The 138,829-nt window shown below is 57.5% G+C and overlaps 3 protein-coding genes across 7 annotated transcripts; 2 read left to right on the top strand and 1 right to left on the bottom strand.

The window, feature by feature from the left end:
* The first annotated feature begins 6,501 nt into the window (after positions 1-6,501).
* On the top strand, positions 6,502-7,326 carry LOC136163565 (uncharacterized). Its single transcript, XM_065927967.1, has one exon. The coding sequence runs from the start codon at positions 6,502-6,504 to the stop codon at positions 7,324-7,326; it is 825 nt and encodes a 274-aa protein (XP_065784039.1).
* An 11,909-nt stretch (positions 7,327-19,235) lies between these two features.
* On the top strand, positions 19,236-126,072 carry HSPG2 (heparan sulfate proteoglycan 2). 5 transcript variants are annotated; one of them, XM_065930005.1, is made up of 98 exons: positions 19,236-19,394; positions 54,986-55,121; positions 56,667-56,711; positions 62,456-62,565; positions 62,669-62,727; positions 63,025-63,185; positions 64,282-64,332; positions 64,748-64,876; positions 65,075-65,329; positions 65,429-65,548; positions 67,488-67,619; positions 67,741-67,885; positions 67,985-68,136; positions 68,234-68,380; positions 69,825-69,988; positions 70,460-70,639; positions 70,747-70,943; positions 71,052-71,199; positions 71,926-72,053; positions 72,529-72,615; positions 72,705-72,763; positions 72,943-73,010; positions 74,185-74,325; positions 74,448-74,624; positions 74,732-74,911; positions 75,014-75,132; positions 75,991-76,102; positions 76,263-76,376; positions 76,463-76,590; positions 76,984-77,070; positions 77,562-77,611; positions 77,918-78,015; positions 78,324-78,464; positions 78,865-79,056; positions 85,046-85,138; positions 85,447-85,527; positions 85,731-85,961; positions 88,217-88,330; positions 89,499-89,626; positions 89,750-89,836; positions 90,888-90,946; positions 91,140-91,304; positions 91,463-91,573; positions 93,474-93,574; positions 93,678-93,858; positions 94,716-94,841; positions 95,007-95,159; positions 95,242-95,384; positions 95,653-95,788; positions 95,882-96,030; positions 96,242-96,392; positions 97,124-97,293; positions 97,416-97,557; positions 97,998-98,149; positions 98,302-98,437; positions 98,537-98,688; positions 99,625-99,760; positions 99,906-100,057; positions 100,637-100,775; positions 100,871-101,022; positions 101,613-101,748; positions 101,864-102,015; positions 102,189-102,327; positions 103,070-103,221; positions 103,452-103,599; positions 104,631-104,782; positions 105,343-105,484; positions 105,809-105,960; positions 106,360-106,501; positions 106,591-106,731; positions 107,052-107,186; positions 107,438-107,619; positions 108,517-108,712; positions 108,953-109,132; positions 109,420-109,680; positions 111,418-111,622; positions 112,137-112,234; positions 112,994-113,260; positions 114,299-114,408; positions 114,611-114,758; positions 114,857-114,973; positions 115,594-115,705; positions 116,380-116,524; positions 116,612-116,711; positions 116,842-116,951; positions 117,090-117,198; positions 117,760-117,858; positions 118,195-118,416; positions 118,724-118,968; positions 119,618-119,789; positions 119,882-120,004; positions 120,093-120,149; positions 123,364-123,439; positions 123,514-123,592; positions 123,719-123,789; positions 124,109-124,192; positions 124,576-124,679; positions 124,821-126,072. In XM_065930005.1, exons 1-98 carry the CDS (start codon positions 19,329-19,331, stop codon positions 124,991-124,993), a joined length of 13,254 nt encoding a protein of 4,417 aa, XP_065786077.1. In that variant the 5' UTR covers positions 19,236-19,328; the 3' UTR covers positions 124,994-126,072. The 5 variants fall into 5 exon arrangements, with proteins under 5 accessions (XP_065786077.1, XP_065786078.1, XP_065786075.1 ...); XM_065930006.1 differs by having other exon boundaries at positions 91,137-91,304; positions 123,722-123,789; XM_065930003.1 differs by having other exon boundaries at positions 91,137-91,304.
* A 382-nt stretch (positions 126,073-126,454) lies between these two features.
* On the bottom strand, positions 126,455-133,712 carry LDLRAD2 (low density lipoprotein receptor class A domain containing 2). Its single transcript, XM_065928894.1, is given in 6 exon segments — positions 126,455-126,678; positions 126,804-126,965; positions 128,842-128,973; positions 131,121-131,397; positions 131,399-131,556; positions 133,631-133,712. Coding segments are annotated over 6 exon segments (1,035 nt in total).
* Positions 133,713-138,829: the final 5,117 nt, after the last annotated feature.

The following is a 138,829-nucleotide window of genomic DNA, read 5'->3' as shown; positions in this document are numbered from 1 at the left end:
GTGATCACTCACCTAGAGCCAGACATCCCGGAGTGTGAAGTCAAGTGGATCTAAGGAAGCACTACTACAAACAAAGCTAGTAGAGGTATGGAATTCCAGCTGAACTGTTTCAAATCCTAAAAGATGATGCTGTGAAAGTGTTGCACTCAATATGCCAGCAAATTTGGGAAAAGTTCAGTTCAGTTCAGTTCAGTCGCTCAGTCGTGTCCAACTCTTTGCGACCCCACAGACTGCAGCATGCCAGGCCTCCCTGTCCATCACCAACTCCTGGAGTTTACTCACTCTCATGCCCATCGAGTCGGTGATGCCACCCTACTATCTCATCCTCTGTTGTGCCCTTCTCCTCCTGCCTTCAATCTTTCCCAGCATCAGGGTCTTTTCCAATGAGTCAGCTCTTCACATCAGGTGGCCAAAGTATTGGAGTTTCAGCTTCAGCATCAGTCCCTCCAATGAATATTTAAGACTGATTTCCTTTAGGATGAACTGGTTGGATCTCCTTGCAGTCCAAGGGACTCTCAAGAGTCTTCTCCAATACCATAGTACAAAAGCATCAGTTCTTCCATGCTCAGCTTTCTTTATAGTCCAACTCTCACATCCATACATGACTACTGAAAAACCATAGCCTTGACTAGATGGCCTTTTGTTGGTAAAGTAATGTCTCTGCTTTTTAATATGCTGTCTAGGTTGGTCATAACTTTTCTTCCAAGGAGTAAGCATCTTTTAATTTCATGACTGCACTGCAGTCACCATCTGCAGTGATTTTGGAGCCCAAAAAAATAAAGTCAGCCACTATTTCCACTGTTTCCCATCTATTTGCATGAAGTGATGGGACTGGATGCCATGATCTTAGTTTTCTGAATGTTGAGCTTTAAGTCACCTTTTTCACTCTCCTCTTTCACTTTCATCAAGAGGTTCTTTAGTTCTTCACTTTCTGCCATAAGGGTGGAGTCATCTGCATATCTGAGGTTATTGATATTTCTCCTGGCAATCTTGATTCCAGCTTGTGCTTCATCCAGTCCAACATTTCTCAAGATGTACTCTGCATATAAGTTAAATAAGCAGGGTGACAATATACAGCCTTGACGTACTCCTTTTCCTGTTTGGAACCAGGCTGTTGTTCCATGTCCAGTTCTATTGTTGCTTCTTGACCTGCATGCAGATTTCTCAGGAGGCAGGTCAGGTGGTCTGGTATTCCCATCTCTTTAAGAATGTTCCACAGCTTGTTGTGATCCACATAGTCAAAGGCTTTGGCATAGTCAGTAAAGCAGAAGTACAGATTTTTCTGGAACTTGCTTGCTTTTTTGATGATCCAACAGATGTTGGCAATTTGATCTCTGGTTCCTCTGCCTTTTCTAAATCCGGCTTGAACATCTGGAAGTTCACAGTTCATGTATTGTTGAAGCCTAGCTGGGAGAATTTTGAACATTGCTAGCATGTGAGATGAGTACAATTGTGTGGTAGTTTGAACATTCTTCGGCATTGCCTTTCTTTGGGATTGGAATGAAAACTGACCTTTTCCAGTCTTGTGGCCACTGCTGAGTTTTCCAAATTTGCTGGCATAGTGAGTGCAGCACTTTCGGAAAAAGACAACTTAGCAATGGAACACCACCAACAACAATTAAGCTTATACATGACCATCATCCCCATCCCCTCTTAGAGGGAATTTCCCAGGGCTCATAAAGATGAGATTCCTGTCTACTCCCAGATTGGTTGCTTCACCTTGAAAACCCTGAGGTGCCTTGGCAAGAGGGCAGCTCTTGCCGTCTGGGGCTCCTGCCAAGCCACACCTGCCCCAGTGCTCCTGAGCTCAGATCTGTCCTGGCTTGTACCTGCCACACGTGGGCCTGGGGAAGTGCTGTTTTGGCGGCTGGTGAGCAGAGGGCTGGTATCTTTGAGGGCGTTAGGGGATGAGGCAGGGTTGTGACTCATTATGCTTGGGTGGATGGAGACTGCATCTGGGAGAGGGCCAGAGCCCAGCCCAGGAGAGGTTTTCAGCCCTGTGGGCGTGTTGGCCCCAAGCCAGATAAAGGCTCAGGTGAGTCACAGTGCTCAGAGTAGCCAGAGGCTGCGAGAAGTGTCCTCCAGGCAGGGTGGGACAGCGGCATTGGCGCCCTGGCTCTTGGTTCTAGCTGTTCCCCTGGCCTGAGATGGACTCACATGTATATATGGCCTCCTCCTTGCCAAGTGCCTGAAATGACGAGAGACCCCTCCCACCATCTGAGGGTAGGGGAGGAGGGGGACCTCTGGGTGACAGGTGAGGGGTTAATAATCCACCTATGCAGTAATGGCGCAGGGTCCTATGGTCTCTGGAGAAAGGGGCTATTCTGTCCACTCTTGGGGAGTCCTGGGGAAGGAGATGCCTTTGACCTCTTTGAATGTGGGATGGGGAGAGGGCCTCCGATGGTCTTGGTGGGACCCGGAGGAGAGAGGGTAGGGGTGCAGGGAGGGGCGGTCAGGTGAGAGAGGACAGAATGGGAGGAGCAGGGGCTTGTGAAAAGTTCATGATTTGCAGTCGATTTGGCAATGCAGCTAAGGAGCCAAGGTTGGAGATGGCCCAGATGGGGCAAGGGTAGGGGCCCCTGTGGCTAGAGATGGTGCAGGGAGGGGCAGGATATTCTGAGACCCTGGCACCCATCCTGCAGTGCTGGGGAGGGAGAGGCAGCTGGCCTTGGCTGGGGGTGAACGTCGGAGGCTCACCGAGAGACAGGGCTAAGCGTCCCTCCAGCCTGGGTCTTCAGGCTGGGCCCCTCCCAGCGCCTCTCAGTTCTCAGGGTGACTTACCGAGTCCTCACTGAGTGAGTGGGTGGCCCACCCTCTTCCTTGTTTAGTGTTCAAACCTGTAGGATTTGGGGTTCAAACGCTGAGTCTTAATTCTGGTTGCTGGCTGAGCTTGAGTAAGTCTCCTGCTCTCTCTGAACCTCAAGGACTTCATCTGAAAAGCAAACCACCTACCTCCCAGGGGCGCTACGAGGATTAAACGAGAGGGTGGATGCGATGACTGGGAATCTGACAATGTCGGGTTTGTTGGCACATAGTAAGTGCTCTACCACGTCAGTTTCTCAGGGGTGGGTCTGGGCAGGAGGTCGGGCGGGCAGCTCCCCTCTCCTCCCTCCCCTCCCTTCCCGTTCCTGTGTCCCCGGGCTTGGAGTCAGCTGGACACCCCCCCCCCCCCCCCGGCCAAGCCTGACTCCAGACTGGGCCCTGAGAGCCCAGGATCTGAGGACAGAACCACCCCTCCCTGCACGGGGAAGGGGGCTTTTTGTCTGCTTGACCCCATCCTGGCCTCCCAGCCTCTCCAGCTCTGAAGACCACTGTGGCCCCCAGGGGACCTCAGGATCCCCTGGAGTTCCAGGAGGCCAGAGACGGACATTCCTGATCTTATGGGACCCAGTCTGGCTTTCTGAGAAGATGGGGGAATAGCACATTCCTCCTGAAATAATTGTCCTGGAGCTATTTCCAGAGGCTCTTAGTGCCCAGGCCAGAAATGGCCAGTGATCTCGGCGCCTGGGTACCTTCAGGACAAATACGCAGAGGCCCAGCCCTCTTGCTGGCCATCTGCCTGCCTGCCCGGCCCCCAGCCCAGGACAGGACCAGATCTGGCTGAGGCCCCACAAGGGAACAGTTGCCACCGCTTCTCTGGCCCATTGAGTTTCCCTACACCCCTCTTCCCCCTTCTGGGGAGTCCCTCTGAGCCCTCCTCCCAGCTCCCTGTTGCAGTGGCTATAACCGCCCCCCCCAACCCCAGGGCAAAAGGCCCTTCACTCTCAGAGGTTATGAGCGGGGGACTGTCCCAGGGGGGCTTCTGTGTGTATGTGCTTTGCGATCTTGCAGCTAAACCCAAATGGGAGAACATTCTCCAAAACAATTTGCCTGGGCTCTTCGAAGCTATTCATGTCATAAAAGACCAAGACTGAGGGACTTCCAGGCTGAAGGACACCAAAGAGACCTGAGAACTAAAGTCAATGTCTGATCATGTATTGGCTCCTGGACTGGGGACATAGCTGCCATAGAGACCATCGGAGCAAATAATCGGTAAATTGTGGACTGTGTATTAGCTAATAGCTCTATATCAGTGTTAATTATCCTGGGTACATAAGATTACTGGATATGTAAGAAGGTATCCTTGTTCTCCCAGCTTATAGGAGATACAGGCTGAAGCATTCAAGAGTAAAGGCTGCTGTTGTCTGCAACTGACTCTCAAAATAATAATAATCTGCGCGTGCGTGTGTGTGTGTGTGTGTGTGTGTGTGGTGCTAAATGTGACAAAAATGAATAATTAGTAGATGGGAGTGAAGAGTATATGGGACTTCATTATCTTGTAAGTTTTCAGTAAGTTTGAATATTTTGAATGATTTTCAAAACAGAAAGTAAAAGTGTATTTTCATTACTTCACGAAACGATGTAGGGAAACACCAGGAGCTCTCAAAGGGGGATCTCGTTGATGCATCCGACAGATTTGTACAAGATGCCCCTTATGGCCCGGGGAGGGGCGCTCACAGGAGCTCTGAAAGGAATCCTTAGGCTGCAGCCCACTGCGTAGTAGGGACTCAGCGCGGAACTGCTGACGGTGTGAGGACCAGTGTGAAGGGAGAAAAGCGAGTGCTGCCGTGTTCTGGGTCACTCAAAGGGACAGCTCTTTAGGGAAACTCAACAAATGTTTGCTGACCCAACGAGAAAAGAAAATTGATGCTGACCACAGCCAGCGAGAGTTATATCAGGCCCAGCAAAGAACTCCCTGACTCTCAGCATAATTAAATGCTAGAAAAACAACAGGGGACACTGGAAAGCGTCCACCCCAGCCTCACTTTAAAAATAGGGCCCATCTGTCCTGGAGAGCTTAACGCAGCACTAGTTCTAAGGCAGGAGCCTGACCAGGTTGACCCCCGGAGGCCCTCCTCTCTCCAGGGTTCTGTGATTCTATGACATGGCCAGGAGTCTGGAATGGCGGCATCAGGGTATTCCCCAGTGAAGAGCAAGAGGAGGGCTAAGTCATCTACCTCCTGAAGGTAGAGGGAGCCGGGGAGAGGGCCCAGTCCGCCCGGAAGGGAGGGCCCATGGGGGGCAGCCCGCGGGCGTCTCCCCTATATCCGGAGGACGAGCTGGGGTGGGGCTCGGCCAGGGATGGAAGAGCGAGAGTCTGGGCATTCCACGCGATTCAGACCCAAAGGACAAGGGCAGCTGAGGGGCCGTGGGCCGGGAGAGGAGCGGGCAGCTGTTTCCTGGGTGGGACAGGCTCAAATACGGCACCATTCTCAGCAGGCAGAAGTGGAAAACTAGCATCAGTCTGACAATAGTGGGGGACAGAAATCAGAGCCTTCCTTCTGGAAAGGGGAAAGTACGGGGGGCCTGGGGGACAAAGGGAATGGGGCTGGGGCTCCTGCTACCTGGGTGGACCCAGGACAGGAAGCAGGGTGAGCTGGGCCAGAGCAAGGACAGGCCCTAGTCCCTGGGAAGTTTCCGCTTTCAGACCGGGAGGAACCCCAAGAACCCTTCTTTTGTGGGGTGGATGAGACCATCTCCCTTCATCAGAGAAGACGAAGACCAAATACTGTACTCTAGAAACTTCTGTCTCACAAGTCCAGCCCCATTAGTAGACATACAGCATCTCCTGGCCTCTCCCCTTGGGGTTTGTGAAGACAAGATCAACTTAGTTACAGGGTTAGCAGGCACCACTCCCCATCTGGTTTTCCCCATCGGTGCCCCCATCAAACAGGTGAGATGAGAACTCTTCCTCAGTAGACTGGTGGTCAGGATAAAGTCACCCCAACAACACAGCACTATCTTTTAGGGGTCATCAGATACACTCAAGATAGTACCTTGGCCCCCGCCACTCACAAGCTATGTGATCTGAGGCAAGTCACGTCAACCCTCTGAGCCTCAGTTTCTCCCATCTGTCAGATAGGAGTAGAATAATAACTGCCTCCTAGATTTGTAGTTAAGACTTACAAGTAAAGGTACAAGCAAAGGACTGGCAAAGAAAAGGCATCTATATCGCATTGCTTCTAAGATATATAGTTCAGTACCAGGGTGTATGGTGTGGTGGGTGATTAACTATCTGATGTTACTCCAAAGAATGTGTGTCTTGGTGCCTCAAATTTCACCATTAGAGATTTAGTCCTTTGACTCTGTGGTCTTCTGGAGTCCCTGCTTAAAAGGTGAACGGGAATTTCAGAATATGGGCTAGAGCGAAAGGAAAAAGCAGACTGCCCCACTTTTTCTAAGGGGTCCTCTGACTTCCATTGTTCTCAGGGTCTTGCCTCCCTTTCCATCTCCTGCCCTTTGCACTTTCTGAAGAACCAAGGGGACTGCATTCCCGTTGGAAAAATCCCTGGGCCGGGGAGGAAGATGGGGAGGGAGAGGACACTTGGAAAGCCCAGCGGGAGGTGGCTGGGAGCCGAGGAGAGCTGACCCAGCTCTCTCCCCGCCAGGCCCAGGGAACCAGTCTCTAGGTGAGATTTCAGCAGTTCTGTACCACGAAGCTTCGTCCGCCTGACAGGGGCAATGTCTGGACACCAAGCAGGCCGTCCCAGCCCCAGTAACCGCAAGGCATCCTTCACGGCCCAGACTCCAGGCTGGCCCCACGGCCCCAGCACGCCCGGGGCGAGCAACCTCAAGCGCTCTCGGACCCCGAGCGGCTCCGAGGCCAGCAGCAACCCTTCGGAGCCCACCGACAGGCGGAGCTCCCCCAGACTGCCGTTGAGGAGAATCTGCATGGGCCGGCCCTACAACTCCAAGTGCGTGGAGACAAGCCACCTGGCGAAGGGCCCCAAGGTGGCCAGGAAGCCCACGTGTCGCGGCAACCCCCACTGCCTGCTCTGTACAGATCGCCCCTTGGGTCCCTCTAACCCCACCTTCCTGGATCAGCTCATCAAAGGCATCAGCTACCTCGACAGATCCACCAATGCCTTCTACGGCAACTACCCTAAGTCGATCCTGCCGAGGCTTGCGGCCAACTACCTGGAGCGCGCCGCCAACTCCATCCCCCTGGACCACCCAGACCACGCGTCCGCCCGCAGTTGCTGTACCGCCAGCAGCAGAGCGGCCTCCTTCGGCTGCCCCTGCGGCGGCACCTGCGTGGTGCCGCCCGGCAGGCCTGTCAACGCCATGCAGTACGTGGATAACTCCGCCAACACGAGCTGCCTTCGCGGGTTTCAGAGCCGGAACCTCACTCCCATCCTGCACCAGAGGCCGGGGATAAAGCTGCCTGAGCTCCCTCTGTTCGGCAACGGGATCTTTTCCTTAGGTCGCCTGCCCAAGTTCTGGGAAGCAATCCGCTCGGGCTGCAGAGCCCCTGAGCCCATCTCCAAACCCTCCAGCTGGTGGTGACATCGACGCCAACCGCGAAGAGGGCACATGTCCATCGGGTCGCGGTTGCGGAAAATAAATTGTCTGTGGCAAAATGCTCCTTCCAAGCCTCCACTGGAGCGGGGGAAGCTATTTAGATGGAGGGGATATACACTTAAGGACCTACAAGGTGGGGCAGGTCAAGGTGAATGGGTGAAGGGGGTGGGTGGTAGGCAGCGGTAGAGACCACCCACCGCTAGATGGAGAGGGGGATACCTCATCTAAACCCAGCTCTCAAACAGGTGGTTGCTTTTCAAGAGAACCCAGGAATCTGGTTTTCTATATGTTAGTAACAGGTTTTAAAATATCATGGTGCAGGGATTTCCCCGGTGGTCCAGTGGTTAAGGGGCGTCCCTGATAGCTCTGTTGGTAAAGAATTCGCCTGCAATGCAGGAGACCCCGGTTCAATTCCTGGGTCGGGAAGATCCCCTGGAGAAGGGATAGGTTACCCACTCCAGTATTCTTGGGCTTCCCTGGTAGTTCAGCTGGTAAAGAATCTGCCTGCAATGCAGGAGACCTGGGTTAGATCCCTGGGTTGGGAAGATCCCTTGGAGAAGGGAATACCTACCCACTCTGTTATTCTGGCCTGGAGAATTCCAAGGACTGTATAGTCCACGGGGTCGCAAAGAGTAAACATGACTGAGTGACTTTCACCAATGTTTAACATTCCGCTCTCCCATTGCAGAGGGCACAAATTCGATCCCTAATTGGGGAACTAAGATCCCATATGCCGTGTGGCATGGCCAAAACAAAACGAAACAAAAACAAAAATATAGTGTTCTGAAGGCTGAACAAGAGCATTTGCAGGCTGAATGTGTGAGGCCCACAGATCTGAGTTTGGGATCTCTAACTCATATCTTGAATGAATCACTTGAAGTGAGGCTAGGAAGCTTCCTAGCCTTGGCTGAGGCTGTTCATTCCCAACCACTATTCACATTCTTTTCCTTTTTTCTTTAAAGGATTGTTACTGATTCCCGATTCATATTCTTTTTCTTTCAGGATTGTTATTGACTTTAGCACAGCTCCATGTGAGCAGAAAGGTAGAAGTAGTAATGATGAGATGAGGATGGTGATAGCAAACCCTCGTAGAATACTTACAACGTGGCAGGGGCTGTTCTAAGTGCTTTTTGTCCTTTTATGTCTTTTTTTTTTTTTTTTTTTTTGCACTGAGGCATGCGAGATGTGAGATCTTAGTTCCCTGACCAGGGCTAAAATCTGTGCCCCTTGCCATGGAAGCATGGAGTCGTAACCACTGGACCGCCAGAGAAGCCCCTATTTTTGTTCTCTTAAAGATGAGGTTTCAATGACCAAGGCCCAAGGTGGATGTAGAGAAAACCTTGATGGTGAATGTGAGTTGCACTGGAAAGGCACCCAGGGATGGTTGCAGGTGGATGGACGGCCCTCCCTGGGACACTGCAGAGAGCGGTCTGTCCTGGCCAGGTAAGGGCTGGAAGGGTCAGAATGAGGTAGTCCCAAGTTTCTTGGTGGCACTGTCTGGGAAAACATTCTCTGGACCACTGAGGGCTCCAAACCTTTAGACACTCAACTCATTTGGGTGCTGAAGAATCAGGCATCACAAGGCACCCAGTTATTCACCATCTTCCTGCATAAAGGACTCTAGAGACTGGACTCCAAACTCTTTTTGCCACCCGCCTGCCTTGAGACCTTGGGGACACCACTTCCCCTCTCCAGGCTTCTGTTTCCCCTCCTGTAACATGAGTGGGGTTGTTCTGATGGTCCCTAAGGGACCTCAGACTTAGATATTTCTGAGTCTCTCCTCCTAGTCCCATGCCAGGCCTGGGGCTTCCCGAGCTGAGAATTGAGGGTGCCTCTACCCAAGAATTCAGGCTTCCTCAGTCCTGACCATCTTGCCAGGCTGCCCAGGGGCTGTTTAGGCCCCATTTCTTTGTGGCTCCGGATTTCAGGCCCAGTCCCTTCTTGCAGGACTTGAGGGCCAATAAAGGCAACTCAGAATATGGAGTGGGCTGACCTTGAAATAATGCAGAACCCAGTGATCGACCAGGTTCCATGACTCTTAGAGGAAGTGCTGGCTGAGGCCTAGCCCTGTGGGCAGGCAGAGAAGGCAGCAAGTGTGAATCTCCATGAGACTGACACAGTGGTCCCAAGACAGAGGAAGCAAGGAGGCACCAAACCCCTAGCCCATTGAATTCACCTCCACTTTTGCTCCATCTCTGGAGGACCGGGAAGATCCTCCCGGGCTCCAAAGCTCAGCAGGGCAGCCACTCTTTCCTCTGCTTTTGCATCCCTTCTCTCCCCAGGAAGAAGACTTTGGCCTTTGTCTGGTGGGTCTGCAGGCCCCCAGTAACCCATTCCCCAGGTGAACATTCACAGGGAATACAGCTCATTGGGTTCCATTTTGGTCCAGCTGAAGAGATAGTTCAGGTGTCCTGATTCCTAAACCATCCCTCTGGCAACTCAAAGGCATCCCCTTCTTGCTGTAAGCCCATATTTGCCTAAAAGCCACCTCTGATTCTCCCAGAGATGGCCACCTTCAACACTGTCCAATTTCACCTTATCAGATTATAGGTTCTTTGCCCAGGACATTGCTCTTGGGGTCTCCAGTATCTAGCCCAGTTCTGGCTCACAAGTGGGCCTCAGTTCTTATATTAACATTGATTACAAGGCCTTGTAATTGAAAAGGCATTTGAAAAGGCCCTGATGATGGGAAAGATTGAGGGCAGGAGAAGAAGGGGATGACAGAGGACGAAATGGCTGGATGGCATCACGTACTCAATGGGCGTGAGTTTGAGCAAGCTCTAGGAGATGATGAAGGACAGGGAAGCCTGGCGTGCTGCAGTTCATGCGGTCGCAAAGAGTCAGACACAGCTGAGCAACTGAACAACAACAAGGCCTCATGCCCAAGAGGTGTTCAGTAACCTTAACTATTATTACTACTGACTCACTAGAAAAGACCCTGATTCTGGGAAAGACTGAGGGCAGGAGGAGAAGGGGACAGCAGAGGATGAGATGGTTGGATGGCATCACTGATTCAATGAACATGAGTTTGAGTAAGCTCTGGGAGTTGGTGATGGACAGGGAAGCCTGGCGTGCTGCAGTCCATGGGGTCACAAAGAGTCAGACACGACTGAGCAACTGAACTGAAACTGAAAACCTTAACTATTATTACTTTCAGAATAATGACAGTGTCCCACATATAATTAATGTTCAACAACTGATAATATTAATCATGACAGCCAACATTTATTAAGCTATTCGATGTACTCTGGGCATCATTTTAAGGGCTCTGTGCGTATTAACTCAATCATCTCATCGATCCTTCAAGGAAGAGTTGTCTCTATTGTATAGATGAGGAAGCTGAGGCACAGAATGGTCAGGTACACATGATTATGATGAAGATGGTTATAGTCATAGAACACAGGGGCTCTTCAAAAATGATCAACATTTTCATTATAGGGTCCTATGTGCCAAGCAGGCACTCAATAATAATATTAGGTTGGCCACAGAATTCATTCAGGTTTTTTTGCGTTAACACCTTACAGAAAAAAAACCATCTTACAGAAAAAAACAATGGGTGATCAATGAATGAAAGATGTCGGTGCAGAGCACAGTGCATAGTGGGTGCTCAAGTTTGAAGGTTCAGGATTGGATAGTACCTGAAAGGGACAGGATCTCTGCCCTGGCCTCACTGTCACTCAGGCTAGAAATTCAGTACTCAGGATTCTATCCCAGCAGTCACAGCCCAAGTCCGAAGAAAACAAGGCTCTTAGACAAGGTCCGCTGCTCTGTGTGGTCACGCAGAGGCCACAGAAAGTCCCCCAGGCCCATTGTTCAAGCCACGCTCTGTAGGACCCATGCACACAGGAGGCCACACTCCAGCTGCAGAACAACGCAGGAGCCTGCCGTGCTGGCCAGTTTGGGTACAGAGCAGCGTAAGTGTCCCCGAAGCTGAGGGTGGCCCAGGAAAGTTCTTCACAGCTTATAGACGTACGTCACTATCATTGAGCACCCAGACTGTATGTCAGACATGCTGCCAAGGCCTAAGACATAGACTCACAGAACTCTTTTCTTTGAGAGCCTAGGTTAGTACCCATTTGATAGAGGGGGGAACTAAGGCTCAGAGAGAGAAAGCAACATGCCCAAACCCTAGCAACTGGTAAATAGCAGAGCTGGGATTCCACCCCAGGGCTCAGCCCTTCAACATAATGCCCTTCCCATCCAAAGTATAGTTTCTTTCTTGGTATTTGCTGAACAGATTCCAAGAGAAAGAGGGGGAAATCATAGCCTTCAGAGTATGTAGAAATTTAGACAAAGCAATGATGGTATTTAACCCAGAGGTTTGGGCTGCTCCCAGCACCAGTGTTCTGAACAGGGGAACATTCACCTGAAACTTGCTCTCCCCAGGAAATAGTAAAGGGAGAAATTTCCTGAAAGCCCACCTGTGGTCTCAATTGCCTAATCCACTGGTCCCTTTGGTAGCATCCTTTGGTAACACCAAGTATAGTTGCATGATATTAGAATTCCTTTTGTTTATTTAAAACAATCCTATGTGGCCCTTTTCAAACAGATCATTTGATAGAACGATGCTATGCTTCTAGAAAATAAATGCATTGTGTTACCACGATGCGCATGGGAGAGACACACTCATCCTACTCCTTACCCTCACCCCGCCCTTATCTCTCCTCATCTCTGAAGCTAACCCTCTAAGCCTTGGTCCACCCCACCCCTCATTACTGAGGCCTGCTTTATCCCTCCCTATCTCTTCTGTCTGAGCATAACTGCTGCTTGCTCTACAGAGGAAATAGGAGTGGGCAACACCCTCCCCACCAGTTGCATTCACATGGCCCTTTTTAAAGCTGAAATATGGGGAGAGGCAGAGCCTCCAATTTGTGTTCTGCCCGAGTTGGTACCACCATTTTTGGCAAACTCTTTTAACAGCCTCCTGGGCCCCTCCCAACAAGGCAGGAATTTCTCATGAACAATTGAACAAAGCCGGGAACTCAGGGAGAAGGCACAGGACATTCCAAAAGGATTTCTCTCAAGCTCCAAAAGACAACATGTGGGAACACTGCAGAAGGCGCAGAGCCCAGCAAAGAAAAGCATGAAAGGGATGGAAAATCTGCCCAGTAGGAAGGGCAGTGCGGGCTGGAGGAAGGAACGAGGGGCCGGGGGTCAGGAGGCCTGGGGGGGAGGCCAGCCTCTGCCACTCGTGACCCTGCGGAGGTTACCCCACCTCTCTGGCCTCAGATCTGTGGTCCCTAAGCTCCTGAAGGAACTGCAAAAAGTAAACCCACAGATGTGTACGTATCTGCTCAAAGTAACGCTTTAAGGATCACAGAGACCTGGTGTTTATGTGTGTGTGTTAGTCGCTTAATCATGTCTGACTCTTCGTGACCCCGAGAGCTGTAGCCCACCAGGCTCCTCTGTTCATGGAATTCTCCAGGCAAGAATACTGGAGTGGATTGCCATTTTCTTCTCCAGGGGATCTTCCTGATCCAGGAATTAAACCTGGGTGTCCTGCCTTGCAGGCAGATTCTTTATCATCTGAGCCACCAGGGAAGCCCTAAAGAGACCCAGAGACAGCCCAAATATCCAATGATAGGATAGGGTTAATGAATGATGGTGTGGTGATGAGACAAGATGCCAAATAATTATTAGAAATATTATGTGCAAAGTCAATTCAGAGTTGCTGGCCCATAAATTGCTAACAATTACCATCTGCAATGAAGAGCTTGTACCAGATTGTAAATCTATGTGCCACTTCCAAAACGGACCAAGTATTCCAAGAAAAAAATAGTGTCGGCTGAGCTAAACAAAGTGCTTACTGACATAGTCAATTTAGACTCTGAGCAAGCTCCTTATCTTGTCTCAGACTGGTAATACACAATTTGGGGACTGGCTCCGGTCCACAGAGCCATTTTTAAGTAGCCCTGGTCTTGACTGACACATCGAACTGTGTTTAATGAAAATGTTAAGTGAGAAAAGCAAGACCGGAAATCTTTAGCATATGTCAATCACAGAGGGTGAAAACACCCATATGTGTAGTGCCAAAGGAAGAAAAATGAACATTTATGGAGTTCCAACTTCCAGCCCCCGCACAGACACTAGAGCTGAAGCAGGGGTGCCGGGCAGGAATGTGAGGGGGTGTATGGAGGCCATAGGAATTCCAGCCTGGCTGGAGGGGCGTGGGGGCTCCGGGGACAAATTCAAATTACAGAGACCATTTATGGTCATATCAGGAGCCAGACTCTGGGGCAGTAACTGCAAGGCGTGTTCTGAGAAACACCCGTCTTGTGAGATGTTGAAAGGTTTTTCAAAAAAACACGTGGGTTCCATTCTCAAATATGTTGAGGAATGCTGAGTTGAGCAGAGTTGGACAGGAGACTTTCTGGAGGCCTGCTCAGAAACTTTCCTGTGTTGGGGTCCCTTGGGGTGGCCATGGTGCAGGAAAGAGAACAGAGTTCCCAAACTTCTTGACCAGGGAACCCCCTTTCCAAAGAGCATCTCAGAGGGCCAGTGATCCGTGAGGTACAGCATGGGAACCCTCCTCTGGGCCTGGGCCCCAGGGTGGAAGCTTAGCAAACAAAGCAATTGATAATGATGAAGGGGGGGGGGGTGGGGAGAATACTAGGAGGAAGAAAGAGGGGTCAAACCCAAAGGTCATTTTCAGAAGCCTCACACTTCTGCCTGGACAGAGTTTAGAACAACCCAGTGGGAAGTAGAAATGGGAACAGTTCAGAATGCGGTTCTAGAGTCAGACAGACACAGATGCGACTCCGGGCTCCATCCTGTACTGACTGTGTGATACAGGCAAGCTGCTTCATCCCTGGGGCCTCAGTTTCCTTGTCTGAAAAGGGCGGTAATAAAATACACTCACTTGCCCACTGCCTGGGACTTTGATTCAATGCGATTCAAGGCTGATCAGACTGTGAAGGGAGTTGATCTTTGCCCCGGGCACAGCCTGAAAGGGGACATTTATGCCTTGTGGCATGCTTGAACCAGTGTGTTCTTTCATTCAGGTGGAAGTTTTCAAGGGCCAACTCAGCCAGGAGCTGTGCCCTTCACCGGGGATACAGTTGGGAACAAGATGGAGACCAGATAGTCATGCTCTCTGCCTTCCTTATGTGTCTTCACTCTTCATATTAGATGGTCTTCCAAGTGATCGCAGTTGTCAAAAATGTTAAGAAGGAGAAGCATGGGGGAGGGAGGTTGTGGGAAAGCAGAATGATCTAGTCCGGGAGGTTGAGGAGGCTTCTATGGTGACATGAGGTTTGAGGTGAACACGAAAAGAAAGTTATGGGAATTCCCTGGTGGTCCAGTGGCTAAGACTCTGTGCTCCTGATACAGGGGGGCTGAGTTCGATCCCTTGTCAGGGAACTAGATCCCACGTGCCACAACTAAGACTCTATGCAGCCAAATAAATTTAAAAAAATAAATGTTTTTTTAAAAAAGAAAGGAAAAAGAAAAAGAGAGAGAGAGCAGCAGGGTGAAAGAGGGTGGGTTTTGGGTGAGAGTCGCACTTACGGAGGAGAAGGGACATGTGCAATGACCACAGTGGGGGAGGCAAGTGGCTGGAGAGCTGGCCTGGACTGCATCTTCCCACCTTGCGAGTGTCCCTCTGTCTCCGTGATCTTTCACTGCCTGCTTAGGACCATGTCCTCCCCCGTCTTCTTCCTCTTCTCCACAACATCTCCTTATCCCCTCTCTTCCATCCTCACTCCCTTTCACACCAATTTCCAGTTCTACATTCTCACCCAAGTACATATCCTTACACTGCCGGCATCTGCTTTCTGACACCGGCATTATAACACTTGTGCGTAGTAGATGTTTACTTTCATTGCTGAATGAAACGCACCACCACTAGGCCGTATGCTGCTTTTCGTCATATTCTCAAAAGGTACCCACTCTGGGCAGATGTAGCACGACAACAGGCCTCCCTTGGCTGCATACGCTTGTTCACTGAACAACCCGCCCCACCGTCCACGGCAGCCCTGAATGAATAAAGGGATACAGGAGGAGTTAAGAAGCTCTGAGGCAGAGAAAAGATTTGGAGTGGGAGAGGAAGCCAGGGGAAGCTGAGTCCTATTGGTTTTGTAGCGGCGGACGGGGGACCCACAAAGTCTGTCCTCCCCCATCAGACTAGAGGTCCTAGATCAGACTCCTGTTTTTCAGAAGCCAAATTGTTTGGCTGGTCTCCCCTCTCCAGACTCTGGTAGTCTCTCCTTATCTAAGGAACTCTGTGCAAGACTTGAGTTGTTTCCATCCCAGAGAGTGTGGCCACTGCCCAGAGTTATGAGTACATACACAGTGCGATTATAGGTGCCTCCCCAGCTCAACTAGCGTCTGCAAGGCCTTGCCTTTGCTCTTCTTCTAAGCCATGTGAGGAGATAGCCAGGCTGTAGACAAAGCAACTTGAGAACATTTACTAAAGATACCAAGGACAGCAAAAATAAAACAGAGCCGGCCAAATCCCTTAGTGGGAAGGAGAGGATGCAGCATAAATAGGGGGATGACCAATCCTCCAGTAGGTGGAGTTACCCTGGAACTTTCTCGACAAGCCGTGTTTCCTGCCCTCCACGTCAGCCCCCTTCCTGCAGTCTAGTCAGCTTTACCAGCTCTTTCCCCAGCCTCTTTTAGGAAGCAAGACTTATAGCTGAGATTTAGTCCTGACTGCACATCTACAAAGAGTTACTTGTTCTCCTTTTCCTCTGCTTATGACCAAATCACCCACGAAGCCAAGGCTCTGGGACTTAAAGGGCCCGAGGTAGGGAACGGAGACTGAGGCAGCTCACAAAATGGGATTTGTCACGGGTGCTGACCCTCCACGGACCAGGCAAGGCCTTGGAAAATTCCTGCCACTGAGGCTGGCCACCTGCCAGCTCTGAAGTCATTGGAGTTTTGTAGCCTTCCTCATCAGATAGGGAGTTCCCAAGTGCAAGGCTGGACCCCCCCATCAGACTAGAAGTCCTTGGGGGCAGAGGTACATTTGACCTTCAGACTGAGAGTAACACTGGGTGCAGAGACTGCGCCTCCATCAGATTGGCGCCGCCTGAGGGCAGAGTCACATCTCCCTCTTCAGATTGGGAGTTCCCCCAGAAACAGCAGTAAGAGAAATGGTCACTGCTTATTTAGGGCTTACCATGTGCCACAAACTGATTTTTTTCCCTAAGTATTTAATTTTATTATCTATTTGGCTGCCCTGGGTCTTAGACGAGGCACATGGGGTCTTAATTGTGTCATGTGGAATCATCTTTTTGTTGCAGCACACCAACTCTCTAGTTGTGACGTGCAAGTTTAGTTGCCCTGCAGCATGTGGGATCCTCATTCCCCGACCAGAGATGAAACCCACATCCCCTGCCTTGGAAGGCAGATTCTTAGCCACTGGACCACCAGGCATGTCCCAGGAAACCATTCTTTTTTAAAAAATAAATTAATTAATTCATTTGAATCCTCATAACAGCATGGTGACTGAGAGAGGTCTTAACATCATTCGCCTTTTGTCCAAATGATGAAATAGAGTCATGGAAAGGTTGAAGAATTTGTTCAAGACTGCACAGCAAGGCAGTACAGACAGGATTCTCCATCAGACTGAGAACAATCTGAGGACAGGGACTGGATCTTCCTTTTTCCCTTCAGCAGATTAGGGGTTCACCAAGTGCCAAGATCTGGAGAAGGAAACAGCAACACACTCCAGTACTCTTGCCTGGAGAATTCCATGGACAGAGGAGCCTGACGGGCTACAGTCTATAGGGTGGCAAAGAGTCGGAGAAGACTGAGCAACTAACACACACACACACACACACACACACACACAGAGCACCAAGATCCGGGATCCCTCTTCTGTCCACCGCTACCTTCCTATCTGGAGCAGAAACACTTTATTCAGAGCTGTGTCTGGCATCGGCTGGGGCCAGGGAGTTGGCCAGACCACTGTGGACGTCCAGTCTGCTCTTTACAACTCTGAGCCGGTCTCCAGGATACACCCCACAGGGTGGAGCAGAACCTAGTCTTTTGGAGATGGGCATTTATCTAAATTGGTAGTGAGAATGCCAATATTTTCTCAATCCCCCAGGTGCCAATCAGGATGCCAGTGTTTTTTCATCTCCTGGATAGAAGGCTGGAAGCCTGCAGGCCCCTATCACAGGGAACACGCCTTCCGGAGCCAGGCCTGGTGCCGCCCAGTGAGCTGGACATTTCCTTCTGTCCACAACTCACCTCGATCCTGGCTGCAAACCCAGCCACGAGTCTCCGGAACCTAGCAACTCTCATAGGAAACAATGGAAACTTCGGGTTTATTCTCCTCCGTCTATCATTACTCAAAGTGTTTTCCTCTGTGTGACACACACACTCACACATCCCAGTATTCTCTCCACCCATCAGCCTGGGCTGCCCTGGAAATTTTCAGGCAGAGGAGCCCACGGCCTGGGGAGGCCTGGTGTCAGGGCCGTGTGTGATGTCTGTGGGTCTGCGTCATCAGGGACTGCCGTCAGTCCCAAGCATCTGTGACTGGGGCTTTGGCAGTGTCTGTTTGTGTCTGGGCCTGGGTTGGTGTGTCTCTGGTACCAGGGCTATGATTTATGTGAATCAAAGTTGATCTGTGAATGACAGGAAAATGGTGTGTCAGGGGAAACTCAGTTTCATATAGTGTCCTCTGTAAGGCACTGTGGTTAGTGTGTGAGAAAGTGTAAAAAATGCAGATGCTGTGGACCTGATCTGAAGAACTGACTCACTGGAAAAGACCCTGATGCTGGGAAAGACTAAAGGCGGGAGGAGAAGGGGACGACAGAGGAGGAGGTGGTTGGATGGCATCACCGATTCGATGGACATTAAGTTTGAGTAAACTCCGGGAGTTGGTGATGGACAGGGAGGCCTAGCGTGCTGCAGTCCATGGGGTCACAAAAGAGTCAGACACAAGTGAGCAACTGAACTGAACTGAACTGAGCATGTGAGAAACGCTGGTCTGTATGTGAACTGTGAGACCTTGAGGGGAACCTGAGCGTGAAGACGGCATTTAGCTTCCTACACTGGGATTCACGTATGTGCGTGTGTGAAAATGTGACTGTGAAGGTGAGCAACTGAGAGTGTGAGTTGTGTCCAGTGCATCACCTGGAGAGGTGTGACTTTTCAGGGGCGAGAAGGATCTTTTGAGTCGGTGAGGACTGTTAGTGCCTGAAAGTTGGGTGACGCAGGTGAGCGTGCACAAGCGTTCACGGGCAGTGGCCCCGCGCGTTAGTGCGTGAGGCTGTGAGTGTGCAGGTTGCCTCGGGAGGCCACGCTGGCCCGAGCGTGTGTGACCCGCGTAGGAAGGGCGCTGGGGTGAGCGCGTGCCATCTGGAAGGTCCCGGAGAGCGGCCTGCGCGGGGTCACGTCTGCGGAGTGTGAAAGACTGTGAGAGCGGATGGATTTGGGAGTTCCAGGGTCGGCGGGGGCTTGCGAGAGAGGCGTGCACGGGAGGGAGGGCGATCCCGAGCGCAGGGCGCCGGCCCTGGCCCGATCCCTGACTCCAGGCCGGGTTTGGCGGGGAGCCGGGCTGGGCTGCAGCCCGCGCGGAGTAGTGGGGGGGGCCTGGGGGCCCAGACAAAGGCCGGGTTTGGCTGCGCCGCCGGCAGGGGAGAGGAGCCCAGAACCCGGGGGCGGTCCAGGGGCGGGGCCTAGTCCAGGGGGCGGGGCCTCGTCTCGGGGGCAGGTCCTCATCCCAGGGCGGGGCCTGGTCCCGGGGCGGGGCCTCGTCCCAGGGCGCGGGGCCTCGTCTCGGGGGCAGGTCCTCATCCCAGGGCGGGGCCTGGTCCCGGGTTGCGGGCCAAGGCCCCGAGGGCGGAGCCTCGTCCCGTGGGCGTGGCCTCGTCCCGGGGGCGGGGCGGGGCGGCCACAGGGGCGGGGCTGCAGCGGGAGGGGTCTGGGCGGCTGGAGCGGGCCGCGCCGTGCCGAGGTCTCTGCCGGCTGGCGAGCGGGCGGCTGCGGGCGGGCGCCGAGCGAGAGATTGAGCGAGCGGAGCGGGCCGGGCCATGGGGCGGCGGGCGGCGGGCGCGCTGCTGCTGGCGCTGCTGCTGCTGCACGGGCTGCTGCTCGCGGTGAGTGTGCGGGTCGGAGAGGCGGGAGGCGCCCCGGGCCCGGCTCGCCGCGCCCGCCAACTTGGCGGGGGCGCCGAGGCTGCGCGGCTGGGGACTCTGGCTCAGGACGGCGGCGCCCGCCAGGGACCCCGGGCTGGCACAGGCCACCGCCACCCTACGCCGTGGCGCTCTCCCGAAGGGCCAGCCAGGGCACCCCGCGAGGGTCCGGGGACGGGACCGGCCCTCGTGGGAGTCCAGTGGGTCGCCCGGCCACGTTGCCGAGTCTCAGAGTCGCGCTAGGCATGGCCCAGCCTTGCCATTCCTGGGGGGTGGGGTGGGCAGACAGGGGAACTTGGAGCAGAGTGGGAACTTGGCTGGGCTGGGACACACCTTTCTGTGCCAACTTGGAACGGGGGCACTCAGTGGTGATGGGGACTCTATCCATCCTCACGGGATCTTTTTTTTTTTAACCACGACGTCTGTCCCTTTGGGAGCTGGTCACCAGGCAGGCGCAAGTAAAGAACCAGTCTGGACACTGAGTCTTCTTCGGAACACCCACAGGCCCTGGAGTCCCAGAGCTCAGGGATTTCAATCAATCTCTGCTCTTCACTGAGCAACTGTGTGACCTCCAGGCAAGCTGTTAACCTCTCTGAGACCAGCCCACTGCCTAAGGGGAACTCAGAATCCAGGGCCTCAGAGCGCAGGCCTGGGTGGAGTAGGTGCAGAAGGGCTTGTTGCTGGGCCAGTTTGTGGTGGACAGTCAGTGGATCTGTCTCCCCAGCTTTCTTCCCAGATCTTCAAGGTGCAGGGGAGGCCTGCTCCTACAGCCCCTTGCCCTGTTCTGAGCTTGGATGGGCCCAGGCCGAGGGAGAGAGGACGCTTGGCCCAGAGCGGCTCTCAGGACCCGGTGAACCTGAGAAGGGCAGGGCGGGGTCACTGGGCAGGGAGCTAGTGGCAGAGGTAGTTGAGGACACATCTGGGGAGCTGGGCCTGAGTGGTGAACCCGCAGAGCCAACCCAGCCACTTTCAGGTGGTCCCAAACCATCCCTGTCCCGTTCTCAGAGCCAAGAGAGGGACTTTTCTAAGCTGGCCCATGTTTACCCAGCAACTGACTCCCTGTCCCCACCTTGCTGGCTCCCTCTCACCTCTGCCCTCCTGAGTCACTCGTTAACCCCCACCCCAAACCTGACCCCTCACCTCTCTTGCCCCACCCCACCCCCAGCACCTCACCTCCCCCATCCCCATCCCAGCATCTTCCTTAATTTTCTGTCTCAGCCTCTCACCCCCAAACATCCATCAGGGCCCATCCAGTGGCTCCCCAGTCCTGACCTGAGGTTGCACCTCCCAACACTGACCTTTACTTTTCCAAAAAAGTAGGCACCAGCCTAGCACAAGGAATGTTCCTTTTCTGACCCTTGCCCAACTCTGCCCCCTGATCAGCGGTTCTACTGTGACAGGAGTGGGGGTGGCGGGGGTGGGGGGTGGGTGGGGAGGAACTGTTTGCTGTGAGGGGGAGGAATTTCCACAGAAATTCACGGATTGCAGCCAGAGCTCATTCAGTGGTTCATTCACCATGTCTTCTTTGAGCATTTAAACATTGAAACATCTTCTTTAAACGTTCCATGACAGGGATTGAGAGTTTAGGGTTCATTCATTCTGTAGATTCTCGCTAAGCACCTCCTGTGCACCAGTGCACCGTAAACTGGGAGCACTGGTTTATGGGTGAGCAAAAATAGGTGCTGTCTGCACTTCCCCAGAACCGAGATGGGTGAACAGGCAGCTCTCTCATCCTGTGAGATTACAGTCTCCTCAGCAGCCACACGGAAATCTTCATGGTCCCACCCAAGGCTGGAGGTCGAATGACTTCAAAGAACTTGGCCTCTGGAGTCTTATGATGGACTCAAGTTTGAATCTCACATCTGCCACTTCCTAGCTGTGTGATCTGGGACAAGTTCTTCTCTCTGAGCCTCAGTGTCCACATCTGTTAAATGGGGGCAAGAAGCCTATTGTAAGTTTAAAGCAACGGCAGGTTCCTGGCCCTGTGCTCTAGGCAGCCTTGGGCTTCTCCTTGTCTCCTCCCCTGTATCTTTCCCGGCGCCTTTCAGCTCTTGTCTGCAAGCCCATAGTGAGTGGGTGAGGTAGGACACAGGGGGAGGGTGAGGTGGTCCTTAAGGAGCCCAGGACCTCATTGGGGGCAGGAGACGGAGGAAGCAGTGGTCTGTGATTAAGCGTGGGAGTAATTTCAGTTCAGAGCAGTGGGGGAGGCTTGCTGGGGGAGGGGGCCAGGCCCCGGTGACTCAGGGCCTGCCTTGGCCTGCTGACCCCCTTCCTTCCTCCTGGGGCCTTAGCCTTTCCTTTCGTGGGGCCAGCCCTGCCAAGAGACAGGATTCTTGAGGGTGATTGTGGTGTTTTCCAGCGCTCAGGAGGGAAGTCTCTGAGATACCTGTTTCCTGCCTCCGCTGGGTTGGAGGAGCCTCCCCCACCCTCAGGGCCTGAGTTACCTCAACCCTCCCCTTGACAAAACCAGCTGCCCTGTCCTCCCCCACTTGCTCCAGACCTGCCACCAGGAGGGGCTTGTGAGTGTGCCCTGGAGATTTCCAGAGCAAGTCTGTCCGCAGAGGGAGGCGGAGACTGGCGCGGGAGGCAGAGATGGACGCCCCCCTACCCCGCACGTCCCGGCCAAGCTCCTGGTGTCTGGGGCATCCTGGCCCCCGACTGGCTCAGCCCGGGCCTGTTCGCAGGCTGAGCGCAGGCAAGTTGGGATCTGCGGGCCTGAGGCCGGCCCGGGATGGAAGGAAGGTGGCAGGAGGTGACTGGGTTTGCAGCGGTGGGGAGGGTGGTCTGGGGGTTATTACCAGGCCAGATGAAATCACATGGATATCGTTGGTGTTTGTCCACGCCCGCTGTCGTGCACCAGGCGTGAAGTTTCTCAACAGATCCTCGCACGTCGTCCCCTCAGTCAGGCCCTCCCTACACTCCCTACGTTGCTCACGTCAGACCCCAGCCCCTGACTTAATCTGGCCCCCACAGCCCCACAGATCTAGCCCCTGCCTGCACCCCCGCTGCTGCCTCTTGACTCTCCTTCTGCCCACTTCGCTCTTGCTCGCTCCCTCCAACCGCACCAGTATCTGTTTCTGGACCGTGCCAGACACACTCCCACCTTGGGGCCTTTGCATCTGCTGTTCCTTCTGCCTAGAATGCTTGTCTGCCGATGTCTGTGACCCTGGGCCTTGCGCCTCTCCAGCCCCTGACTACCCTGCCCAGTGCTCTGCTCTGCTTCTCCTCCTCACTATCCGATAGGTATCTATTTACCTGATTACCTTCCCCTTTCCCCCCGGGTTAATCTTCAGAGGAGCAGAGCCTTCTCTGCTTTTGTTCGCTGCCGCTGGATCCTTAACGCCTGGCCGGTAGTAAATATGCAGTAAATACATCTGTTGAATGAATTAAGCTGGAGCTACTAGTACAGCCCCCGTTTGCTAAGCAGAGAAGACTGAGGCAGAGAGATTGTGTAACTTGCTCCGCCACAGACGCACCCTCTACTACTGGCCCCACGAGTCAGGCTTTGAAACCGCACGCCCTGCCTGCGCCCTTGCTTGCTTGGATAAAACTGTCATCACTGATGTTGATAAAAGGACTCAGGTCCTAGGTAGTGCGGGGGCTTCCTCGGGCAAGGAAGAACGGGCTCTGGCTTGGGGACAGAGGCATTCAGGGTGGATGTGCCGGAGTGTCCCCTGGGCCTCCTGGGGACACCTGTCCTGGCGGGAGTGAGGAAGACTTAACTCTAGGACAGTCATTTGTGGGCTTACCTATGTGTACGTAGGTTTGTTAATTAATTTCCCCACCAGTATTCCCTGAGGCCCTAAAGTTGAATTAAGCCCGAGGCCTTAAGGCCTCGAGTGGACCCTTCCTTGTGTGGAAAGTGAGGGGGAGAATGGCTCAGCGCCCTGCATGGAGCTCTCTCTGGGTTCCCCTGGCTGTTCCCCGGGGGGCTGAAGGTGTTGGGTGAGTCTGCAGAGGCCTCAGGGCAGCCTGGCCTTGGGGGAGGGAGGGTGAGGGGCCGCCCAAGATGTGGAAAGATCTGGAGCGATGATTCAGAAGCCACTTGGAGGCCAGGCATGTGGGTTCTGGACCCTCAGACCACTGGGGGCATGTGGGAAGAACTGACTCCCAGCGCTGGCCAGTTGCCCCCACCCCAGCCCACTCCCAGGGCTCAGGCTAGAGGCGGAGGGGGCGAATATGGCCCCGTCCCCTAGCAGCCTCGCAGGGATCTTCGGAGTCCACCGCCCTTGCTCCCCGGGCCCGCTCTGACCTTCCCCTCATCTCCCTCCCGCCAGGAAGCAGGAGGTTGGGCTGAGGGTCCCGGCCCTGCGGGAATGTTGCCCTAAGCCCGGTCTTGGCCCCTGCGGCCCCCTCCTGTTCCTAGGGCCTGGCTGGGGCTTGCTGGCCGCCCCAGCGCCCAGAGCTGGCTGACTGAAACCCAGAAGAATGTGTGGAACTCGCTTCGCGGGGAGCCGCCAGCTTCGCTGCCCAGCCTGGTGGCGTCAGGTCCATGTCAATAGCGGCCTTGAGCAGGGAGTGGCTCATGGCTGCTGGGGGTGGCTGGGCCAGGGGCACCGTCATGAAAGTCCTGGGAACAAGGCGACTCTTTGAGGCCAGGGCATGTAGGGCCTTCAAGTCTCAGCTGCCCCTAGAACCCACCCTCCCCTCCCTTCCCACCTGTGCCAGAAGCTGCAGGGATCCCCAGATCACCCCGGGTCGGGGGGACCCGTGACATCGTGAGAGTTCCTGAGGATCAGCTCCTGGCCACCTGCTGGAGCCCAGTCGCTGAGCCACAGAGGAGTGAACCCCGTTTCTCTGTTGCGCTGGGTTTTCGGGGATGTCTGGCACACAGAATCTGGCAGTCTATGTTGATGAATGAATGGACTCTGATGTATGCGATTCAGTATTCTGTAACCTGACATCCCTAAGTGTTAGACTCAAAATTCTTTGCACAAATATCTATTGAGCATCTTCTAAGTACCTGACCCTGTACCTACCAAGGTTGTAGCAAAGAACAAAAAAGTCCATTTCCCTCCCCTCGAATAACTAGCATTGTTACTCCCTACGAGTGCAGGGAGACAGACCATAACTATATATGGCAGGTGGCGATGTGTTTGGAAGAGAGAATACAGTAGGGGAGAGGACAGAGTGAACTGCAGATCACTGTGCAGAGGCTGTGATTCTGAAGGTATCTAGAGGAAGGTGGGGTGGTGATCACAGGCCCGGAGGTGTGCTGGGCATATCTGCACAAAACACTGAGGAATTTCCCAGGTGGCGCCTGCCGGTTCAGGAGACATAAGAGACACAGGTTTGATCCCTGAATCAGGAAGATCCCTTGGAGGCAGGCATGGCAACCCACTCCAGTATTCTTGCCTGGAGAATCCCATGGACAGAGCCTGGAGGGCTACAATCCATAGGGTTGCAAAGAGTCAGACACGACTGAAGTGACTTTGCACACATGCACATGGCTGAAGCAGCATGAGTCAGGGTTGGTAGGCAGGTCAGCCGCTGGAAGGGCTCTGGATCTGCTTCTGGGTGAGAGGAACCATCCCTCTGGTTGCTATGTGAAGACAGCATGGGGCATCAAGGCCAAAAGCAGGGAGGCCGTGACCCAGCCCTTCAGCGATGCCTTTCGGCGATGGGAGCTCTGTACCAGGGAGGTGGGAAGAAGGGGTTGAATCCTGAGTGTATTTTGAAAATAGGATTGTGCTCGCTTCGGCAGCACATATACTAAAATTGAAAATAGTATTGACAGGATTTGCTGATGGACTGGATGTGAGGGGAAGGGGCAGAAAGAGAGGCGTTGGATGTCTCTGTAAGTTTTGGCTTGAGCATCAGAAAGATGGAGCTGCCACTAACTGAGGTGGGAGGACTCCAGCAGGAGTAGGCTTGGAAGGAGGACGGAGACTGGCAGGAGATGGAGGGGACCTGGGGGGTGGGGACAGTGTTAGACTCGCAGCAAGGGCATCTCTCTGCCCCCACTCCCAGTTGGAGCCTTTGCATTGGCCTATAGGGGCAGGAGTGGGATTCTTGCTGAACGAAGCTACAGACACTGATCCTTGGGAACCCCCCAGCCTAAGTTCAGAGCTTGTATATTTATGTGTTTAATTAGAACTCACGGTCTTCCCCACCTGGAATGGAAGCGCCCTGAGGGCAGGCACTCAGTTTTGCTCACTGCAGTTTGCCTGGTGTTAGGCTGCTGGGCGATAGTAGGTGAACACTTGTCAAGTGAGTGAATGAATGGCCTTGAAGAAGTCAGCAGGCCAGGAAGACCCAAGCTCCTTGCTAGGCTTGGGAAGGGGCTGCTCCTGGTCCCTGGACGCAGGAGAACTCTTCTTTCTGGCTGCTGCTCTCAGCTGAGACTTGAAACGTGTAGGACGAGCCAGAGTGCCCACCCGGCCATCCTCCCTTGTCTGCGCCCTCCCTGGACTCAGAGCCCCTTTCTCTGGGCAACATGGTCAAGGGAACTATGTGGGCTCAGGGCATCCTGCCTTCGAGTCTTGGCTCACCCCCACCTGGCTGTGTGATCTTGGGCAGGTTCCTTCATGTCTCTGAGCCTCAGGTCAGAAATAGGGATCACGACGTCTGTGTCCCAGGTGCATATGAGACCAAGCAGATGCCGACCCGGAACGCGCCAGTGTTTGACAGTTGGTGGCAGTTTTATTAGCCCAGTTCCTGCTGAGGGCACAGCCAGAGTGCTATTTGACTCGGGGTTCGCAGTGCCCAGCCTGACACACCTCCTCCTGGTCACTGCCGTCTGAGCCAGGGCCTGCTCTGGACCTGTTGAATGAATGACCAGGCTAAGGGATCGTCCCTGCCCCCTCTGCCTGTCTTTCTCAGTCCGTGAGCCCCGGATGTAGCTGCATCTGATCGGTCACCGGCCCCCCCTTCCCCCACTGAGGCCGCAGCTGCAGGACAGAGTTCACCCTAATTGCTCCTTCCTGGAGGGGAGAGGGAGGGGGCACGCCCCAGGGTGTGGCCTGGGAAAGGCTGGAGCCTGTGGACGCCGTGTCCCCTTCACAGATGTGTGCAGTGGGTGGGCTCTGAGCATCAGGAGGTGTGGCCAAGCAGCTCCCACAGGAGCAGAAAGATGTTCCTGCATCTTAATGGGAATGGTGGAGAGGGGGCTTCCTGGGACTCCATCTCCCACCCCCCACCCCCACCCACACCCACTGGAGGAGGCAGGGCCTTGCCCAGGGAGCCCTGGGGATTCCTGTAGCAGGCCCGTTGCGGGGTGGTTGGGGTTGCACAGCTTTAAATCTGGCTCCCCTGGCCTCTCGGAAATAGCGGGACTAAAGGGACGCTCTCCCCGCCTCCCCGAGCCTTTAGCCGTGGGCTGCTGGGTAGAGACCTGCCCCTTCTTCACTGGAGGGGATCGGGGGCGCACGTCCAGGTGTTTTATTTTTTACCATTGGTGTCTTTTCCCCATCCCAGGCTATGGGGGTGGGGAGACAGGCTGGGGCTGGGCAGGGGGAGGGGTGGGGGAAACTTGAAAGGTGGCCTAAGATGACCCCACAGATGCTCTCCTGGGGTGGGGCTGGGAATTCCCAGCTGCCTCTGGCCCCTTCCCAGCCCACCTCCGAGTGCCTGCCCCCACCTTTCTGTCCCCCGCCTCCCCAAACTCACCCCCAAAGAGCCAGCCTTGCCTCCCCGCCCCCGCTCCACCGCCCCAGGTCTTGGCCTCCCCTCCTCACCCCAGCTGACTCATCCATCTCCTTGTTTGGCATTTCCAGTTTTCAAATAGTTGGGAACTGGGATCATATCTCTTCTTGGATCCCTCGCTGGGCTGGATGCTCTGAAACTCTGGCCCCATAAATCGCAGCCCCAGTGGCCTCTGTCATTTAACAGCTCTTCTTCCCCTGCTGCCGTTTGCTGTCCTGTGACCCTTCAGCCAGAGGAACAGAGACTGATGATTTCCTGAGGACAGACCAGTCTCTGTGCCCTGGGACTTCCAGGGTGCCCTCCCCAGGGACCTCAGTCACCCAGGTCATCAGCCAGCGCACCTTCTAATTAAAAGTCGCCACCCTCTCTTGGCCAAGGCCGGGCTGTCTCTGACATTATCCTATATAATCCAATCCTCACAGCAGTTTTTAATCTTTTTCTAAAGTTTATTTGGCTGCGCTGTGTCATAGTTGCAGCCTGCAGGATCTAGTTCCCCAACCAGGGATTGAACCCCGGCCCCCTGCATTGGGAGTGCGGAGTCTTACCCGCTGGAATGCCAGGGTAGTCCCCTCGCAGCAGTCTTTTTGATGTTAGCATTATTCTCTCCATTTTGCAGAAGGGAAAGTTGAGGCACCAAGAGGGAGCATGGCTGGCCCAAATCATTCGCTCAGTACATGGCCCAGCTGGGAATAGAGCTCAGGTTGTGTGACTCCAGACTTGTCCCTTCCTGAGGGTCTGGCCTGTTCTGGGGAGAGAGTGGATGATCTGGGAGGGCTGGCATGGTCATGGCAGGCTGCCTGGAGGAGGTGGACCGGACTGGCCTTGGCAGAGGGTACAGCAAGCAGCGTATCTGCCATTTGGGCTTATCCAGCTCCTTCCCATTCTCGGACTTGGGTGCCTTTTGCCCCTGAGCCTCCAGCTCAGTTTAGTGACAACATTCCCCAAGGAGATGGGTTTGACTTTCCTGGGGACTAAGACCCTTTGAAACCTGGATCCTTCTCGATTGGGTCCCAAGCTCCTTTTGGGATCTGTAGGTTTCACTCTGCTTGGAGTTCGGTAGATTTTTGCTGAGTGGGGCCTGCTCTCAGCCAACCCTGTGCCCACGTCTCTAGGGACGCAGCCGGGAGCAGAATCTATAGACAAGTCCCAAACTGTGTCGTCTGACCATCTTTGCGCAGCAGAGGAATCAAGAATTCATCCATGCATTCACTGATTCACCCATTCATTGCCTGAAGACCAACTGTGCGCCAGACATTGTGCTGGTGTTCTGTCTGCATTATCAGCTTTCCAGCATAGCTGGGATTATGCCTCCATTTTCCAGATGAGAAAAACCCCAGAGGAGAGCAGTGACTTGCCCAAGATCACACAACCAGGCGGAGGAAGGTGGGCATTGAAACCAGCTGTGTTGATCCCCCTGGAAGAGATTAGCATCGTGGTCCCTACTCTCCAGCAGCTCCAGGTCATGTTGGAGAGGTAGGGCTCACGAGTCACAATTACCCAGCTCAATTCCAGTCTAGACAATAGCGGATTGTCAGGGAAGAAATCAATTTGGCATGAGTTCTCTGGAAAGACTTTCTGGCGGAAGTGGGGCTTTAAGAGCAAGGAGGATTTGGCCAGTGGAGGAGGAAAGCATTCGGGGCAGGGGGCCAGAAGCTGTCCCCATCGTCCCTGGGTTTGCATTGTTGTCCAGCGTGTGAGCAGGAAGGCCCTGGCCTGCTGCTGGAATCATTAACGCTGGGAAAGAATGCGAGGAAGTCACCAAGATAGCTGAGGTGACATGCCTTCCAGTCTACTGCCTGTGACTGGTCAGATTGGGAGGCAAGAGGTCAAGGCCTGGTCTTCTACTTGGTTGCCAGCCAACTACTGACCCTCTTCCCTGGATCTCACTCCTCCTACCTATAAAATGGGCTCCTTTCTTGTTTTTGGGCCACTTGCCGACTCAGAGGAAGGGGAAGTTGAGTTCTTGGAGAAAACGGTTAGCTTGGCCTCAAGACTTGGTGGCAGCTACCATGTAAAGCCCCCCATCTTACCCATCTCATGTCTCCCTTCACTGACTCCCTGCCCACACGTGCCGGGCCCTGGGCTAGGAGGAGGAGCAGGCTCCCCGCTCCCTTAGACTTTCCTGATGCCTCTCCTGTCCTCGCTTGTGGGCCTGGGGTCCCTCCTGCTGTGCTCAGCCCACATTAGCTCAGGTGCGGCTGAGCTGAGATCCAGGGACCCTGTCAATGTCTGTTTAGCCAGTGAGCACTCAACTAGGAGTCATAGGATTGCCATACTGCTGGCCCTGTCAGTGTGATCCAGGGTGAGTCATGTAACTTCTCTGAGCCTGATTTCCCCAGATGCAACATGGGACTTTTCATGCATTCATTCAGCAAACATTTATGGAGTGCCAGCCCTATGCCCAGCCTTGTGTTGAGTGTGAACAGCAAGCATGGTTGGAAGGAGCTTCTAGTGTGATCAGGGAGATTAGTCAATAAAGGGGGCTGCTTTCAAGGCAGAGTCTTCTAAGAGCTCAGGAGCAGCTGTTCAAGGCCACATGACCTCTAGGGGACATCGGGGGTCTTTGTGACTTTGTCTCTGTCCCCATTTGTTATTCTACTTATTGTCTCTTTCTCTCTAGATAGCTTGTGGGAAGAGGGGTCTTGGGGAGACACCCCCCCCCACCCCGCCCCTGGGCTAGAGCGGAGGAGAAGATGCAGAGAGGGGAACAGACTGGTTTTGCCATGAGTCTCAGCTGAGCTGAGGCTGTGGGGAATAGCTAGGCTTATTTATGCTGAGCCTGGTTATATTGCTTCATTTATTTTTGTCTGTTTATCTGGCTGTGCCAGGTCTTGTTTGCAGCAAGCAGGACCTTTCAGCTGCAGTGTGCGAACCCCTATTACTTGCAGCGTGTGGGATCTAGTTTCCTGATCAGGGATCTAACCCAGACCCCCTGCACCAGGAGCCTGGTGTCTTAGCCACTGGGCCACCGGGGAAGTGCCTGGTTATTTTGATTTAGGAGAGATGAAGCTGCCACTGGAGTTCAGCTTTGCGGTCCTGAGGGGTTGAGTGAGAGGAGTAGGGCTGAACCTCCTGCTTTCCACCTTCCATCCTCTTTTCTCTCCCCCAACTCTTCTGGGGAACCGGAAGGAGGCAGAGATCAGCTCAAGCCTGGATTTGATTTGAAGCAGTGGGAGGAAAAGGGCTTCCCTGGTGACTCAGACGGTAAAGAATCCGCCTGCGATTCCGGAGATCTGGGTTCGATCCCTGGGTTGGGAAGATCCCCTGGAGGAGGGCATGGCAATCCACTCCAGTATTCTTGCCTGGAGAATCCCATGGACAGAGGAGCCTGGCGAACTACACAGTCCGTGGGAGTCGCAAAGAGTCGGACACTTGAGCGACTGAGTACCAGCGCACCGTGGGAGGAAAGGGTTAAGTCGGCCTGGCTTCTCACCTCCTGGGTGGGAGGAGGTGGGGAGGGGACCAGGACTGGGAAGGCTGGGGCAGGAATGTGTGATAAGATCAAAGCTTCCAGCCTGCTGGGCCTCACCTAGGTTTCACCTGAGTAGTTGAGGGGAATTCTCTGAGTGGCCTCCTGGGGGAGGGGGCGTGCAGGTCCCACCCCCCACCCTCACACAGGCCTCAGGTGCTGGAAGCCCCAGGGGCCACCTTCACTTGGCACCTCCAGACACGGGGGCCACCCTGCCTACCACCCCCACCTGCTCTCTCACCCCTGGGGTTTCCGAGCAGGACTCCGAGTCTCCTTTACGTGGCCTGTGTGCTGTGTGCTTAGTCGCCCGGTCGTGTCTGACTCTTTGCGACCCCGTGGACTCTAGCCCACCAGGCTCCTCTGTCCATGGGGATTCTTCAGGGAAGAATACTGGAGTGGGTTGCCATGTCCTCCTCCAGAGGAATCTTCCCAACCCAGGGATGGAACCCAGGCCTCCCGCATTGCAAGTGGATTCTTTACCGTCTGAGCCACCAAGGGAAGCCCATGAATACTGGAGTGGGTAGCCTATCCCTTCTCCAGGGGATCTTCTCGACCCAGGAATCAAACCAGGAAGCCTATGTGGCCCCCATCAGTTAATTCTGCAGGTGAGGAACTTCCCTCGTGGTCCAGCGGTTAAGACTCCTAGCTTCTACTGCAGGGGGCATGAGTTTGATCTGGGAACTAAAATCCCACATGCCACGCTAAGAGCACACCCCGCCCCACTCCCTCCCCCGTCCCCCAAAATAATTCTGCAGGTTATGCTTTAAGACACTGTCGTCAGCAGGAGGCACAGCCCTGAGTCCTGTCCTGGTTCCTTACTTGTTGCTCTGTGACCCTGGGCTGGTGACTTAACCTCTCTAGCCTTCAGCTATCAGCTGGGAACGGTAATAACCGTCTTTGCCGGGTTTTAGTGAAGATTAGACATTGTGTAAATCACCTCCAGCCAGATCAGGCAGTTGGTGTATGACGGGAATTATTATTTTGTGAATTTTCTTTTTCTCCCTTCATGACTTCCCCTGGTACTTAGTCCTGCGTGAACCTTGGGGCTTGGTTTTTGCAGCCTCTCCCTGCCCTTCGGAGGGGCTCCCAGCCCCAGGTCCATCCCGATGTCCAGTGCTCTGCACTGATGGATCTTCGTGATTTGGGGTGAGGAGCAGGACAAGAGGGGCTCGGAGTGACGAGGCCCCAGATGCTCCTAAGTGCCCCCCCAGGCACCTGCTTCCCCCTGCCCTAATGCCTTCAGATTAGGTCTTTGTTATCCCGGTCACCCCTGCCCTGTACCAGGAGCCTCAGTACCCTGGTACTGTGGCTGGGAAAGTGGCCCCAGAATTCTTCAGGTAGGAAGGGGCCTGGAGTTCCTGGCCTTTGGGGGTGCGATGCTCTGCTCTGGTTAATGATCACCCTGGTGTTAAGAGCACGGGGGAGTGGGGGGAGGCCTGCCCTCCCAGCTCCTTAACCGCTGGTTGCACCTGAGGTATGTCAGCCCTTGGGAGTCCCCTGCAAGAAGGTGGCAGCCTTGCTCTGGGGCACGTGGGGTGAAAGGAGCGGGCAGTAGGGACTTGGAATCCCAGCTTGACGGGCAGCCTCTGCCCCTGGAGTTCTAGGGACGGACTTAGGGCTCACACAGTCTGGGTGGAACGTGAGCCAGGGTATATCCGGCCCCTGTGGTTTGGCATCAGCCACGTTAGCAGGCCCGGTCCAGCACCAAAAACCCCCTTGGCTCTTCTTCTCCCGGGCGCTGACCCTGCAAAGGTGTCCCAGCTAGAAGGCAGCAGATGGTTAGGGCTCTGGGGTGGCTGGGCTTGGGTTCCAGTCCCTCCTCTGCCACCCCTGGGCTGTGTGACCGGGGGCTCGTCTCTGCACCTTTCTGAGCCCCCGTTTCCTCTTCCGAAACAATAGAAGGCGAAATCCCTACTTTGCAGGTGTCAGTGAGCCAAGGTGTGGGAAGTATTGAGCTCGTAATGAATACCTGGGGAATGATCACAATCCTTCCGACTATAGTTTTTATTATTAGGAAAAAGTGAAAGTTGAATCCCAGTCTTGGGTAACCAGGGCAACATTTGGAGGCTTGGGGCCAGGGAAAGGAATGGGGAGCTCCCGGGAACACATGTGACAGAATGTCCCAAGAACACGTGGGAGAGAGTGTCCGAGGATCATCTGTGAGCGGGCTGGAAGGATGGGGAGAAGGGGGCGTCTGTCTACCCCAGGCCCACCTTGGTCCTCCCAGCCCTCCCTCCTCCCTGGGCTGGGTCCCGAGGCTGGCGCCGGCCCAGAGTGGGGGAGGAGGGAGAATTGTTTATTTTGATAACATTAGGGCATTTTCCCCCCACCAGCAGCTGCTATTTTGAGCAGTCCAGAGAGCAGGGACTATGGTTAAATTAGGTAATGTTGCTCCAGAAGGAATGTGTGAAGCAGTCAGGCCGCGGCTGCAGGGAGAACGCAGTTGGTTCACTCCATATAAAATGAAACTGCAGCTTGGAAAAGAGCAGCGCGGGGCCACTTTATAAGGCGATGGAGGGGGAGGCTGCTGGAGGCTCCCGCTGGGGGAGTGGAGGTGATGGCCCAAGGCCTCTCTGGGGGGAGCCTGGGCTTATGTCCAGAGGCCTGGCTGGCCCAGCAGGGGCCGGCCAAGGGGCGGAGGGCAGGATGGTGTGTCCTCCCCCGAGGTCTCTCTCGATGCCCCCGAGGCGAGAGTAGGGGGGCTTGGGGTGGTGTGATACACGGGAAGGGTGGATCTTGACTCCTGCTTCTGCCTGCAGCCCAGGCCTTCTGTGCTGGACCTCAGGGTCCCCGGGGTGAAGCGACAGCCCCGATCCCCTCAGGAACGCGTCTTTAGAAGAGAAAGTACAGCTAGCTTTCGCTGAGGCCTGCTGTGTGCACGTGCTGTTCTAGGCCCTTTTGGTCCACGGAACCCACGGCTTGGGCCTCACCTGCGCGCTTGTGGAAATGCAGTCTCAGGCCCCACCCAAGCCTACTGAACCTGAGATCGGACGAGATCGGGCACACTCAGGGTGGTATGGCCGTAGACTGACTACTGAACCCCAGTCTGTACACTAACAAGATCCCCTGCTGAGCACCCTGCGTGTTAGAGATGGAAAAACTTCCACTTGACCTGCATTGTCTCCTTTTATCTTGAAAACCACCCCCATGATGTAGGAGTTATCATTTGACAGTTGTAGAAACTGGGGCCTGGAGAGATGGCCAACGTAAAAACTCTAATCAGTGTGGATTCTCTTTCTGTTCTCCTCCCCCTTCCCCTCTGTTGGTCTGGGCTGGACCTGGGGAGAGGAATAGTCCAAGCTCTTAGCAGGACTGGAGAAGGTCAGGCGTATCCCTTGCCTTTGAGACTTAATCCATTCACCCATGGGGTCAGCTCTACTGGCCCTGAGTCATCTCCCCAGAGTCATTCTACATTTCCCGTCCTTGGAGGAAGGTGAGAGCAGGAACAGGTTCTCTGCTCTGTCTGTGGCCACCGCCTGGCAGATTGGGGAGCAGGGGGGTTAGGGTCGGAGCTTCCCTGGGCTTGGTTAGGGTCACTCCTTCTATCACTGGTACTTTTGGGACTGAGTCCATCTAGCAGCAAATATTTGGAGGAACATCTATGCACCCAGTTCAGTTCAGTTCAGTCGCTCAGTCATGTCTGACTCTTTGTGACCCCATGGACTGCAGCACACCAGGCCTCCCTGTCCATCACCAACTCCCGGAGTTTGTCTATCACCAACTTCCCAGCCCTGGGAAAATACCTTAAATTTCTCCCAATTCTTTATAGAGTCTTCATTATACAGGGCGGGGGGTTGGGGGAAGCATTGCTAGAGTTTCCTTTTTTTTAAAAATTAATTATCATTGGCTGTGCTGGGTCTTCACTGCTGTGCAGGTATTCTCTAGTTGCAGTGCGAGCAGACTGCTCTCTAGTTGTGTACACGGGCTTCTCCTTGCAGCGGCTTCTCTTACTGTGGCGCGCAGGCTCTAGAGCATGGACTCAGTAGATGCGGCACACGGGTTTAGTTGCTTCGTGGCATGTGGGATCTTCCCGGACCAGGGAGGGAACCCGTGGTTGGCAGGCAGGTTCTTAACCAGTGGACCACCAGGGAAGCACAGTTTAGCAATTACCTTGTGCCGCTTGCTGGGCTGAGCACCCGACTTGCATTACTCTGTTATCTGTGTGATTTCACTTTCAGTTTCCTCTATAAAGTAGGGAGAGTGATATTGATAGTATTACCTATCTCATGGGGTTGTTAAGAGGGAAATATTTGTCAAGTGTCTGGCGCATAGTGTTTGTCAAATAAGTGTAATAATTACAGATACGCTCCCAAAGGTGGGCACTATCGTTGCCCCCATTTTACAGTTGTACAAATTGAGATCCAGAGCAAGGGAGGGACTTGCCTGTCGGGATCACAGATGAGGGCAGAGCCCTAAGAAACTGAGTCCCCAGACTTCTAAACCACTATGTTGTTGCTGTTTAGTTGCTAAGTTGTATCCAACTCTTTGTGACCCCATGTACTGTAGCCTGCCAGGCTCCTCTGTCCATGGGACTTCTCAGGCAAGAATACTGGAGTGGGTAGTCATTTCCATCTCCAGGGGATCTTCCTGACCCAGGGATCAAACCTGGGTCTTCTGCATTGGCAGGTAGATTCTTTACTGTCTGAGCCACGAGGGGAGCCTAAGCCACTTATTCTGGAGAAGGCAATGGCAGCCCACTCCAGTACTCTTGCCTGGAAAATCCCATGGACGGAGGAGCCTGGTAGGCTGCAGTCCATGGGGTCGCTAAGAGTCGGACACGACTGAGTGACTTCACTTTCACTTTTCACTTTCATGCATTGGAGAAGGAAATGGCAACCCACTCCAGTGTTCTTGCCTGGAGAATCCCAGGGATGTGGAGCCTTGTGGGCTGCCGTCTATGGGGTCGCACAGAGTCGGACACGACTGAAGCGACTTAGCAGCAGCAGCAACAGCAAGCCACTTATTCGATTCAATTTAGTAAATATTGTTTATTATCCACTAGCTTCTGCTTGGTATTGGGAAGTGTCTAAGGGTTAAATATCTATATATATAGTTGATCATATATAAATATGATGGAAAAAACTCAACCTGGTGTTTATCCCCAAAGAACTTTGGTTCTAACAAGAGAGTAGAACCCTTTACTCAAGTGGCTATAATTAAGACCAAATCTCTAGCCCTCTAAGAGATAGAAATTAAGTCCTACAGATGTGTGGGGGAGAAAGATGTCTTTGTAGGGGGTCCAGGAAGACTTCAGAGTGGAGGTGGTAGTTAAGCCAGGCCTTGAAGGAAGGCTGAGCAGCTTAAATGGGGAGACAGAGGAACAGCATTCTGAGAGAGGGGAACAGCATACACAGAGGTTCAGAGGCAGGAAGACATGCTGGTGAGAGTGTCGTCCAAGTTTCGGGAGCCTCGGGGGGCTGCCCAGGGTCTGGGGCGATGAGGCGGGAGGGCCAAGCCCAGCTGCATGTCACTGAAGAGTCCCAGCATTCTCAAAGACTTGGCTCCTCAACCACCGAGGATATTCCATCGTCATTCTTCCTTTTCTTTATGTCAAGAAATCAAAGACTTTTATAAATGTCCCGTCTGGTCAGCGTGTGATAACCGATGTAGCTGACAGAATTCGGGCCAAAAGCAAGAGATTGATGTCTTGATTAACTGGGCAGCCTTATCGCCCACGCACATATGATTTCCGTTAGTCTGTGCCAGGGTTGACAATGACCCCGGGTGGGAGCACAATGGAAGGGCCAGGCCTGGGTTCTGATTTCTTCTGTGCAGCTTACCCGCTGTGTGGTTTTAGGCAAGCCTCAGTCTCCTCCTGTGTCAGATGAAAACCACCCTCCCTCCAGGCTTGGTTTAAGGACTGGTGATGTTGTTTAAATCTGTACTGCCCAATTTGGTGATCGCCAGGCACATGTAATTGTTTAAATTTAAGATTTTTAAAAATATGTTTATTTATTTGGCTGTGTCGAATCTTTGTTGTGGCACACGAGATCTCCGTTGCGTCATGCGGGATCTTTCGTTGCAGCACATGGGCTCTCTAGTTGTGGCTTGTGGGCATAGTTGCTCCGTGACAGGTGTGACCTTAGTTCCCTGACTAGGGATTGAACCTGAGTCCCCTGCATTGCAAGGCAGATTCTTAGCCACTGGACCACTGGGTAAGTCCCTAAATTTCAGTTCAGCTCACTCAGTCGTGTCCAACTCTTTGTGACCCCATGGACCACAGCACGCCGGGCTTCCCTGTCCATCTCCAACTCCCGGAGATTACTCAAACTCATGTCCATCAAGTCGGTGATGCCATCCGACCATCTCATCCTCTGTTGTCCCCTTCTCCTCCTGCCTTCAATCTTTCCCAGCATCAAGGTCTTTTCTAACGAGTCAGTTCTTCACATCAGGTGGCCAAATTTAGGTGGCCCTAAATTTAAGACTTAATTAAAGCAAATCAAAGTTTCTCAGTGACACCAGTACATTCCAGGTACTCGCTTGTGGCAGGAAGGAATGACGGTTGCCATTTTGGAAGCCCCAGTCAGTGGAGGCCTGGGAGAACCCTGGGGCCCCTGATGGAGGCAGACAGGATTGCGCCTCTTGCCACGCTGCCATCTCCACCTTCTCCTTGGTGCTGGGGAAGTCTCACCCTCCCTTGCCCGACTTTGCACGTCATGCTGGAAAGTTCGTGACTTGGCTCCATCCAGCCCACTCTTTCCCACTCAATTTCCCACCCACTCCCCTCTGCTTAGCTCCCTGTTGAGCTGCTGGCCTCTGACCCCTCCGCGTCCTGCCTCGGAGGTTCCCACTGCCCGTTGCTGGGGTGGGTGGGTGGGGGAAGGCCTCCCCTGGCAGTCCCCAGCTCCCAGCGGAGATGCCGGCTGCCTGGGCCCCTCGAGCAGGGCGGAGATGATAGTTTGTTGTGACGGGGGCAGTGGGCAACCTGCCCGCTCTAACGAGCCTGTATCTGGGCGCCAAGCATGCTGTTTGCACTTGGCCGGGCCTCAGGGTCTGGCCTGGTGCCCGCGAGGGCTGGCCTGCTTTGGCACCCCCGGTTACCAAGGCCCGTCCTGGGCCTCCGCCTGGTCTGGAGCACCGGGAGCTCTTCATGGGGTGGGTCCTGGGAGCTGAGTGGGGACAAGGCCGGGCAGGCATAGGCAGGGGCACACTCTGGAGGAAGGTCTCTCTGGGCTGGCCAGGCCTGTACGCAGCATCCACACCTGTGGGGAGAAGCTTTGGATCAGAGGTGCCAGGAAAGCTCGGAGTCACCTCCCAGCATCGTCCGCTCCCCCTACCCTACTTCTGCCCCCTCCCTCATCAGCTGGGAGGTGGACGAACAGGCATCGCTGGTCCATGAGTGCTGCAGACAGGGGGGCCCCCGGCAGGAGGTGGAACCTGTCTGAGATCCACGGCCAGTCTGGAGGGATCCGGTCTTCGACTGAGCAGCGTGCATTCTTTTCACCCGCTCTGTCCCTTCCCATGGAGCTGCGAGGGCAGTAACCCCTGGCCCCTTTGCTGAGAAGGAGGCTTGGAATTCTAGCTCTGCCGCTTACTCCCCCTGTGATCCTGGCACGCCTCTCTGAGCCTCCTGTTCCTCCTCTGGGGAATGGGGATAATCATACCTCACTCTCAGGGCAATCATGAGGATTAGATAACTGGCCTCCTGAATGTTCCCAGAACATTCGAAGGGGACTTGACAGGTGCTGTTCCCTTTGCTCAGAGAGCTCTCCTTCCATGCACACGGGCACCAGCTCCCTTCACACATCCGTGCCGCCTTCCCAGATGGCCTGTGCAGAATAGCAGCCTCCACCCAGCCCGGGGCGGGCTGGCCCCGTCCCCCTGCTATAGTTTCCCTTCCAGCACTTCCAGTGTTTAATGAGTGCTGGTGTATGATGCGGCTGCTCCATGAGGGCAGAGAACATGCTTGGCTCATGGTACCTGCTCTCAGGACAGCTTTTGGTTATCTTGCCTTCTTCTCCTTTCCTGGCACCTGATGGCACCTCTTTATTGGGCCTTTGCTGGTGCCAGGCCCTCCTTGTGCTGAGTGTCACAGCTGAGCCCCGAGAAAGTCACAGGGCTCCCACCACGGCCTTGTCACCTCCGTATCAGAGATGAGGGGCGAGAGGTGCTGCAGCCAGTTACCCAAAACCTCCCAGCGTGCACGTATCAGAGCAGGGCCTCCGGCCAGGTTAACCCTAACCCAGAGCTCATGCTGTGCCGTCTCCTACGTTGGGTTAACAAGATCGGCACCTTCGTCTAAGTTTGGGGCTCAGGATCCATGTTTGACAGGATCGAATGGATCAGGTTTAGGGATGGCTCTCAGTGTTATAGGGGTCCCCTGTCCAGCCCTTCTCCTCCTGTGATTGGTCAGTTAAAACTGCCCCAGAATGACAGGTGCCCTTTGTCTGGGGAGCCCCGGAGCCCAAGCCGAGGCCCCAGGGACGAGGCAGAGTGGGCCAGGTCCTGGCTGTCTCTGGCTGTCCGAGGGCTGGTGGACAGGATGTTCCCCCCCGCCCCGGGCAGCCGACATTCCTGGTCGGAGGTGGCAGGCAGCGGGAGATTTATCATTTCCGGTAACCCGGTAACCCAAGTCCCTGGGAGGTGAATTCTCCCCGCCAAGGACAGCACCCGCTGGCTCGCCAGCCTGCCTTGCATTTCCTCTGCTGGGCCTGTCTGCCTGGGGGCTTGGAATGGGCCGGAGGGGCCAGTTCTCACTCCCAGGGGTTGAGACGGGGGTCTCAGGCCTTGATCAGCCCACCACAAAGACCCTGCCTGTTACCACCTCCCCAGAGCCTCATCTGTGTGACCTGGACCCCAGCCTCGGGGAGGGGGCATCATGGGTTGTGAAGGACCCCCGTGTTAGGAGCCAGGACGCCTGGGTCCTGAGTGCCTCAGCCATCACCTTGCAGGGAGAGTTCTTCTTCTCTTCTTCAAGGTGCTACATCCTCTCTGAGTTACCGGCACTGCTCTCAGAACTCTGTGGACATAGTCCAGCTGCTCCTTGTCATGATGCTGCCAAGGTGACGTCACCCAGCGGCAGTCGGTCACAGGTGGGGTGAGCTCCAGCCTCTCCAGCACTGGCGGGGCCTCCTTGAGGGTCTTACTTGCCCTCTCTGGGCCTCGGTTTCCCCTTCTGATCAGTGAGCCTGTTGGGCTAGGTGATCCCTGACAGTCCAGGACCCAGGGCTCTGCTGGAGCCTTTTGTAGGTAGCTTGCCTTGAGCCCTTCCCTCATGGCTCAGATGGGAAAGGGTCTGCCTGCAGTGCGGTGGACCTGGGTTTGACCCCTAGGTCAAGAAGATCCCCTGGAGAAGGAAATGGCAACCCACTCCAGTATTCTTGTCTGGAGAATTCCTTGGACAGAGGAGCCTGGCGGGCTACAGTCCATGGGGTCGCAAAAAGTCGGACACGACTGAGCAGCTTCTTTCTACTTTCTTCTTCCTTGAGCCCTACCTTGCCTTTGAGGGAGCAGAACCCCAGAATCTCACTGGGGTTCTGAGGCGTTCACTCTCTTGGCGTGTAAGGTCTTGGATGGGTAGGAGTAGGGAGGGGCAGAAAGGCAAGAAGTGACACTTAGTAATTGCTTCAATGCCTGACTCTGGATTTTAAGCTCTAGGGTTGTCCTGCCGAATTGTCCCAGCAGCCTTGTGAGGCAGCCCTTTTTATTCCTGTTTTACAGATGAGGCATCAAAAGCTCAGAGAGGTCAAGTGACTTGCTCGGGGCTGCACAGGTAGGAAGCCGCCAGGCTAAGGGTCTCCAGTCATCTCTAAGTGGTGTGAGGTGGCCTATGGCCAGCACACATTTCCTAGGATAGCTTCGATTTATGAATCGAATAACACAAAAATAGTCTTGCCAGGGACTTCCCTGGCAGTCCAGTGGTTAAGACTCCCGAGCTTCCACCACAGGAGATGTGGGTTCAATCCATGGCTGGGGAACTGAGATCCTACATGATGTGCAGGGGGGGCCAAAAAAAGAGAAGTTAGTCTTTCTGAAACACCATGAACATGTCCTGGAATTTGAAAGCCAGACTACATCTCCCAGGCTGCCTCTGGCTCCCGGAAGTGGCCTAAGAATCCTTTGCTGAATGTGCTCCCTGTTTGCTTCGGAAAATATGGTCAGTGTAATTATGGGTGTGCAGGAGTTCAGAGGAACAAGGACCACGTGGGCTGCGGCAGGCTGGAAGGGCTTGGCACCAAGCTGACGGGGGAGCTGAGGGGGCTGAGAGGGGCCTGGGGTGCAGCCGGCCAAGGCTGAGCTCACAGGCTCCAAGGAGGCTCCCCAAAGGGCCTGCAGCCCCAGCCAGTTGCCAAGAAAACCACGAGACCTCTCCTCGGACCCCCTTCCTAGCCAGCCCCTCCCATCCTCGGCCCGCCAGGGTCTCTGGGGCAGCCCCGGCTCCAGGCAAGACTTGTTCAACCCACAGACCTTTGCTCCAGCCCCTCCACCCTCAGCCCAGCCTTCCCCTGGCAACTGGGGAAAGGGCTACGGGGTGGGGCAGCCAAGCCTGCGTCCTGGCCAGTAGGGCCAGTGGGGGCCAGGCACCCTGGGATTCGAGCCGTTGGCTGCACGAGAACTGAGATGACCCCAACCGGCCGGCTCCCACCCCTCCTGCTTGCGGGGCCCTTGGCCCCGAGGCCCCAGCAGCTGTCAGCAGGCAAGGGTGACAGAGGGCCAGAGGTGACCTCTCAGCCTGTCCCTCTCTCCCTGCTGGGCCAGGCCCAGAACTCTCACCAGCTGTTGTCAGCAGCTGCCGAGCTTTGTTCCAGAGCCAGTACTGGGCACCCCAACCCTCTCCAGGACATCTTCCCACCGTCCTCCATAGCTGATGACCCTGGGGAGGGGCTGACTGGGGGGACGCGGTCACTTCCCTGAATTTCTTTGATTTCACCAGCGACCCAAAGGAGTCAAAATAAACGCTCCTATTTTCATGGAAAAGAAAACAATCCCAGAGAGTCCAAGGGACTTGCTCAAAGCCACACAGCTGCAGTCAGCCTCCTGGCTCCCAGCTCAGTGCTCACTTCGCTGCCTTTTGGAGTCAGTGTGTGTGGGGGGGTGGGCGGTGTTTTTGTGCAGGATGATAGAGACCTCAGGGTTCCTGGGCTTGATTCCCAACTTGGCTGCTTCATAGTTTTAGGACCCCAGGCCAGCTGGTGAACCACTTGGGGTGGAACTAGCATTTTCTTGCTTGTAAAACAATAATAGTACCTACTGCTTGGGAGTGTTTGGCAGATTGAATGAGATAATCAATGTAAAGTACTTAGCATAAGGCCTGGCATGGGCCAAGTGCCCAAAATGAGATCTGGCAGTATTATCACCGAAGAGTATTAGCCACCTGTGTACTCAGCACTGTGGGTGGTTCTGTCGGGGTTCCAGACACATTCCACAAATATTTATACCAGCCAATAAGTATTTATTTGGCACCTACTGTGTGCCGGGTGCTAGGAAAAAAAGGGCAGTGACAAAGCAGAAAAGATTCCCACTCTGCTTACCTTCTCCCCCACATGGTTGTGTGGGAAGACACAACTTCCTTTTAACCACAGAAGCCTCCAGGTACTTTTACACGTACTGGTGGTATTATCCACGTTCTGCAGATGAGAAAACTGCAGAAGTGCAAAAAGGGCAGACTGAGAAGATCAGTGGCTGACCAGAGGCCAAGAACCAGCCCCTCCAAGGGGCTTAGGCAGTGGCCCCCGAGGGCTTCCTGGAGGAGGAGGCACTTGTAGGGGATCCCTCAGGGCCTGAAGGCCTGGCTGAAGAGGTTGGGACCCAGCCACCACAGTCTGAGCAGCAACAATTTCAGGAAGGTCTTGCAGAGGTCACGGCCTCCTGTTCCCCAGGAATGAGGCCCAGCCAGAGCTGTAAAAATACCCCCATGCAGCCCAGAATAGCCCCTATTGTCTTGGCCTGCACCTGGGGGAGTCCAGGAGACTCCTGAAGGGAGGCTGGTCTTGGAGGTTGGGGAGCAGGAGGAGGTCTTCAAGCACTTCCCTATATGGTGCGGGTAGTGTTTCTGCAAAGACTTTTCCACTTGGCTCCTGCGGGAAGGCCTGCCTTGTGGAAAGGGTGGGGCAGCTGCCTGGACTCTTGCGTGAGCAACGTGCAGCGAAGGGGCCAGCCTGGCGGGTGGGGGACTCCCGGAGAGGGCCGGGCGCCCGAGTGGGATATGTGTGCTTTGGCCCACGGGGGCCCTCCGCCGTGGGCGGGCCTCGCCGGGTCCCCTGCCCCGGGCCTCCTGGCACCCTCCCCTGCTCTGGCTATTTCGGGCACTGGCTGTGTTCAGGGATGGGGAGGAATGGGTAGTCCTGCCCAGACCGAGGATGCTGGGGGCACTCCCTGGACCTCCGTTCCAGGCTCTCGAATCTTTGATCACTGGAGCCTCTGCCCCTGGGCTCAGCCTCAAAGGGTCGTGGTCAGTGGACTTGGGTGGGATGCTGGTCCCACTGTCAAGGGCAAAGAAGGGTGCCAGATAACAGATAAACCTTTACCCTCGGGAAATTCATGGTCTCAGTATCTGGAATAGTCGTGCTTTTTCTAAGCAACAGGTTTGTTTTCCCCTCCTGGGGCGCAGAATCCAAGGACTGGTCAGATTTCCTTCTTCCCACTGGCCGCTGGAAAGCTTAGAACCAAATCTGTTGTCACTTTCCCAGACGTCCAGAAATGAGCACATGCTTTCTCCCTCTTCACTCACTCCCTTCCGGGCCCTGTCTGCTGCCCCCAGGTTTTTCTTATGCATGTTGAGTTGACTTTTCTCTTGTTTACATCTTTGTAAGCTGCTTCCAGTCTTTCTGGAACAGGGTGGTGGGGGAGGTATAAACAGATAAACGATGATAATGAAGATGGTAACCCTTTGCGGGTCAGCTCCCTGACGTCTGCGCCTTCTGACTGGTTCTGACTTTGTAATTGCCTGCTTGAGCCCCGCCCTCTGTGCTGGGGGGAGTCACAGTTCAGAATTTTAGAAATCCTAACATTTCAGGATCTCGATGTCATAAAATGACAAAGCCAGAAGGAACGTTTGGGATCATCTAAGCTGAAAACTTTTAAACTTATGAAGCAGTGACACCCTTGTTTCAGTCAAAATAATAGTGATGTGCCGCAGGCCAAGTCGCTTCAGTCGTATCCGACTCTGTGCGACCCCGTGGACGGCAGCCCGCCAGGCTCCTATGTCTATGGGGAATCTCCAGGCAAGAATACTGGAGTGGGTTGCCACGGTGCGGGTTCGATCCCTGGGTTGGAAAGACCCCCTGGAGAAGGAAATGGCAACCCACTCCAATATTCTTGCTTGGGAAATCCCATGGACAGAGGAGCCTAGCAGTCTATTGTCCACAGGGTCGCAAAGAGTTGGACATGATTGAGTGACTAAGAACCTAGCACCTCCTGGGCAAAATAATAGAATTTTGATTAAATACTCTTCTATTTTTAGAAATTTTATAAAATCTGTTATTTTATAAATAACAAACACAGAGCCTTCACCATGGGCTAGTACCTACCGTATGTAGCATTTTGCATTTTTATTTAATTTTTGCAACAACCTTATGGAGGTAGGTACTCAATATAAATGATCATACCCATTTTAGAGAGGAGGAAACAGAGGCCCAGAGAAGTGAAGTGACTTGCTTACAGCTAATCAGGGACTGCCCCAGACATATCATGTAGGAGGTCAGAATATAAAAATGGGAAAGGTGGGTTTGTTATGTATTGAGGTGAGTATTGTCCCTGTCCCCCACCACTGTCTCACCCAGTCTCTAAAGGGGCCCCCGAGTCTGCCGAGGACAGACTGGAAAACTGGCAGTCTAGGGCTTGCTGCATCATTTGAGAAGGAGCCTGGGGCCCAGAAAGGGAAGGGGCTTGCCCAAAACAGTGGGGTGAGCTGGAAATCCATTCTGCATCCCTCTCAGCCTGCCTGCCACCTGGAGGACCGCCAGCCCCTCCAACCTCCGCTTGCCCCCAGCAATCCCCCAACCCCATCCCTGCACCCAGTGGCTGGGCCCTCCCTTGAATGCTCAGCTCCCTTTATCTCCAGGCATAGGAACCTGGAACCTTCTCCTCGGTCCTAGGCCGCTGGCCATGATCAGGTGGGCCACCCTCCTGGTCCCCTCTGAGGGATTCGTCCTCTGAGAGGGCGGCTGATGGCCAGGGCGGGAAAGGGCAGCTCCTGTTTGGGTTTTCTTGTATCCTCCAGCCCCCAGCCAGCGGTCACCTCTGTGCTTCCTTTGTTGGCACATCTCACGGGGCCTTGGGGCTTCTCTGTCTTCAGGACCCCCTTCTTAAAGCCCCTGTGGTGTCTCATAGCTTACATCTGAAGCCTCCCTTGGGCAGAGCTAGTTGGCAGCTAAGCTGAGGGAAAGGTAAATGTTTGGGCTGGATATTCCCAAAGGGAGTTCTGTGATAGTCCCATCAGGTCTGCATGAGAAAGGGTTCCAAATTAAGCAAGTTTGAGCAACACTCAATAGTTGTTCCCCTCCCCCCTTTCCTCATTGTGGTGTTTGGGACGTTTAGGACTTTAGGAGCCAGCCAAGCTTTGTGCAGCCAGCCTTTCCCAGAGGTCTTTGTCTGCACGACCTTCCCCCTTAGCTGTTCCTGTCCAGAATTACTGTGCATGGGAATGGACATTAGTCATAAGGAGAGGGGCTGGGGTCCTTCGGAAGGAAGGGGCCCTTCCTCTTACTTCTAGCTCTCTTGCCCACAGGCCTGTCTTCAACCCTGGGCTCGGCCCTGCCTGCCCGCCCCCCATCCCCCAACACGTTCCCCCTTCCAGGAAACAGATGAGGAAAGCCCTAGGGGTGGGGGGAGCCGGCCTTTCTGGCTGCAGCTGTTGGGCTCCCGTTCCAGCCTGTTTTTTCCTGTTGCCGATGCCCACGGGAGCAAGCAGGAATGGAGTCACTGAGGCCTGGCTCCCTGGCTGCCTTGTGCAAGGCCCTGCTGTGGGCCTGCTTCCCTCTGAGACCCCCCACCCATTCCCTGGGATGCTGGTCTGGGCAGCGGGCAGGTGTCTCCCCAGTGACCATGGGCAGCTTCTTGTTCCCCCAGAGACGGGCCTCCTGGCTGGAAAGCTCCAGGCATCAGAGAGAGCTGGAGGAGGGCTCAGGTAGAACAGGGTTCTCACTCTGGAACCAGGGGCCTGCCTTCAAAGTCTTGGCTCTTCCAACTCTATGGCCATGGGCAAGTCACCTTTCTGAGCCTGTCTCTTGATTTGTAAATCCTATTCATGCGTTAATTTAACAGAATTATTGAGCATCTATTGTATGCCAGGCACTTTTAGGGGCTGGGAATTCAGCAGTGAGTAAAATGGACAGAGTCCCTGCCTTCGTGGAGCTGACTGATGTTCCGCTGGGGGAGACGGATGGTAAACATGTAAATGTATGTACAGTTGAGGTGGTGAGGTGCTCTGAAGCAAGGTAAAGAAAGTGACGGCCAACTATGGTGGATTCTGGACCTGGGGTATAGGCAGGGTGGGTCTCTCTAAAGGTGACAGTTGAGCAAAAGCCAGAGGAAGAGGAGAGTGTGCACCTGAGGATGGCGTCCCAGGCAGGGGACATAGCAGATGCAATGGCCCTGAGGTAGGAGGGCACTTGGTGTGTCTGAGAGCTGTTGAGACAAATGTGGCAGAGAGTGGGGAGGGCCCAGGAAGAGGTGAGATGCAGAGATGTGTGTAAGTATACATGTGTGTGTAGGTAGGTCACACAGGACCTGGTTGTCCATAATCAGGGCTTTTTCCCCGCCTCCTAATTCTTGGGCTTCCCTGGTGGCTTAGATGGTAAAGAATCGAGTCCAGAAGACCCAGGTTTGATCCTTGGGTCGAAACCATCCCTTCGAGAAAGAAATGGCAACCCTCTCCAGTATTCTTGCCTGGGAAATCCCAAGGACAGAGGATTCTGGTGGGCTACACAGACTATGGAGTTGCAAAGAGTCAAACACAACTGAGTGACTAACAGTTTCACTTTCACTTTTGATGAGTCGAGAGCCCAACCTCGTCAGTTCAGGTTCATCGTTTATTAGTGTCATCTCATTTCATCAAAAATGCGTGCAGCACTTCCCCCATGCTTCCATAGGTCTGAAACTGTGCCATGAACTTCATTCATGAAGTCCGTGGGTCGTGACCCCGGAAGGCATGGGCACGCCCGGCCCACTTGGTGTGGCTTTGGAGGCCCACAGATGCCCCAGTGTTCCATGGCAGCAGGGCCACCCAGGAGCCAGGGAATCTGAGGCCCGAGCCGGGCCGTGGGCAGCAGGCAGGCACGTGGACGCCACAGGCGCTGCTGGCAGCAACAGAAGCTTGGTGGATGACATTCAGCCCCTGGGGACCTTCTTGCTGGGCCACCCAGCCCGGAAACTGCTCCCGCTTGGCCACGCCCTCCGCTCTGGCCCCACCTGGCGCTTGGTGAGGCAGGGACATTTCCCAGCTCCCTCCCGTAAGTGACGGGGAGCGCGCTCGGCACCAGGAGGAAAGCGGACTCGGGGTGTAGGAGCAGGAGGAGAGAGCGGGGGCCGGGGGGACCGGGAGAATTAGGCTCCGTGAGCTGCCCCGTAACAGCGGCACACGTACAGGCACTGCTCTTTAAGTGGAAAAGCCCATTCGCAGGCTGGTCCCTGGGATCCTCTGCCACCTGGCTCACCGTGTGCCACTGCCCCAGACTTCTTCCCGGCCCCCAGCCCACCTTTCTTCCGCCTGGTGCACGCTCACTGTCCCTTCTCCTTCCTGCTTAGTCGCGATCACCTTTAAGTCCAGCTGAACTGTCATTTCCCCTGGGAAACCCTCCCCCGTCTCCCCCGCACCTCCCTGCCCCAGCTTCCCCCACATCCGCCGCCAGCCTTGCTGTAAGTGGAGGGGCCCTTCTCTGGGCTCTCCCCAGCCCCCTTCCTTCCTCTGCAGAGGTCTCCTCTCACTGTGTTGACATCACTCGGTTTGATGGTCTGTGTTCCACACAGCACCGTGACCATCTGCTTCCTCCTGTTATCCTCAGGGCCAGCGCCTAGTTGGTGCTCAGTAGGTAGAGGTCAGAGTGGCTTGAATTGCACCTTAGGGGGCAGGTCTGATTGGCGATTCTTGGTTGTCTTTTTTTTTTTTGAGCAGAGGAGGAAGCTGAGGCCACCCAGCTAGAAAGTGACCGAGGTGGCCTGGAGTCGGGGGTGCCCACTCTGCGCAGCACCAGTCGCCTCTCTCTGAGACTCAGGGATAGAGTGTTCTTGTTCAGCTGTGGCAGCCGCAGGTCCTTTTCAGTGCCCGCCCCCGCTACTCTACAGGGGCCTTCAAGGCAGAGCCCAGGTCAGGTCCACTTGGAAAAGGGCCAGACAGATCCAGGGCCTTCGGCCACACTGCCCAAAGCAGGTCACCTCTCCTTCCGCTTGTGTCCCCCCAGCAGAGAACTGAGACCTGGAGGGATTGTCAACCAAGGGCAAGGTGTCCTAGGATGGATTTCAGGGTGTGAGACTCAGTCCCCTCCTTCCCTCGGGGTGAGGTGTTAGTGCCTCAGTTTTACCAGGGGGGAAATATGAAACCCAACGTTCATCCTGGCACATGCTAGCTGTGTCTTCTTGGGCAAATCCTTGCTTTCTCTTTTTCACTTTTTTTTGGATGTGGACCATTTTTAAAGTCTTTATTGAATTTGTTACAATATTGCTTCTGTTTTGTGTTTTGGTCTTTATGGCCACTAGGCATTTGGGATCTTAGCTTCCTGACCAGGGATCAAACCCTCACCCCGGCTCTGGAAGGTGGATCCTTTACTATTGGACCACCAGGGAAGTCCCCTCACTTTCTCTTTCTGAACTTTGCTTTCCTTTGTCAGATGGGCTAATTCCTAGCTCAGGCTTGTTGGGCAAAGTTGCTTATTCATTCATTCATTCACCATGCCACTAAATCACTAGGTATTAACTGAATACCTCCTCTGTGTTATCTGTTTTGAAGATGCACCAGTGATCAAGACATTCGTTCACATTGACCTAGATGGTTGCCGTTTGCTAAAAGGGAAGGGTGTCAAAGAGCTTGTGCAAGGCGACATGGCGAGCTCAGGGCAGGGCTGGAATGAGAAGCCCCAGGCAGCAGTTTCCCGCTCCCCTGGCCTCTGCTGAAAGCCCTGAGCGGGTTGGGGCCCTGGCTGGAATGCTGCCTTTCTAGGTTCCAGGCCTCCGTGGTACAGGGGGCAGGGATCAGAGGGAGAGGCCTGCTGGCAGCTGTGCCTCAGCTAGCACAGGGGCCATGCTTTCAAACTGGATTTCTGTTGCCTGAGCTGTGTGACTTTGGGTAAGTGACTTCACCTCTCTGAGTCTCTTTCCTAATTGCAGTGGGGGAGTCATGAATATCTTGCTTATGAGGCTGTGGGTTTGTGTGCAATAAGCCTTGTATAGACCTCCCCTCAGCTCCTGCACAGGAAGGCCCTTGATGAGCGGAGGAAAGCATTCTCCTCACTTGGCACATCTGTGTTCTTCCTGGCCACCTGGCTGGCGAACGTCCTGCTGCCTTGGGAGCCCGAGTGTGGGAAGCTGGCAGGGCTCCCGCGTGGCACGGGCGGTGCAGGCATGCCTGAGGAGGCTGCGGCCACCTCCTTTCCGGCCCGGCGCCCCTCTCAGCCTGCCAGGGGATTAAAGGCCTTTTGGCCTTTGTGTCGGGCCCTCCCGCCCCTGGCAGTTTGCACAACAAACTGCTGCCCTGACAGATTCCTTCCCTTTTGCCGTCTGCTGCCCGGGGACAGGGTACCCAGTGGCCTGGGGGTGGGGCATGGCACCTTGGCCCCTGCGTCCGGGGCCAGGGTTGTAGCAGAGTGTTGGGGGGGTGGGGGGGTGCTTGCATGCTGGGGTTCCTGGGGAGCCTGCATCATAGCAGAGTGGGGGGGAGCTTGTCTGAGTTCGGGGCCCTTGCTGGAGATTAGGAGGGGCTTGGGGGACATCATCTGCTGGTCCCTCCGCCGTAGATGGGGGAGGGGGCAGAATCTGCGCTGGCAGAAGGCAGGTGGGCAGGCTGTGGCTCGTTTGCCCCACCCCCACCTCCCCTCCCACTGTCTCTGGATTTTGATGGAGTGAGCTCACTCCAGCCCAGATGCCTGGAGCCTTGCCCTGGGCGACTGCAGGCTCCCTGGGGACTGCGATGCTCAGACCTTCCTGCCCAGCTGGGGTTGGGGTGGGGGAGTGGAAGGCTCAGCCCCAGGCCCGGACCACAGGGAGAGGGGGTGGGAGGTGGGCTGGCTGCCCAAGACCTGTGAAGAATGTCGCTGGAGAAGCCTGAAGTTCCCCCCCCACCAGTCCTCCCAGAGTCAACCTTGAACCCTCAAAGCAAGCTTCCTGCTCACCCAGGCTCTGCCCAGCTAGCCAGCCCAAGGCCTGGGCAGAGGAGCCAGACTCCTCCCTTCATCCCAGACCTGAAGGTGACCCTACGCCTGAGCCCACGTCCCACACTCCCGTGCATCCCCGATCACCTCTCAGCTCTTCACCTCTACCCTGAACCCCCTGCATGATGTTAATTCTAATGCTTATTGAGCACTTACTGTATACCAGGCACCAGGCAGAGGGCCTTACCTGCTTGATCCCATTTACACAAATGATCCTCTCTGAGCCTCAGTTTCCTCATCTGCAAAATGGAAATAACAATTGTAAGTCACAGTCAAGACCCAGGAGGTCAGCCATGTTTTGGAATTCAGAAGTCTATGAACTCGAGAAGGGTAACAGAGTGATTCAGCTGGGGTGTGACGTCCTCAGTCTGCCAGCTTCCTACCGCTTTGATTTTAGTAGCACCAGAAACTCTTCTTCTATACACGTGACCTCTGTGAGATCCTGTAATCCTCACTTAAAAACTCCTTTTTAAACCCCCCACACGTTATATCGTCTATCTGTATCAGGACCTGCCCTGGCGCCCCAAATCTCTGCCTTCGGTACCCCTCTGCCATGGCTTGACCTTTCACTCCCACACCCTTCCCAGACATCCTTGGCTCCCTCCCTTGGTTGGCATCCTCACCCAGGCCAGGAGAGGAAGGCCCAGCCTTTGTCCCCTGTCCCCCAGGGCCTTTGCGGGACTTGGACCTGGAGCTCCATGTGTGACCGCATCCTCACGGGAGGGCCTGCCTCTGGGAGTGGTTGTCTCCCCAAAGTCCTCTGCCTGTTTGATGCACCGCCTGTCTGGTCTCACCTGTGTTCGGGGAGTGCCTGGCCATTGAGGGATGCACCTTGCCCACACCTCCACCCCGTGAAATTGTTCCCAACCCTCTAGAATAGTCCTTGGTCAGTATGAGTCAGCTGCGCGCCCCCCTCCCCTTGCCTGCAGAGTCTGGAAAATCCCCCCTCTCTGCTTGCCTCCTTCCTCTCTGCCCCAGCTCTGCACTCTGGACCCCTCCTCTCAGCCCCGCCATCCGGCTGCAATGCCCGCCCGTAGTGCTGGGTTCCTCTGGGAGGAAGCAGGGCTCCCTCCAGCCGGAGACAGGCTTGGGGGCAGGAAACCTGGGCTCTATTTCTGCCTGTGACCTTGGAGCTACTGGCGGCCCTCGCTGGGACCTTAAGCACCCACTGTATGCGTCCCGGCTGCTGCCGGCTCAGGCGTCCCTGGGAGCTGGTCCCGTTGGGGATGGAGGCCGGCCAACCTCTTGGCTCTGCCCGCTGCTTCTGCCCTCACGGCCAGCCTGGAGGCCCAGCTCCAGCCCCACCTCCTTTCCTGGGGAGCAGGGGCTGGGGGCAGGGTGCTCCGAGGCCCTGGGTCTAAGCCTGCCAGCCAGTGGGGGCCAGTCACACCCGCTTATCCCTCTCGGGGTCACTGTCAGGGTCAAGTGACACTACAGCTAAGGAAACGCTCTGTAGCTGAACTGCAGTGTGGCTGAGTGGTCTGTGGGCGTGGCTCCCCGGTGACTTGGGTGGGTTCGCTCCCTCCCCAGCCTTGGTTGCAGAGGTGGTGTTGCACAGTGGTTAGGGCTTAGATGTTGGAGCCAGACCACCAGGGTTCAAATCCCAGCTCTGCCCAGATTCCTGACTCTGCTTACACGTCCCCGTCTTTACGGCAGGGCTCCTTGACCCCTAACCTGGGTTAACAGCTACAGCATCCTTAGAGTGCCTGGTGCGTAGGAAGTGCTCCGTAAATGTTGGTTCTTTTTATTCCCCACATAGACCCTGGACTTTCCAGGTCTGAATCCAAATTCCCTTCAATGATCAAGTCTCAGACTCTTTGGGTCTCTTTCTGGAAGCTGCTTTCCGGTCTGGCGGCATCTCCCTTTCCAGATGTGAAATACAGCTGCTAAAACCTTTTGATCTTCAGCTTTTCGCAAGTGAAGTCTCTGCTATTGCTGACTTGTCCCTCGCTGCAGGCCCTTATCTGACCCTAAAGCCTTAGACTGTGGGGTAGGGGCTGTAAGCGGGGGCAAGCTGGCATGTGACGAGCCCATTCCCCAGGTTCCCTGGGGTGGAGGGGGCTCCGGTCCAGGGCCCGACATGCTCTGGATTCTCCCCTCTCACTGCAGATGTGTGTTCCCAACATTTTTTCCAAGATGAATCTCATGTTGCTATTTCCTGTCCAGTCCCAAGCCCCAGTGGCCTCTCCCTCCCTGCATAAGCCCTGGACCTCGCTCACCACCAGGGTTTTCCTTTCCAGACAGTGGCCTGGTATCTGTGGGGTGCCAGGAATCTCTGTGCCCCAGGTATGCTATCCACAGCCTTGTTTGCCTGGGGAGGGGGAGGGCTGGCCGTGACACAAAGAGAGCCCTCCCCAAGTGGGGAGGGTCCTGCCCCGCCAGCCTCCTCTGCCCAGAGTCAGTGCCCCTGCACCAGCCCTAGCCTCACACTCCCCTTAGATCCATCAGGGCCTGCGTAGGGCCCACCCAAGGGATAGGGAACATTGCTCTCTACCCCGAGCCAGGAGAGGAGGGAGATTCCCTGATGCTGGACCAGCCTTGTGGTTCTTAACCAGTGTCAGAATGCCTGAGCAGGCGTGACATTAGCCCTCCCACCTGGGGTGGGGAGATGACTCAGTGTCTCTGAGGAAGAGCCCAGGAATCTATTTCTCACCAGCTCCTGGAGGTTCTAAAGTGTATTCCTGGATGCAGACCTCATGGGCACGGCCCAGAAGTCCACTGGCCACCCAGGGCAGGAATGGGCACTTGACCAAAGGGAGAAGAAGCGGAGGAGGGATTTGCCCATGGATTGTGAGGGGAAGGGGGCTTCAGGCCATAGCAGGGGATAGACGCGGGCAGTGCAGACCTTACACGAGGCTGGGTAGCACTGCCAAAAAAAAGATGACCAAAGGAGGGAGATACACACAGGCTGCCCGGGGCTGAGTGGTACCTTCAGAGCAAAGTCGTGCTCAGGAAGCAGCTGGAGTGAATAGGTGATGACACTTTTGTCCATTCGTTCACGCACTTATTGAACATGGGGTGCTGAGAAGGCAGAGATGAGCTCATCACAGTCCCTGCTTTCGAGGTGTTGTCATGCTGGTGCAGGTACAGCCCTTCCACTGTGAGCCCCGGACGGTCCAGAGCCCAGCCTGGGGGCAGAGGAGTCAACTACTCCTCCCAGAAGAGAGTTTCTTTTGAGTCATCTTTATTGAGGTATAAATTACATGCAATAAAACATACCCATTTTAAGTGTACAGTTCAGTAATGGGAGTCAGATGTATCGATTATATACCCGGGGGACCGTTACTCCAAAAGGTTTTCTGCCGTCCCTTCCCGGCCGGCCCCACCCCACCCCTGGTCCCAGGCGACCACCCATCTTTCTGTCATCATAGGTTAGACTTATCCCCCGCCCCCGGAGTTTCGTGGAAGTGGAATCGTATAGTATGGCGTTTTCTCTGTCTGCCTTCTTTTGCTCAGCACAAAGTGTTTGAGATTCATCCCTGTTTCCAGGCCTGTGGGAATGTGTTCTGTTTTGTGACTGAGTAGTTAGAGGAGGTGGTGGTGTTTAGCTGAGTTTCGGAGGATGGATGAGAGTTAGCCAGATAAACAAAAGGAGGAACGGCATTCCAGTAGAGGGACCAGCGTGAGAAAAGGCCAGAGGCTCTAGGGACGTGGTCGGTGTGAGAGAGAGGGACTGTCTGGCTTTTTCCTTCTCCTTGGGTGTCTCTCCTTGTCTAGCCAGTGAGAGCTGGGTTTGGTTTTTACAAGCAAGCCTATTTCCTTCTGGCCGGGCTGGGCTCCCCAGATAGGGCTGAGGCCAAGACACTCATGCCAGGCCATCTGGAACCGGACGTGTGGACCCGTGGGCTCTTGTGCTTGGAGACACTGCGGTTCCTTAGGCTCCACTTGGTTTGTTTTCCTCTCCGTTATCTTGTTAAACTCTTTTGGAAACGCCTCAGTCTGGTCTAGGGGCTTCCCAAGTGGCCCAGTGGTAAAGAATCCACCTGCCAATGCAGGACATGCAGGTTCGATCCCTGGGTCAGGAAGATCCGCTGGAGAAGGGAATGGCTACCCACTCCAGTCGTCTTGCCTGGAAATTTCCACGCACAGAGAAGCCTGGCGGGCTATATAGTCCATGGGGTTGCAAAGGGTCGGACACAACTGAGAACTGAGCGCGCACACACACACAGTATTGTCTAAGGGGAAAGAGGCCTTCACTGCCCACACCCACCCCTGAGAACGGCAGGGGTCACGGCCGCGGGGGCCCCTCTGCACCGGCCTGTGGGGTGCGGGGTCCGAGCCGCCCCCGTGTTGAACCGAGCTGCAGCTCGTGCTGGGCTCAGCGCCACCCGAGGTCACGTGGAGTTGACACCATGGTGACCTGCCCCCTTTCAGCCCAGCTGCTGGGCTCCACCCCCACCCCTGGGTGCACAGATGAGCCGGTCGGCGTGGCCACGAGTGCCAGAGCTGATCTCCAACGTGGCTGGAATGTGTCCCCTGTGGCCTGGAGACTCGGAGGCCAGACTGAGGCAGACACAAGATGGCTGGGGCGGGGGCGGTGGGGGAGAGGCGCTGTTGGAGACCGCAGCTTCGGTTGACTGCCCTCCATCTCTGCTTCTGTCTCCCATTCGTGCTGGCCCTGACGCCCCGTCACTTGCCCACACCCCTCGTCTGCACCGGCCCCGGTCACCGTCTATCTGCTGTATCTCCCAGCCCACTAATTCGTGTCCTGGATAGCCCCTGCCTTCTCCCGAGGGAAGAAGAGTGGTCACTTACCAAAGCGGCTTTAAGTGTATTGTTGGGTCTTCCCCGGTGGCCCAGTGGTTAGGACTCTGTGCGTCCACTGCAGGGGGCTCGGGTTCAATCCCTGGTCGAGGAACTAAGATCCCGCAGGCCACGCAGTGTGGCCACAAAAGAAAGAAAAAAAAAAGTATAAGTTTACTATTTGTTTATTTGAGGATTTATTCAGTGGCTTATGAGACTTGGGGAAACTGAGACAAAAACAGTGGTAGAGCCTCAGCCTGACTGTCTTTGCCAAAGCACGTCTGACTTGACCACTGGAGGGCCACGGGGTGGGACTCCGGGTCCCCCTTTGAGAAGAGGGGCCCCGGCTTGGCAGGAATTGGAGAGTTTGAGTCAGTTGTTTGTGCGGTGTCCCGCAGGTGACCCACGGGCTGAGGGCGTACGACGGCTTGTCCCTGCCGGAGGATGCAGAAACGGTCACAGCCGGCCGGGCTGGCTGGAGCTACTCGGAGCTTTCTGATGACGAGGACTTCCTGGCTGATGAGGCCTCGGGAGGTGAGCAGGCTGTTTTGGTGGCCGGGAGTGGAGGGGGTCAGGGTGGAGTTTGGATGCTTCCCAGTGGTCCTGAGAGAGGCCCCAAGGTCCTGGCCCAAGGTGGCCCCTCTAGAGATGGACTAAGAAAGACAGGGAAGCACCCTAAGTGTCCGTCAGCAGAGGACTGGGTGATGATGACCTCTCTGATGGTACATACAGGCAGCTATTTAGCCATTAAAAAAAGAATGAAATTTTGCCCTTTGTGGCGACATGGATGGACGTGGAGGGCATTGTGCTAAGTGGAATAAGTCAGTTGGAGAAAGAGATACTGTCTGATATCACTCGTATGCGGAGTCTGAAAAATACAACAAACCAGGGAATATAGCAAAAAAGAAACAGACTCACAGGTGTAGAGAACCCACCCGTGGTTACCAGTGGGTGTGGGGAAAGGGGAGGGGCAGTATAAGGGTGGGAGAAGAAAAGGTGCAAACTGTCAGACATAAAGCAATCTACAAGGATACAGTGTACCACATGAGATACGGCCGATATCTTATAAGAGCTGTAAGTGGAGTATAACCTTTGAAACTTGTGAATTATAGGAATTCCCCAGCGGTTCAGTGGTTAGGACTTGGTGGTTTCACTGCCAGAACCTGGGTTCAATCCCTGGTCAGGGAACTGAGATCTTGCAGCACACACCGCAACCCCCCCCCCAAAAAAAAAATTGTGAATCACTATATTGTATACCAGTAAACTGTATAATATAGTACAGCAACTATACTTCAACTTTTTAAAAAATTTAGGAAAAAAAAGAAATGGGCTAAGAGCTCAGGACCCTTCACTGACGCCTGTGTGACCCCGGGCTGGCGGCTGCTTCCCCTCACAGCCCAGGATAAGCTGGACTTAAGGGGAAGGTGCTTGGCAGTGCACAGGAGAGGGTTATTATGGCCCCTGAAGCCCCCCTACTCCACTTCCTCCCGTCCTCACCTAGAGGCGCGTCTGACGTGGCCCCACTCACTCCATCCAGCCTGGACCACACCCTCTCTGATGGAGGCTTTCCGTAGTTTTTGCAGGCGGCCCTCCCTAGGTGTGGAGAGGAGACAACAGCTGTGTTTTATTTCATGTCTACCCATTTTTATTTCATGGCTACCCATGGCAGTATTCCTGGGCTTCCCCTGTGGCTCAGCTGGTAAAGAATTCGCCTGCAATGCGGGAGACCTGGCTCTGATCCCTGGGTTGGGAAGATTCCCCCGGAGGAGGGAAAGGCTCCCCACTCCAGTGTTCTGGCCTGGAGAATTCCACGGACTGTATGGTCCACAGGGTCACAAAGAGTCGGACACGACTGAACGACTTTCACTTTCGCTTTTTATGCCGAGCCACATGGCCTATGGGATCTCAGTTCCCCGCCCAGGGATCGAACCTGAGTTCCCTGCATTAGAAGCACCAGGGAAGTCCCAACAGCTCTGTTTTCATGATCCTTCCCACCATGAGCCCAGAGCCGCGCCTGACACCCAGGAGGTAGTCAGTGAAGGTTAGTTGTTGCTCAAAAAGTCTTTCTTCTGCTTGTAGACGGTGTGGGCAGCGGCGACCTGGGCAGCGGGGACTTCCAGATGGGTAAGTATCTGGGGACAGCCCACAGGCCCCCAGCCTGCCCCCTGGGAATCCCAGCCGCAGAGGCTCCATCTCCTGGGCTGAGGGCCTTGAGGCCTCCTTGCACCTGCTGTGGGGGCAGCCTCCTCCCCATCGAGTGACAGCTGTGTGCCTTGACTGGCCGGTCCCTACGAGGTTGGGGGTGTCCGGGTTCTATGCCTGCCTGTGTTGGGAAATGCCCAGTTCCGACGGGACTGAGCATCAGCCACTCAGCATTCAAAGCCAGGATCTCATCTCCCAGGGCAGCTCAGCTGTGGAGTCCTTCCCCAGGGCCCTGCTTGGGGTTACCGATGCAGAGCGGGCAGGGAAGGGCAGACCAAGGTGCTCTGTGGCTCGGGCATCCGGACAGGCCAGGAGCCTAGCGTGGGAGGGAGCCTGCCTCATGTTGGGTCACCTGCTGGAAGGCCAGGGTTCTTGGGTTGGGGGGAAAGGGGGCTAGCTTCACAGGGGGGAAGGAATCAGGCCTCGGTCAGCTGCCCACTCTGCCAACACCCCGCATGCTCAGCCAGAGCAGAGGCCGGCCCAGTGCGGGGAGGCAGCTCAGAGTCTCTGTTTTCTCCCACCCTGGGATTCTGGGCAGAGAAGGGATGAGCCGGGATGAGACCCAGGGTACCGTATGGTTCTTGCTGCCTTCTCCGGGAGTGCCTGGGCACAGGGTGATCGGGACCAAGGACGGAGCTCAGCTCGGAGTCGCCGCTGGGCAGCCCCACTGCATCCCCAGCACTGCCCACCCCAGCGGGCTGGGATGAGCCTGGGGTGGTGGGGTCGCCTCCCTTCCTCCCGGTGCCTCGGGGCCGTCCAGTGCTGGAGGGTGTGGCGTCCTCACTGGGCCAGTAGAGACCAGAGGGTTGGCCCTTGGGTGGCGCGATCCTACCCGTGACCTCCCGGCACCTGGAACTCAGACCCCGTCTGAAGCTGCTCCCCGTGTCCGTCTCTGCAGGGCTACAGCTGCTGCTAGGATCTGGGTGGGGTTGGAGTGTGGGTGTCAGATGGGCCCCAGGCACACAAGGCACCCCAAAATGACCTGTGCTGACCTCAAGCTGCCTCCTGCCGAGCCTGCCTGCTGGGACCCTGCTCCCGTCCACCATGTCCCTTCAGAAACGTCTAGGACCCCTCCCACGAGGCTGTTGAGTGGGCTTTTCTCGCCCTCCTGCTCCCCTGAGAAGCTACGGGGGCAGGAGAGAGCAGAGGCGGGGCAGGGTGAATGAGAGGAGGCAGCGGGGAGGGCCCAAGGGCAGGAGCCTCTCCTATCGCGTGGGGCTCATCTACGGGGAGGCGTGGGGACCTAGGCCCTCCAGGCCCCAGCGTTGGCTCCAGCCCGTGCCCCTCGGGCAGGTCCAGGCCGCTGGGCTGAATCTTAGCCCGAGAGGCCGCAGATAAGTCTCCTTGACTCCCAGGGTCCGTGGGCCTGCTTCGGCCTTGCCCAAGGGCAGTTCCCTCCTTCCTCTGGTAAGCGAGGGCTGTCCTGACCATAAGCTGACCCACTCCCGGACCACGGAGCATCATCTGATATGCCTCCTCCCTCTCCTCTTCCCTCGGGCAGGGTTGTGGCTCCCCTCGGCTTTGTCCCAGCCCCGTACTCCTCAAGCCCTGAATGCCAGTACCCACCCCAGACGGCCCCTGGCTCTGCCTCCCCCGGCCTTGGGATCCCAGCCCAGCTCCCCTCACCCTGTTGCTTCCCGTCTTCCGATGGCCTCTGTGTCTTTCCGGCTCTCGTCCGTCCTGCGACAGCCTGTCCGCGTGTCTCTGCCGCGCCCTGCCTGCCCTGCCTTGGGCTTTGTCCTTCCCGCTGTCTCTGTCTGTCTCATCCGCACCTCGTCCCCTCTCCGGCTTTTCCTCGCTCTGTCTGTTGGACACGCCGTCTCCGCGTCCATGTCTCCGTCTTTCCCTCCCTCCATTCCGCCTTCGTCTCATCTTTTCTCTGCTTCTCCCCGCCACGCTGTCTCTGCGTCTCTGTATGGTCGTGTCTCCGACCCCATCTCTCTGTGTCTGTTTCATCTCTGTTTTCTGTCTCCATCTCTGTGTCTCTGTCACCTCCGCCTCTGTCTCTCCCGTTGGTCTCTCCCCCTCCCTGTGTCTCTGCCCCCTCCTCACCTCCTCTGCTGCTCCTCTCTGCCAGCCCCGGGCCCTCCCCTGCCCGGGGACCCCCTCCCACTGCCGGTGTGATGACCAGGAGTCTCCTCTGGCCACGGGCACGCGCTTCCCTTCTCTGCCTCGCCCGCCTCTCTTCCATCTCGTCCGCTCCTTCCTTTCTCCTGGGTCCTCTTCCCTATCCCCAGGCTGCCCTTTGTCCCACTGGAGACCCCACGCTCCCTGTAGAGTCTTGGGCCAGGCTCGCCCGCCGCCCCTGCCCCAGCGGGCCCCACCCGCTCCCCTGCTCCTTCCCCATCCGGGCTTAGTGGGCTGGGCCCCTGCTGTTCTCCCCTGGGGTGCCAGTGAGGCAGGGTGGGTACAATGACCCCTCGGGGCAAAGGCCCTAGTATCTGGAGATGGCTTGGGTCCACCTCAGGCCTGGCCGATCCCGGGCCCACCCAGGGGACCCCGAAGGACTAGCCTGGCAGTCCGGAGCCCCAGGGTGCGGGGAGGAAATTCTGTTGAGCAGGGACTGGGTATGACAGTAAGTGGGGTGGGTGGCTCCAGGCCCTGGCGGTGGTCCCCACCCCCGCCCGGGGTGCCAGGCCGCTCTGGGCCTCCCACCCCTCCAGGCTGGAGCTGAGCCGTCCAGATGGGGTCAGATGAGGGCCAGCACGGAGACAGCTGGCCAGGGCAGGCCTCCCCGCCCCAGGAGAGCACTCCTGCCCCGGGCCACCCCGCAGCAGCCCCCTCGGCCTGGGTGGTCGGTTCCTGGAGCAGACGCAGCCTCACCTTGTGCCCAGGCCCTCCGCTACCTGAGCCAGGGAGGGCGCTCACCCCGACCTTGCCCCTGGTCTGGGAGGAGGCGGGGGCGGGGGCAGGCTGGAGGGTCCGTGGCCTTCCCAGGCCCTGGGAGAAAGGGGCTTTTGTGGAGCCCGGCCCCCTCCCACCCCATCCCCCCCCCCGACAGCGGGCACATTCCTGGTCAGAGGCCTGGCCTCCTCAGCCCGCGCTGGGCCGTGGGGCGGAGGCCAGAGGCCGGGGTGGGGACTCTCAATGGGCCTCTGTGGCCGCTCACAAGAGGCCTCTGTGGCCGAGCTCACGGCCCTCACGCTCCAGCCCACGGGGCCCCGCCCGCCCAGCCCCGTGGTCCAGCACTGCCCTCACGGGCACCCCCCCTTGCGGGCACCCCGGCCACTCTTGCTGTCGCGTGGCTGCCATCCCCATTCCCCGGGGGCTTGCTCAGTGAGCCGCCAAGGTGGGGGGTGGTCCTGGCGCAGAGTTGGGGTGCGCACCCGGGGGCCTGAGAGAGCATGAAGGGGCAGGAGGGTGGGCCCAGCTCTGCCGCCCGCCTGTGGCTCATCTGTCACTTCTCTGGGCCCCCTTCTGCCTCAGGGGCTCCGCAGCTACGGTTCCTCCCGCTTGGAATCCTCTTCTCCCGGCCTCCCCCCGGCACCTCGCTCTCTGCCTCTGAGCATCCCCTGGGAGGGGAGGCCTTGCTGGCCGCCCCTGGAGAGGAGCAGCCCTACCCTACCCCTGCGCGCCCGCTCCCCCCACCCTTGTTTCCCCCCCGCCCATGGTCCAGATATTCCTCGCCCATGTGTTTTATTTCCTTTCTTCTCCCCCTCGAAAGTGATCTCCGGGGGTACAGAAATCGTCGCTTATGAAGTTCACTTCTATATCCCCTACCCCTAAAACATGCCTCGCTTATTCAGTTCAGTTCAGTTGCTCAGTCTTGTCTGACTCTTTGCGACCACATGGACTGCAGGACGCCAGGCCTCCCTGTCCATCACCAACTCCTAGAGCTTACTCAAACTCATGTCCATTGAGTCGGTGATGCCATCCACCCATCTCATCCTCTGTCATCCCCTTCTCCTCCTGCCTTCAATCTTTCCCAGCATCAGAGTCTTTTCAAATAAGTCAACTCTTCACATCAGGTGGCCAAAGTATTGGCCCAGCTTATTAAAGACCTTCAACATAGATCTGATAAAGCCATGAATGCCTCTCTCAGATGGGAAGAAATAAAACCAAGTCCATTCCTTCGGTTTGTCTTAAAGACCAGAGAGAATTCAGCTAACCCTTGCTGCCCCTGGTGTGTGCCAGATGCTGTGAGAAGCATTTTCTATTCCTTATCTTATTTTATCCTCACAACAGCCCTCTGGGGTGGACACTACTCTTGTCCCTGTTTTATAGATGAGGAAACCGAGGCTCAGAGAGTTTAAGTAACTTTCTTAAGGTTACAGGGCAGTTTTCAATTATTTTAATTATAAGTGGCAGTTTTGCTCAGAGACTGAGCTTTTCAGCGCTAAGCTGTACGGCCTCTTCTAGAGTGATAGTTCGGATTATATCGCTTCTTCTACGTGCCAGACTGTCATTGAAGCACTCTGTGTGTGTGTGTGTATACACATGTATGCCTCATGTACAACTCATATTTAAGACTTCTGTTGTGAACTCATGAACATGACGAGATTTAATGTGCATTAAATATATATAGCAGTTGCTCAGTAAACAGTAGTTGTAAGTGTATGCTCACACCAATCTGCCGTGAATTTATTCCACCTTCACATATTAGGAACCTCCAGTGTGCCCGGCACTGTGCAGGCACTGGGGGTACCGGGGTAAATGAGAGCTGAGGTCCCCCCCGTCACATTTATCGTCTAGCAGTAGAGAGAAAGGTGAGAGCATCTTCTGATTCCCTAGTACTTGCTCCTTGCCCGGGGCTGCATCTTCGTACACAGGGGGGTGGCCTTCTAAGCATGCTATCATTTATTCCCCACTGCAACCCAGTGCAGTAAATGTAATTAACATCTGCAAAAAGGAAACAGAAGTTCAGAGAGGCGAGGTCTGTGCCTGAGATGTGGCTGACCTCAGAACCCACAATCTCTATGACGGTGCTCTGTCGGCCCTGTATAACCGCGTAGGAGCTATGCCACATTGGGGGTAGAAGGAACTCATAGGGGAAACCAAGAGGCTGGGGGACCCCGGAGGAGGGGTCTCTATCAGCAAGGGTTGGGAAGGGAAGGCAGTTCAGGTGGTCTTCTTGGAGGAGGTGATGGCTGAACCAAGCCCTGAAGGATGAGTAGGCACTGGCGTGAGTTGGGGGAGGGAGGAGGAGGAACATGTCACGGTCACTTTCGAGTAATTTCTGTACCAATAAAAAGCAGTGGGGCGGGGGTGGTGGGAATTCCCTGGCCGCCCAGTGGTTAGGACTCAGCGCTTTCACTTCTGAGGCCCCGGTTTGATCCCTAGTTTGGAAACTAATATTTCACAAGCTGTGTGGTGCAACCAAAGAAAAAAATATTTCTCTGCCAGGCCACCTCCTTTGGAGCATCCCCCTTCTCGCCCAGCCTTCCTCTGAGCCAGAGGAGACCTCCGCTTCTGCACCATCACTTGGGATCTGGATTGGGCCGTTTTCCCTGTTAGTTAAGTCCTTCACTCAAGTGCAAGGCCTGGGTTTTGAGCTCTGGGCAGTCCTGCTGGGCACAGCTGTGGGCACACAGGTGTCAGCCTCAACTGGAGGCCTCCAGGGACCACCTTCCCATCTCCACCACTGGCCCAGCTGCCTGAGGCCCCCGTTCTGCCGGTCTGGGCCCCTCATAGTCACATCACCCCCTACCCGCAACTCCCTTTTGCAGTTTATTTCCGAGCGCTGGTGAATTTCACCCGCTCCATCGACTATAGCCCTCGGCTGGAGGACGCAGGCTCCGAGGAGTTCCGAGAGGTGTCGGAGGCTGTGGTAGACACGGTGAGGTGAAGGGGCTTTGGGGGGGCTCCCCAAGCGTGGCGGGGTACAGGACTGACGGTGGGTGAGGGGCTCCGGAGGCTGATGATGCTGTGTCCCTCGCCAGCTGGAGTCAGAGTACCTGAAGATTCCCGGAGACCAGGTTGTCAGTGTGGTGTTCATCAAGTGAGACGGGGCCCCGGTGCGGGGGGCAGCTGGTGTGGGGCAGGCAAGGACGGGAGGAGCCCCAGTGGCAGGTGGGCAGCAGAAGGGGCCCAAGGGATGGCCCCACTCCTGGTGGAAATGTGAGGACTGGCGGAGGGGCAGTTTGGACCTTCATTTGCCCCGCGTGGGGTGCAGGCTGTCCAGGAGCCAGGGGGAGAGTTGAGATCAGGCCTGAGCACCGGGCAGGGGCCCCGGGGCAGGAGCTGAGACCACAGGCGACTTCCTCCCCCTTCCGCCCCACCCCACACCCACCCCCAGAGAACTGGACGGCTGGGTCTTCGTGGAGCTGGATGTGGGCTCGGAAGGGAATGCCGACGGGGCTCAGATTCAGGAGGTGCTGCACGGCGTCATCTCCAGCGGCTCCATCGCCTCCTACATCACCTCTCCCCAAGGATTCCAGTTCCGACGCCTGGGCACAGGTGAGCCCATCCTGGAGGCAGGGGCGACCCCCTCCGGCTTCTCAGACTCAGGTGCGCGCCCCCGCCCGTTCAGTGTCCCCACCACGGGCTCTCCTAGTTTGGCCTTGCACACTGGTAGCAATGGGGAGCTCACCACCTTATGAGTCTTCCCCATCAGTCGTGGTGCAATATTATCTCGGGTTGAGCAACATCCGTTTCCTCCAGCGGGTACCCCCATGAGACCCGGTTTCTGCTTTTCTCTCTATTAACATCTCTACATTGACAATAGGTAGTAAATTCCTTTCTTCACACAGTGCTTTCGGGTCCAAACTACTTTCTGTTTAATCACCAACAATTACTCACTGAGCCCTGACTGTATGCACGCCACTCCCATTCAGACTTCCCAGTAATTCCTGTGATGTAGATGTTATTTCTCCTGTTTTAGAGACAAAGGCCCTGAGGCCCAGTGAGGGGAAAATGGTTGCTCCAAAACCACCTACACAGAGCGTGCAAAAGCCAGGATGCAAACCAAACACTGTGTTTGTGCTGGTCTTGCCAGAACCTGTGAGACGCACGGCTCAGAGACAACAGGAAACTGGCCCCGGGCACACAGCTGTTATTAGACGCACAGCTTTGTACCTTTGAACCTTCCGTGGGGCCCAGCTTTCTTTTCATTGCACCCTCTGACTCACGTTCCAACTCCCGGAGTGTTTTCTTCTCTGAGCCAAACAGTCCCAGTTCATTCCTCAAGGGCTGGGAGTTCCCAGCCCCGTCTGCATATCAGTCCTCTCCTGGGACATGTCACCCTCCTCCCCGACTAAGTGGAACCCAGAACCGAACAAACTCCACCCCTACCGTGGTGTGACCCCCATCAGAAAAAGACATGGTGAAACCATCACCTCCCTTGTTCTGCACATCACACCTCAGTTAATGTGCCCAAAGATCAGGTTTGTTCCTTAGCATCCCCAGGCCCAGATCAAGATTTCTGGGGGCCTCGTCCTTTTCCCCCCACTTTTTAATGAGTCCTGCTGGCTAGGGAGGGTAGGATGGGGCTGGCTCAGCCCTGCAAGCCCCAGCTCCCAGGTGGGACGGCTACTGATCACACCTTCCTTTCCAGCACAGACACCCCCGCCCCCTCTGGCCGCTGTGGCGGCCGCAATGACACCAGGTGAGCGTGTAAAGCCAGACCTAGGCCAAGCCGGGGCCCTAGAGAAGCTAATGGATGGAGGGGAAGGCAGGATGAGGGCGTGGTGGCTGGGCACCGCGCACTGGCCGCCCCCGGCCCCTTCCTCTTCATCCTCACTAGGCCTGGCTGTGGCCTGCCCACGTGTGCTCTGGTGGTTGCATGGTGTGGCATGCCGGCTGCGTGTGGGGTCCGCGCGGGGGATGGGTGAGGCCGCTGCCACGGAGCCCACGTCCCAGGTGTGCTGTGATGCGTCCACCGTGCGTGCTCTGGGCCCTTGCTGAGCCAGAAACCACCGGGCCCGACGCGGAGCCCCAGAACCCCGTCCCGGCTCTGCAGTGCCCGTGTGCCCCCGGCATTGTCTGCCTGCCTCTCTGACAGCCCCCCCTGCTCCCCACAGTGCCCCAGGTCCCCAGAGCCTGCACCGAGGCAGAGTTCGCCTGCCACCGCTATAATGAGTGTGTGGCCCTGGAGTTCCGCTGTGATCGGAGGCCTGACTGCAGGGACATGTCTGATGAGCTCGACTGTGGTGAGGGGCTGTCTGGGCACACAGTGGCCTCCACGTCAGCCTGGGGCGGGGGTGCCAGGAGGGTTTGCTGCAGGCCAGGGGGAGGTGGGCAGGGACCTGGGAGGGGTGGTAACAGGGTCAGGGGCCTGGGGACGGGGTGGGGAACAAGGGGAGAGAATCCGCCCCTGCGTGCCAACGCCCAGCGGGCTCTGTCCACAGAGGAGCCAATGCCCACGCTCAGCTCCCAGCCGCCCCCTCTGGTGGCCACCCCACCGGTACCAGTCCAGCCGGAGGCACTCCCCGACCAGCAGCGCCCAGCCACCCCGGTGCCCCAGGCCGCGCTGCCCAGCCCAGGCAGGCCCGTGCCCTGCGGGCCCCACGAGGCCGCGTGTCACAGCGGGCACTGCATCCCCAAAGACTACGTGTGTGACGGGCAAGAGGACTGCGCGGATGGCAGCGATGAAGCGGACTGCGGTGCGGGCCGGGCGGGGACGTGGGGCGGGGGTCCGGGTGCGGGGTGCGGGGAGAGGCCCCGGAGGCCTCTGGCTGAACCCTGGCCACGCTGTCCCCCAGGCCCCACCCCGCCCTGCGAGCCCAACGAGTTCCCCTGTGGAAACGGGCACTGTGCCCTCAAGCTCTGGCGCTGCGACGGCGACTTTGACTGTGAGGACCACACCGACGAGGCCGACTGCCGTGAGTGTCTGCCCCGCTGACCGCGCTCCTCGAGCCCCGACCCTTCTCAGACGGGTTTGTGCGCCGTCCCCCGGCTGAGTGCTGGAGACCCTGGGGACAGACTTGTAAGGTCTCTCTCTGATGCTGAGCTGACCTTTGTAGCAAGCACTGTGGCTAGACAGCTGGTGGTTCTGTCTCTTCATTTATTTGTTACCGTTTGCCATGTATGCTTGGGTGGGGGTCAGATGAGTGGCTCAGTAGGCTTGATAAACCAGGGTCCCTTGATGGTGGACGTGTGAGGCAAAGTCTTCCCTTTAAGGCCCTGGAGGTTTTTCATCTAGAGTTGGTTCTGTGTTATTTGTTCCTCCGTCTGCAGCTTTTCATTCATGTAACCATTCAGCCATCCACTATCTGTCCATCAGTCTGACATCCCTTCTTCCTCCCATCCACCTATCCACCTACCACCCACCTATCTATTCATACATTGTTGAGCTGCAAAGGCCCTCATCTACCTGTTAATCCAGTGTCCTTCCTCCTGTCCACTTCACCATTAATTCTGTCATGAATCCATCTGTCCACCTGTCCATCTGTCCAGCATCCTTCCTCCCATCAATCTCTTCTCCATCTGTCCACCTGTCATCCATCCACGCATTATCCTTCTTGCCAGTTCCCCATTCAGCTAGCCTTTCATGGAACCAGCATCTTTCCTGCCTCCTGTTCATCTGTCCAGCCACCCTTCTCTCCACTGGCCACCCATCCATCTAGTCAGTGTGATAGATACCGTGACAGTTAAGTGGGTGAGCCTGGAGAGTCAGGACCACCTCAGGCAGCATCTTGCGTGTCCGATCCCATGAGGCGAAGGCTGGGGCCTGGTAGTCCCAGATTGAGGCTAATGGAAGCCTTGCTCTATGACCCTGGGTCACAGTTTGAGCAGGCTGACTTTCTAAACGTCTTCAGGTCCAGCCTCTCCTCCTCGCCTCCCCTGCTGTCCCCGCTCCGCAGCAAACCCTGGAGGGAGAGGGGCAGCGTGGTGCTGCAGACTGGCAGAGTTTTATGCCACCCCTCTGCGACTCCAAGCTTGCCTGACAACACAGTCCCTTGAGAGGGAGAAGTAATTGAGGGTTTTAGTTGAGAAGCCCTTCTCGGAGGCCTCTGCAGGGCAACAGTCCAAGGAAAGCCACGTCCTTGCTGACCGAGTGCAGAACAGACGACGTGAAAGGGGGGTGGCCCTGGGGGCTGGCGGGATCTTGGGAGGAGCAGTAAGTGGGTCCTCCTGGCTCCGCTGAACTCCCCCTCTGTGACTGGGCGGCCTCTGCTCCTACACCCCTCTGCCGTGCCTGTGTGTCTGTCTCAAGCTCCGTCTCCCTGAAGAAGAATGTCAGTTAGCATCTACTAGAGATGCCTAGCTGGGGCCCCACCCTGGGGCCGGGTCAGCTCCAGGCCTCTGGATGGCTGACCGGCCAGTCCATGGATGGCTGTCTCGGGTCAGTTGGCACCCCTGGGTCCCTTAGAGAGGTGCAGAGCAGCGAGATCTGGGCTGCAGCAGGCCCTTGCTAAAGGCCTTTCCACTAGACAGAAGTGCCCAGGTAGCAGCCGGTGTCCCAGGGTACCGGCTCCTGGGGCCGTGCCTTGGATCTTGTGCGTCTCTGGTGGCTGGATGTGGGAGGAGCTGCGTGACTGCCGCGCCGGGGGTGACTGTTTCAGGGGATACAGGCGGACTGTGTTGGACGGATGACTGGGTTCCATGACACTCTGGGCAGTGTTGTGGTGGCAGAGTCTGGGCCTGGTCAGGGGACCTGTGTTGTCATGCAGGCAGGACGAGAGTGTGATCCTGGGAACACCCAGGGAAGGTGGGCAGCCTGGGCTGCCGGGCATAAGTAGGCGGGCTTGGTGTGGTGGGGGGGGGTGGTCCTCCCTGAGGGCAGTACCTGCTGCCCACACCACCCGGCTCTGTTCCCAGCTGTCAAGCGCCCCGAGGATGTCTGTGGGCCCACCAAGTTCCGCTGCGTGTCCACAAACACCTGCATCCCGGCCAGCTTCCATTGCGACGAGGAGAGCGACTGTCCGGATCGCAGCGACGAGTTCGGCTGCAGTGAGCGGGGCGCTGGGGGGCGAGCTCTGGGTCCCGGGCCCCTCCCCGCAGTCTCCCCCTGGCCCCCTCCTCCTCCCCACTCTGTGCCTCCCACCCCTCACTCCTGCTCTTCTTCCCCCAGTGCCTCCCCAGGTGGTGACCCCTCCCCAGGAGTTGATCCAGGCTTCCCGGGGCCAGACGGTGACCTTCACCTGCGTGGCCATCGGCGTCCCCACCCCTATCATCAACTGGAGACTCAACTGGGGCCACATCCCCTCGCATCCCAGGTGCGGCTCTGGGTCCCGGCAGGGGGCTGGGGCTGGAGGGGCGGTGCGGCCAGCGGTCCCGGCCCGACCCCTGCCTCTTGTCTCTGGGGGGCCCACCAGGGTGACAGTGACCAGTGAGGGCGGCCGCGGCACGCTGACCATCCACGACGTGAAGGAGGCAGACCAGGGCGCCTACACCTGCGAGGCCATGAACGCCCGAGGCATGGTGTTCGGCATTCCCGACGGCGTCCTGGAGCTCATCCCGCAGCGGGGTACGGCGCACTGGGGCAGGCGGGCAGCAGGCACGGGGCGGGAGCCGGGCTTGTCCGCCGGGGACCGGCTGTAGCCCACTCCCGTGCCGCCCCGCAGGTCCCTGCCCCGACGGGCACTTCTACCTGGAGCACAGCGCCTCCTGCCTGCCCTGCTTCTGCTTCGGCGTCACCAATGTCTGCCAGAGCAGCCGCCGCTTCCGGGACCAGATCCGGCTGCGCTTTGACCAGCCCAACGACTTCAAGGGTGCGCTGGTGGGCGGCAGGCGGGCACCGGGCTCCCGCGGGCTCAGAGGGCAGACAATCGGGAACGCAGCATATGCCCTGGACAGATGGAGCCAGTCCAGGGAGGCACACGGGGCTGCTGAAGAAATGCCGGGCCCTGTAGGAAAAGCGTTTCAGGGGGAAAACAAGCTCTTTTAGGAGAAGTGAAATCTACAGCTGATACCTGTCTGCATTAGGTGACGAAGAGGGCGGGCTGTGGAGTCACATCCGGGTTCAGACTCTGACTCTGACCCTCACTGCCGTGAGCCCTTGGCCAAGTTAACTATCTAGTGCCTCAGGTTGCTCATCTACAAGACGAGGATAAAATAAAACCCCCCGGGTTGTTATAAGGACCTGGTGGGTTAACATGCGTAAGCCACTCAGAATGGCGCTTGGTCCGAGGGAAATGCCCAGCTCCCTGCTGCCGCCCCCCGCGCCCTCGTCCTGCAGGGTGGAGAGGCAGCAGTGGCCCGGAGCGTAAGAGCCCAGGCTTTGGCATAGTCTTAGCCTGGAGCTGACTTCTTGATGCACCACTTACTACTGCCCATGTGGCTTTGAGACTCTTGGCTTCTTTGGGCCTGTTTTCCCAAATGTAAGCCAGGCAGCTGGACTCAGTTCTCTCGGACTCTGGGAGGCAGGATGGCAGCCTAGACATCAGACAGACCTGGGTTCAGGCACATTTCCATTATCACAGAAAATTCTCCTGGATGGTTAGTGCTGCCCTAGAGATCTGGGAGGATGCTGCAGAGAGAATTCCCGTGTGTGTGTGTGTGTGTGTGTGTGTGTGTGTGTGTGTGTGTGTGTAGGACACAGCTGGACCCAAGGACCCATCATAGTCACAGGAACAATAACAGCTATCTAGTTTTTGAGCACTCCCTTTGTGTTCCACTCTGTTTTAAGCACATTTTATCGGTTTGCTTACTTTAGCTCCCTGATAACCCTGGGATGCAAGCCACTGTTGCCCCCATTTTACAGATAGAGAAGTTGAGGCCTTTGCTCAGACTCACACACCTGGAGGGTGGTGGAACCAGGACTTGGGCATCCATTCTTCAGTGTTGTGTAGCTTTCTACTACCCCCAGAGGGCTCTTCCAGCCCTGACAGTCCAGATCTATTGGCAAGCAAAGGCTCTGAGAAGTCCTGCAGCAGAGAGTCCCCTTGCCCTTTCCTTGACCCTGGGGTTCCCAAATGGTTCCCCCATCATTCGGCACCTTTGGCTTTGCCTGGGGAGTGCTTTGGGAAATGCTGCTCCAGGAATTTAGGAGGGGAAATAAAAAACAACTTGACTTTTATTTGAGTTTGGGAGAGAGACTGACGTTCCCTCTAAGTCACACTTCTTGCAGAATTTTCCGTCTCTCTGGGCTACCACCCGGGTGGCTGTCTCGGGCAGGCACGTGCGTGGCACTCATCCCTCCCCTGTGCCCCCCAGGCGTGAACGTGACGATGCCCGCGCAGCCCGGCATGCCACCCGTCTCCTCCACCCAGCTGCAGGTCGACACCGCTCTGCAGGAGTTCCAGCTGGTCGACCTGTCCCGACGCTTCCTGGTCCATGACTCCTTCTGGGCTCTGCCCGAGCAGTTTCTGGGCAACAAGGTGAAGGGGCCGCCCTGGGTGGGGAGGGGCCCAGTCCCCACCGCGTCCATGCCCGGATCCTGCCTGGGCTCCACTCCCTCTAAAGCTGGGAGGGGGGCATCGGGGCAGTCTCTGCCTGGGAGAGGTGTCCTAATGCCCTCGTTCATTCAGGGCAGAGTCTCTGCCCGCTGTGGTCAGGATGGGAGAAGAGCTGATGCAGCTTTTGGAAAAGCCCTCCTGGACCACTCCCCACGTCTCAGCTGGGCTCGGTGGCCCCCTCTGGTCTCCCTGGGCACCTTTTAGACAGTATCTTCCCCCAAACTGGGCTAAGCGCCCCGAAGGCAGAGCCCAAGTGCCGTCGTTTTTGCTTCCCTGTGCCCACCCCCGTGCCGGGCACACGGCACGGGTGACGCAGAGTGAGGGAGGATCGGGCATCCAGCGGGCATCGCGTGTGCCCGCGGCTGCCCGGCCTGACCCGCCCGTCCCGGCCAGGTGGACTCCTATGGCGGCTCCCTGCGCTACAGGGTCCGCTATGAGCTGGCGCGCGGCTCGCTGGAGCCGGTGCAGCGGCCGGACGTGGTCCTTGTGGGCGCCGGCCACCGCCTGCTCTCCCGAGGCCACGCGCCCACCCAGCCGGGGGTTCCGAACCAGCGCCAGGTCCAGTTCTCTGAGGTACGTGGGGCCTGCTCCCTCGGGGCTGGCGGTGGCGGGGGTACGGGCTGGGCAGGTTCTGATGCACGACCCGCCCCCCTGCGCCCCGGCCTCTGTTCTCCACCCAGGAGCACTGGGTCCACGAGTCCGGCCGGCCGGTGCAGCGGGCGGAGATGCTGCAGGTGCTACAGAGCCTAGAGGCGGTGCTCATCCAGACGGTGTACGACCACAAGATGGCCAGCGTGGGGCTGAGTGACGTCGCCATGGACACCACCGTCACCTACGCCACCAGCCACGGCCGCGCCCACAGCGTCGAGGAGTGCAGGTGCCTGACCCAGCCGGGCCGGGGACCCCAGAGGCCCTGGCAGAGGTCGGGGAGAGACCTCCAGGCTTCGCGGTCCCTGCAGCCACAGTCTTGGTTCTGTCCCCGCAGATGCCCCATCGGCTATTCCGGCTTGTCCTGTGAGAGCTGTGACGCCCACTTCACCCGGGTGCCCGGGGGGCCCTACCTGGGCACCTGCTCTGGCTGCAACTGCAATGGCCACGCCAGCTCCTGTGACCCTGTGTATGGCCACTGCCTGGTGAGTTATGCCGTCTGGCACTTGGATACTGGCTAGGGGCAAGGGCTGGGTGGGAGGTTCCGGCTGAGAGTTCTTTGTGCCTGCATGCTTAGCACAAGCCTCCAGAATGACTGCTGTGGCTGCCACGCAAGTTCTCGTGACCTCTGGATGCATTAACAGACATATTATGTCCAGATAAGGGAGGTGAAAGTCCTACTCTTCACTCTAGTCAGACCAATCAATCCTGGAGAGTATGGTGTAAAACATGGCCCTAAGCAGGCCATTCCTAAGAGGAAGGAGCCTATAAATCTTACATTATTTCTTAGGAATGATGGAGGGAGCTGGAATTGGGAGCTGAGAGAAGGTTTAAGCAGGGAGAACAATTATCTCCAAGTCCCAGAACAGCTGTCAGGGGTAGGAGGATCCGCCTCCAGAGGGCAGAACTGGCCAATGGGTGCGGATTGGAAGGAGGATGTGGGTTTCAGTCAGTACAGAGCAGGTATTTGGAACTGTCTGTGGGACAGGCTGCGATGTGGGGTGATAAAGGCCCCGTCAGGATAGAGCTGATGTTCCCCTGTGTGCAAAGCTGTGGGGTGATTCCTGCACAACCGGGGACACTGATCCAGTCGGCCTCAGAGGCCCACCCTCCCGAGCCCCGTCTGGTCCGGTGTGGTCCCACGTCGTTGTGGGGGGCCGGGACACAGGACTGCTCCGCCAACCTGAGCGCCTCCTTCCCCTTCCCCCCAGAACTGCCAGCACAACACGGAGGGACCTCAGTGCAACAAATGCAAGGCGGGCTTCTTCGGGGACGCCACCAAAGCCACAGCCACGGCCTGCCGGCCCTGCCCGTGCCCGTACATCGACGCCTCCCGCAGGTCAGACCCGGCTCGGGAGGGGCAGGCGGGGCGGGGGCGCAGACAGGGGAGTGGGCCTGGGGCATCCTCTGGGCAGGGAGCGGGGAGACCTGGTTTCGGAGGTTCCCCTGGTCGATAAATTACCCTCGGCCCCTTGACCCCTCTGGGCCTGCCTCCTTTTCCCTACAACGGGCCCCTCTTTCTTTCCAGTGCAGCAGATCTAGAGGAGGTGGGCCTCGGGACTTCCCTGGGGGTCCAGCGGTCAAGATTCTGTGCTTCCTCTGCAGGGGGCCTGAGTTCAAACCCTGACTGGGGAAGTGAGATCCCACATGCCTCACAGAGTGGCCAAAATAAATAAAATATCTTTAGAAAAGTAAAAACAGGACAGATGGGCCTCGTGGCCTGCTGTGTCCCTGTGGACAGAGCGGGTCTGTGAGCGCTGGCCCGGCCCCTCGTTTCAGCCCTGCCCCACATCCCATCCGCCTCATCCCCACAGGTTCTCAGACACCTGCTTCCTGGACACGGACGGCCAAGCCACGTGTGACGCGTGTGCCCCGGGCTACACGGGCCGCCGCTGTGAGAGGTGAGCGAGAGCCCGCAGGGGCCGGGAGAAGCAGGCCACAGTGGGCGGGGGGCCTGGGAGCGCCTCTGACCACCTTCTGTCTCTCCCAGCTGTGCCGCCGGCTACGAGGGCAACCCTATCCAGCCCAATGGGAAGTGCAGGCCCACCAGTGAGTATCGCACATGCCATCCGCGGCACTTTCCCAGGCCGCCCGCCCCCAGGCCCGAGGCCCTGGTCCAGCACAAACTCCCCCTGATCCTTGGGGAGCACCCCACACCCCCCCATTCTGTCCAGATTATGTCCATCTTGTTCCCACCTTCCCTGCCAACACCAACTTTGCGTCTCCAGACCAGCAGATCGTGCGCTGTGATGAGCGAGGCAGCACCGGGTCCTCTGGGGAGGCCTGTCTCTGCAAGGTACGCGTGCCCTCCCCACCCCGCACCCCGGGGGCCCTGGGTTCCGGCCCGCAGCTGGGAGGAGGAGGAGGGAGGAGGCTGCATCCTCTCCCTGGCTCCTTGGCCAGTGGGTGGTGGCCTCCGCTGCAGGCTGATAGGTCTGGCCAGCTAGACTCCCCCCACCCCTCATGAGAAGTGGCCCAGCGTCAGGAAGAAGCAACTGGTTTGACAGGCAGGTGACCTGGGTTCCAGGCTCAGGTCCATCCTTTGTGTGACCATCGGACCTTTGCTCTGACCATGCTTTCATTCCACGTTGACACGATGGCGTAGCTATTAGCATCACCAATTCAAAGGTGAGGAGATGGGAGCTCAGAGGAGGGAAATGGTTTGCCTGAGATCGGGAGCCTCAGGTGTCTACAGAACAAAGAAGTGGACAGATTTGGAAATCAGGCACTTTACTCCCACCTTCCATCGTGGAGTGGATCAGCAAGCTGGTCACCCCATGTGAATCATTTCCCATCCCTGAGCCTTGGTTTCCTTGCGTGAAGCATGGAAATAGCCCATCCCTCTCAAGGGACTTGAAGAAATTAAATGAAAAAACAAAAGGAATTAAATGAGGCGCTGGTTGAGTAGAAACCAGCGCGGTGCATTAAACAGACCATTAATAATAGCAAGAGTTATTTTAAGCAGGACTTCCCAGGTGGCACAGTTGGTGAAGAATCCACCTGCTAGGCAGGAGACCTGGATTCGATCCCTGGATTGGGAAGATGCCCTGGGGAAGGAAATGGCAACCCACTCCAGCATTCTTGCCTGGGAAATCCCTTGGACACAGGAGCCTAATCAGCTACTTACTGTCCATGGGGGTCACAAAAGAGTCAGACACGACTTTAGTGACTGAACAGCAGCAATTATTTTCACCACTTGCTATATTTCAAGTCTAAAATTTATTTGTGAGCTCCCTAGCAGCCACAGAGAAAAAAGGAAAATGATTGGTCTTATAAGCTCCATTAATTGCGAATTGTTGTTCACATGGCGGCCAGCCCTCCTAAGCATGCTCTTTCCAGGGCTCCCCCTGGCCTTGGGTTCTTGTCTGGAATGTGGGTAGTTTAGACCGGAAGCTGCAGGCAGCACCCATCCCCCGCCCCGCCCCTGCCTCCCGTGGGCCAGCCTGCAGCTCCCAGCTCTGTCCCTGCAGAACAACGTGGTGGGGCGCCTGTGCAACGAGTGTGTGGCCGGCTCTTTCCACCTGAGCGCCCGCAACCCCGACGGCTGCCTCAAGTGCTTCTGCATGGGCGTCAGTCGCCAGTGCACCAGCTCCTCCTGGCGCCGTGCCCAGGTACCTAGGCGAGGAGGGGGGCTGGCCAGACGGGCGGGACCGCCGAGCCCAGGGATGGGTGGACCCGGGGCCGAGGGGCAGGCCACGGCCCCCATCCCGGCCTCTTCTCCCGCCTCCATCAGGTGCTAGGGGCCTCCGAGGAGCCCACTCGGTTCAGCCTGACCAACCCCGCGGGCACCCACAATGCCAGCGAGGGCATCTCGTCGCCCTCGCCCGGGGAACTGGTCTTCTCCTCCTTCCACAGCCTGCCGCCTGGGCCCTATTTCTGGAGCCTCCCTTCACGCTTCCTGGGGGACAAGGTGGGCAGGGGCTGCCTGGGGCCTTTGGGGAAGGGGAGGCGGTCCGAGCCATGGCAGGACCCCACGGTGGGGGCCCCAGCTGAGTGCCTGTCCCCCTTGGGTCCCAGGTGACCTCCTATGGCGGAGAGCTGCGCTTTACGGTGACCCAGCGGTCCCAGCCTGGCTCCGCGCCCCTGCACGGGCAGCCGCTGGTGGTCCTCCAGGGCAATAACATCGTCTTGGAGCACCACACCTCCCAGGAGCCCGGCTCGGGCCAGCCCAGCACCTTCACCGTACCCTTCTGGGAGGTGAGCAGCGCCGTCCCGGGAGACCTCCGGGGGGCTCCCTGCGCCCCTCACTCGGGCGTCAGGACGTCAGGGACTGCAGCCCACACGCTCTTTCTTCGGCAGCAAGCGTGGAAGCGGCCTGACGGGCAGCCGGCCACGCGGGAGCATCTGCTGATGGCCCTGGCGGACGTCGACACCCTCCTGATCCAGGCATCCTACACCCAGCGGCCAGCTGAGAGCAGGTGTCCGGGGCCAGGGCGGGAGGACAGGAAGGGACTGGGCGGTGGCTCCAGGCTTAGCGGTGCAATGTAGGGCAGGTGGACTGCCAGCTCTGCCGCTTTCCGGCTCTGCGGCCTTACTGTGCCTCATTTTCTCACCTGTGAAATGTAGATGGTAGGGCTTCCCAGGTGGCTCAGTGGTAAAGAACCCGCCTGCCAATGCAGGAGACGCAGGTTCGATCCCTGGATCGGGAAGATCCCCTGGAGAAGGAAATGGCAACCTGCTCCAGTATTGTTGCCTGGGAAATCCCACGGACAGAGGAGCTACTGTTCATGGGGTTGCAAAAGAGTAAGACACGACTTAGCAAGTAAACAACAACAGAATGGAGATTCTAATAGCTCCTCTATCATAGGGCTTGTCTGAGGTGGAGTTCCCAAGGAGCAAAGCCAGAGATGGGGATTTGAGTCATTGGCAAAGAGAACCTGGGAGGGAAGGAGACAGGAGGAGGAAGTGGCCAGGCAAGGGAGAGACCAGCCTGGGTCTCATCACCACGGAGCCCTGCAGAGTCATCCTGCATGAGCCACAGGGACCTTTGTACCCTGGGCCGGTCTGTCATTGGTCCCCCTAAGGGAGTAGGTTGGTGGGACCTCTCCCCATGAGGAAGGCTCATTCCCTGGAGAAAGTTGCGGGTATAAGCCTTTCGCCAGTCCTTGCGGCTGCTGAGGGATGGACACCCAGGTAGAGAGAGTTGGGCGGGGCCCCCGTAGCATCTCGGCAGGGCTGCTGGGAGGATTAACGAGGTGATCACGCGTAGGGCCCCAGGGATTGCGCATAGGTACAACAGGAGTGCTCGTTCACACCGGGGTCCTTGCCACCCCCAGGGTCTCCGGCATCAGCATGGACGTGGCCGTGCCCGAGGACACCGGCCAGGACCCTGCGCTGGAGGTGGAGCAGTGTGCCTGCCCACCTGGGTACCGAGGTCCGTCCTGCCAGGTGAGCCCGGGTCCCACCCACCCGTCCAACCAGCCCCCTCCACGGCGGTGCTCCCCGGCTCCTCCTCCCTTAGCTCCCCCACCTCCCCAAGCCCACCCCGGCCATCCGGCAGTCCCTATCCAGAGCGGGCCCTGAGGAAAGCCCCTCTTGCTGTGCCCAGGACTGTGACGCAGGCTACACACGCATGCCCAGCGGTCTCTACCTGGGCACCTGCGAACGCTGCAGCTGCCACGGGCACACCGAGGTCTGCGAGCCCGAGACGGGCGCCTGCCAGGTGAGCCCGCCCCCCGCCTTTGCCTCCTGCCCCCGGGGTCTGCGGCCTCCAGGCCCAGCCTCGACCCCATGGTCTGCCTGCCCCAGGAATGTCAGCACCACACAGAGGGCCCCCGGTGTGAGCAGTGCCAGCCCGGGTACTACGGGGACGCCCAGCGTGGGACACCACACGACTGCCAGCCGTGCCCCTGCCACGGAGCGCCCGCTGCCGGCCAGTGCGTCCAGCCCCTGCCCACGCCTGCCCCTTCCCGAAATGCCCAGTGCTCTGTCCCAGATTCCTTTCCTCCCAGGCCCTCCTGAGAGGCAGTGGCCTTACCGCTTCCTCACTGTGTCCCTTTGTATGAGATACACTTTCCTCTCTAGGCCTCAGCTTCCTCATCTGTGAAATGGGGATAATGAAGTAACCCCCCCCACCCCCGCCCACACACATCCCTTGGCCCCTACTGTGAGCATGAGATGAAGCCACGGAACTCAGCGCAGACCCTGGCACATAGCTGGCTCTCAGGACGTGTTAACTCACGTGGCCCCTCCTCCTCATCCTGTCCCCACTGGTCCTGAAGGAAGAGCCACTGACCTTCTAACTGGAAATTCGCCCCCTACCTCCGCAGAGCCACCCACACTTGCTTTCTGGACACAGACGGCCACCCCACCTGTGATGCGTGTTCCCCAGGCCAGAGCGGACGTCACTGTGAGAGGTGAGGGCAGGGTGGGGAGTTTGCAGGAGGGGTTGTCCCTGGAGGTGGGCTGGGCCTGGCCCTCCTGAGCAGGAGGGAGCAGAAGCCCCCCACTCTGCCTCACACAGGCCCCCAGGGGACAATCAGCGTCCCCCACCCCACCCCCGACAGCCTGAACGTTTCGCCTGGCATTTGAGACCCTCAGAGATCTAGACCTGCAGTTCGCTCCCAACTCCCAACACTCCAATCCCCAGTGAGGCCAAAGTCTTCCCAGAAACCCCATTCTTGCTGAAAGTCCTGGGTTTGAGGCCTTGGACCCTGCTGATCTCACTGGTTCCATGGCCTGTGGCCTGTCCCTGCCCCTCTTCTCCCCCTACTTCTCCATCTGTGCAATGGGTGAGTTAGGCTAATTGATTCGTCCGGCACTCGGAGGTCGCCGAGTCCCGTTCAGGGTCCCCAGCACAGCCCAGTGGTTCTTCCCTCCATTCACCAGGCACCTTCTCTCACCACAGGTGTGCACCAGGTTACCACGGCAACCCCAGCCAGGGCCAGCCCTGTCGAAGTGAGTAGGCTTGGGGAGGCTTTGGGGATCCGGCCACTCTGGGGATGGAGCTAGGACAGAGCCTTTTTTCTCCTCCAACATAGGGAAAGTGACTTTACCTCTCCGAACCTCGGCTTCTTTACCTGTAAAATGGGGGTGGTAAAAGGCCCAGCCAACCCCAGAGGGCGTCTGTGAATGTGTCCAATGCCTGCACGTGACGGGTGTTCAGAAGCAAACGGGTGGAGCGTCAGATGCCCAGAGGGTGGTGGGAATGGGGATGCTTGGTGGTGAGTTTGGGGTTCCAGCTGTGGCTTCCCTCCGCCTCAGGAGGCGACGGCCAGTCGCCGGAGCAGATCGGTTGTGGCTGCGACCCCCAGGGCAGCGTCAGCAACCAGTGTGACGCTGCTGGACAATGCCAGTGCAAGGTTAGTCCCAACCCCGGCCCCGCACGAGGCCCCGAAGCGCGGCCGAGACGGTCACCCGGCCTTCCCTGCCGCCCTGCCTTTGGGTCTGTCCCTGCCCCCCTGTCCTTGCGGGGCCTGTCCCTGCCCCACTGCTCGCGGCCTCTAGGTAAGTCAGGTAGCATCCGATGGGAGCTGGGACCTAGGCCTGGGGGCAGCAGGGGCCCCCACAGAACCCCCGGAAATGGCTGGGAAGATTGGCCTCAAAGGCTGCCAGCCGTGCGAGAGACCCATCCAGGCTCCGCGCCCCCACCTTTCGGTCCGTCCTGCAGACCCAGGTGGAAGGCCTCACCTGCAGCCAGTGCCGGCCCCACCACTTCCATCTGAGCGCCAGCAACCCGGACGGCTGCCTGCCCTGCTTCTGCATGGGCGTCACCCAGCAGTGCGCCAGCTCCTCCTACACTCGCCACCTGGTGAGAGTCCCGGATGCTCCCCTAGCCCGGGGGGCCTCCCGCCTGCCTCTCCCGGCTCATCTCTGGGGCCCGGCCGGTGAGGCGCCTGGCCCAGCGGCATCCCCCATCCCTGTTCCCGTGCCTTCATCACTGCCCACGTAAACACAGGTCCCAGCCACCCCCACCGGTCCCCCTCAGGCCCTCTCCCCACCGCCCCATTGTTGCTCATGGCAGCCCCCATCCCAGCCTTCCCTCCTCCCCCTAGCCATGGTCTCCATTCCCCCATGACTTCTGTCCCAGGCCCCATTTTACCAGAACCCCTCCACTTTCCCCACTCCAAGGACCTCCTGTGCCCCTCCCCCACCCAGAGGCCTCTCCGGGGGACAGACTGACCCCCCACCCTCCTTTTTCTTGCTGTCAGATCACCACCCGCTTTGCCCCCGGGGACTTCCAAGGCTTTGCCCTGGTGAACCCACAGCGGAACAGCCGCCTGACCGCAGGCTTCACTGTGGAACCCGTGACCGAGGGCACCCAGCTCTCTTTCGGCAACTTCGCCCACCTTGGCCACGAGTCCTTCTACTGGCAGCTCCCAGAGACGTACCAGGGAGACAAGGTGGGACGCGCCGCAGGGCCTGGCAGACCACCCTCCCCGATCACCAGCTCTGAGCCAGGCCCTGGGCAGCAGGGACTCAGACATGAGCTGGCTTCCGAGCAGTGTGGGCTGGCAGGCAGGCGACGGCCGCGTCGTGGCTGCTGCCTTTGGGGGTCAGACAGGCCTCCACCCAGCCCTGCCACTTCCCAGCTGGCTGCCTGGTGATAAACCTCAGCTCCAGGGCAGTTTGGAGAATTAGAGCTGGTGCCTGGTGCATAGTAAGTGCTCGCCTGTTTATGATTATTACCTTTCGCACAATTAGTCAACCAACAGGTCCTGGGCGAGGCCCCGGGAAACACTTGAACAAACGAGACACGGTTTCAGTTTCATTCATTGGCTCCCGCGGAATCCGCTCCGTGCTGTCAGCCCTCTGCTTGGCGTTGGGTGCTCTTATCATAGGTCATGCTTTTTGAGCTCTTCCTCTGTGCTGGGTGCGATTGTAAGGCCTTGTATCGGACTGGCCAGAAAACTCGTTTGGTTTTCCTGTAAACTGTTATGGAAAAATCCGAATGAACGTTTCGGCCAACCCAGTACGGGTCGTAAGCCACAACTTAGGAGCTAAGGACAACTGCTGCCCTTTTGCACTGCTGAGGAAACTGGGGTGAGAGGTTAGGGGCCTTGCCTGGGCTCCCGCAGCCTGAAGATGGCAATGCTGGGATGCAAACCAGCTCTGAAAAAGTGAAAGTGAAAGTCGCTCAGTCGTGTCCGAGTCTTTGCGACCCCATGGACTATACAGTCTGTGGAATTCTCCAGGCCAGAAAACTGGAGTGGGTGGCCTTTCCCTTCTCCAGGGGATCTTCGTGACCCAGGGATGGAAGCCAAGGTTCCCGCATTGCAGGCGGATTCTTTACCAGCTGAGCCACAAGGGAAGCCCAGCCAGCTCAGAGGCCACCCTTAAACACTAGTCACAGATGCTCACAGGCTTTGCTCCTCCAGAGTCATGGTCTAGTGCAGGGCTGATGGGACGATGGTGAGGGAGGTGCTGTGGGGCCCGGGCTCTTGGGGTGGACTCCAGGGTGGCCACCTAGACGGGTTCCGTGAGCAGTCAAGGCTACCTGGCCACACCCAGGGAAAGGTCTTGGTTCAGGTGTTGCCTGCTGGTTGAGGCCAGTGTTGAAGCAGATGTGTCCCAAGCCCAGGGTCCTAGGAAAGTCAGGGACACTTCAGATGGAGGGTTCTGAGGCTGCTCTGTCCCTCCTCCTTGGACAGACCCACGGATGCCAGACTCCTCCCAGGACTGGCTTCCTTCTAGTCTCTTCTCCCTTCTCTTCCTTTCCTGGCCACGGTGTCTGCTCCGTGCAGCTCCCAGACCTCGCTCTCTCTCGCTCTCTCGCTCTCTCTCTCTCTCTCTCTGTCTCTAACGCCCGCTCCTGGCATTTCCTTGTGCCCTACAGAGGGAGGCATATTTTGCTCGGCTGCGACGGGCTCACCAGGTAGGCCTGCGATCTGAGTGGTGTGACCATGATGTGACCTGGGCATGGTGTGCTCTTGGATGCCCTCTGCCCCGCATGGGGAGACGCCCGGCACCCCAGACAGTGTGGGAGCGCATGGACCCAGGTGGGGCCCGAAGGCCCACGGCCGGGCAGGGCTGCGCCCAAGCCCTGTGATGCCAGGAGTTAGAGCCGGGAGGGTGCCTCACGTACCGTGTGCTTGGGTGCTAGTGCCAACCCTGCCTGTGGCCAGGGTGCTGGCTGGTAGACAGGGACGCCAGCTGGAGGCTAAACCACGTGACGGTCCCTGGCCCGCCAGGTTACCCCAGCACTGCCTCCCAAGCAGCCTCCGTTAACCCCCTGTGTGTTCAGCCCCCCAGCGGCCTGGAGTCGGTCTCTGTGTGCCAGCCTGCAGAGGGGCGCGTGCGCCTTGCTCCCCAGCCCGGTGGGCCTTCCTGGCCGCTGCATCCGTGGGGAGAGGACGCTCCCCAGGGCTCCAGCTCTGGGGCTCTGGGGGTGGGGGGCGGTGGTCCTGAGCTGGCCTGTGCCCTCTGCCCATCAGAACCGCACGTCCCTCTCAGAGGAGCAGTTGCGGGCAGCCATGACCACTGGCAGGATCCCGGGGCCCCCACAGGGCAAGGGCCAGGCACAGCGGTTTTCACAGGTAACTCAAGGCCCGCCTGGGGACAGGCTGCATCTAGGGCCCCAGGGAGGAACCCAGAGAGCAGCATCCCAAGTAGGAGCCTGGGGCTGAGCCCCTGGCCTTCCTGCGTCACTTTCCCCCAGGCTGGGTCCCAGCCTGATGCCTGGACCACTGCGGTGTTCCTTGAGAGGCATTGCTGAGCTGCGAGCAGCTTGGGCAGGTACCATGGGCCTGCTTGAGCTGCGAGTGGCTTAGGCGGGTACCATGGGCCCGCATGGAGCGTGAGACCCGGGGAGCCATCTCCCCAGTACGCGTGGTCCTGGGGCTGCCTCCAGCCCCTCTAGCCCAGGCTTGGCCGGAGCTGTCTGCCGCACCTCTCTTGCCAGGTCACCCATTGCCTGAGCTTCTCCCCACAGCCTTGGCCCTTCCCAGGTGGCCCCCCCAGGCTCGTGATGAGTGAGAGGGCAGCAGGGATGAGAGGCGGAGCGTCAGGCATCCACGTGTGGAAACAGAGGCCACGGCAGTGGGCGGCGGGCGGGCCCGGGGCCCCGGGGTGTCGGCAGGGCCTCAGGGGCTCCTTTCTGTCCCCTTGCTCCTCTCCTCTGTCCCCCTCTCCCGGTCCCCCAGGTGGATGAGGCCCAAAGGCGGATGGATGCTGAGATCTGGCAGCTCCTCTCCAGCTTTGCCGCCCACCCCCCGGCCCCTCCCCAGAGACTCTCGCCCCATCCTCAGCCTGCAGCTGCTCTGCAAGCAGCGCCACCCTCCTCCCCGTCCTCCTCCCCCTCCTCCTCCCCCTCCTCCTCTGCCTTCTCTGCTTCCCTGTCTTCTGCAGCGGGCGCTCAGGTATGTGCCAGGTCACCCGCCAAGGGAGCCCTCCCTCAAGCACCACGTTTTCAGTTGTCAGTGAACCAACGTCACAAATTCTGCCCGTTTCTGCACCCTACTTGGACAGATATTTATTCCCTTTTTTTTTTCTTTACACCAACCCTGTACCAGCTCATTTATGCTAGTTTTACATTTTTAAATCCACACCAGAACAGCCACTAGATTTCAAAACGTCCTCTGGGGTGCCCCGTCAATCATCCTGGGGCCCACAGGTGACGCAGTGCCAGATGTGAGCAGATACTGACCCAAGCCGCAGCCAGCGAGAGCCGCGGGGTGTCCAGACCCAGGGGGTGGGGAGGAAGTTGTCCAGAGAGCAGGGCCAGGGCCGGCACTGCGGGGGCGGGGGTGGGGTCTCCATCCCTCTGCCCTCCTGGGCTTCCCTCCAGGGTCTGTGCTCACCCCCTGTCGGGCCCACCTCTGCCCTCTTGGCCCCCCGGCCAGCTCCATCCACTCTCACCACCTGTCCTTCTGTCCTAGTTCTCTCTCTCCTACAAAGGCTTCCCTCTGCTTCCTGAAAGCCTCTATTATTGGCAGCTGCCCAGAACCTTCCTGGGGAACAAGGTAACAAGGATTTGCGGAGGGGTGGATAGGGGTGTCATCAGATCCTGAAATGTCAGAGGGCCCCTTGTCAAGACGTTTCATTGACACAGTTGGGTAGACCAAATCCCAGAGCGGAGATCCACGCTCAGGTCCCAATGGTGCTGAGGTTGAACCCAGCAAAGCCCTTACCCTTCAGCGAGCCACAGGCCCCTCTCTGACTGGGAGGTATGACACGTCTTCTCTGGCCCGCCTTTACCCTGTATTCAGATCACTGACCCAGCTCTTGGGCTGTGCTTATTCATTCGGGGAGCATTAAGTACTTACCACAAGCTGCGCTGTTGTTGTTCAGTCGCTAAGTCGTGTCCGAGCCTTTGCGACCCCATGGGCTGCAGCAAACCAGGCTTCCCTGTCCTTCACTCCCTCCCAGAGATTGCTCAAGCTCATGTCCATTGACTTGATGATGCCATCCAGCCATCTCATCCTCTGTCGTCCCCTTCTCCTCCTGCCTTCAATCTTTCCCAGCGTCAGGGTCTCTTCCAATTAGTCAGCTCTTCACATCAGGTGGCCCAAGTATTGGAGCTTCAGCTTCAGCATCAGTCCTTCCAATGAACACCCAGGACTGATCTCCTTTAGGATTGACCGGTTGGATCTCCTTGCTGTCCAAGGGTCTCTGTGTTGTATATGGGCTTCGGTTGCAGAGTGGCTCTAGAGCCCAGGCTCAGTAGTTGGGTGCATTGGCTCAGTTATCTTTCCAGGTTTGACCAGGGGTCAAACCTATGTTCCCTGCATTGGCAGGCAGATACTTAACCACTGGACCACCAGGGAAGTTCTCGCCTGGCATTTGTATTTGTATTGTTCCAAAAATGATTTAGAGTGCCTTTGAAGAATACAGAAAATAGGCAATAAAATATTGTTCAGAGAAGAGGACAAGACAGTTTGGTCCAGGGGGACATGAAGATAGGAAAAATCTGCTGGAAGCAAAGTGGAACTGGTGCAGAGAGGAGTCGGCAGGCACTGAGGCTGTGGGCTCTGCAGGCTCTGTGCTGAGTGCAGGGTTTTACGTGGCCTTTATGACTTAATCCTCATTCTACCTTTTAACGTAGGTATTAATATTATTTTTATTCCCATTTCCATGGGAGGCAAGTTGGGCTCAGAGAAATTAAGTGACGTGTCCAAGGCTGTCCAAACAGCACAGCTGGACTTGAAGCCCCATATTAGACTACAGAGTCCACTCCCTTAGCTACCCTAATATACAACCTGCAGCCTGACCTTGGACATGGCAGTGAGCTTGCTGGCCTCCAAAGAAAACGGGAGACCAGCTGTTTCATGGTTTCCTGGTTATGCCCATAGATTCCTTCCCTCACCCTGAACTTGTGGAGAACGTCCTCGGGGCCTGTGGAACCCAGGGCCTGGCATGTCGTCAGTAGGCGTTTATTAAATGCTCGCCAACTGAATGAACACAAATGAACAAATGGAGTAGGCCTGACACAGTGTGGCATTGATCCAGACCTCTGCCCTGGAGGCAGAGAGAGAGGGAAGTCGTGTGGGGCAGAGTTGGGGTCTTGGCTGCTCACGTGGGAAGCCCCCAGCAGCAAACAGAAGGACTCTTCCAGTTGTGAGCAATGGGAAGGCCAACTCTAGCAGGCTTGTCTGCAACGAAGAATCTATCAGCTCTTGCAACTACAGAACCCAAGGGTATCTGCTGTCAGGCATGGCTGGATCCAGGGACTCATTAGGACTTTATCTCACTTGGCACCATCCTCTAGCTTCCCATCTGACTTGTCAGGGGAGTTTTTCTGTTCCGGTAGAGCAGACATGCCAGGTTCACGTGGTCATCAGTGATGGAGCAGAGAAGGGAAGCGGTGGAATATGCAGACTGGTCAGGCCTGGCTCAGGCCGATCCTATAGAGGAGGAGGGGGCGGGCCCCTCAAACCACACAGCCTGCCTGTAGGACGTAGCTTCCTCTGGAGGAAGCCGGGACTGCAGTGTGCAAAAACGGGGGACATGGATCCTGAGCAAACAGAAACCGCCTACCCAGATGGCAGGAGTTCTAAGGGGCTGTCAGCCTCACCTGCCGCCTCTGCCGTGGCTGAGAACTTCTGAGCCTTCTGCGACCTCCCCATGGTGCTCACGGTCATTACCCCTGTCTGCTTTATGAGAGATTCTGTTATTGGAAGGGACTTAGGGCTTGTTTGCTGGGATCAGAGACCGTGGGAAAGGGGGAACCCTACAAAACGGAATAGAGGCTTCTCAGGGGCACGCTGCCCCCAGGTCTGAGACTGAGGGGGCTGATGGGTGTCGTCACCTAGGTGACCATGGGCCTCTGGTTGGCTGGGGGGGCAGCACAGGTGCAGAAAGGCCTCCCGAGGCTCCACCCCCTCACCTGTCGGGTCACGCAGATCCCAGAGGAGGGCAGAGTCAGGGCGTGACTGCAGGGCTTGCCTCTTGCAGGTGGCGGCCTACGGCGGGAAGCTGCGATACACCCTGTCCTACACGGCGGGGGCACAGGGCAGCCCGCTCTCTGACCCCGACGTCCAGATCACGGTGAGCATGGGGCTTCCACGCCAGGTGGGAAGAAGGGGGACAGCGGAGGCCAGGGGGCATCCTTGATGTTTCTACCCTTTCAGTCCGGCGCTCAGCTGGCCCGGCACCCACCCACGGGTTAGGCCTGTGTCCCTCCCGCCATGTGTCTGGACACTACAGAGGCTGAGGCCCGACTACAGGGCCTATACCTGACTCCTTAGGGCACAGGGGCTCGGGAGATTGGAGAGATGGGAGGCTGGGACTGAGGGAGGTCCTACTGTCCCCAAGAATGCCTCGGTTCCCCTCCAATCCTGCTGGTGTCTCCCCAGGGCAACAACATCATGCTGGTAGCTTCCCAGCCAGCGCTGCAGGGCCCGGAGAGGAAGAGCTACGAGGTCGTTTTCCGAGAGGTGAGAGGCACTCGGCCACACTGTGTCTGACCCTCCCCACCCGGCTTTGGAGCCCGGCTTTGACGCCAGCTTCCCCAGCCTCCTACTCCACCCTGGTCCTGAGCTCACTGTCCTCAGCCAGTGCCGGGGAGGCAGGGGTTGCGGGTGGGGGTGCTGCAGGGCCAACCCCTCACCTTCATCTGCTGTCATCCCCCCCGACCCAGGAATTCTGGCGCCGGCCCGACGGACAGCCAGCCACCCGCGAGCACCTCCTGATGGCGCTGGCCGACCTGGATGAGGTCCTGGTCCGAGCCACCTTCTCCTCCGTGCCGTTGGCGGCCAGCATCAGTGGTGTCAGCCTTGAGGTCGCCCAGCCCGGCCCCTCCGAGGGACCCCGGGCCCTGGAGGTGGAGGAATGCCGCTGCCCCCCGGGCTACGTCGGCTCGTCCTGCCAGGTGAGCGTGGCCCACCCAGCCGCCTCCGCACCAGCATAGCTGGGTCCACAAGAGGTTAGCTGGGACTTCCATGGCCTGTGATCACCATGGGGCTTCCCAGGTGGCGCTAGTGTTGAAGAACCCGCCTCCCAACGCAGGAGAGATGTGAGAGATCCAGGTAAAATCCATGGGTCAGGAAGATCCCCTGGAGGAGGACGTGACAACCCACTCCAGTATTCTTGCCTGGAAAACCCCACGGACAGAGGAGCCTGGTGGGCTACGGTCCATAGGGTCTCAAAGAGTCAATCGCGACTGAGCACACACGCACGTGATCGCCGTCATAACCTTAATATGCTTGGCAGCATGGCGTATGTTCTTCCCAACAGCGCTGGGAGAGGTGTAATGGTCCCCTTTTAACAGATTATTTTTAAAAAATGAGGCTCTGAAAGGTGTGTGACTTACCCAAGGGCACACGGCTACACCCCGCGGAGTTAAGACCCAGCTCACACTCTCAGGGTGCTCGCCAGAGACAGGGTGACAAACGGAGACGCCAGTTAGCCCAAAGCAGAGCCTGGAGGTGCCTCTGAGAGGCGAACAGCGTGGATGGGAGTAGGCTTCTAGGCAGGAGGACAGAATACACAGAAGTCTCAGAAGGCGGAATGTGTGGGGACAGAGCCTGCAGAGCAGAAGGGTCGCCCCTGGAAAGCTGGGTGGGATGGGGGGGGCGCTTCTTCAGGCCTGGAGTAAGGCTCCCCCAGCAGGGACGACTGCCAAGCTGCAGAGGGAACGCTTGGGTTGGAACTGGGCCCCGGGAAAATTCCTCTGCCCACCGTGACTGCGATGGCTGGGGCCGGGGGAGAGACAGGGAGCGCGCCTGGGAGGGAAGGGCAGTGGGGAGTGGAAGAGAGGGCAGGCGGTTGGAGGGACTCCAAGAACATCTACAGGGCTCGGCTGGAAACAGCGCAAGGGCAGCGCCTGCGCTGACTGCTCACCCCTGAACCCCCAGGCACGGAGCAGGCAGCCGCTTAGCACTGGATGAGTGGGTGTGGAAGGGGGGCAGGGGGACTGCGGGAGGGAGGTGGGGAGGGCTGCGGAGCCAGGTGGGCACCAGGGAGGTCGAGCGTGGAACGGCCAGCTCCCCCAGCCCAACTCGGGACGTCCCGGTGAGAAGCCCGTGTCCCTACGGCTTTGTATCTGTGCGCGCTTGCCGTGGCCACAAGCACTTTCACATCCAAGGCGGTGAACTTCATGTCCCTTGAAGTTATGAAACAGCGCTTTTTGTGTGTGTGTGTGAAGCAACACATTTTGAAGGAGAACTCCCAGAGAAGGCAGAATCCTTGGTGCACATTTTCTGCAGTGAAACAAAACAGATTTATAAACATCCCTTTGAAATGGTCGGGGAGGGAGAGCCTGGAGAGATTTCAAAGAAGGGGCAGCGAATAGAAATTCATTGTTCTCAGAACCCCTGATCACTCCCTTAGGATGTGTAAAAACCTCCTTGGTTGCGTGGGTGCTGCCTCCTTCACTTTATGGGGCAAATGCAAACATGGTCATAAAGGTCTTTAAGGAGTCACCCCAACTCCAGGTCTCCTGAGCCCGCCTTTTTCCTTGTAGGGGTTGTTTTTTCATAAAGACCCTGCTAGAAGAATTTTTAGGAACGAAGCCGTGGGGCTGGAAAAGGGTTCTGCATTGTTGCTGTTCACTCACTAAGTCGTGTTCGACTCTTTGTGACCCCATAGACTGCAGCACGGCAGGCTCCCCTGTCCTTCACCACCTCCCGGAGTTTGCTCAAACTCATGTCCATCAAGTCAATGATGCCATCCAACCATCTCCTCCTCTGTCGCCCCCTTCTCCTCCAGCCTTCAATCTTTCCCATTAGGCAGCTTTTTGCATCTGATAGCCAAAGTATTGGAGCCTCAGCTTCAGTCCTTCCAATGAACAGCTAGGATTGATCTCCTTTAGGATGGACTGGTTTGATCTCTTGGCTGTCGAAGGGGCTCTCCAGAGTCTTCTCCATTAAGGATGGACTATTATTTCAGTATATGCGTGACTGGAGACGCCAGTCAGGACGGGTGGACACTGTCCCAGCTCTGGAGAGCTGGGGAAAGGAGAGGAGGGCTCCTGAGAGGGGATGCTGGGGCGGGGGAGCTGGGCCTGGAATCTCCCCTCCAAGAGCCAGTGGCAGTCTAGATGGCAGGAGAGAGGAGTTCCGGCTCTACTGGCTGCAGGTGGGACCGCCTTGGAGATGGAGACCAACGCTGCCCTCTGCCCCCTAGGACTGTGCCCCGGGCTACACGCGCACCGGGAGCGGACTCTACCTCGGCCACTGTGAGCTGTGTGAATGCAACGGCCACTCGGACCTGTGCCACCCGGAGACCGGAGCCTGCTCGGTAAGACGCATGCCGGGCCAGGGCAGGGGGCCGCGTGGCTGGGGCCGGGCGGGGTCTCAGGGCTGGCTGGGGCATGGGAGGGCTTTGGTGTGTTCAGACGGAAGTCCAGGACGCATCCTATGGGGCAGAGTGCCTGGACCAGCAGGTCTGAGGCATTGAGGGGTCGCAGACACGGTGGGGTGACCAGAACTGTGGATTAGCATCCTTCTCTGTAAAGAAGGCTTTGGAGGACTTCCTTGGTGGTCCAGTGGTTAGGACTCCGCACATCCACTGCAGTGGGCATGGGATCGTTCACTGGCCGGGGAACTGAGGTCCTACAAGCCGTGTGGTACAGCCCCCAAAACCAAGGAAACTAGATAACATTGGTTCCTGTTATTTCCTGTCACCAGTGTGACACATGTTTCTGTAGAAGAATCAGACTGTACAGATAACTTAAAAACAAAGTTAAAATTCCGTGAAATCCTACCATCTGGCGGTAATCACTGTCAACATTAGATTGTAGAGTTCTTTTTTCTGGGCAAATATTTATACAGATTAATATACCTTTTGTTTTGCAAATAAGCCTAGGATCATTGTGTTTGATGATAAACTTTTTTTCACTTCTTGACATCTTTCAATATTTCAATATTTTTTAAACCTGAACTTCTCAGAGTGATATATGTATAACACTCCAGGATACGTGATCAAGGACCAGGTGGTTGACAGAACCACCAACTAGATATTAAATGAAGATTATGCTACACTAATTAAAAAAAAATAGATCTCTTTGGAGAAAAACATAAAATGCACACACATTTTTTACAATTAAGGCTTATTTCCAAAACTCTGCTCCCATAAACTCATGTGGGTACTTTTCTGTGATACCAGGTATTTAGATAGAAAAATGTAAGAAATGCAATCAATATCCTTTTTGATAGCTTTTTGGATGGAATTTCCTTTTTTAATTTTCTCGGTTCTTTTTTTCTTGGTGTGTTTCCAGCATTATGCTTTTAAAAACACCGCTGAGATGAATGGAACATCCTGTAGTGAATTCATTGTGCCCCTCCCTGATTATTTCTTTAAGATAAGCTCATGAATGTGAAATTTCCAGATCAAGGGATTACCAAATAGTATGATTTGGGATAAATTTTGCCAAATAGCAAGTGGCTGACATCCTTGCACCTTGCAGCAATGCCAACACAATGCTGCCGGGGAGTTCTGTGAGCAGTGTGCCCCTGGCTACTATGGAGATGCCACGGCTGGAACACCCGAGGACTGCCAGCCCTGCGCCTGCCCACTGACCAACCCTGAGAACATGTGGGTAGCCCTGCTCAAGGCCCTGGGGAGTGCAGGGCATCGCACTGACTCTTGGGGCGAAAGTGGAGGGAACAGGGAAGGGGGGTGGGTGTTCCAGAGCCTCAACTTTGCCTCCTACCCCAGGTTCTCCCGCACCTGTGAAAGTCTGGGAGCTGGAGGGTACCGCTGCACAGCCTGTGAGCCTGGCTACACTGGCCAGTACTGTGAGCAGTAAGTTTGCTATAGGAGGGTTGCAGGGAGCTGGGCATGGGGGAGACCCCTAGGTGAGAGTCCTGGATGATGTTGCTCAGAGAGGTCCCAACCAGGATCGTGTCCCTCCCCTGCCCAAAACCCTGCCAAGATTCCCCGGTGCCCTTGGGACCAGCCCAAACTCCTTAGGTGGTAGCTTTATCATTCACCAGGCTCATCCCACTTCTGACACCTCACTCCATATTCTAGCTGGGCTTCCCTTCTTGACTTCTTCATGTTCAGTTCTTTACGTGTGCTGTTTTTGCTCTTCATGGATCATTCCCCGTCCACACACCCCCTCTCGTCCTGGCTAACTCCTGTTTGGCCTTCAAAGCTCAGCTTTATTCCCTTGTTCAGCGCATTTTTATTGAGACTCCACTGTAGGCCATGCAGTGTGGCAGTGTGTTGGAAATAAAGTGATGAGCAAAGCAGATTCAGTCCCAACCCTTATAGAGTCTACTGCCTGTAACGGGAGACAAGACAGTGGGTAAGCCTACAAGTGAATAGTTACAAACGGGGATACGTTCTCTGCTGAGTACAGTCTGCTCCAAGGGAACAGAACAGCTCAGAAGTGTCGTCCTCTGGGAAGCATCCTGATTCTCAGGGCTGGACGGGTGCCCCCCTCCCACCATGCCCCCCCAGCCCCCATACATGTCCCTCACTCTCATTTATGTGGTTCCTAAAGGGCACAGATTTTATCATGTTTGCTGTTATGCATCCATAACGTTGCTTAGTGTGTGTGTGTGTCTGTCTGTCTCTCTGTCGTGTCCAACTCTGTGCGACCCCATGGACATAAATGTTTGTTGAATGACTATTTCCCTGAATCCAACCTGCTGATCTTTCCCCCTGCCCCACTCCACCTTCTCAGCTCACAGAGGCTCTGCGCTGGGGCCTTTCTGGTCTCTGAAAATCCTCCCTGAGCTGAGTCTCCTCACCCCGTGGTGGGCAGAGAGCCGAGCTGACTCCCCAAGTCCGCCAAGAGGCACTGGGTCCCCTGGGGCCTGACACAGCTTGTCGTTGTTCCTCCTCACAGGTGTGCCCCGGGATACGTGGGTAACCCCAATGTGCCAGGGGGCCGGTGCCTGCCGCAGAGTAAGTGGGTCCACAGTCTTGAGTCAGAGGTGATGGGCAAGGCAGGGGACCCAGGGAGTCTGAGAGATACTAGGTCTGGGGAGCAGGGTGAGCGGGGGGTGTGCCAGTCTTTGGGAGGGCAGGGAGATTTGAGACCGTGGTACCTGGCGGGGGCCTCCCGCCTGAGTGGCCTCCTCTGTCCCTCTCCCAGCAGACCAAGCCCCGCTGGTGGTGCAGGTCCACCCAACTCGGAGCGTGGTACCCCAGGGGGGCCCCCACTCCCTGCGGTGCCAGGTCAGTGGGAGCCCACCCCACTACTTCTACTGGTCTCGTGAAGATGGGCGGCCGCTGCCCAGCAGCACCCAGCAGCGACATCAAGGTACGTGTGGCCCCAGGCCCCTTGGCCACCCCGGTGGAAGGGGAGACAAGGGCTGCCCCTACCCTACTGAGATCCTGTAGGGACCCACACGCAGGACTGGGTCGGAAAAGGGTTGCATCTTCACTGATGAGCCGCACTCCCCCCATCCTCGCCACCAGGCTCGGAGCTACACTTCCCCAGCGTCCAGCCCTCGGATGCTGGAGTTTACATTTGCACCTGTCGGAATCTCCATCATGCCAACACCAGCCGGGCAGAGCTGCTGGTCACTGGTGAGTTCCTCGTCCCCTGTCCCCAGCGCTGCCTGTCCTGTGCCGGGCTCCACACTGCAGACCCAGGCCGCTGGGGCATTCTTCTCCCAGAGGGGGACAGTGGCTTCCTGGATGAGGACTCTGGCCAGAAAGAGGGGAAGAGATGATGGCGTCAAGATGGTAGAACTGATACAGGCAGAAGTGGCAGGACTTAATCCCGAGAGAGAGAAAAGTCTAGGAAGATGCCCAAGGGTCTGGATTCCAGCAGCTGGGTACACAGGGCACCATTTACTGAGATGAAAGGGACTCAACAGCAGTTTCTTCATTTGGGCTGCCCCAAAAGCAGAGACTGAGACGAAGATTTGTGTGCATGTAGTTTATTTGGGAAATGAAATGGGGAGGAGAAGGCACCCAGTAAAGCGTGTGTCATATCCCTGAGCATGTTACCACGTAGAGCAAGTGTTGCTGAACACAGCCGGGGCAGCACCGGGGAACTCCAGAGTAAAGCAAGGGCTACGCGTGCACCAGCTCCCGTCAGTCACTGACTGAGGCCGCTGCGTTCTGTCCCACCCTCTGGGCAGGCACAGTGACCTGAGAAAACCCTCCTGCAAAGAGACGCAGCCGCTGCAGAATTCAGGCAGGCGGGTGCAGGAGTGACCGGGCCAGGGCGTGTGCGTGGGACCCCGGCAGTCCCGGCCACCAGCAGGTCCCAGGGAATCACAAGTTTGGTTTTAGCCCTGTTAAAAGTTTGAGATGTTTGGGGAAGCACTGAAGTGTGTGCATGAGGTGGGCATTTTGGAGCTGTGAGTCTGGAGCTCAGGAAAGAGGCCCTGGCCAGAGAAATGAATTTGGGAACTGTGGGTACAGAAGTGGGGGCAGGATGAAGTCACCCAGGACAGAGCCTGGGGAGCCCCAACTTGAGCTTGTCAGATGGAAGAGGGAGCAAGTGGGCGCAGCCCGCAGACAGGAGGAGGCTGGGGGAGGGGTGGCTGGAAGTCAGGGGGAAACGGCTTCCTGGAGAGAGTGGCCCCCTCGCCTGAAGCTCCCAGGAGGTCAGCTCCAGGCAGAGAAATAACCCTCAAAGATGATGCTCTGACAGAAGCGGTTTGCATTGGAGAGAAGGGGGAGAAACCGGATTGGAGTGGGGCGAAGAATGGATGGGGAAGCAACCAGTGTAGATGACTGCTTCAAGAGTCTTGCCTTTGAACAGAGGGCAAGAAATTGGGCAGGAGCTGGTGGGGGGAGGGCACGTGTGGGGTCAGGGGGTCATTTTCAGATATGGGAAATTCTAGAACACATTTGTCTGTGGAGTGGGATGATCCCACGGGGAGGGAGCCAGAGAGGGCACAGCTGGGGAAGGGGATCCTCGGGAGGGTCTCCAGCACTCAGGAAGGGGAGTAGAGGGTGGGCTGGAGGTGGGGAGAAGGCTCGCCCTTCAGGGACCAGGGAGGAGGGAGGTGGGGAGATTGGGGATCGTGGAAAATTCCTTACCAGTCATTTCAGTTCTCTCCAGAGTTGAGTTGAAACCACGGAAGTGGAAGGAGGACTCCGGAGGGTGGAGAAGTTGGGAGGAGGTGTGAAATGGTTGTTTAGGAAGATAGAAACTCATGCCAGACAGGGAGCCCCGCTGGGGTGAAGTGCAAATTGCTAAGAGCTTGTCTCTGGTCTGTAATGGTGAACCGGAGCCAAGGGGATCACGGTGTGACGTTCCCTGGCCACAGCCTGATGGGTGCTCGGTGGCCTCGGGGGAGAAAGGAGATGATGGATTTGAGCCAGGAGGAGGGAGGGAGGTGTCAGGGAGCAGAATGGAAGCTAAGCCAAACTGGGGTGATGGAGAGAGAGAGAGGGTGAGAGAGAAAGTGGACCCAGGACAGGGGCCTGGCCAGCACCCAGCTCCCCGGGGAAACTCCCGCCCCCACAGAGGCCCCCGGCAAGCCCATCACGGTCACAGTGGAGGAGCAACGCAGCCAGAGCGTGCGCCCCGGAGCCGACGTCACCTTCATCTGCACGGCCAAGAGCAAGGTGGGCGGGGCAGGGAGTGGGCATTGGCGAGGGTCTGTCTCCGGGGGTCTCCGAGCCGCAGTCCGAGCCCCATGCCCATCTCCCTGGCCTCCCCCGCCTGCAGTCTCCGGCTTATACCCTGGTGTGGACCCGCCTACATAATGGGAAACTGCCAAGCCGAGCCATGGATTTCAACGGCATCCTGACCATTCGCAACGTACAGCCCAGTGACGCCGGCACCTACGTGTGCACCGGCTCCAACATGTTCGCCATGGACCAGGGCACAGCCACACTGCACGTGCAAGGTACGCTGTTCACGTCCACGCCCAACCCACGCGGCCCTGCCCTTCCTCCACACTCTCCGGGAGCAGTGAGTGTCTCTCCATCAGCTGACAGCTTCTGAACTGGAGACGGCGGGTCCCAGACTCGGAAGAAATGGGGGTGGGAGGTTAGACAAGCAGCATCTCTGCCCTCCCACCCTCCGTGTTCAGTGGGGAGCCTGGAAACAGTGGACAAACAACACAATCACACTGGTGCTGGGATGGGAGTGGAGCAAAAGGAAAATGAGGCTTGAGGTGGGCCTGAGGTGGGAGCTCTTCTCCATGGGGTGGTCAGGGAGGGCCCCCCGGAGGAAGTGACATCTCAGCTGAGACCTGCAGGGAAGAGAAGGTGTTCAGCCATGCAAGATCTGACAGAGGAAGCAGCATGTGCCAAGGCCCTGAGGCAGGAGCGTGCTGTTTGAGGGAGGGCGAGGCCAGCGTGGGAGGGTGGCTGAGGAACTTGAAGACGTGGGCACAGGTGAGTGCCCACATTGAGGCACGGCCGGGAATTCAGACGTTTTTGTTCTGAAAGCCACGAACAGGCCATAAGTGGGCAACTAGCAAGATCCCATTGACTTTTTTTTTTTTGGCCGCGTGTGCAGCTTGTGGGATCTTCGTTCCCCGACCGGGGATCGAACCCACAGCCTCAGCAGTGAAAGTGCAGTCCTAACCCCCGAACCGCCAGGGAAATCCCTCCCATTGACAATTTAGAGACTCCCTCTGCCTGCTCTGTGGACAAATGGCCACGAAGGGCTGGAGTGGAGGCAAAGGGAACAGCAAGCAGGCTGCTGGCGCGGGTCCCTCCCCTCCCTGACTGCACACTCTGTCTCCTCGCTCCTCAGCCTCGGCCACCCCGTCCGCCCCCGTGGTCTCCATCCACCCGCCGCAGCTCACGGTGCAGCCGGGCCAGACGGCCGAGTTCCGCTGCAGTGCCACGGGGCACCCCGCGCCCAGCCTCGAGTGGACAGGTGAGGCCGTGGCGGGAACATCCGTCAGAGCCTGGCTCTCCTGGATGTGGGGTGGCGGGGGTGGGGGCCAGGGGGTGGGACGCTAGGACCTCAACCTCTCGGTACGCAGTCGGGGCCCGGCAATGCCCAACCCAGTGGGTGCTGACCCCGGCTCCCTGCCCTCAGGGGGCCCTAGTGGCCAGCTCCCTCAGAAAGCCCAGATGCATGGTGGCATCCTACGCCTGCCGGCCGTCGAGGCCTCGGATCAAGGCCAGTACCTGTGCCGCGCCCAAAGCAGCGCTGGGCAGCACGTGGCCAGGGCTGTGCTCCACGTGCACGGTGAGAGGACCCGGCTGAGTGGGGAGGGCCGGGGGGGCCCTGGCAGCCCTGGGGAGGTGTTCTCACAGGGCTCTGTCTGCAGGGGGCAGCGGGCCCAGGGTCCAGGTGAGCCCAGAGAGGACCCAGGTTCACGAAGGCCGCACCGTCAGGCTGTACTGCAGGGCCGCGGGGGTGCCCAGCGCCACCATCACCTGGAGGAAGGAAGGGGGCAGCCTCCCCCCGCAGGTGAGGGTACCGGCTCGGCTGAGTCCCAGCACCTGCCCTCTGCCCCCTCCCCCCTCCTCCTCCAGTTCCCTCCACTTCCCAGAGGATGCCCTGATCAGACTTCCTGCTCCAGGCATCCTGGCAGGGGGCAGCTGTCAGTCTCCCGCTTTGCTGCGTGGGTGCCCACCGGGGCCCCGATCCCGGCTCTGAGCTGGCCTGTACCTCTCTGCCTGCCCTCCCTGGCCAGCCCTTGCCAGGCTGCCTTTGACCCCTTCTCTCCCTGTGGCAGGCCCGCGCAGAGCGCACAGACATCGCCACGCTGCTCATCCCTGCCATCACGGCCGCCGACGCCGGCTTCTACCTCTGTGTGGCCACCAGCCCCGCGGGCACCGCCCAGGCCCGGATTCAAGTGGTTGTCCTTCCAGGTGCGGGGCCCCCAGGGGCTGGAGGAGTAGGAGGACCAGCCAGGGCCCCCCTGAGGTCGCCTCACCCACCCCCAACCCCGCCTCCCGTCTTAGGTGCCACCACCCCACCGGTCAGGATTGAGTCCTCCTCACCTTCTGTGACCGAAGGACAGACTCTGGACCTCAACTGCGTGGTGGCAGGGCTGGCCCACACCCAGATCACGTGGTACAAGCGAGGGGGCAGCCTGCCTCCCCACGCCCAGGTACGAGGGTCCCTGAGCCCCGGGGCAGGAGACCCCGGGGTGGGGCAATCCATCACGCCCCCAGGGCCCTCTGCGCCAGCAGGGTCCGCCCTTACTGCCCTCTCTCTGCAGCCCCCTCTGGGGGGCGGTCCTGAGTGGAGGGCATGGTGCAGAGGGCATGGTGGCCAGAGCCCCTCCCATCCTTGCAAACCTCTGTCCTCACCCGGCCCAGGTGCACGGCTCCCGGCTGCGTCTGCCCCAGGTATCACCAGCTGATTCTGGAGAATACGTGTGCCGAGTGGAGAACGACTCAGGCCCCAAGGAGGCCTCCATCATCGTCTCTGTCCTCCACAGCCGCCATCCGGGCCCTGGCTATACCCCAGGTGAGGAACCAGTGGGGCTGGGTGAGGGCTGAGCCCTCTGACCCCCGCTGTGTTCCCGAGGATGGTGCCCCGGGTCTCTTCGGGGCCATCTGGACAGGAAGAGGCGCTCCCGGCAGGCCCCAATCCCGTCCTATCCCACGAGGAGAGATGAGGGGTCTGAGGGTGGAGACAGGTTGACCTGACTTACAGAGACCGCCATGGGGAGGGTACTGTTTCCAGAATTCGTCAGGAAGCAGCAGAGTCAGGGTTGAGCTCTGAGCTGGGAGTCAGGTTGACCTGGGTTCAAGTCCCGGCAGTCCTGGTTCAACCAGCCTCGGGCTGGTTACTGTACCTCTGGGCCTCAGTTTCCTCATGTGTGAAATGGGGAGAACATCCCCTAGCGCACTGCAATTGCAGAGCACGCATTCTGAAAAAAGGGGCTGTGGAGTGATTGTCACCATCCTGTGGCCCGCCCCACCCCGGGGTGCTAAAAGACCCTGGTTCCCTGCGAGCCAGAGCAGCTCATCACGGGTCAAGGTCTAGGTGGGCAGGCAGATGGGCCTGGAACGGCAAGTTGAAGGTCAGAGAGGGGAAAGAAGGGTCTAGCTGGCTCTGCCGAGGCAGAAAAATGTGGTCCCAGCCCCCAGGCCTCCCATCCGTCCTCCCAAGCTTGGGCCTGGTCAGACCCCAGGGCGGCAGGGCAGGGGGCAGCTCAGGAGCCCCGTTCACTGACCAGCTCCTCTGCGCCCCAGCTCCTGGTGGAGCCCCAGCTCCCAGCGGTACCCAGCCCATCCGCATCGAGCCCTCCTCCTCTCACGTGGCCGAAGGGCAGACACTGGATCTGAACTGCGTGGTCCCCGGGCAGGCCCATGCCCAGGTCACGTGGTACAAACGTGGCGGCAGCCTCCCCGCCCGGCACCAGGTAAAGCAGCGACCACCCCTCCACCACCGACCCCCGACCCCGGGCCCCAGGCCAGCCTGCGGGAGGGGCTGGCTGAACAGAGCGGCTCCAGCCCCCTCCTGACCCTCCCTGGTTGCACTCAGACCCACGGCTCGCTGCTGCGATTGCACCGGGTGTCCCCGGCTGACTCGGGAGAGTATGTGTGCCGCGTGGTCCTGGGCTCTGGGCCCCTCGAGACCTCCGTCCTAGTCTCCATCGAGGCCTCCGACGCCGGCACCATCCCCGGTGAGTGGACAATCAGTGACAGGCTGGCAGGGCCCTGAGGGCCTTCGCGAGGGCTCATGACTCCTGTTGCTGACGTGGAGATCGGGGCTGGGAGGAGGCCCACGCTGGGGCTGGCCACGGGGCCCGGCCCAGGCGGCCTCCACGTTCCTGAGTAACCCGCCATCTTCGCATTTCTGTTCTGTCTGGCCCACTCGCGCACGTTCCTGCCCCTTGCATCTCTTCCTCCCTCCCAGCCTCAGTTATCCTCATCCTTCCCTGTTCCTCACGCCCCTCTGCAAGCCTGGGCTCCTGCCCCAGCCCCCTCCCCAAGGCTGGTTCGCTGAGGACCTCAAGCCCAGGAGGCCTCTAACTCTAAACACACCAGGCCGAGCCGGCTCCAGGGTGGACATTCTGGCCGTCTCCCCTGGGAGGCGTCTATGACCTGCCCCCTCTCCCCGCAGCCCCCGGACCCGTCCCGCCCGTCAGGATTGAGTCCTCGTCCCCCACGGTGGCCGAGGGGCAGACCCTGGACCTGAACTGTGTGGTGGCGGGCCAGGCCCACGCCCCGGTCACGTGGTACAAACGTGGGGGAACCCTCCCAGCCCGGCACCAGGTACCCGGGGGCAGAAAGGTGGGAGGGGTCCGGCCAGGACCGCGTGGCGGACCATGGGGCACGGAGGGAGCTGAGCTCCGAGGAACAGGGTACGGGGCGCCCGCCGGGCTCTGAGAAGTCTTCCGCTCACACCCCTGCCCGTGACTGTCCAGGTGCGTGGCTCCCGCTTGTACGTCTTCCAGGCCTCCCCAGCAGACGCGGGCGAGTATGTCTGCCGGGCCAGCAACGGTGTGGAGGCCTCCATCACAGTCACGGTCACCAAGACCCAGGGCGCCAACTTCGTCTACCGTGAGTGGGGCCAGCCGGCCTGGGCTTGGAGGGAAAAGGGAGAAAGGCCGGGGCCGCTGCAGAGGACTGGAGTGACCAAGTGACCGTCTCCTCCCGCAGCTTCTGGTGGCACCCAGCCCATCCGCATCGAGCCCTCCTCCTCTCACGTGGCCGAAGGGCAGACCCTGGATCTGAACTGCGTGGTCCCTGGGCAAGCCCACGCCCAGGTCACATGGCACAAGCGCGGGGGCAGCCTGCCCGTCCGGCACCAGGTACAGGCCTGGAGGATGGACAGACCGGGAAGGGGACGGGAGGGGGGCTGCCGGGAGTGGAGGTCGGGGTGGGAGAGCGGGAGGCTCCTCTGAGACGGAGAGGCCCCGGACCCCTCTGTGCAGGTGATGCTCAGAACCCAGACGCTCTGACCGGTCAGCCCCGGTGTGAGTGTGACTGCCGCTTCCACCACCTAGTCGTTTGTGGCCTTGGGCAAAGCACTTAATCTCTCTGTAGCATATTTTCAGCATCTGTAAAACGGTAACGATCGTACCAACCTTACAGAATTATCTTAAGGATGAAGTGAACGAATTTACCTGCAAAGTGCTCAGAGTTCTGGCTCACTGAGAGTGCTATGAGCTGTTATTAGTGTAGTATCATTAGCTGTTAGTATTGATATATTTTAGAGAATTTACAATGCCACTGATTGCAAAATGCACTGTTATTTTATGTACCTCTGAGGCAAAAAAAAAAACCTGCCATTTGTAATTGTAATTCACTATAAGATGCATATTGATTTCAGAGACATGTAAAAGTGTGTCTAGGGAATTCCCTGGCTGTCCAGTGGTTAGGACTCTGTGTTTTCACTGCCAAGGGCCTGGTTTCCGTCCCTGGTCGGAGAGCTGGGATTTCATAGGCCACACGGTGCCACCCAAAAAATAATAATAAAGCAAAAGTAATATGCATGTCACCAGCTCCATCCTATTTTTTTTTTTTTCAAATGTGTCCAAAAGTTGATGGAGTGTGGTGTTAGTGTTTGCTCAGTTCCCCAGGGCTGTTCCTGGCCACCCCCTGGTCCTGGAACGAGACAGCCACTTCACCTCTGAGCAGGAGGGAGTCAAAAGTCTGTTCTCAGGCTCAGAGTGAGGCAGGGCTGCGGGTGATCGGTGTGAGGGTATCGAGAGACCCCCCTCTGACCCCACCTCCATTCTGGCCAGACCCACGGCTCCCTGCTGAGACTCCACCAGGTGTCCCCGGCCGACTCGGGCGAGTACGTGTGCCGAGTGGTGGGCGGTTCGGTGCCCCTGGAGTCCTCTGTCCTGGTCAGCATCGAGCCTGCAGACTCTGTGCCTGGTGAGTGGTGCGGGGTTTGGCGGGGGGGGCTGCCCACTCCAGCAAAGGCAGGACCCCACAGACCAGCAGCCCCCTACCTCCACTCACATCCTCCCCTCCCCACCTCCTCCCAGCTGGGGATTCACTCTCTGGCCTCTGTCCCCAGCGCTGGGGGTCACCCCCCCAGTCCGAATCGAGTCATCCTCCTCACACGTGGCTGAAGGACAGACCCTGGATCTGAACTGCCTGGTTTCTGGGCAGCCCCATGCCCAGGTCACGTGGCACAAGCGTGGAGGCAGCCTTCCCGCCCGGCACCAGGTAGGAGGAGGGGAGCTAAGGGGGAAGGGGGGCCTGAAGGACCCTTGAGACTGCGGAGTGAGGAGCTTTGAGTTCAGATGTTGCTCTGCCAACTTGCCTGGCCTTCCCCGAGCCTCAGCGTCCTCATCTGTCAAATAGGCTCACACTGCCTCGCTCACCTGCTACATAGTGAAAGTGAAAGTTCAAGTGGCTCAGTCGTGTCCGACTCATTGCAACCCCATGGACTGTATAGTCCATGGAATTCTCCAGGCCAGAATACTGGAGTGGATAGCCTTTCCCTTCTCCAGGGGATCTTCCCGACCCAGGAATCGAACCGGGATCTCCTGCATTGCAGGCAGATTCTTTGCTAACTGAGCTATTAGGGAATCCACCTGCTCCATCAGACATCCACAAATGCTGGTCCCCCACTTCCTCCCACTAGACCCAGTCCCAAAACCCCATCAAGGGAGCTGAAGGGTCCTGAATGCTGGTTCTCCCAGGAAGAGCTCTCCTAGGCTCTATCAGGCTGGGGATGGGGGCAGGGAAGGGAGCCTGAACTGTGAGCCCCAAGCGCAGCTCTGAGCCCGCCCGCCCTCCCAGGTGCACGGCTCCAGGCTGCGGCTGCCCCAGATGACGCCAGCGGACTCCGGGGAGTACGTGTGCCGCGTGGTCAGCGGCTCAGGCACCCAGGAAGCCTCAGTCCTGGTCACCATCCAGCAGCGCCGCGGCCCCACCCGCTGTGAGTGTCTCAGGGTCCCCGCAGACGGGCTGGGAGGGGCCGCGCCACCCTCGCTGGCTCCCACGCCCTGACTCCCCTCTCTCCCCCGCTCCCAGACCAGAACGTGGTGTACCCCGTCCGCATCGAGTCCTCCTCTGACTCCCTGGCCAACGGGCGCACCCTGGACCTCAACTGCCTGGTGGCCAGCCAAGCCCCCCACACCATCACCTGGTACAAGCGCGGAGGCAGCCTCCCCAGCCGGCACCAGGTACGGAACCAGCGAGCGGGGAGGGCACACGCCGGGGGGCCTGACCGGCCCCACCGGGAATGGGGAGGAGCTCCGCACAGCCCACTCTGAGCTCACTGAGTCATCCAACACACGCCGAGTGCTCTTGCCAAGGGGCCCTGGGCCAGTTCTGGGGACACGGAGAGGAGGCCCACTGACCTCCGTGGGTCCTGTAGAGAACGTTCTGTGATTCACTCACTCCTGGCCCTTCCCTGAGAATCTGCTCCAGGCCACGTCCCACTCCCGCCACTGAGAATTCTAAGGGAATGAGAGCAGGGCATGCCCTCGGGTAGCTCACAGACTGATGGGGAAGACAGGTGTGCCGGGGGAAGCAGTGTAGTAGGAGCCCCCACGGAGGGCCTCGGCCGGCTTGCTGCAGGGGTGACGGCTGAGAAACAGTGCAAAGGCTGGAGGCGCCGGGCACCCAGCCCAGAAGCGCAGGAAGGCCGTTGACAGAGTTCAGAAGGAGACCAGGGTGGGGGCTGGCCCGGCCAGCAAGGCAGCGAGGCTGCCAGAGTCTGGGAGAGATGGAGGGGCCGCCCCCCAACCCGCTGACACCCGCTCCGCCTTAGATCGTGGGCTCCAGGCTCCGGATCCCCCAGGTGACACCCGCAGACTCGGGTGAGTACGTATGTCACGTCAGTAACGGCGCCGGCTCCCAGGAGACCTCCCTCATCGTCACCATCCAGGGCAGTGACTCCTCCCACGGTGAGCACTCCGGGGGCAGGGGGCAGGCGGGTGGGTGCCAGGGGAGGCAGCGGGGTCCTGGCCCAGTCACTGCCGTCTGACTCCGGCTGTGTGGTCTGTTTCCCTCGGTCCGCAGTGCCCAGCGTCTCCCCACCGATCAGGATCGAGTCCTCGTCCCCCACGGTGGTCGAAGGGCAGACCCTGGATCTGAACTGCGTGGTTGCTGGGCAGCCCCAGGCCACCATCACCTGGTACAAGCGTGGGGGCAGCCTTCCCGCTCGACACCAGGTACGGAGCGGAGCCCGGCCGTGGGGCGGGCAGCTCGGGGACAGGCCCCAGGGCAAACGGCCCAAAGCATTAGCTGGCGGTACTTCCTCCTGCCTGAGGCAGACAGAGGGTATCCTCAGCCGGCCTGATGGAGACCCCCAGCCCCTCAACCCCCTCTGTCTCTGCACCTCCAGGCCCACGGCTCCCACCTAAGGCTGCACCAGATGTCCGTGGCGGATGCAGGCGAGTATGTGTGCCGGGCCAACAACAACATCGATGCCTTGGAGGCCTCCATCATGGTCTCAGTCTCTCCCGGCACTGGTGGCCCCTCTGGTGAGTCCCATGAATGACCCAGGAAGGGAGTGGGAGATGCTGGTACCCGTGTTGCCTCGAGAGGAAGGGCTCTGTAGTCAGGGCCCTCAGATGAGGTGGCGGTCCAGGACGAGGGCTCCCCAGAAAGATGCCTGGGTTCACATCCTGCCAGCACCACTGAGGTCCTTGAGAGAGAGACTCCCCTCTCGGCTTCGGTACCCTCATCAGTGAAGCAGGGATATGGGTCATTTCAGCCTCAGAGAGCTGTCCCCTACAGTGGCCACTAGCCAGCCACGCTTGGTCACTTAAACTAGTTCAAATTCTAAATTCACACCTTCATGTTTCAGTAACCAAGTTCACAGGAGCTGCACTAGCTGTAGCCACAACTACATCAGACAGTGTGGGTGGTAAACATTCCCATCATCGCAGGAAGTCGGTGAATTTTGTAAGGTTGACATGAGTTAATAATACACAGAAAGCCCGTAGAACAGTGCCCGGCATCCTGTGAGTGCGTAATAACTGTTAGCTAGCATTCCTACCTGGGCAAGGCAATGGCACCCCACTCCAGGACTCTTGCCTGGAGAATCCCATGGACGGAGGAGCCTGGTAGGCTGCAGTCCATGGGGTCGCACAGAGTCGGACACGACTGGAGTGACTTAGCAGCAGCAGCATTCCTACCTGGGGGCAGTGGGAGTTTCTACAGTCGAGGCTCCCAAACATGACCTAGGATCAAAGCCCCGGCTCTCTGTCTCTGCGCCCCCAGGCCCCGGCGGGACCATGCCCATCAGAATCGAGTCGTCGTCTTCACACGTGGCCGAAGGGCAGACCCTGGATCTGAACTGCGTGGTCCCTGGCCAGGTCCACGCCCAGGTCACGTGGCACAGGCGTGGAGGCAGCCTCCCCGCTCACCACCAGGTTGGGGAGTGAGTGGGGGGCAGGATCTAGTAGGAGGGCTGCTGGACGTGGGGGCCCCAGCTGGATGTGGGGGCCTGTCCCTCACGCCCTGCCCGGGAAGGAGACCTGGGATCCCCCCCGTGGGATGCAGGGCCTGCCGGGGTCAGAGGCTGAACCCCGGGCCCCAGCCTCCGAGGGCTGACTCTCCGCGCCGCCTCACTCCTGCTTCCCTCCTGCCCCGCCCCCCCCAGACCCACGGCTCACGGCTGCGGCTGCACCGGCTGTCCCCGGCCGACTCGGGCGAGTACGTGTGCCGCGTGGCCCTCGGCTCGGGGCCCCTGGAGGCCTCTGTCCTGGTCACCATTGAAGCTTCCGGCTCTGGCACCGTTGTCGTCCCCGGTGAGGATCCCTGCGGAGGGGCTGCGAGGCTGGAGGAGGGAGGAGAGGAGGGGACCGAGGTTGGGAGCCATGCCCAGCGGGTTTCATCCCCAGGGGCCCGAGAACACGGAGTGGAGAGTCTGGCTTGTGTGGCTTGAGCCCCCACCCCTCTGTCCGAACTCTGAAATGTTACACAAGGGACTCCTGTGTGTCCCTTTCCGCCTCTGTAAAGCGGGGCTGGGACAGCCCTTGCAACAATGCAGCAACTTGCACCTCTGGGGTCAGAGAGGGTGATTTTAGGTGGTACCCTGATAAACATCTTTTATATTGATGGTGGTATTCTAGGCAAGAAACAGCAACATGTCAGACCTGTCATAATTGCGTGGAAATCATTGCCTATAATGGGGCTGTGTATTTAAGGGTCATCTTCAGTGAATCACTTAAAAAGGAAAATGGGAAGGAATTAACAGCTCAGGATTCATGATAACAGTACCTGAGCTGCTAAGTAATGAACATGATACACACTTACCAGGAGGTGGGCCCTGATGTATTGACACATAGGAACTCATTTCACCCTCGCAGTAAACTTTTGAGGTTGGTATGATGGTTCTCTCTGTTTTACAGATGGGTAAACGGAGGCATGAAGAGGTTTTTCTTTTTGTTTGTTTTGTTTTGTTTTTTTAAAATAGCTTTTCCAAAGGTCACAGAACTGATAAATGGCAGGGCTGGGTTTTGAGCTCAGGCAGTGTGGCCCCAGAGTCTGGGTTCTTAGCCACATACTATGCAAGTCCAGGAAACATTAGTGATCCGTGTGGAGGGCCCAGCCCTGAGCCCCGGCCGCCAGCGACGCTTCGAGCTCCGGAGACGGAGGCCGTCGTCTAGAGAATGAGGCGCCTCTGTGCCCCTGGCCAACCCAGCTGCTCCAGGCCTCAGGGGAACGGGGAGAGGGGGGACTGTCATCCCGTAGCCTCTGGTCTGAACACCTGGGCACCCAGGGGCAAGGGCTGAGGACGCAGGGAGTCCCAGCTCACCGACTTCTTCCTGTGGGCCAGCCCCGGGCGGAGCGCCTCCCATCCGCATCGAGACCTCCTCCTCCCACGTGGCCGAAGGGCAGACCCTGGATCTGAAGTGCGTGGTGCCCGGCCAGGCCCACGCCCAGGTCTCCTGGCACAGGCGTGGAGGCAGCCTTCCTGCTCGGCACCAGGTACGGAGGCTGGAGAAAGCAGGGCACGGGCACTCCCTCCCCGCTCTGCCCCCTGCTCAGGAGGAAGGTGGCCCCGGCATAGTCAAGGCTCCAGGAAAAACGGCCGCAGAAGATCACTGGGAGTCAGGGGGTCAAGGGCACGGTGGACATGGTTGTGCTAAACCCTTCACACCAAGGGCTGCCGAGCACCTTGGTATGAATTAGGAATGGACACCTCTTGGACTTGCCCAGTGGTTAAGACGCCAATGCAGGGGGAATGGGTTCAATCCCTGGCTGGGGAATTAATATCCAACATGCTGAAGAGTACGGCCAAAAATTTTAAAAAAAAAAGAAAAGAGAGAGGGACACTCTTACTTATGACGCTGCTCTCTCCTGCCAGGAAAAAATGTAATAGTAAACATCCTCCGCAGTGTCTAATGTCAGAAGGGGGGTCGCCTTTGGCAGGTGACTGCCTCCGCAGTGGCCCGGGACGGCTCTGGGGTCCGGGTGGCAGAGGGCTGGGGCAACCGAAAGCCTTGGCCACCAGCCCCCGCCCCAGTTCACCCTCCCCACCTGGCCAGGTCCACGGCCCCCTGCTGAGGCTGAATCACGTGTCCCCCGCCGACTCTGGCGAATACTCCTGCCAAGTGACCGGCAGCTCAGGCACCCTGGAGGCTTCCGTCCTGGTCACGATCGAGGCTGCCAGCCCCAGTCCCATTCCTGGTGAGTGACAGGATCCGCGGGTTGGTGCTGGGGCACAGGCTTGGGGCCCTTCCGGGCCTTGCTCCTCCTGCTCCCCCGCAGGACTCTAGCCCTTGGCTCCAGGAAGGCCCCCAACCAGTGGGGACCAAGGTCTCATGTGGCATCCCAGCCCCCAGGGGACCGAGACCCTTCTAGAGTCAATGGCACTCAGCCATGTCAGCTGCTCTCAAGCCAGCACACCTCCTAAGAACATCAGCTGTCGCTCACTGCCCCCCCATCACCTTCGGTGTCTGCCTGCACCCCCAGAGCCTCGCCTTTCTCACCCACCACCCACTGTGTCCACAGCCCCGGGACTCGCCCAGCCCATCCACATCGAGGCCTCCTCCTCTCACGTGACCGAAGGGCAGACCCTGGATCTGAACTGTGTGGTACCCGGGCAGGCCCACGCCCAGGTCACGTGGTACAAGCGTGGGGGCAGCCTGCCCGCCCGGCACCAGGTACGGGTGCCCTGGATGGGGAGGAATCCAGAGCAGGCCAGGTCTGACCTGCGGTTACCTTCTGCCTCCCCGACCTTCTCCGTACAAACCCCGGCCTGCCTGGGGACCCCAGGGGATCAAATACTTTCGCGCAAGCAGTTGTCACCAGCCGGAGAGTCAAGAGACCTGGGTTCTTCTCCTGGTTCTGCTGCTGAATCATCTCCTGAGCCAGTTTCTCCCTCTAAAAAGGGGATATGTGGGACTTGTAGGCATCTGTGAACCACCCCCGCCCCCCACAGCTGGAGCCCTGAGCTCCTGAGACCCAGGGGAGAACTCCTTACACGCTGGCACGGGTGGGCCTGGGGGCTTGCCCTGCCCCGAGTGCCTTGGCATGACAGCCACATGTCCTCGTTCCGACAGACCCACGGCTCCCGGCTACGGCTCCACCACGTCTCCCAGTCTGACTCCGGAGAATACGTGTGCCGCGTGGTTGGCGGGTCCGGGTCCGAGCAGGAAGCCTCCTTCACCGTCACTGTCCCACCCACGGCGGGGTCCTCCTACCGTGAGTGAGGCAGATGCCACGGGCCGGGGGAGGCGGGGGGGACCCTGGAACCCACACAGCGCTGTCCAGCCCAGCCCTCTGCCCCCCAGGTCTCAGGAGCCCTGTGATCTCCATCGACCCGCCTAGCAGTACCGTGCAACAGGGGCAGGATGCCAGCTTCAGGTGCCTCGTCCATGACGGGGCAGCCCCCATCAGCCTTGAGTGGAAGACTCGGAACCAGGAGCTGGAGGGTGAGCCAGCCCGGGTGGGGGCGGTGCTGGAGATGGGTACGAATGCATGATGACTGCCACTGGAGGCTGGGCAGAGCTGACCCTGGCCCCAGACTCACTGTGTGACCCTGGGTAAAGCCCTTCCCCCTGGGGTCTGGGTGCCCCGATGTGGATGGAGACAGGGCCGGACCCAGAAGTGTCTCCATCTTCATCGGCCATCTGTGACCTCGTGAGCTGGATACACCCAGACTGGAGGGGTCGGGGCAGGGGGTGCTGGTGCGCCTCCTGGCAGCTCCCAGCCAGGAGGACACCCTCACTGACCGTACCCTCCCTGATGCCAGACAATGTCCGCATCAGCCCCAACGGCTCCATCATCACCATCGTGGGCGCCCGGCCCAGCAACCACGGTGCCTACCGCTGCGTGGCCTCCAACGCCTACGGCGTGGCCCAGAGTGTCGTGAACCTCAGCGTACACGGTGAGAGCCTTCAGCCCCATGGTTCTGCCTCCCCATTTCCGGCCCGGATTCCGAGCTCAGAACCCCCAGGCTTAAATCCCGCCTCTGCCCCTTGCCTCTCTCTGGGGCGTGCTCCCTCTCTGAGCCTCAGTCTCTTCGTGGGTACAGTGGGGAGACCAGTGCCCACTGGCAGTTGCCGACAAGGGGCTGTGACAGTGCGCGTGACCAGCAGGGCCCCGCGTGTGTACCAGCGGTGTCCTTCCTCCGGACAGGGCCCCCTACGGTGTCCGTGCTCCCCGAGGGCCCTGTGCGCGTGAAGCTGGGAAAGGACGTCACCCTGGAGTGTGTCAGTGGCGGGGAGCCCCGCTCATCCGCTCGCTGGACCCGGATCGGCGCCCCCACCCACTTGGAGCAGCGGGCGCATGGGCTCCTGGACAGTCACACAGTGCTGCAGGTGAGGCCAGAGGCGTCTCATCTCTGGATCTGAGGCCCAGTCAGAGCCCATCCTTGAGCAGATACTTGGAGGAGAGGGTGGTGGATCACCAGACGGGTGATGAATTGATGGAGAAAGGGAGGGTTAGGTGGATGATGGGTAGGTTGGAAGACAGTCAGGAAGAAAGAAGGAAAGTGGGGAAAGGGAAGGAGGAAGCAGCAGCTTGCAGGATTGGTGGTGGGGTGGGTTGGTGGATGGATAGATGGGTGGGTAGATGGATGGATGGGTGAGTAGATGGATGGATGGGTAGGTGGGTGGGTAGATGGCTGGATGGCTGGATGGATGAGTGGGTAGATGGATGGATGGGTGGGTGGCTGGGAGGTGGGTAGGTGGATGGATGGATGGGTGGGTGGGTAGATGGGTGGATGGATGGATGGTATGTGGATGGATAGATGAGTGGGTAGATGGATGGATGGATGGGTGGGTGGGTGGGTAGATGGATGGACGGTTGGGTGGGTGGGTAGATGGGTGGATGGTATGTGGATGGATGGATGTATGGGTGGGTGGGTAGATGAGTGGATGAATGGATGGTTTGTGGATGGATGGGTGAGTGGGTAGATGGATGGGTGGGTCGGTGAGTAGATGGATGGATGGGTGGGTGGATGGATGGGTGGGTAGATGGATGGGAGGGTAGATGGGTGGATGGTATATGGATGGATGAACAGAAGGGTGGGGGATGGACAAGTAAATGCATGGACTGGGGGGATGTCTTGAGTGTGATCCTTCAAGCAGCCAGTCAAATAGGAAAGCTAAAAATGGACGAACAAGTAGAGGAGTTTAAAACCAAGCCAAAGCTAGGGGCTGATGCCAAGGTCCCCCCCTCACAGTCCCCATAACCAAGACCCTTGCTTATTCCAGATTTCATCAGCTAAACCGTCAGATGCGGGCACCTACGTCTGCCTAGCTCAGAATGCACTGGGCACAGCACAGAAGCGAGTGGAAGTGATTGTAGACACGGGAGCCGTGGCCCCAGGGGCCCCCCAGGTCCAGGTGGAAGAAGTCGAGCTGACCGTGGAAGCCGGACACACGGCCACCCTGCGCTGCTCAGCCACAGGTGCGGACGGGCGCGGGCCCACGAGGCGGGCAGAGCCGCAGGCCCAGAATTTAGGCATCTTTGGAGACCCAAAGACGATGTCATGCCCAGGGACGGGACAGTCACCCGGCGATGGCTGAGGGACCCGCTTAGTGGCCCCGATGAAGGAACAAGCTCACCCAGGTCCCTTCCTGACCACGCCGTCCCCCCAGCCAGTCCTGGGGGACAGCCTATACCAACCTCTGCCGCTCCACTCTGCAGGCAGCCCCAAGCCCACCATCCACTGGTCCAAGCTGCGCTCCCCGCTGCCCTGGCAGCACCGGCTGGAAGGAGACACGCTCATCATCCCGCGGGTGGCCCAGCAGGACTCGGGCCAGTACATCTGCAATGCCTCCAGCCCAGCCGGGCACGCGGAGGCCACCGTCGTCCTGCACGTAGAGAGTAAGGCCCTGGCCCACCCTCCCCAGGCTACCTTCTCTGCACTGCATGGAGGTCCGAGCACCCCCCACCACCCCCCAGCCAGGCTCTACCCCAGACAGAACTCCGGGAGCCCCATCTGGAGGGCCACAGGCCCCTCAGGCCCCGGGAGCCTGCCCTCCCCAAACACCCACATCCCCGCCCGGGACCTGGCCCTCCCTCACCCCCAGTCCTCGGGGCTCAGCGTCCTTCAGCTTCGCTGGTCTCGGCCAGCTGCCGCCCTGACCTCTGTGTCCCCCCGCCGACCCCAGGCCCGCCCTACGCCACCACCGTCCCAGAGCAGGCCTCGGTGAGAGCCGGGGAGGCCGTGCAGCTGCAGTGCCTGGCTCACGGGACGCCCCCGCTGACCTTCCAGTGGAGCCGCGCAGGGGGCCGCCTCCCGGCGGGGGCCGTCGCCAGGAACGAGCTGCTCCTGTTCGAAGCCGCGGCCCCCGAGGACTCGGGCCGCTACCGGTGCCAGGTCACCAACAAGGTGGGCTTGGCCGAGGCCTTCGCCCAGGTGCTCGTCCGAGGTGAGCAGCCCCGGCTCAGGCTGGGCAGGACGGGGGTCCGTTTTTCCTCTAGGCGCTTATCGGAGCCCTTCACTTACCCCGCAGCTGGAGCCTCACTTGGGGCATAAAGACCCGCCTTGATTACTCTAGCGGGAACGCCTGCCTTTCCCCTGTTCCCCAAGGCCCGAGGCAGGCCTGCCTCCTCCAGAAAGACCCGCCTCACTGTTCTCAGCACCTGTAGCTCTCACCGCTGTGTCCCCAGCCCCTCCTGGATACTGACCTCACACTGCCGTGCTTACATAAGCACCCCAGTCTGCCTCACCTGCCCGACCGGACGATCAGGGCAGGGCCCGAATCCAGACCTAGCAGCTCCGGGCTCGTCCACCCACAGCACCCAGAACGGGCTGTGTAAAAGCCGGACGGTGACCACCACGAACGTGTGATGGGGCAGCGCCAGCCCTGGCTGCCCAGGGTCTCAGCAGGTGGCCAGGGAATCCAGCATCTCCATGGTCTCCTCGGGAGCCCCGGGCCAGAGTGAGCCCGGGTCCTGGGTTCAATGCCCCAGCTCCGTTGCTTGATGCTATGTGACCTTGGCCAAGTCGGGACCTCAAGCTTCATTGTTTTCATCCTGTTGAGTAGAGAGGACAAGGCTAGCACATAGGCTGACTTAGAAAGATACACAGACATAGAGCCTGGAGCAGGTGGTAGGCACTTGGTAAATGGTGGTAACATGCATTTGACCCACTCACCTACCTGAATAGTAGGTGCCTTCACCTGGGATCTTCCTCTTTTCTGTAAATTTTTGTTCACTTATTGATCGATTGATTTTTGGCTGTGATGGGTCTTCACTGCTTTGCAAGGGCCTTCTCAAGTTGCAGCGAGAGGGGGCTTCTCTCTCGCGGTGCAGTGACTTCTCTTGTTGCGGAAGACAGGCTCTGGGGCACAGGGGCTTTTGTAGCTGTGGCCTGCGAGCTCAGTAGTTGCAGCTCCTGGGCTCCAGAGCACAGGCTTCGGTAGCTGTGGTGCGTGGGCTTAGTTGCTCGGCAGCAAGTAGCGCCTTCCTGGACGAGGGATCAAACCCGTGTCCCCTGCACTGGCAGGCGGATTCCTATCCCCTGCACCACCGGGAAGCCCCCTCCTATTTTAGACTAGGGCCAGAATAGCCTTTGCTGTCCTTCCTTCAAATGTCTGAATCTTTCTAAGACCGACCCTTCCCGCTCTGACCTTGGGCTGCCCTTGCTGCACCCGAAGGCCAGGAGCTTGTAAAAGTGCAGTCCAGCACTTCACAGGCTTTTTTTCTTTCATACGCATTTATTTGGCTGCATTGGGTCTTAATTGCAGCACACAGGACCTTTCGTTGCAGCGGGCGGTCGTCTCTCTAGTCGTGACCCAGGCTCTGCAGTCGTGGCTTGCAGGCTTCGTTGTCCTGCGGCACGTGGAACCTCAGTTCCCTGACCGGGGGTTGAACCTGCGTCCCTTGCCTTGGGAGGTGGATTCTTCCTCACTGGACCACCAGAAAAGTCCCCATGGGCCCTTATATGTGTTGATTAAATGACTAACCAAGTGAGCGGGTGAATGAATCTGCCAGTGAAAGGTCTTTTTACCCTGGTCAGAGAGGCAAACGGGAGAAGTTCCTTGGAAAGTTAGGATGGGGGGTTCCTGGGTCCTGGCGCAGCATCGGGGATGTCACACACACACACTCACACTCACACACACACACACACACACACTCTCACAACCTCGCACCTGTCCCCACAGGCCCCTCCGGCTCTCTCCCCGCCACGCCCGCACCAGCAGGGCCCGCACCCACGGTCCAGGTCACGCCTCAGCTGGAGACCAAGAGCACAGGGGCCAGCGTGGAGTTCCACTGTGTTGTCCCCAGCGACCCAGGCACCCAGCTCCGCTGGGTCAAGGAAGGGGGTCCGCTGCCTCCCGGACACAGCGTGCACGATGGCGTGCTCCGGTGAGTGGGGGTGGGGCGCGCCAGCCCGAGGCACACGGGGGTCTGTTAGAATCCCTGCCCCACGGGGAGGGCTTAGCGTGAGACGATGGCCTCGAGACGTGACTTTACCTCCCTGAGCCTCAGAGCGGTCGGTGGTGCAGGGGGTTATGCGAGACCCCGGAGCGCTCAACTCGGCGCTCAGCACAGGAGGGGCCTGCATCCCCCAGCGGCCCACGTTTGTGCTTTTGTTAAAGGAAAGCTGAACAGGCTCTGAGGCCAGACACAGACACGTGGCCCAGATCGCAGCTCTGCGGCCTGAGAACTGCTCTGGGCCTTGAGCTCTGGACCAGAAGGTCTTTGGTGTGAAATGGGTGTGGTGACACTCACCCTGCCTGCCTGCCTGTCTCCCAGGGTTCTGGGGAGACTAGAGATTTACATCCTGTGCCGATCTCTGGCAGCTTTTAACTCCTACGCCGTTGCCACATATTCTCAGCAATTGTTTTTATTCACTGATGTCTTATTTGTTTCTTCACAGAATCCAGAACTTAGACCAGAATTGCCAAGGAACCTACGTGTGCCAGGCCCAGGGGCCATGGGGACAGGCCCAGGCCAGCGCCCAGCTGGTTGTCCAAGGTAGGAGGGTGGCTTCAGGCTTCTGCTAAGAGCAGGGGACAGAGAGGAAAGGTGTAGGGACCATATTCCCCAAGCAACCCCTTGAGTGAGTGAGTGATAGTCGCTCAGTCATGTCCAACTCTTTGGGACCCCATGGACTGTAGCCATCAAGCTCCTTTGTCTGGAATTTTCCAGGCAAGAATACTGGAGTGGGTTGCCATCTCCTTCTCCAAAGAAACCCCTTAAATGTGTACAAATAAAAATAATTATTTGACTGTATCTTGCTTGCATCTGGGCTTCCCTGGTGGCTCAGCTGGAAAAGAATCTGCCTGCAATGCGGGAGACCTGGGTTCCACCCCTGGGTGGGGAAGATCCCCTGGAGAAGGGAATGGCTACCCACTCCAGTATTCTGGCCTGGAGAATTCCACGGACTGTATAGTATCCAGGGGGTGGTAAAGAGTCGGACATGACGGAACGACTTTCACTAGCAGAGTGTAAGGGGGCTTATGAATCTTGCAAAGGAGAGGGGGAGAAGGAAGATGCGCGGAGTTTGTGGGTGCTTAGACAAACCAGTGAAAATGACGACAGATGCACCCGTGAGGAAGCAAATGAACAAAAGAGCAAACAAGTGCTTGTGCTAATGAGTGGGCGCAGGAGAAGGCGAGTGAAATGCTGGCGACCTGGGGCTGCAGTGTCCACCTTTCCCGGGGGCAGCTGCGGCCTCCCTGAGCCCAGGCCCCAGCCAGCCGGGCTCACCCCATCTGCCGCCATCCTCCCCAGCTCTGCCGTCCGTGCTCATCAACATCCGGACCTCCGTGCAGTCCGTGGTGGTCGGCCACGCCGTGGAGTTCGAGTGCCTGGCCCTGGGGGACCCCAAGCCCCAGGTGACGTGGAGCAAAGTGGGCGGGCGCCTGCGGCCGGGCATCGTGCAGAGCGGAGGCGTCGTCAGGATCGCGCACGTGGAGCTGGCCGACGCAGGGCAGTACCGCTGCACCGCCACCAACTCCGCAGGCACCACCCAGTCCCACGTGCTGCTGCTGGTCCAGGGTGAGGGCTGCCCCCTGCCCGCCCTGCCCTCCTCCTTCCTCCCGCTCTCGCGGGGGCTTTCAGCTCAGTGTCTTTAGGGAGTGGGTTTCCTAACAAGCAGGGCTTCCCTGTGAGCTCAGTTGGTAAAGAATCCACCTGCAATGTGGGAGACCTGGGTTTGATCCCTGGGTTGGGAAGATCCCCTGGAGAAGGGATAGGCTACCCACTCCAGTATTCTGGCCTGGAGAATCCCATAGACTCTATAGTCCATGGGGTCACAAAGAGTCGGACACGACTGAGCGACTTTCACTTTCACTTTTCCTAACAAGCAAGTGTAGCAGGGGACAGACGTGAGTGGTCCTCTGGGGCGGCTGGAACTTGCAGGGAAACCTGTGCCATGGGGCATCAAGAGAAAATCAGACGCGTAGTCCTCACCTGCAGGAGAGCCTTGCTCTATGAGGGCCCTGCAGCCCAGACTGATGGCAGAGACAACACAGATGCAAAGGAGACAGTAAAAGATGAGATTTCCCTGGTGGTCCAGTGGTTACGACTTCGTGCTTCCGCTCCCAGGCGTGAGGGTTCAGTCCACTGGTCAGGGAACTAAGATCTCACATGCCACATGGCATGGCAAAAAAGATGAAACATTTAAAAATTAAAACAGAGAAGTGAAACCTGGACATAGATGATGCCAGGCAGTTATAATCTGTGTGTTCTTCAAAAACTATTCTTTTTCATCCCAAGCCCTCTGAGTCGCCCCCAAACTTACCCCTGCTGGCCTAGCACCCCCTTCTCAGGTCCCCCGAGGGCTGCACGATGTTCCAGCTGGTGTGTCTCTGCAGCTCGGTCTGTGAAGTCAATTGGACATGTCCCTGAGCCCTGGCTCTGCCTGGTTCCATCGCTGCAACCAGGAGTGAATGGCTACTTTCCCTCCCAGACACAGCTTCCTCATCTGTGAAATGGGGGCACAATGCCTCCCTCCCAGGGAGGGTGTGAGGATTAAACGAGTCAGGCAGTGGCCGTCATCAGACTGATGGCCTGCGTCTCCCTCCTTCCTCTCAGCCTTGCCCCAGATCTCAACGCCCCCCGAGGTCCGCGTGCCCGCAGGTTCTACAGCTGTCTTCCCTTGCATGGTGTCTGGCTATCCTGCTCCTGAAATCACCTGGAGCAAGGTAACGGCTGGGCAGGGGGCCGCCGGGCGTGCCTGAGTGGCCGGGACCAGGTCTTCCCCGTGTCGCTGTCCCCAGGACCCCCAGGCTTGGCACAGAGTCCCCGCTCCGGGTCTGAGGGTGGGGGCCCCGGGTGGGGAGTGGGGGGCAGGCCCCACGGAGGTGCGGGCCGCGGCCAGGGGTCATGGTGCCGGCGTGTCTGCAGGTGGACGGGAACCTGCCGCCCGACAGCCGCCTGGAGAACCACATGCTGCTGCTGCCCTCGGTGCGGCCCCAGGACGCCGGCACGTACGTCTGCACCGCCTCCAACCGCCAGGGCAAGGTCAAGGCCTTCGCCCGGTTGCAGGTGCCAGGTGAGACCACCACCCCCGCCCCCGCCCTGCCGGGGAGCGGCCGCACCCTGCCCGCCGCCTGGGGGAGTGTTGTCTCCAACTCTGCTTTCTGCCCACAGAGCGCGTGGTACCCTACTTCACGCAGACCCCCTACTCCTTCCTGCCGCTGCCCACCATCAAGGACGCCTACAGGAAGTTTGAGATCAAGATCACCTTCCGGCCGGACTCTGCGGACGGTGAGCCGCGGGAGCAGAGTTGACGCTGGGGATCTCCGCGGTCCCTGCCAGCGTGGCACCAGCCCTGGCAGCCGCTGGTCCTCGGACCCCGCCCCGTCCCGGGGCCCCTAGGCCTGCTGGGCCCCCCCTCTCTGGCTGTCTCCTCCGCCTTGCTTCTCCATCCGCTCCTCTGAGACGCCTGCACCCAAGCCTCCTGCCTCCAAGTCTGCCACGGATGCAGCCTCCCCTGCCCTCCTGCCCCACTTCCCTCCTCCTGCCTCCGCTCCCTCGTCCCTCCTCCCCCCTCACCCTTTCCTCCCCTCTCTCTCTCTCTCTCTCTTATCTGTCTCCTCCCTCCTCTTACGGGTCTCTGACTTGCTTGTCCAGGCCTTCTTCTCTACTCTGGTGAGTCTCTCTGCCTCCCTCTCCTTCTTCAGGTTGACCCTCCCTCGTAAGTGGAACAAGTTCAGCTTCTTTCTAGGGACTCTCAGCAAGGCCCTTCTATCTCGGGCCCCGTCCTGAGAGTGAGACGCCCTGGCTGCGTGGGGTGTGCATGAGGGAGGGGCGGGCTCCCCAGCTCGGGGCAGGGGGTGGGGTGGTGGGCATGGACGGAGAGACCCTCACACAGCCATGCCCGCCAGGGATGCTGCTATACAACGGGCAGAAGCGGATCCCAGGGAGCCCCGCCAACCTGGCCAACAGGCAGCCCGACTTCATCTCCTTCGGCCTCGTGGGCGGGAGGCCCGAGTTCCGGTGAGGACCCTCACCCTCCGCATTTATGGGGGAAGGGGGCGCTGGGGGACTAGACTGCAGGACTTCCCATCAGGGGCGTGCCACCCCCGGGTTCTGGAAGAAGCAGATGTGGCTGTTATCCTCGATGACCTCCGTTCTGCCGGGGCCAGCACAGCCCACTGGCTGGTGTTGGAGGAGGCAGCCTCTGACCTGCACAAAAGTGCAGCAGGAACACTCAGGGATGCTGAGAGCGACCTTCTGGGGCAGGGCTGCTGCAGGCCAGAACTCCTTCCTTCATTCATTCATTCAGCAGTCATTTGCTGAACGCCTAGTGTGTGTCGGGCGTCAGTAAACACAACGGATCAAGTTCTGGCCCTTGTGGGAATGTAATGTCCCGGTTGGTGGAGACCAGCTGCAAACTAAGAAGGAAAGAAACATGATCACAGAGAGAGATCCTCAGGCGAGGAGTGAGGCCGCGTGCTCGGCTGCAGGGGCCTGGAGCCAGGCGCACTTGGAGCCCCGGGGTGGCTCTGGACAAGCTCCCCGGGAATCGGTGTAACGGGGAGAAGGGTTGGGGCGGGGTGGGCGGGGAGGCGGGCAATGGCGTGGACCCCTTTGCCAGCCTGGGGCCCTCCCTACAGACCCCACATCCTCTCTCTCCTGCCCTGCCCCCCGACCCCTGCCCCGCGGAGCAGGTTTGACGCAGGCTCGGGCATGGCTACCATCCGCCACCCCACGCCGCTGGCCCTGGGCCAGTTCCACACCGTGACCCTGCTGCGCAGCCTCACCCAGGGCTCTCTGATCGTGGGCAGCCTGGCGCCGGTCAACGGCACCTCGCAGGTGAGACCCAGCCCCGTCCCCCTGGGCCCGGCCCCTCCCCCACCTCCGCCCAGCCTGGCTGCCACTCCCGACGTCCCCTCTGCCCAGGGCAAGTTCCAGGGCTTGGATCTGAACGAGGAGCTCTACCTGGGCGGCTACCCCGACTACGGTGCCATCCCGAAGGCAGGGCTGAGCAGTGGCTTCGTAGGTGAGCCCCCCCATCCCCGCCTGCAGCCCTGGCCAGACCTCCCCACGGGCTGGCCGAGCCCGTGGTCACCCGGGAGGATGGGCCTCCGGGCACCCCCACCTTGGCTCATCCTGCCCACCCCCCACCCCAGGCTGTGTCCGAGAGCTGCGCATCCAAGGCGAGGAGATCGTCTTCCACGACCTCAACCTCACGGCGCATGGCATCTCCCACTGCCCGACCTGTCGAGACCGGCCCTGCCAGGTGACACCCCCCAGGCCGCACCATCCTCCCGGCTGCCCCAAGCCATTGCCTTCGGCCGGGACAGACACCCCCCAACCCCGCAGGAAGTAGGGGAGGGCCCGGGTGTCCTTGGCCTGACTTTTGGGGGTTGCCTCGCAGAACGGGGGCCAGTGCCAGGACTCGGAGAGCAGCAGCTATGTGTGTGTATGTCCGGCTGGCTTCACCGGGAGCCGCTGTGAGCACTCACAGGCCCTGCACTGCCATCCAGGTGGGTACCCCCCGCCCCGTCCATGGCTGCCACCCCAGCCTCTCTCTTCCCTCTGCATACCTGCCCCCAACCACCGCCCCCACAGCGGCTGAGTACTCACCACGCTCGCGAGTCCTCCCCCAAGTACTTAGCACCTTCCTGGCTTCTGACTTCCGTCACCGCTTACACTAACCTCCCCTCCGCCTCGCATCTCTGCCACCCAAGGCCTCACCCTGCTCACTGCACCCAGGTGTGGCCCCTGGCCCCCATCACCACTCCCGGGTACCTACTACCTGTCACCAGAGCACTCACCCCACCCAGGGACTCCTCACCCCCACACTAGTGTGGGCGGGTGCAGCCTTCCAGGAACAAGACCCGGAGTCACAGGCTCACTCCCCACCTTGCTATCCCCCTGGCCTAAGTCCCTTCCCCACCGCCGTCTCCCCACGCAGCACCCCCGGGCTGGCCGGGCCCTAACCGGCCAAGGGGGTGCAGTAGGTAGGACCCTGGCATCGGGCCCCGTCTCTCCCTGGACACCCCCACGTCCCCCCGACTCACCGCCCCCTGTGTCCCCCACCACAGAGGCCTGTGGGCCCGACGCCACGTGTGTGAACCGGCCCGACGGCCGCGGCTACACGTGCCGCTGCCACCTGGGCCGCTCGGGGTTGAGGTGTGAGGAAGGTAGGCAGAGCGGGGGCCTGAGGCCCCGGGGATCCCAGGGAGGCCGGGGGAGCTGGGCAGGGCACCCTGAGGCCCCGATGGGCCCAGCTATTCCGGAGCCTGAATTCCTTAAGCAAGGGCCCCAGAGAGGAACCTGATCTGATTGGAGATCGGCCGCTCTGCCGCACCAGGGGCAGGGAGTCTCAAGGCCGCGGCCGCAGCCACTGCCCAGTGGGTCCCCAGCCCCTGGTACTGGACGGTGGGGATGAGCAGGGGTCCCGGAGGGAGGCTGCCTGGTCGGGGCCCTCCCGGGGCCCTGGGGCTCCCACTGCCGCTGCTGAGCTATGGCTGCCGCAGGTGTGACCGTAACCACCCCCTCCCTGGCGGGCACGGACTCCTACCTGGCACTGCCCGCTCTCACCAACACACACCACGAGCTGCGCCTGGACGTGGAGTTCAAGCCGCTGGCGCCCGACGGGGTGCTGCTGTTCAGTGGAGGGAAGAGCGGGCCGGTGGAGGACTTCGTGTCCCTGGCTATGGTTGGCGGCCACCTGGAGTTCCGCTACGAGCTTGGCTCGGGTGAGTGTGACACCAAACGCAGACGGGCCGTGGGCACCAGGCTCCGTGCCCCCCGCATCCCAGGCCCTCCGGGGCCCCAGGAGGCAGGAGGAGTAAATTCTGATGTCAGACCAACAGGAGGCCCCTGATGCATTCCTTCTCTCCGTGTGACCCAATTCGAGTCCCTAGACCTCTTTGGGGGGTTCCTCGGGGGGCACAGAGAGGCTGAAGGAGGTTCTGTGTCTGCTTAAATTCCCGTGGCGGGGGGGGGGTGGGCCAGGGCAGGGGCGCCCATCCACGTGCCAACCCTGCCCGGCGTCCTCCCCAGGACTGGCCATCCTGCGGAGCGCCGAGCCGCTGGCCCTGGGCCGCTGGCATCACGTGTCCGCGGAACGTCTCAACAAGGATGGCAGCCTGCGGGTGAACGGCGGGCGGCCCGTGCTGCGCTCCTCGCCCGGCAAGAGCCAGGGCCTCAACCTGCACACCCTGCTCTACCTGGGCGGCGTGGAGCCGTCCGTGCAGCTGCCCCCGGCCACCAACGTGACCGCCCACTTCCACGGCTGTGTGGGTGAGGTGAGCAGACTTCGCGACCGCCTACCTACGGGGAGGGCGGGGCGGTCTCCCCTCGTCTGCCGGCAGCCCCGGGTGCTGGGGACTGGATGCTTCCCCCTCCGAGCCTCAGTTTCCTCCTCTGGGAAATGGGATGATTGCACCTGCCTTCAAAGCTCGTCCCAAGGCGGGACCGCTGTGATAGGTGTTCCTGGGGCCCTGAAGGGTGTTCCTCCTTCCTTGGTGGCTCAGCTGGTAAAGAATCTGCCCACAATGCAGGAGACCTGGGTTTGATCCCTGGGTTGGGAAGATCCACTGGAGAAGGGAAAGGCTACCCACTCCAGTATTCTTGGGCTTCCCTTGTGGCTCAGCTGGTAAAGAATCTGCCCACAATGCAGGAGACCTGGGTTTGATCCCTGGGTTGGGAAGATCCCCTGGAGAAGGGAGAGGCTACCCACTCCAGTATTCTGGCCTGGAGAATTCCATGGACTGTATAGTCCAGGGGGTTGCAAAGAGTCGGACATGACTGCGCAGCTGCCTCACGCTCCCCGCCCTAGTCTCCCACCTCCCTGCTCAAGCCCGAGCCTGGGCCCCCGCTCCCCTCCGTCTGCTGGGGCACCCGTGCCGCTGCCCGCCGCGCTCTCCAGGCCTCTCCGTGTTCCTGTCCCCACAGGTGTCAGTGAACGGAAAGCGGCTGGACCTCACCTACAGCTTCCTGGGCAGCCGGGGCGTCGGGCAGTGCTACGATGGCTCGCCGTGCGAGCGCCAGCCCTGTCGCCACGGCGCCACATGCATGCCCGCAGGCGAATACGAGTTCCAGTGTCTGTGTCGAGACGGCTTCAAAGGTGGGGGAGCCCCCGGCCGGTGCTGGGCAGGGGCGCAGCGTGGGCAGCGGCCGCCCCGGCCCCTGCCCGCTCACCTCTGCCCCGGCCTGCAGGAGACCTCTGCGAGCACGAGGAGAACCCTTGCCGGCTCCGTGAGCCCTGTCTGCACGGGGGAACCTGCCAGGGCGACCGCTGCCTCTGTCCCCCCGGCTTCTCGGGCCCACGCTGCCAGCACAGTAAGCGCCCCGACTTCTCTCCGCCTTCCCCCTCGGGGCTCCAGGAGCGGGACTCAGCCCGCCAACCGGAGCCTGCCTCTCCCCACAGGCTCTGGACACGGCATGGTGGAGCCCGACTGGCATCTTGAAGGCAGCGGGGGCAATGGTATGTACTGGCCGTGAGCAGCCAGAGGAGCTGAGCCGACTTGTCCTTCCCAGACTCTGGGTCGGTCCCTCAGCCCCTCTTCCAGTGACCCCCACCCCCCTTGCCGCATCCTGGCCTCTAAATAAAACCGGTCCAGGGGAGAGGCTCCCTGGGCGCAGAGACAGGATAAGGAGAGTCGGGCCGCCTAGAGCTGGGTCCCGCCCCGTGCTTACAGGCTGGGTGACCGCGCGGCACTCCCACTTCTGTTCCCTGTTCTGTATTCATGCATCCAAGCAACAGAAGTGCATGTGCGCCCATCCTTGCCCCGGGAGCAGCAAATGTACGATGAATAAGGCAGGACGGTCGTTCCCAAGGATTCCACAATTTGTTCAAAGGCAGTGATAATGACTTTACGACCACGTGTAACATAAATAGCTGGTAGGAGCCTGCTGTATAGCGCAGGGAGCTCAGCCCAGTGCTCTGTGAAGACGTAGATGGGGGGATGGGGGGGATTGGGGGTGGGGGGATGGGAGGATGGGGGGATGGGGGAGAGGGGCGGTCCAAAAGGGAAGGGGTGTAAGTGTACATATGGCTGATTGACTGCATTGTAGGCAGAAACTAACATAACGTTGTAAAGCAGTAACACTCCAATTTAAAAACTTATTTATTGAACATCATTTACAGGGCTTGTGCTCCCTGATTTCTAGATACGTGTCTTATTTATCACTAACACAAGAGGAGAGGTAGTGGTCTAGTGCGTAAAGGTCTGCATTCAAACCCCAGCTCTCTGCCCCTTCCTGCCTGTGTGACTTGGCTGAGTCACTTAACCTCTCTGGACCTCCGTTTCCTCATGTATTAAATAGAAAGAAGTAACATCCTCCCACAAAGCTTTGGAAAAAATTTCGTGTGAGAATAAGATCCTTTACTGTATTTAAAACGCTTCAAACAATGCCTGGTCCACAGTAGACACAGAATAGTGTTGTTGTTGAGTCCCTAAGTCTTGTCCGACTCCTTGTGACCCCTTGGACTGCAGCATGCCGCGCTTCCCTGCTCTGCACCGTCTCCCAGAGCTTGCTCAAACTCACGTTCGTTGAGTCGGTGATGCCATCCAACCATCTCATCCTCTGCTGCCCGCTTCTCCTACTACCCTCAATCTTTCCCAGCATCAGGGTCTTTTCCAATGAGTCAGCTCTTCGCATCAGGTGGCCCAAGTATTGGAGCTTCAGCTTCATCAGTCCCTCCAATGAATATTCAGGGTTGATTTCCTTTAAGATTGATTAGATTGATCTCCTTGCTGTCCAAGGGACTCTCAAGAGTATGAAAAATTGCACACTATTAGCTTCTGTGAATTGTAGCAAAGACATAGGGTTATGACAAGGATCCAGTTAAAATGACGTTTGTGGCTGGATGATGTGAAACCTCCTGCCCCGTAACTGGCACAGAGTAGGTGATCGGAAACTTTTAGCTGCTCACTTAACCAGCTGGTGGAGGCCTGCGACGTGTCCCCTACCCTGGTAGCTGCCGGGCCCCAGGGGCCAGCGCTGGTACAGAATGGCGTTGAGCAGGTAGGGCTGGGAATGTTACAGCCACACACACAGTCTGGGTGATGCGTTCCTAAGGTCTGGGCTGCCATCCAGGCTTCCCACTTCTGGGCAAGTCCCTCACCCCTGAGCCTGTCTTCCCGTCTATAAGATGGAGGGAACTCAAGGGTTCAGAACCGTTTATGTGCTACTGACGTGGGTGACCAGCTGTCCCAGTCTGCTCAGACCTGAGAGGCTTCTGGGAATGAGGGACTTGCAGAGCTAAACTTGGACAGGGGACTTCCCAGGCTGTCCAGTGGTTAAGAATCCTCCTTGCAAAAAAAAAAAAAAAAAAGAATCCTCCTTGCAATTCAGGGAACTTGGGTTCGAATCCTGGTCAGGGAACTGGGATCCCACATGTTTTGGAGCAGCTAAGCCCACACGCTGCAACCACTGAGCCTGTGCTCTCTAGAGCCTGAGGGCCACAAGGAAGACCCATCACAGTCAAAAAAAGAACCAGAACAGGAACCAGCAGATAGCAATGGGTGATCACCCTACCTGACCCTGTTGACTACAAAGAATGAATGAAGCACGTAGGATTTCAAAGGAAACCAATTATCCTGAAACAAGGTTATCAAAGGGCTTCCCTGGTGGCTCAGAGGGTAAAGAATCCACCCACAGTGCAGAAGACCTGGGTTCGGTCCCTGGGTCAGGAAGATCCCCTGGAGAAGGGCATGGCAACCCACTCCAGATCCTTGCCTGGAGGATACCATGGACAGAGGAGCCTGGAGGACTAGAGTCCATGGAATTGCAAAGAGTTGGATATGACTGAGTGACTCACCCTTTCACTTTTATCAAAACATTTAAAATTTTTTGCTTCTTTCAGTTCAGTTCAGTTCAGTCGCTCAGTCGTGTGCGACTCTTTGCGACCCCATGAATCGCAGCACACCAGGCCTCCCTGTCCATCACCAACTCCCAGAGTTTACTCAAACTCATGCCCATCGAGTCGGTGATGCCATCCAACCATCTCATCCTCTGTCGTCCTCTTCTCCTCCTGCCCCCAATCCCTCCCAGCATCAGGGTCTTTTCCAATGAGTCAACTCTTCACATGAGGTGGCTAAAGTGTTAGAGTTTCAGCTTCAGCATCAGTCCAATGAACACCCAGGACTGATCTCCTTTAGGATGGACTGGTTGGATCTCCTTGCAGTCCAAGGGACTCTCAAGAGTCTTCTCCAACACCACAGTTCAAAAGCATCAATTTTTCAGCGCTCAGCTTTCTTCACAGTCGAACTCCCTTATTAACCATTAAATACAAGATGTAGGGTTGTTAGTCACAACAGCTACCAAAGTTGCAATGAGCATAAACAGTGTTTTTAAGTACCTGTAACTACCGCAAGGGGGTGTGGAAATCTCCCACTGGGGACCAAGTCACCTTCAGAGTGTCTCGTACCTGCATAATTGAAGGAGCGGCTACCTTCAGGAAGAAGTGAGCAAGACCAGAACTGTAATGTTTTCCCAGCCAAGTTCAGAGGCCTCTGAATTCTGCCCACAGCACCCGCCCCCCCCCACCCCGGGTCCCCAGGGGCCACAGGTCCAGAGCCCCTTAGGAGCAGTACAGGCCGGGGTGGAGATGGAGGTCAGCGGTACCTGTGCGGGATGGATGCGCTATGGGGGTGGGTGGGGCTCCCAGCATCGCTCCCACTGCCCCTCCACAGATGCCCCCGGGCAGTACGGAGCCTACTTCTATGACAACGGCTTCCTTGCTCTCCCGGGCCGCGTCTTCTCCAGGAGGTGAGACCAGTGTTGGGAGGGTGTGTGGGCCCCGGGGTGGGACTTCTGCCCCTCACCCTCTTTGCCCACCGCAGCCTCCCCGAGGTGCCTGAGACCATCGAGCTGGAGGTTCGGACCAGCACGGCCAGCGGCCTCCTGGTCTGGCAGGGCGAGGTGAGTGTGGGGCATCTGGCCCGGGGATCTCAGGCTCCCCAGCCTCCCTGTGGCCGGGGAAGTGGGGGAGAGAAAGGAGGCGGTCACCGCTGCTGGGGCCGCAGAGACGCTGTGCTTCCCTGGCAGGAGGCGGGACAGTCTGGCCGAGGCAAGGACTTCATCAGCCTTGGGCTTCAGGACGGGCACCTCGTCTTCAGGTGGGTCCTGGCCCCTCCTGTCCCTTCCCTCACCCCCCTTATCCTTCAGCGGCTTTCCCTCTGGTCCCCTCCCCATCCACACCCCCCACTACCCACCCCCAGTCCTACCCCCTGCTCACACCCACCCCCAGTCCTACCCCCTGCTCACACCCACCCCCAGTCCTACCCCCTGCTCACACCCACCCCCAGTCCTACCCCCTGCTCACACCCACCCCCAGTCCTACCCCCTGCTCACACCCACCCTCAGTCCTACCCCCTGCTCACACCCACCCCCAGTCCTACCCCCTGCTCACACCCTCTTGGGCCCGTGTGCCTGCAGCTACCAGCTGGGTAGCGGGGAGGCCCGCCTGGTCTCCGAAGACCCCATTAACGACGGCGAGTGGCATCGTGTGACGGCGCTGCGGTAAGGGAGCCCCCCCCAGGCACCGGAGCGAGGGGCCAGAGTTCCCCCGTCCTGTGTCGGGGGCAGGCATTGAGCTCTGGGGAGACAGAACTTCAGGGCGGGGTCAGTGGGGAGATCACCACCCAGAGCACAGACTTCCAGGACTGGGACAAGACTCCTGGGGGGCGAGGATGGGCGCACGAGCACCCCAAGGGATGGGGGAAACCTGGGTGGGGTGCTCGGAAGCTGTGTGTGGGGCCAGATCTCTCACCCAGCATGGGGGGGGGGGCAGGAAAGAACTCGGGCAGCAGGGGGCGGACCTCTGTCATAAAGGGAGGGGACCCTCACGGGGCTGGGGAGGACGGGGAATCAGGGGTGAGGGCCTGACCCCCGTTCCGATGCAGAGAGGGCCAGAGAGGCTCCATCCAGGTGGACGGAGAGGAGCTGGTGAGCGGCCAGTCCCCAGGCCCGAACGTGGCGGTCAACACCAAGGGCAGCATCTACATTGGTGAGTCTTGAAGGCGGGCCTCGGGGCGGGCTGGGGCCCTGCTCCTCCGGGGGGCGAGGGAGGGACTGGGGGCCCCCGCAGAGCTGGAGCTCCCCCTCCCGGGGCTCCCCGAGCTGATGGGCCCGCCCTCTCCCCCCGCAGGCGGAGCCCCGGACGTGGCCGTGCTGACCGGGGGGAGGTTCTCTTCGGGCATCACGGGCTGCATCAAGAACCTGGTGCTGCACTCCGCCCGGCCCGGCGGCCCCCCCGCACAGCCAGTGGACCTGCAGCACCGGGCCCAGGCGGGGGCCAACACACGCCCCTGCCCCTCGTAGGCGCGGCCCGTCCCGCATGGACTCCCGGGCCGCGCCCCAGCCCCGCAACGGCGACTATATTATTATTAATATTATTATGATGATGATGAATATTTTGTAAGAAACTGAGGCGATGCCACGCTTTGCTGCTGCTGCCCTGGGCTGGACTGGAGGGTGTGCACGCCACCCCCCCGCCCCCACCCACAAACACACCTGGGCAGAGCCACAGGCTGCGGGCACAGCAGATTGCACCAGAGCCGGTGCCTCGGGGGGCCACCAGGACTCGGGGTTGGCGCCGTGGCTCAGTGGGGCCAGAACCGCCCCCACCAACGGAGCCCCCCCACCAAGGCAGCGCTGGGCCGCCCCTTCGTTCAGCCCCGGGGCGGCGGCCGTCACGTCTGCGGAGCCAACCTCGGCTTCCAGCCTGGCACCTTGCCAGCCACCTTGGAGCCTCACCAGCTACCGGAGTGGAGGGCATCAGTTGGCCTTGGCCACCCTCCTCTGGGTTGGGCAGGCTCTCTAGTGCCAACTGTGGAGCAAAAGGCAGCTCAGCCCTGGGCAGGCACCCCGGCCCCCCTCCAGCCCACGTCCTAGCCCCGATCCACCCCCACCAGACCAGCTGGGCCCCCGGCCCCGGCAGCCTCCGCCTCCCACCAAGCCCTCCCGGCCTGCATCGCCCCCCTCCCCACCAACCCCACACCCAGCCCAGGGCCCCCAGCCCTCAAGGGGCTGCAAGGGAAACCACCCAACTCGTACCAGGAGCTGCTAGAGGCAGAGCCCAGCACTGAGAGGGGCTCCCTGCCCGCGCCAGGCCGCGTCCCCCCCACGGATCTGGAAGTGAAGGCCCAGGGGACGTGGGGGGAGGAGGCCTTGGTGGTCAGAAAAGAGTAAGTGCCTTGGGTGGGGGGAGCTGGGACGCACGACTGGGAGGGACAGGGAGAGGACGTGACCGTCCTGCCCCATCTGTGGTCACCCGAGGGCCCGCCCCGCCAGCAGTCCCCCCAGACGTGGGGCCGGGACGCCTGGCCTCTGTGTCCTAGAAGGGACCCTCCTGTGGTCTTTGTCTTGATCTTTCTTAATAAACGGTGCTATCCCCGCCAGGGCTGTCGTCTCCTGTGTCTTTGATTCAAGCGGGACTCGTGGTCCCTGAGGGTGGGTCAGGATGGGGCCAAGCAGGATGGACCAGCGAGTTCCAGGGGTGAAGTGAGACAGCATCAGGCGTGTGAGGCCCCTGCTCCCTGCCCTCCACGGACCCAGCAGGGCGCCAGCTGCCAAAACAAGCTGCAGGGTCAGCTGTCCCAGTGGCCTTCCCTGTGACCCTCCGAGGCGGGCATCACCCCATTTTCCAGAGGGGCAGACTGAATCTCGGAGGATTATGTGATGGGCCCAAAGGTAGACAGCCCTGTGGCAGGGTGGGGGGCAGAACCCGGGGACCGTCTGACCCCAGAGACCACTCTCTTCCCTCCGATGCCCGAAGCCTTTCTAGGAATGCACCCCCTGACGCTGGAAGGCTGGCTCACTCAGCCGCAGCCCCCCAGGGGCCACTTGGCCAGGACACCTGTAACAGACAGTGCAGCAGAGGCCACGGGCCCGGGCCCGGGAGGCCAGCTGGCCGGAGAAGCAACAGCACCACAGGAGGCCCAGGAGGAGGCCAGCAGAGGCCAGGGACAGTGAGGAGGCCAGCGCCACCCCTTGCAGCCAGGGCCCTGCAGAAAGAGAGCGTCCACTCAGGCCTCGGCCTGGGCCTGCTGCCCCCTGCCCTCCCCTGGAGTGGGAAAAGTATGATCTTGGTGGGTGGAGCGACAGTGGGTGGTAACCAAGAGCCACCTACCTTCCAGAGCTTCCCCCTGTTGGGCAGGGTCCCAGGGGGCTGGCAGGCTCATCTCAGCTGCCGTCCCCAGGAGTCCTGACGATTGAAGAGCCGGGGAAGGAGTCAGGGTCTGGGAGGTACCATCATCCAGATTCCCCGCCAGGCTGGGCACTGGAGAGGGACCTGCAGGGGGAAATAACCACTAACTCACTGAGATTTGATGATTAAATGATTATGTCTCATTTAATCCTCTTAAAACCTCTTAGCAAGTATTAGTATTTTTATTTTACAGATAAGGAATGGATGGGGAAACAGTGGGAACAGTGACAGATTTTATTTTGGGGGGCTCCAAAATCACTGCAGATGGTGACTGCAGCCATGAAATTAAATGACACTTGCTCCTTGAAAGAAAAGTTATGACCAACTTAGCGTATTAAAAAGCAGGGACATTACTTTGTCACAAAGGTCCATCTAGTCAAAGCTACGGCTTTTCCAGTAGTCATGTATGGATGTGAGAGTTGGACTATAAAGAAAGCTGAACGCCAAAGAATTGATGCTTTTCAACTGTGGTGTTGGAGAAGACTCTTGAGAGTCCCTTGGACTGCAAGGAGATCCAACCAGTCCATCCTCAAGGAGATCAGTCCTGAATATTCATTGGAAGGACTGATGCTGAAACTGAGACTCCAGTAATTTGCCTTCCTAATGTGAAGAACTGACTCATTGGAAAAGACCCTGATGCTGGGAAAGATTGAAGGCAGGAGGAGAAGGGGACGACAGAGGATAAGATGGTTGGATGGCATCGACTCAATGCACATGAGTTTGAGTAAGCTCCGGGAGTTGGTGATGGACGGGGAAGCCTGGCATACTGCAGTCCATGGGGTTGCAGAGTTGAACTGAGCAACTGAACTGAACTGAACTGAGGCACAGAGAGAGGTTAAGTCACTTGCCCAGGTCACACGGCTAGAAGTGGCAGGGATGGACTTGAACTCACAGTCTAGCTCCGGGGGCTGCAGTGGATGAATGGAGCTACTTCTCAAGAAGGAAGTACCTGTATTGAGCATTGTCAGTGCACCCAACACTGTGCTCTGCACTGGGCTCTTCACCCACAGGATTTCACTTAAAGTTCATGACAGATCTAAAAGGCTAGATTTGTCATCGTCAGTTTACAGGTAAAGAAACGAAGGGACGGGGAGGTTCATTCTTCCACTTATTCAACAAGTATTTTTTGATCATCTACTATACCCCAGGCATTGCTCTGGGGACTAAGGGAAATGACAATGAGAAAAATAGACAGAAATGTCTTTATGGAGGGCTTCCCTGCTGTCTCAGTGGTAAAGAATCCATCTGCCACTGAAAGAGACATGGGTTTGAACCCTGATCCAGGTGGTACTAGTGGTAAAAAAAAAAAAAAAAAAAAAACCCTGCCTGCCAATGCAGGAGATATAAGAGATGCAGGTTCAATCCCTGGGTCTAGAAGGTCCCCTGGAGGAGGGCATAGCAGCCCACTCCAGTATTCTTGCCTGGAGAATCCCACGGATGGAGGAGCCTGACAGACTATAGTCCATGGGGTCGCAAAGAGTCAGACATGATGGAAATGTCTTCAGCTCAGTTCAGTTCAGTAAATCAGTTGTGTCCGACCCTTTGCAACCCCATGAACTACAGCACGTCAAGCCTCCCTGTCCATCACCAACTCCTGGAGCTTACTCAAACTCATGTCTGTTGAGTCGGTGATGCCATCCAACCATCTCATCCTCTGTCGCCCCCTTCTCCTCCCACCTTCAGTCTTTCCCAGTATCAGGGTCTTCTCCAGTGAGTCAGTTCTTCTTGGAAATGACTTAGCATGCACCCTCACCACCACTGAAACACCAGTTGGAAGCAGCTGGACCCTGTCACCTCTGGCATCTTCGAGCTCTAACACCCTCTGGTCCTCAGGCTAGAGGTCCTTAGCCTGGTCTGGACAGAGTCCCCGCTGCTTCCCCTTTTCCTCTCCCGCCACACCCCTGCCTCCAGCTTCCATCCCAGCTGCTTGGCGGGGCCCAGGCCACACACCCCCACTGACCTCCGCAGTTGGCTGGTGGCCAGGAAGCCTGGTCACTGCCGTCGCCACAGTTGTCCATGCCCCAGCGATCGCACACCAGGCTCAGGGGGATGCACCTGCCGTTCCGACACGGGAAGTAGGCACCACAGGATCCTGCAGCCAAGAGAGGAGGCGCGCAATGAGGACCTTGGGCACCGGGGCAGGCGTGGCCCGGCGGGGAGGGAATGTAGGAGGTGTGAGCAGGAGAGGCTGTTTCCAGGCGCGTGCAGACAAGAGTATGGATGAGACAGGGGTGTGATCATAAAGATGATGAGGGTGATGGTGGCTAAGATTTACAGAGTTCCTATGCCAGGCCCAGCAAGGTTTGCATCCCAGCTCACTGAGTTTTCACAGCAACCCTGTGGCTTCACTACTGTTATCAACCCCATTTTAGAGATGAGAAGACTGAGGCACAGGGAGGTTAGGTCACTAGACCAAGGCCTCATAGCCTGTATCTAAGCGGCAGGGGAGGAATTCCGCCCCATGCTCACGTGAGCATGTGAGTGTGTACGTGCACATGTGTGTGCCCAGCGACCTGAACACTCCAAGCACCTCCCCACCCTCGGCACTGTACCTGCCATCAGCCCACCTGCAACTCTACGGCTTGTTCCTCTCAGGTCTCCACTCAAATGTCATCTTGCCCGAAGGCCTGCCCTCACCCCCACACGAGAACAGCACACCACCCCTCCCCGCCCCCCGCCCCTTTAGCCTGATTCCGGTTCCCCTGCAGCACTCACCACTTCTCCAGAACACAGATTGGCTTGATTCTTTGTAGTCTGTCTCGCCCACTAGAACGTCAGCTCAAATGAGGCAGGGACTTTCTCTTTCACTCATTGCTGCGTGAATCCCTGGCACCTAGAACAGCACCTGGTACCTGGCAGCTACTCAATACTTGTTAAGTGAATGAACACACACACAGATGAGAACAGGGGATGACTTGGTGCCCAGATGCGGCAGACAGGTTGGCTTACACAGCACCCCATTCTGCGGAAAAAAGCTGGGTCAGGCAGGACTGACCAATACCATGGCTCAGAGCTGAGCATGGGAATCAGAGCATTCCATTCCTGGTTCTGGGAATGGACACATGACCCATGTGACTAATCAGATTTGACCCTGAAGACTTTGACTAGAACCTTAAGATCCCTGCAGTTCCCTGGCAGTCCAGTGGGTAGGACTTGGCACTTTCACTGTAGGGGGCTCGGGTTCAGTCCCTCTTCGGGAACTGAGATCCTGCCAGTCACACGATGGCGTGGCCAATAGAGAAAAAGTCCTCACTCTTTTTTTCATTGAGGTGAGAATTATAAGAGAGATTGCGTTCTTGGAGCTGCAGGGCCACCTTGCTGCCAAGTAGAAAGAGGGAGCTAGAGTTGCCTGAGATGAAAGCCAAACAGACCCAAAGGGAAAGACTAAAAAGAGAGAGCCCAGGAGGCATCATTTGAGCTCTTGGATCCATCTATACCTGAACCAACACCTTAGTATCCCAGTTATAGGAGCCCCCCAAATTCTCCTTTGGCTTAAGCCAACTTGAATTGGGTTTCTTACATGTGAAAATGAAAGTGAATGCTTTCATTCGCACAAGACATGTAGGTGTCAGACCTGCAGGGACTCAAGCCTCGACTCAGTGTGAGCAGAGGACCAGCTCCAGCAGTTAGAGCCCCGCTGCTCAGCCTGTGACCTGGGAGGGCTGCAGCACTTTGCCTAACCTCCCTGAGCCCGTTTCCCATCCATCAATAGGAGGGTATGACCCAGCAGAGCTGCTGTGAGAACAGAGGCTTGCCAAGGGCAGGAGACAACAAGGGATTATTGTTAACATCACCATCAGTTCCCTTTCCTTGCCCAAGTAGGCTTCCCTCACTTACCATCACCAGGAGTCCTCACTCTCCGCTCCTCTGCAATTGTCTGAGAGGCGGACTCGGGACAGAGGAGCCGGTGTGTGGACATACGTGGGCGTGAGTTGCCTGGAAGCGTGCAAAGCGGTACTGTGTGTGAGGTGTGCGTGATGGGAACTGTGTGTGCGAGGGAGTGCGCCATATGTGAGCTGGGTGAGCCGTGCGCTGGCAGTCTGTGGGTGCCGGGTTTGTGGAGCCGTGTGTACCAGGTGTGAGGTATGTGCTTGCGCCGTGTGTATGAGGGAGTGGATGCTGGAGTGTGAGGGGCGCGAAGTCAAGTCCGCGCGGTTGGCTCTGGGTCTGAACCGCCCCACCGGCTTCTCTCCCGCAGGCCCGGGCCCCTCCGGGTCCAGGCCGACTGCCCCAACCCACCCAGCCGGAAAGAGGTGACTTCGCCCACGAAGTCCACGCGGGGCTGGCGGCCCCTGGTGACCAGGCGCAGGCCCAGGAGGTCCCCGGAGGTCGTCACCGGGGCCGGGATGGTCAGGCCGCAGAGGGGGGCTCCCAGGGGCCGGGGCGTCCCCGGCGCCCCCTCGTACAACTGCAGGTAGGACCCGGGGGCGCAGGGGTCCGCCGGCGGCTGGGCGTAGGCGTTGAGCGCCGGGGGCGGCACGGATGGCGGGGTCAGGCTGTAGACCAGGAAGAAGCGGGAACTGGAGGCGGATCCTGTCGCCGGCGGCGGCCGCCCGCACCCAGAGCCCGCAGTCGGTGTCGGGGGCCACGAAGTAAAAGCGGCGCGACGCGGAGTGCGAGCGCAGCAGCAGCCCGTCCGCCTGCCGGGTCCGGCCGCACAGGTCCACCAGGTCAGCTGCAACGAGAGACGGCCCTGGACGAGGTGCCCGGCCCGGCCCCTGCCATCTGCCCGCCGGGTGGCCCGGAGCGAGTCGCTCACCCTCTCTGAGCCTCAGTTTTCTAGTTGGGGAAATGGCAGGTGATTGATCCGTCTCAGAATATTTGTGAGGGCTACAAAATGTAATTCAAGTCCTCGATCTCTTATTCAGAAACCTTAGGACAGGGACTTCCCTGGGGCCAAGTGGTTAAGACTCCCCGCTCCAATGGAGGTGGGGGCGGGTTCCACCCCTGGAATCAGAGCTAAGATCCCACCTGCTAGGTAGCCAAAAAACCAAAAAACATAAAACAGAAATAATATTGTAACAAATTCAATAAAAACTTTAAAAATGGTCCACATTTAAAACAAAAAATCTTCGGATGGGGTTTCAGAATTTCCCAGATTTTAGAAAGATAATATGATACAGTCCCAAATGGAGTCTGCCGCAGCCCTCTGTGATCAGACACATTTTCTAGCGCAGTTCTACAGAACATTTACCCTAAGTAGGACAAATAGAGACAACACACAGACTCCTATCAGTTCAGGTCAAGGTGTTGCCAGTAAGTTAAAAAACAAATACTGGTTGTCAGACCTTTCCATATTTTGGAGTGGAAACTAAAGGATTGTGGACATGTATGGGTATGGGTGCAGTGCTTCGGAGAGCACCTAATGAGCACTGCAGAAGTACTAGTTTTATCTTACGTAAGGAAGGATGGGAGAGACACAGTCGGGCACCTGCCCAGCCAACAGCCATTCCCTGTTTCTCCTTGCTAAAAGAAACTCAGTTCCCCTCAGCTACCAAGGAGCAACATGCTAGCCCCCTGGTCATTAACCTAATCCAAGTCTTATAACCCTAATTCTATTTGCCAGGTTTAGGGATTGGCATCTGACCTGATTCTGGCCAATGAGATTTAAGGAGAGGCATGCTGAGAGTTCCTAAGAAAGATTTTCCTCCTTAATTTAGTAAAAAAAAGAGGGATTGAGAGCTGTGTGATAAGGAGCCTCTTTTTCTTCCTGCTTTTGAAAGTCATTGACTGAGGATGTGATGCCTGGAGCTACAGCAGCCATCTTGCAAGGATGAGGTCATGAGCATTATGGAGGAGCCTTGGCACAGGTGAGCTGCTGAAAACCATTTCTGGTCTCACCTAAGGCCTCTCTTCTTAAGTGAAATAATAAATGTCCTTATGTTAAACACTCCCTTTAGTTTGGTATCTGTGCCAGTCCCAAACATCCTCATTAGTACTGGGTTGTTATGAGGATTAATGAGATAATGTGCAAGTATTCAAACCATCTCTGGTTTTTGTAAGGAGACAGGGAGAACAGGAGGAGGCTTTTCTGGGGCATGGTAGGGGCACCAGTGGTGCTTGAGGACAAGCCAGGATCTGGGTCTGTGGGGGAGAAATTCTCCTTTAGGGCTCAGGATGTAGGAGCATCTTCTCATATCTGTGCCGATCTACTAAAGCCAGAACCTGCCCTGGAGGGACATGGGACAGGGGGAGTTTCAGAGAGTGAGTGAACAAGCACCCCCTATGTGTGGGGTGCTATCTGTGTGTCTTGCATGGTTGATCACATATGGAAAATAATAACAGGCCCTTAAGGGGCAAGACCCTTTCATTCTTCCCACTTTACTGCTGAGGAACGAAGACTTAGAAACAGTGATGGCAGGACTGCCCTGGGGATCCAGTGGTTAAGACTCTGTGCCTCCAGTGCAGGGGGCCACAGGTTCGATCCCTGGTTGGGGGTGAGGCCAAAAAAGAAAAAAGTAATGTCAAGGGTAGACTGAGTGTGTAAATGCAGGGTTACCTGACTCCGAAGTCCACAGCGTTTCCCAATGCCAGGCCACCCCACCTGCCCCCAGGCCCTTGCTTCTGGGTGACTTGGAGCTCCAGCCACCCACAGGGATTGGGGTGGATTTGGGGGTGCCAGGCAAGAGCAGACTGCGAGTTTCCCAGTGTCCCCCAGCCCATCAGGGTGAATGCTGACTGGGGAAGCGGGCTCTGAGGGTGGTGGGCCTGAGTCTCCTGCCTGCCCAGCCAAGCCCCCTCGGACTCACCGGTGTGCAGAGCCGATGCAGTCAGCGTGGCTGCCCCCAGCAGGAGCAGCCTCTGGGGCAACCGCGGAGGACAGACTTCCATCCCGGCTGTCCTGTGCCCGGCAGTGGGGCAGACGGGCAGAATCCGCAGTTTGGGGTCTTTGGGGAGACTGCGGTGGAGGGGTTGGCAGGACTCAGGGAGCAAGAGGAAGCAAGTACACCAGCTCCTCTGGTCTCTCCAGAGATGTTTGCGCTCCCGGTTCCAGACTCTTCTTCAGATCAGGGTTGTGTCTAGGGTTGCCATGGAGATTTGGGGCTGGGGCAGGAGCCTGGGGAGAGAAGGCGGGGAGGATGCCTGCTCATCCCCTGCCAGACAGGAACCAGGAAACTCAGATCCGGTTCGACCACAGGGCTTCTGGGAGGGGGGTCCCACAGCCTCAGAGAGCTGCCGCCTTCCTGGAGAAGTTGGCATCTTAGGGCCGAGCTTAAGGGAGAGGCCCAGGACACCAAACGGGCCTCTCCGAGGGCCTAGAGGTGCAGCAGGTGGCGAAGGCGCGCTGGCCCAGGACTCGGCTCTCTTACAAAGGGTTCCTGCCTCAGGGCCTTTGCCCCCTCTGCTCCTGCACCCGGACTGCCCCTCCCCCGTAAGGTGGCCCATGGCTGCCTTCTCTGGGTCATTCGGATTTCAAGCTCACGGTCACCTGCTCAGACCACATTTCCCTGACACTTCTCAGTCTAAACTAATGCTTTCCTCCTTGTCACTCTGAATTTATCTCAGTGCTCACTGAAATTACTTTGGTGGTGGTGGTGGTGGTTGAGTCGCTAAGTCATGTCTGACTTTGGCAACCCAATGCACTATAGCCCACCAGGCTCCTCTGTCCATGGGATTCTCCAGGCAGAATACTGGAGTGGGCTGCCATTTCCTTCTCCAGGGGATCTTCCTGACCCAGGAATCGAACTCGGGTCTCCTGCATTGCAGGCGGATTCTTTACTGACTGAGCTACGAAGGGAATTATTTTGCTTATTTATATCTATCTTGCTATATGTATTGTCCATTGACCACCCCCCCAACTAAAATTCCATGTCTTATTGTTCTCTGAAGCCCTAGATCATAGCACAGTGCCTGGCACAGAGCAAAAATCCAGGAAAAAAGAACTAATATGTGGCATTGAACAAATGACCTTCCTTTATTCTGGGTTTTACTTCTTCATGTGTAAAAGGAAGGGCTTGGACCATTTCAGGCTTTTTTCAAAAATTATAATTAGTGGGACAGTATTTTTTTCAAAAGGCATCATACGTAGAACCTTAATCTATGACACTGAAACTTTTCAGGTCTCAGTTTCCTGATCTGCGAAATGGAATAATGGTAGATCTAACTTTGCAGGTGTGTTGTAAAGGAAAAGTAACTTGACACAAGTGGGGGACTTAGAACAGTGTCTGTCACTATAGTAAAGTGCCCAACGCTTGTCAGGCTGGATGACGACTCCCATCGTTGTTATTTAAACATATCTTCTGTGTTTCAAGACGTCCCCCCCTCAGACTTTGAGACACCACCTCAGAGTCTAAGGACTCTATGGGAAGGTTAAAACTGTTGGCCCTACTGCTCTCTAACGCTCTCCTTTCGAGAACCGACATTCGATGTCACCTGCATACCCTGCTGTGTGTGTTGTCCAAGGCTAGGCCGTGGGAACTCCTTTGGCAGGAGTGGATCTATCATGAAACTCGTGAGGCTTGCGCATCAGGACATATTACTTGCATGGGATTATTTCATAATTTCATTAAATTTGCAAAACTGGGATATTTTAACCATGATCAATTCAGATCACTGTCTCTTTCCACCCCAGTCTCCTCCATCACACCCCTCTTCAGATGGCCATGGGCATTTTTGAAATCTGGCTAAGGGAGGTGGCTTTGAGCTTGGGTTTGCAGAGGGTAAATTAGGGGTCCTGGCTCCTCCAGGTGTCATTTTATTATTTCTGAATGCCCCAGAATGCCTTCCAGGAATCTTCCTCATGCACTGTATGCCGTCTGTCCCAGTGTTGTGATATGAAGGTACAGAATCAGAGGTCATGATTGTGCCTGGCCTCGCGGTGTGAGGGGATTGAAGGAGAAATAAGGTTTGAGCTGTATGAAGCCAATATTAAAGCTCACATATATAAGAAATTTGATAGAGGTTATCTCAAGTTTGACAACAATCCTTAAGAGAATAATCTTACTAATAATAATGAACTGCAAAACTGAGGAAAAAACAGTCTAAATCGTCACTAATTAAAAATTAAAAAAACTGATTTTGATCAGTCATGCTAAAGGAAAGATTGAATTATCTTTCTAGTCCTGTTATGGAAAAATCTCATACAGTGTTGTCATAGAAGGGATAAAAGGATGTGCCGCCCAAAAAAGTAAGGGAAAGGGTATTATAGAAGAATGTTAGGCAGTTGATTGATAAAAACATGCTATTGTTTTGACTTTATATTGTTCACAGTTTTTGTCAGTTTTTAAACTTTGAAAGATGTTGGACATGGAAGCAACACAGATGCCCATCGACAGATAAATGGATAAAGAAGATGTGGTGTATATATATATATATATATATATATATATATATATACCATGGAAAACTACCCAGCTGTAAAACAAAAAGAACAAAACTGAGTCAGTTGTAGTCATGTGGATGAACCTAAAGCCTATTATACAGCACGAAGTAAGTCAGAAAGAGAAAAATATTATATGTTAATGCAGCGATATGGAATCTAGAAAAATGGTACAGATGAAAGCATCTGCAGGACAAGTATAGAGGCGCAGATGTAGAGAATGGATGTGTAGACACAGGGCGGGGGAAGGAGAGGGTGGGCTGAACTGCGGGAACAGCACTGACGTCTACACACCACCATGAGAAATGGACAAGCGGGAAGGTGCTGTAGGTAGCGCGGGGGGCTCAGCTCGGTCCTCTGTGATGACCTGGGGGGCGGGATGGGAGGTGGGAAGGAGGCTCAAGAGCGAGAAGACACATGTGTACTTATGGCTGATCCACACTGTTGTACAGCAGAAACTAACACAGTGTTGTAAAGAATTATATTCCAATAAAAAAGGCTGCAAAGAAAAACGAATACGTGATATCTACATACACACACGCACACACACACGGACTATTCTTCAGCCATAAAAAAGAATGAAATAATATAATTTGCAACAACACGCATGGGCCTAGAGGTTATCATACTAAGTGGAGTAACCCAGACAAAGAAGACAAATATTAGGGACTTCCCTGGCGGTCCAGCCGCTAAGACTCTGCACTCCCGATGCAAAGGCCCAGGTTCAACCCTGGTCAGGGTACTAGGTCCCACGTGCCACAACTAAGACATGGCCCAGGCAAATAAATAAATAATTCTTTTAAAAAAAGACAAATATTATTTGATATCACTTATATGTGGAAAGACAATACAAATGAACTTATTTACAAAGCAGAAATACTCTCACAGACATAGAAAGCAAACTTGCGGCTATTAAAGGAGAGGGAGGGAAGGGATAAGTTGGGAGTTTGGGACTGAAATATATACGCTACTATATACACGTTAAATAACCAACAAGGCCCTACTGTAGAGCACAGAGAACTGTGCTCAGTATCTTGTAATAACCTGTAACGGGAGAGATTGTAAAAAAAAAAAAAGAAGAATATATTTATATAGATATGTATAACTGAGCTGAATCATTTTGCTGTACACCCAAAACTACAACATTGTAAGTCAACTATGTTTCAATAAAAACATACGCTGTGTGGCATGCAGGACTTTAGCTCCTAGACCAGGGATCAAATCTGTGTCCCCTGGGTTGGAAGCATCAGTACTAACCGCTGGACTGATAGGGAAATCCTTCAATAAAAATTTCTTTTTAAGTTGTCAGATTTCATCGACTGTGAGTAGAGCGGCAAATAATATTTCATCTTTACTGACCGAGACCCAGGTTAAAGAAGACAAAGTATCCAGGTTTAACCAAGCAGGACCCTGTGGGGCTTTCCAAGGACAGACCCCCCTCACGTCCTCCACCTGCCTCTTGTCTGTAGAAAATGTTAACCTCCTGAAACAGAACTGGATACTGTGGTCCTTGCTCCCCATGTCCTCAGCCTGCCTTTTGTCGTGGAAAAACTTTAGCCAAAGAATAAGTTTAATCAGAGAAGTGATAAAATGCAGAAAGAGAGGAAAAGAGTCAAAGGAGACCAAATAATATTAATAATGTAGTCATTAAAAAAAATAATAATGTAGTCATTAAGCAAAGTCAAGGATCTTTAGTTCCTCCTCAAGGGCTGTAGATAATATTCTGACCATATCCGGTGAACTGTTTTATAAATACTGAATTAACTACATGATGAAGTTTACTACATGACGACTAGACCGTACCTACGACATAAACTGCCACAATTCCGAGAACTGGCCTCATGGAAACAAACCAACCCCGGAACTGAAGAGTTGTTGTTAAGTCGCTCAGTCGTGTCCGATTCTTTTGCACCCCATGCACTGCAGCACACCAGGCCTCCCTCTCCTTCACCATCTCCCAGAGTTTGCTCAAACTCGTGTCCATTGAGTCAGGGGTGCCATCCAACCATCTCAGCCTCTGTTACCCTATTCCCCTTCTGCCTTCAATCTTCCCTGCATCAGGGTCTTTTCCAAAGAGTCAGCTCTTCACGTCGTGTGGCAAAGTACTGGAGCCTCAGTTTCAGCATCAGACCTTCCAATGAACAGTGCTGATTTCCTTAGAACTGCCTGGTTTCATCTCCTTACAGTCCAAGAGACTCTCAAGAGTCTTCTCCAACACCACAGTTCGAAAGAATCAATTCTTCAGTGCTCAGCCTTCTTTATGGTCCAACTTTCACATTTGTACATGACTACTGGGAACCAGAGATCAAATTGCCAACATCCACTGGATCATAGAAAAAGCAGGAGAATTCCGGAAAAACATCTACTTCTGCTTCATTGACTACGCTAAAGCCTTTGACTGTGTGGATCACAACTGAAGATTAACTGTACCTAAAACAATCTAAGATGACCCTGGTCAGACCACCGATGACCAATTTCAAGATGACTGTCACAGCTGAGTGTACTATTTCTGCATGTAGCCCTTTCCTTCTGGCTATAAAAACTCTTACCCTCGATTGTCAGAGGTGGGGGGAGTCACCTTTGGACAGATGTCCGCTACATCCAAAATACAGTGAATTTTCCTTTTCAC

This window comes from Muntiacus reevesi, chromosome 3 (genome assembly GCF_963930625.1).
Source record: "Muntiacus reevesi chromosome 3, mMunRee1.1, whole genome shotgun sequence".
NCBI lineage: Eukaryota > Metazoa > Chordata > Mammalia > Artiodactyla > Cervidae > Muntiacus > Muntiacus reevesi.
Note: the sequence above shows the minus strand (reverse complement) of the source record. Positions and strands in the feature narration are given on the sequence as shown.

Excerpts from the sequence above, each read along its gene's own strand:
- HSPG2 (XM_065930003.1), top strand. The coding sequence starts at position 19,329 with ATGGGGCGGCGGGCGGCGGGCGCGCTGCTGCTGGCGCTGCTGCTGCTG. Across the intron at positions 77,071-77,561 it reads AGCGGACGTCACTGTGAGAG|GTGTGCACCAGGTTACCACG; the intron begins GTGAGGGCAGGG and ends CTCTCACCACAG. Across the intron at positions 78,016-78,323 it reads CTGGACAATGCCAGTGCAAG|ACCCAGGTGGAAGGCCTCAC; the intron begins GTTAGTCCCAAC and ends TCCGTCCTGCAG.
- LOC136163565 (XM_065927967.1), top strand. The coding sequence starts at position 6,502 with ATGTCTGGACACCAAGCAGGCCGTCCCAGCCCCAGTAACCGCAAGGCA.